The sequence below is a fragment of the Cynocephalus volans genome, chromosome 5, assembly GCF_027409185.1.
Source record: "Cynocephalus volans isolate mCynVol1 chromosome 5, mCynVol1.pri, whole genome shotgun sequence".
In the NCBI taxonomy this organism is placed as follows: domain Eukaryota; kingdom Metazoa; phylum Chordata; class Mammalia; order Dermoptera; family Cynocephalidae; genus Cynocephalus; species Cynocephalus volans.
Genome location: NC_084464.1, coordinates 30,529,368 through 30,673,546, shown reverse-complemented (window position 1 = coordinate 30,673,546; position 144,179 = coordinate 30,529,368). Strand labels below are relative to the sequence as shown.

Genomic DNA, 144,179 nt, shown 5'->3' with positions numbered 1-144,179 from the left:
CCTCTGCATATCACTCACCCATTTTGCATCTATTTCCCCCACCCGCCCTCCCAAAAATGATAAGTATTCCCATGGACAGATCTTACAGAGTATTGGAAATAGCACATGCAGCTGTTAGCTTCTCCAAATACACAATCCAAGGCATTTAAATGCCCAGTCTGTGATGCTGGCAGTAAAAGACAAGAATAACAGTTACTTTTTATACCAAAGATGAATGTCACATGATGCCTGAAAAAGGCAGGGTCAGGCTAACACATAGGCAGAGAAGAATACCACCAATGTCAACTGAGAAAAAGCCTTCTGGGAAGGATGCATGGACTCGACTAATTAAGCCCTTTCTAAGGGAAAAGCAATTTGATTTTGCTAAATTATGGAAAGAAAAATATTGCTCTTGGATGCTTTTTAAAATTAAGAACCGGATTTTAATAGTCTTCAATAAATTGGATGTTTCAATAAAGCACACTTTAGTTTCATATTATGAGCTTTTATGGGAGGGAAATGAGTGTGGAAAAAATAATGGTTCATATGTTTTACCACGTGGAAAAAAAGAAACTACAAAAGAGCATGTATATCATGAGCACATCGTGTGTGTGTGTGTGTGTGTGTGTGTGTGTGTGTGTGTGTGTGTGTGTGTGTGTGTGTGTGTGTGTGTGTGTGTGTTGGTGGCAGCTGGTGGGAACGGGGATCCAAACCCTTCCTTGACCTTGGTGTTAGCACCAAACTCTAACCAACTCAGCTAACCAGCCAGCCTTGTGTTATTTTTATAATCAGAAAAAAATTATATAAGCTATATTGGGTTTGAAAAAAATGAAGGAAAGAAAATAAGTAGGGAAAAGATATAGAAAGAGAATAGAGAACAGGGAAAAAGAGTGTCAATTCCTGATTTATTCAATCATTTGACAAAGAATTCTTTGTTTAGACACCATGTGAGAGTACAATAATTATAGATTGTGGTGGTGGTTGTTTAGGAAACAAAAGGCTTAGACAAAGGGCAGAGAGTACTACAGTATGGTGGTCAGAGAGATCTTATCTTAAGAAATAGTTAAGCTCCCAAAGAATCAACCCTATGAGGAAACAGCACATGCTAAGACCTTAATACAGGTTTGCCTTGGTGACTTCAAGCTGCCCAGTGTGGCTGGAATTTAGAGAGAAAGAGGTGGAATGGAACAGAGGGGTAGAGAGATAAGCGAGTGCCAATTCCTTTGGGAACCTGAAAGTAAATGATAAGGAATTTGTATTTTAATCTCAATGCAAGAAAAGTCATTAAAGGATTTTAAGTAGGGTAGAGAAGTCATCTGATTTCCATTTTAAGTCGATCACTCTAACTGCCCAGTGGATGCACGGGCAAGACAAGGTAAGCAGGTTGTCTTTCTCTTCATTGTCATTATCATCTATTCCTACTCCTCAGGCTGCTACTTTTACCCCTGCAGTGCTGATCACCAAAATCTCTGCAGCCTTAGATCCTACCCACCAGGCAACATTGTACCCCTCCCGCAAAGTCTAATAATAATAATACCTGTTCATTCAGCTCCCAAATATCTTTGCAACCTTTACCCCAAAGCTGTGAACCCATCCAAACTACTGCCCCCATTTGCGAGGGGTCCTGCCACACAGACCCCATTTACTTCTTGTTCTATAGCTTCCATCAGCTCTCCTCAAAGAAGACTAACCCTGATTCCCCTGGAATCTTTATCTCTTTTACTCCTCTACTTATCTCCTAGTTCAAACTCATGCTATCTTCTTTGTTCCTGGCACTAGGTGTCACAGTGTTTTCTTTGCAAATAATTTTAACTCACGGAATTGTAAAATACCTGTCATTGAAGGTACTTTAGAGATAAAGTCCCTTTCATGATGAGGTTTCATGATGGTTTTCATGATGAGGAAAAGGGCCTGGCATGGTTAGAAGACTTTTCCAAGGTCTCAGAGCAAAGCAGGACTAAACCCAGGGCTTCTGACTTCCTATTTAGAGTTCCTTGCATTATTTTAAAGCAACTTTTTAAAACACTTACAGAGAGTGCTTTATCTTTTACAAAACACTCCTACATGCACCATGTTGTAGAATCATGACAGCCCCAGAAGTAGACACAATTGAATCTTAGAAAGATGAAGGGCTGAAAGAGTAACTAAGTCAGGAGTCCTTGTGGCTCCAAGTCCTGCAGAAACTACAAAACCTTCCCAACTGTCAGATGACCTCAGTCTAGGGGCATCAAAGTTAGTGGGTTCCTATTTCTGCATATTACTATTAGTTAATTATATCTTTGTGTATATTAGTTTTACATTCCTTCTGAAATTCAGATTTAATGTGGTTTAGTAGAGACTTTGTCCAACACTGGGAATTTACTGGAATGAGGGCAAGGGCTTCTGAACAGGAGAGAAAACTTAAAGAACAAACAAAAGGAAGAAAAGAGATGCAAACTTGACTAAGTTTATATCTGGCATAGGGTGAGATGTGAATGTAGATCCAATCCCTCTCAAGCTCTCTGAAACTGGTTTTCTAAGTACAAGTTAAAACAGTACAATTCCACCATAGTAGAAGAATGTGGAGGGTCTCATGGAGTTCATTATTAAAATATTTGAACTATATACAAATTGGATTATTTGAACTACATTTTTTCAGCATATTTGAGGTTTAGAGTTTCAAATCCAATCTCAAAAATATTCTAAGTGACAAAAAAATATCCTTCTTAGGTGCTTTGCAGGATGTGAAAAAGATTGCTGCTTCAGATTAAATATATTTTGGAATGCATTGCATCCTGATGCTACAATTAGTTCTATTCTTGTTCTGGAAATGGAAAGGGATCAGGGGCCCCACATAACTGACGCTTAGCAGCAGCTGAAGCAAGCTGGCACCCAGCACTCAGCCAGGAGAAGTAGCTGCCTCTTGCCCTCAGAGCCCAGCACAGACAGGTTAACAGAACACTTATGCAGGCATTATTATTTCCTTGCTCTTTTACTTGCTTTTATTTGGATGAGTGCAAACATTAAACCCCCACCCCAAACATTAGACCTTTTATTGTCAATTTCCCCTTAGGGCACACTAGGTACAGTTACTTAAGTGTGTTGTAAAACCTCCCAAGTGTGAATATAAAAAAATCTGCACTTACCTCAAATGCTAAGTGCTGTAAGAATATAGCTCATTCCCTTTGTGAATAGTTGTTCAGTTAGATTAATTTTATAGGTCTATTAACTGAAAGCCTACTGTAATCGTTAGGATTTTCTTAATACGTATTTCTTAATTTCATATTATGTGTTGACTTGGAGAAATGGCTATAATAACAAATCAAGCAAACAATACTACTTGTTTTTAGGAGGCTAAGAGAGAACATCTAGAATAACAAACATTCCGCTGAAAATGATCATGCAAAATACACATATCTCTCAGACCATCAAATCTGAACATTTTTCAGGACACCCTCTGTAACTGCATTCCACCCCATTTGTACTCCTCAGCAATTAAGCCACCCAAGTTGTGACATGTGGATTCTGGCTTAGCTCAGTTGAGTGTTGTGAGCCAGGTGGCATAGAGGACTCAGTAAAATACCTCACCCCACATACCTCTCTTACCTATCCAGAGACCCCAAGATTGTGGTTCACAAGTATACAGAAAGCTTACAGTGCATTACCTTGGCCTCGGGGGCTTGTGCATTCCTGAGTCAACCGAAATCTGGAGACACTGAATTACCTTCTCTAACACTGCGCTATACTATACTAGCCAATATTTAAGATCTGGTAGGACAACTAGTCAAAAATGATAAGATTGTATGTCTAAGATCATTTCCAGTACTGAATGGTGCTTTTGTACATGAGACTTTAAGCTCAGTGAGAATTCTTGTGATTAAGTACTGTTTGTATTCATGTGAGGTTATTTTTATTTCTTTAGGTATGTACACTGAAACTCTGTTAGTATTTAAGATTCAGATGAAAGCAGAAAATGAAAATATGTTTTAGAAATGCAAAATGTCACACTTCTGTTTTCTTAAAAATTGAGCTTTACATAAAGATCATTTTATTTTCCATTGAATTAAAACAAGGTGTAGGAGCTCAGTATGATGTTTATACATATTTTCAAGCAGTTTCTAATTCTGTAAAAGTATATTTTACAACCAAGAAGAATAACAATCATTATGAGTAACTTTCTCTGTCATCTAATATATCCCTAAGATAAAGAGTTTCATGCTACAAATTAACTATATTAGGAAACCTCAGTACAAAAAAAAAAAAAAAATTAAGTAAAAAATGAATGATCCAGAAGAGTGTCTATATAAAAGCAAACAACTGGACTGGCTTTCATAGGTCATTTAGTCCCTTTACCAATCCATTAGGATAGCAATGAAATTAATATAATTTACATAGATGGGAACCTCCTCACCAAAGACTATGGCTTTGTGGCTCTCTGGCCAGCTTACTTTTGGCTCTGAGAAGACAGAAGTCAAACAGCCAGAGCAAGGTACCAGTGACACCACTTTCATCATTAGGGTTCATGGCAATTGATCCTAAAGGCTTTGTCACTTAAAACTTGCATCCAAAGCTGACTACAAATGAAACATTCTAAAAGATTTGATAGCTGAACCTTTATTTTTAATTTTTTTTGGCAGCTGGCCAGTACTGGGATAGGTATCCTTGGCCTTGGTTTTATAACTGTGCTCTAAACAAGTGAGCTAACCAGTCAGCCCTTACAGCTGAACCTTTAAATGCAACCATTGTTGCATTTCCATCAAAAAGAGAGGCTAATGTGCAGCAGTCAGTATTTTTCCAAGGTCTTAGAACTCATGAAGAATAAAGTAAGTTTAGATAAAGTTGACAAATCTAATGAAAAAGTGGTAAAGATCTTGGCATCCCCATATCTACAAGAAACGTTGGAGAGACTAAAAAAGCAAGTGAAAACAGTAGCACAGTTCCACCACATCCTTGGGAAACCTTCCCTGAATGCTAAAGAAGAAAAAAGTTCTTAAATACAAGGCAAACACATTTAAATACCAGAAAAACCCGGAAAGTACGTTTTTTTAAAAATCATAGCCAGTACTCATGAAAGAACTAAAACTCTGAAAGTACAATATGTCATGTTCTGGGACAGTTCAAGTTTTAGATGATTTAAGCATTGATTATTCTTTGAATTGTTATACCAAGACATACATAGACCTGATTCTTATACTTTAAAATGGTGTTTAACATTCCTAACCCAAAATAGCCAGGAGCATGTTAGTCTGATTTCCTGGAATTACAAATTAACAGAGCTAGAAAGATATTCAAGATGATTTGTTTCAACATCTATTTATAGAGGAGGGAGTGTCCTGAGACCCAGACAGGTTGAAGGTCATGCAGTGACAAGATGAAAACTAGGACGCAGATTCCTTGACTCCTAGTATAATTTACTGAATTCTGGTTGTAACTTAAAATGGCAATAGTTCAAAAGATTTTGAGATTAGTTGCAACAGTCATTTCACGCAATTATTACCATAGGTGATTTTTTTTTAAAGTGAAGAAACAACATAATGATACAAAAACATATCCCCCCCAAAAGAAGATACCCTCAATAAGCAAAAAAATTGCTTCACTCTTTCTACCCTAAATTACCAAATGTTTTGCCTAAATTCTTCATTTCCCTTTAATGCTATAGTCTAATTTAGAAGCATTTTCTTCCTTTCCAGAAAACACCCTTTATAGCAGGTTTGCAAACACCCTTTATAGCAGGTTTGAGATTTTAAGCCAAAATCTCAGTGGCTTAAAACAAAAATGGTTTTCTCACTTATGCTAAATAGCCTTTCTGATTCCACAGGGGATGCTTCACATTACCATTCAGGGACACAGGCCAATAGAGCAGTCATAGACAGATCCCCAGAGGGTCTCATACCATGAATTAAAAACTCCTCAGGATATGTTTTTCTGTTTTGTTTTGTTTTTATTATCCCACATGACCATTACTAAATGCAATTATTTTGTGCATAAGTTTATGTCCTCCCCAAAAAGGGGGAACTATTTTTTAGTTTAACCTGAGTATATAACTATATTATAAACTCCAGTTGGTACAATAGAAAAAAGTTACATATGTATATATAAAGAGAGAATGAGCATTTCAAATCAAATAATTGATTGGCTTTTAAAAGATCTCTTGGAATCAAAAGGATATGTTAATTACCTTGATTTAGCCATTTCATAATGTATACATCAAAGCATCATGCTGTACACCATAAATATAAACAATTTTTCATTTGTCAATTAAAAAAAATTTTGAAAACCCCTACCCAAAAGTGCTACACAATTCTGCTGGCAAATCATTGGTCTAACTGGTCACGAGATCACATCCAACCATATGGGGGTCCAGAAATGCAAGAGTAGAAGGCAGAAAGCCAGGAGTATTTGGAGAACAAAATGAATAACTACCACACCTTGTATTTCTGAAACATAAAAAACTAGATATTGACACCTCTTTGATTGAATACACAACAGTTTATTAAGTACCTAATTTCTAAATGATAAGCAGTAAGAGGCTAAAGAGAATATCACTAAGAATCGAGAACGTCCAGCCAAAGTCTTTGTTCAATTCCATCTAACTGATAACCCTGGCAAGTTAAGTAAGTTTCCTCATTTGTGAAATAATGGGTGAGACTGGATGACTTCTGAGGTTCCAACTAGCCTTGTAAGACCTACAGTCCTAACAACATGAATTTATGAGTGTGTACAGGAGGACCTTTCACTGATTGCATTAGCAATACTAAAATCAAGATACTTTCTCTTAAAAAATGCAACATTCAAATATAAAAGTCTTAATTTTTTAAAAAAACACACAAAAATGGTGCTTATTTGTTGGTTGGTTTGTTTTTCACTTTTTTTTATTGTGTTTTTTCCATTTCGCTTTTTTTTTAATGTTGTTTTTTTAATAGTCACAAAAGCAAGAACTCTCACTTTGTTCAAGGAATCATAGCATGTAGCTTGCATAGGGCTTGCTCCAAAGAATCTTACGCCAACATCTAGAAGTAGTTCCCCTAGCCAAAGCAAGAGTTTTTGTAAGACCCGTGCACCATGCACAAAATCCACACGTTGGGATGGCTCACCTCACAAAGACCACGAGATAGAGACCGTTGTAATAAACATGAGGTTTTATTATTCCAGCATGCTGGGGTCGCTTCGTCTCCAGGACAAAAGCGGCCCCCAGTTTCCAATACAAGCACCTTTTATACAGTTTTTCCTGAACAGATCTTTATGACAGGATGAGTTGTTGGTTATCTGTGGCGCCCTTGGATTTATGGGCAGACTTTAGCAGGCTGGCACCCCGATAGATCTAGATCTGTGGTGCCTTTAGATTTACAGGTGGTCTTTAGCAGGCTGGTACCCCCGATAAGGGACGGCGCTTCTCTTAATCATATATCTTCCCTGGGGCCTAGCCAGGAGGCTCTTAGATAAGGTACTAGTCAGTTCCTGGAACCAGGTGGGGGCCATTCCCTTCTTGGAATATTTAGTGTACTTGGGCCCGCCTGCCCTTTGTATGGCCTCTTTAGAAGCTGCTTAATAGCCCCTTAGAAGCTGCTTTACTTAGAATGTCATTAGCAAGCATTTGTCACAAAACTGTGTATACTACAGTTTATATTTTTCTACAATCCCTACAATTATATTTTTCTACAATCCCTACATTTTCTATTTTCCAAACCTGACTATGCTTTACTGTGTTTAGATTCACAGATGATCTTTTTTCTTATTTATTTCTCTCTGCCTATATTTGTCCTCTTTTTTTTTTCATAGGGTTGAGAGAATTCTAAATTCTCTAAGGCAATAATATAACATTATACTTTTTCCTTACAGGAATCCACCCATAACATTTTACCTAAACTAAGGTCATTCTGTCCAACCAGGTGAGCAGATAAGGGCATTCATATTTACTGCTGATCATTAAGAATAATCTTAACAGGAAAAAAAATTTGTTTAATATTGAAAGGACAAGTCGACACCAGTTGATCCACCGGAGAGAGCTCGTTTATTAGGCAGCACACACACACATATATATAGGGCTTTAAGGGAAGGCTGATTGGCTTAAAATACAATCCCTACTTAGCATACCGCATGGGGCTTGGGGTGGGTGTGGCTGAGAAGGATCAGGGTGTGATCCCTTGGGGCATTTGGGTTCTTACATTCTTTGGTGTGATCCCCTAGGGCATTTGGGTTCTTACAAATATAATATGGAAAAAGAATAGTATAAGCTCTTCTCTGAGAAAGGAAAATGTGAACTTAGAAATATGACTCCCTTTAAAAAAGTGAATCAGTTCTAATAAGAGGTAGATTATGAAACAAATCACTTGAACCCAAAATATTTTATTCACATCCTATTTTATTAAATATCTTGATCTGTGTAGTTAAGGAAGCTGAATTTGGGGCCTAATGAATGAAAAGGAGAGCCCTGCTTAGCTACCATTCAACTAAGATGAATGGTCTGAACTAAGGTTAAGATTAACTATGCTCTTTTCTCTTCCCCAAATGATAGATTTCTCTGTGGGGTTTCTTCCTCCTATTCAGTGTATGAAAAGGAAATTCTTGCTTTCTAGTCATCTATAGGAGCCTGCTTGACCCATATGAAAAAGTAAACTTTTATATTTGAATAAAACTCAAGACTTGTGAGCGATGTTTCAAAAATCTGATTTGAAAAGTTATTGACTATATCCAGGGTCAGAGACAATGCCAATTCATAAATTGTACATGCTATTCATTACTTCAGATATACATGAATGTAAAATAAACTTAGTGGGTTTAAAAAAATTATTTTTTTGCCTAGAACTAAGTCCTTGTCCCATAGTAGACAATGTACGACCTTCAGTGTGGTTTTCAGCATTGGACCCAACAGGTCTGTCTGCTTCTCACTGCTGCAGCTGTTTACAACTAGCTTGACTTATAATTAAAGAGCTTCTCGCAATTTCTGAACCCAAAACACAGTGTAGAGCATTGTTCATTCATCTACATTATAGAAAAACAGAGATTTGTCTTGAAAATAAAGGTCTACCTAAAGCCCCAAATCATTAAGTCAGAAGCTAAATTATAACTTGATGGTGAAATATGAGCCCAGAAAGAACTGGAGAAATAGAATCATTACGGCTTAAATTTTCTAACTACCTATGCTAACCAAGGCAATCTTAAATTAGAAGCATTTTTCTTCCTTCCAAGAAAACTCTCTCATCTACACAATTAAAGGGTTAGACCAGAGAAATTGTTCCTAACCAGAAGAGTACATCAGATCACCAAGGAAACTTTTCCAAACACACATACCCATCTACGTGCCAGATCTACGAAGTCAGAAGTCTTCATATGTATTTTGAAAATGTTCCACAAAAGAATTCTGATGTACACCTCTAGTTTGTAAATTCTAAATCTCTGAAGTCACTTTGAGCTCTGTGTCTGCATTAATAAATGGAGACAATGAGAAAGAGCTCTACAGTGTTAAATCAATAAGGCTCTGCAAGCAATAATAATGTATTGATTCCATAGGGGCGTCGCAGTGAAAGAAGAACCACACATCATCTCCATCTTGTTGTACAGCTGTTGGGAAGGCTTTTAATACTAGATCTGTATTTCACAGACAGTCCTTAAAGAAAGGGGAATGGGCTTTGGCCCAGAGTTTCCGCTGACACCTCTACGAGGTCTTTTCAGAAACTTACATTTCTGTTGTGTCTTTAACTCTTAGCACACCAAAGTGATGAAGATAACCAGCTCACTTAATGTCTCTTGACTAAAGCTGAGCCCCCTGGTCTAGCAACAGACTGTTCTGCTCAATGTTCCACAATGTCCTTCTTTCGACTAATGATTTTACAAACCCTAATTCTGGCATGCATTAAGTAACAAAATCACATACAGATATATTAATTCAGTTTATTGCTCTATTAGTACTTTCTATTTTTACTTATGCTTTAAAAAGTTTTACTTATGTGCATTTTGAGTAATTTTGATAAATGTATATTTTAAATTTCTGATCTATAATATGTTGAGACTAAACTTATAAATGAAAACTTTTTTTAAACTTAGAATATCTTTTATTTTATTCAGATTTTACTTTATATCTCATAATAGTTTTAATGTCTTACAAATGTCTTGAGCATAATGTAATTTTTGATTACTTCCTAGAGAATTTAATGTTTTTTTTTGTTTTTTTTTTGTCGATATACATTGTGGCTGATTATTGCTCCCCATCACCAAAACCTCCCTCCCTTCTCCCTCCCCCTAAATGAAAACTTTAAACAACTGAACTATCCAGTAAGTTTGTTTCTTTATACTCACTAAGCAATTAAGTAATAGTAATTAAATAGTTCAACCAAATTAAAACTATAGTGATCAGCTAATTTGCTGATGATTATTCAACAAGCCAGGAATAATATCTGAGAATAAAGTATAAAACCTAGACCTAAATTTAACAATAAGTATATAGTACCTACCTTTTAATTGCATAATTTTGGAAGGACATTAAAAAGTCTTAAATAAATGGTGAGATATCCACCAGATTCATAGATAGGAGGATTTAATATTTTAAATATGTAAATTCTGTCCTAATTAATCTCTAGATTCAATGTAATTCCAATAAAAGTTAAAATAGGATTTTTTCGGGGGGAAAGGTCACAAAAGGAATTTAAGGTCTTCTAGTCGATAAAGCATGCTGAGCTGATTTGGGAAGCCTACCCATTCCTTCCCCATTCCACACCCTTCTCTACTTACATACATCAGCTATGAATAAAATATAGCAAAATATTTTTAAATGCATAGCTGGGCAGAAAGCCAGAATGAGAAATCCCCCAGCAATAAAAAAGAATTTCACAACCCACAATGTTGACTAGGAATTGAAGAACTAGTAGGCATATGACAGTAGGACGACCTTGGGATGTGGGGTTTATCTACCACGTGGACCTGGAATTAAGCACCTTACATAAAGTCAGGAGGGGGGAAGGACTAGAAAAACTCCTTTCTCTCAGAAGGGAAGCCGTACAAAAAGCATGCCATCCACCCTGGACTATAAATAGAAAAAGAATCACTCATGAGAAATTAGAAATTTAAGCCTATTGAAGATATGAGGAAGGATTTCAAATGCACTCTTAACTACACAAGATTGGAAACCAGATCCCAAACTGAGAAAACATGCAGACCCTGACAAATGAAATGTAATAATGCCTCATAGAGACACCACCACAACCCAGGACATGTGGAACTCACATGCTGATGAACTCACAGACAAATATGATAAGGCACATGAGCAAACAAACCACCCTGAGAAAGAGAAAAGTAACAGATGAAACAAAAAGAAAAATTTACTCCACTGACAGTACAGATAACAGAGCTCTTTAAGAATTGTAAATTTTTTAAAAGATTTGACAAGATGTGAAATAGAACATATAACTCTAGAATAAGACATTGCTAAATAAAAGAATAAGGACATTTCGAAAAGAGCTAGAGATCTAGAATTAAAAATATCAGTAAGGGCGGACCCCGAGGCGCCCTCGGGAGAGTGCGGCGCTGGGAGTGCAGTGGCGCTCCCGCCGCAGGTTCGGATCCTATATAGGGATGGCTGGTGCACTCACTGGCTGAGCCCGGTGCGTGCGACACCACACCAAGGGTTGCGATCCCCTTACCGGTCACAAATATATATATATCAGTAATGGGGGAAAAGTAAGCCATTATAATAGATTGTGGTATTCAAAAATATCCCTCTCATCTTCCCCTGGGGAAGTTCTGCATCTCATTGATATTGACTTGGCCACTAACTAGGTCTGGCCAATGGCCTAGGTATAAGTAGAAGCTTTAGGAAGGATCGTGAGTCTCAGTAAACCCTCTCTCACACCTTGAGAACCTCACATCCCTGAGAGGGGCTGATCTTCTCCTTCAGTCTGGGTCTCAGCATGAGAAGGCACTGAACTTGACCCACAGCTTGGAGCAGAGACACTGCACTCAACCTGAAGACACTGATATGCCACGTGAGCAAGAAAGAGATACCTGCGGTGAGCCACTGAGGTTTCGAGGTTGTGTGTTTCCCTGTGTCCTCAAAGCAGAAACTGATCAATCCACCCAGCTGAAGAGAGAATTTGTGAAATTAAAGATAAATCTGAAGAAATTCCAGGCCACAATACAGAGGGCAAAAAAAATCAATGGAAAATATTTGAAGTTAAGAGACATGAAGACAGAGTGAGAAGTTCCAGTATACACTTACAGTAACACTTTGAGTGTAGACTAGAGAAAATGGGAATGTATTAGTTTTCTGTAGCCATGAAATGATTTAACACAAACTTAGTAAGTACTCTAGAGTCCTGGTCACAGGCCCTCTCACAACATGGCAGCTTGCTTCTTCAAAGCCAGCAAGAGAATCTCTTTCTGGTCAACTTTGATAGTCTTATATTATGTAACATAATCATGGGAGTGACTATCTCATCATCTTCACAAGTCCCACCCACACTCAAGGGGATCCTTCCTTTACAAGGCATGTACAACAGCATGTAGAAATCTTGGGAAACACCTTGGCATTTTGCCTATCATAGAAAAAAAGCAATAGTAGAAGATATAAAAATGCACAACTAGGAAGTTTTGTGACCATTTACTAGTATGCCAGCTCTCTCACTCTTGCTCCTACCATTACATGAAAGGAACTGCACGTAGCATTTAGCAACGCACTAAAGCAACATGACATTACTCTCAGGATCCTAAAGGCACAGCAAGGGTTTCCTCTAGAGCCACAGAAGACTGAGTCATATCTTCATGCCAAGTCATCACCTTTCTTCCATCCTTTCAGCCAATCTAATATCCTACTTTTAGGTCCAAATTTCCTTTTCTATGGAATAAATTGCACTTGTTCTCTGTTATGGCAAATACTTTATGTATAACTACATGTGTTTTTCAAGTTGTTTTTTCAACTTTTAGGAACACATTAACAGAAATGTTATTTGGATTGTCCCCTTGTCACCCCTGTACCATTGAAAGCCTTTGATTGAATAACATTGCAGATTCTGGGAAGATAATCTAGAAGCTAATAGTTTAAAGCCCTTTTAAAATTCCCAAGAGATGAAAAGAGAAATCCATTAGCATTCTTGTTTATTCTAGAGTTTATTGGCTTATGGGCATCATCTTTATTGTTTTACAGGAACACACACATTTGTTTTTTTAATTGATCAATGGCAGAATACAAATGGTGAACAATTAATCTTAGCTGTTTATTGCTTCTGTAATTCTTTGGAAACAGAAGGAGGAAAATGTCTTATGTGCTTATTATACACAGGCAATATCTCAGATCATTTTCCCAGCTGTGGAACAGATTGCAAACCTCGTCCTAAAATTACCTAATGTGTGTTTTGATTAATTAAAATGCTCCTAGCATCATTTTAAGAAATGAAAATAGCTATTGTGACATTTCTGTGAACATCTCTAATTCATACAATAACCACTTCTGCTCTTTTCTTCTATCCTCTTGTCAGTTATGTGTCACTGAAAAACTACAGATGGCCATGATATTGTGATATGTATATTTTTGTTTTAATTCATAGTTCCTGTCTTGTTCTAAACTTTCACTGCCTTTCTCTCTTGGAGCTGCCGTAAAGAAATTCTCTGATCCATTTTGTCGAATTGTAGGTCATAAAACCCCCATTCCAGAAGGGGTCCTGCCCCATGCCCGTGAGGAAGGAATGCTGCACAGAGAGAAGAACCTGAACAAACAGGCCTTGTGGCATTTCCCCACCCAGTCTGTTAGTGTTAGATCACACCCTTTTTTGTCCAATCACATGTCTACAAGGTTGTCCATGCTTCAGTCATGCCTACATAATGAAGCTTCCCTAAAACCCAAGAGCACAGGGTTTGGGGAGCTTCGAGACAGCTGAACACATGGAGGTCCCTGGAAAGTGGCTCCCGGGGAGGGCATGGAAGCTCCGCGTACCTTCCCCATACCTCGCTCTATGCACCTCTTCATCTGTATCCTTTGTAATATCCTTTACAATAAACTAGCAAACGTTAAGTGTTTCCCTGATTTCTGTGAGCCACTCTAGCAAATTAATCGAGCCTAAAGAGGGATTAGGGGGTTGTGGGGCCCCTGATTTATAGCCAGTTGGTCAGAAGCACAGGTAAAATAACCTGCGGCCTGTGTCTCGCATCTGAAGTGAGGGGCAGTCTTCTGGGACTGAGCCCCACTGGGCGATCTGATACTGTCTCTGGGTAGATAGTGAAGGAATTGAACTCAGCTGATGTCTGCTGCAGAACTGATTGCTTGCTTGCTGGTGGGGAGAAATCCCCACATATTTGGTCTACTGTGTTGATTATTGCTGAGTAAGAGTATAGGAAAGTCACACTTTATGGGTTTTTTTCTATGCATATAATCAATGGCTTTATATGTGTGACCATTATAATGAATAAGTAGTACTCGTAGAGTATAATCAGAAAATTACTCTATCTGTTTCTCCCTTGCTTCTTTATGATGGTTAATCTTATGTGTCAACTTGACTGGGCTAAGGGATACCCAGATAGTTGCTAAAACACTTCTGGGCATGTCTGTGAGGGTGTTTCTGGAAGAGGTGAGCATGTGAGTCAGTGGACTGCATAAAGATCTCCCTCACCAATATGAGTGGGAATCATCCAATACATTGAGAGCCTGAATAGAGCAAAAAGGTGAAGGAAGGGCTAATTCTCTCTTCTTGAGTTAGGACATCCATCTTCTCGTGCCCTCAAACATCAGAGCTCCTGGTTCTTGGGCCTTCTAACTCAGACTAAATTACAACATCAGCTTTCCTGGTTCTCCAGCTTGCAGACAACAGATTGCAGGACTTCTCAGCCTCCATAATTGTGTGAGCCAATTCCTATAATAAATCCTTCTCTTAAACATCTATATATATATATATATATATATATATATATATATATATATATATCCTATTTGTTCTGTTTATCTGGAGAACACTGACTTGTAGAGTATACTTACATTTATAAAGCAAATATATTTTACAGAGTCTAGTTCCCTGCAGTTTCAGGTTTAGCCTAACCTTTTGGAATTACATATAAAAATGTTAACCTTGCAAAAGACAGAAAACTTTCCCCAGGCTAAAAGTCTCTGTTGAAAGATAAAGAATTGTAACACAGCAAAGCTGCTGGCTCAAGCACAAATAGGTCACTGATTGATATGTAAAAATACTGGAAGCTTCTATAGGGAAAAAGAACGTTTGCTAAGATCAAGCTTTTGTTGATGGATCAACTTAACCTTTTTTTTTTTTTTTTTTTTTTTGTCTTTTTTGTGACCGGCACTCAGCCAGTGAGTGCACCGGCCATTCCTATATAGGATCCGAACCCACAGTGGGAGCATCGCTGCACTCCCAGCGCCACACTCTCCCGAGTGCGCCATGGGCTTGGCCCTCAACTTAACCTTTTGCAAATTGCACTATGGAATGTCACCTTGCTTATTTCAATGATGCTACTAGCTTTCCACTTGTCAGCCATAATTCTGACGATATCCTTGTGTCTTTGTAATGGTTAAGTCAACTGAATTTTCTTGTAAAACTTCTTTGTCTTTATAATAAAAGAGAGAGGCTAACTTTGGAAGTGGCTGCCACTTTCAGTTTTGCTCCTCCTAATGGAGAAATTACTAGAGTGCAGTCCGTCTGGGCCTCTTTGCATACACAGTGCTTGAGTATTCACGTAATTCTTTTCTTCGTATCTGTTACACCAGGAAAAGAGCTGTAACACTGACTAATATACTCTTTAAGTTTATTATGTGGGGTTGGTTTTATCCCTTGTCCTTGGATGAAATTCAGGACAGTTGTCATAAGTTTTCTAGTCGCTCTTAAATAATAAAGACACTTCCAGTCAAAGTCCAAAAACATCAATCCGTTCTGTTAAGAATGTGTCCGATCTAACACAGCACTCAAATTCTTCAAACTTGATGTAAAGTTAAACATCTCCCCTCCTTCAGCTATGGCTGCTGAAGACTGGCCATTCGTACTGGGAAAGGTGAACATGGAAAGATTCTTTCTTCTTTAGCTAGATTGCTAATTTAGGTGACCCCAGCTTATGATACCAATCCCTCATTCTAGGGGTGAAGTGGGGGTAGGAAGAGGGAGAAGGAAAGTTTCTCCTTAGCTAAGACAAATGTTTTAATCTAAGGGTAGGGATCAGTGGGCTTGGTGGGCTTTTAAAGCTCACTTTGGGGCTGGCCGGTTAGCTCAGTTGGTTAGAGCACAGCCTTGTAACACCAAGGTCAAGGGTTCGGATCCCTGTACCATCCAGCCACCAAAAAATAAAAGCTCACTTTGTCTCTTGAGCAGCAGGTGGAATGGGGAGAGGGAATAAAGACTTAGGAAGTAGAGACCCTCTCAATCCACCCCCATTACTGGGCATCTTTCACCTGCAGATCCCTTTTTGCAGATGGTCACTTATGGCTCTTTCCTCAGTTTACCCTGCTGGGTTCCAGTTGGCCTCCTTACACATGACCTTAGATGACCCTAGGTTACCTCACTTTCCAACATGGTCTGCTTTTGGTCTCTGGGGAACAACCCTGCACTCTGTGATCTATCAAATGATGGGACAATGCATTACATCTCTTTTGCTTCACCACCAGAGGAGCTACCCAGCTGGTCTCGTTTTTCACTTTTCTCAGGCATGAATCACTGATCCACTTTGCTTCCCAATCTGTGGGGGATACACACAAAACACTCCAAATGGTCTGCATAAAATGCCTTTCTCTAGACTTGAGTTGAAGGGGCAAGTATCTCATACCCCTCTCTTGTGGGTGCCATTACAAAGGGACTCAAACCCACCACCAACTCTGTAAAAATCGTCTTCTCATCATTATTTTCTTGGCTTCTTCCACCTCTTTTATTGGCAGGAGGTGGCCAGTGAGCTAACTTGGTTGGCAAACAATGCTAAACTGGTTTTCTGTGCTTCCTTTTCCAAATCTGTATTGTGTTCTTACCTGAATGTGTTCTTTGGAACGTGGCCTTTATTGTCTTGGGCCACATCTAAAACTGAAACTAAAAAGTTCCATTTTAACATCCTGTTACACGTGTACTCATATTTCTATCAGCTGGTTCATTTTTTCCAGTGAAAACAAAATGTATGCATTCTGTTGGCTCTCAAACTTTTGGAAGCAGGGTTTGAACTCCCAAAAGTTAAATAACTCCAGAAACCAAGGCTTAAGCATCGACTATGAAAAAGAGGGGTAACAATGGGTTGAGGGGTATGCAGCTAGGATGGGAGCCTAGTTAGAAGCACACAGAAGTAGGACTCAAAGACAGAGCCAGAGTTCCTGACCTGTACACTCTACAGTACACTGGACAGAAGTCACGAGTTTTCATCCTCTCAGCCCTGCTCCTCCTTTTCTATGACATCACTGTGTGTCATAATCACCCAGACCAGATCCCTGGGAGTTATCATAAATAAGTCTTACCCTCTCTCTCACCTGCCATATCCAAGCAGTCACCAAGTCCTATTAACACTACTTATATAACATCCCTCCCATCTAGTGCCTCCTTCCATTCATTCCCTTTGCCACTGTTTTCATTTAGGTCCTCACTAACTCTGGCCTGTGCTGTTTTAACATTGGAAGGTGGACTGTGCTCATGTGCTAATGGGGATGAGTCAATAGAGAAGAGGTTGAAAATATTGGAGAGAGAAGACAATTGATGAAGCCAGATCTCTGAAGGAGAAGGAGAGATGTGATCACGAGCCCATGGAAAAAAGACAAATCTTAAGCAGGAAAAGAAAAACTTCACTATCTGAGATACAAACTTTCTCATAAAATCAATTGATTCATCTTTTCACTGTTAATATTTTCTTTCTTTTCTGAAATGTGATAATAATAGATGGTACTATTTTTAATCTCCTCACTTAAAAAAAATTAAACTTGGCAAGCCTTCCCTAATCTTTTTTAATTTTAAGTTTTGCTATTCCTTCAAATCCAAATCCAATTCCCCAGTCTTGAGTATCTGTCTAGCTACTGACCTCTCTCTCTTCTTTCCCTATCTTTTCCCTTTCTCCTAAGAGAAAAACATTTCTTTATTGGTTGTTTACACTTTCCTATCTTCTTTACTCTCAGTCGTTCCAGGGCAATCTTCCTTTCTCCTGCATTTCTCTGCTGAAACTGTGTTTTGACAATTTCTACATAATTAACCTTGTGTAATCTTTACAGATCTATTGAGATAAATATTACCTTTTCCAGAAGTTCAAACCCTGCTTTCTTGGTGAAGGAAATGAGGCTAAGAAAACTAAAGTAATTTACAAAAGTTTCTAATATCCATGTTAGGAAAGTATTCGATCCACAACCATCTGAATCCAAAGGTCATGGTCCTTCAACTCTAGAGCAATTGTTTTAAGAATAAAATAAGATAATGTAGAAACATGTTTGAAAACTGAAACAAAAGGTTTCTATTCTAACAAAGTTCGGGCATTTTATAATAAAAAAAAACTTTGTAGAGTCAATGTTCCCTTCTCTAATCTCATTGTCTCATGTTCTCTGCCTTCTCTCTGAAGAAGTAAAGCAAATCACAGCACATTTTGGCTTTGTCTTTCTCCTTTCACCAGACCAGGGAGTCAGCCAGGGGTCCACACTACATGTGACAGGACTCATCTTCACTCCTAATTCTGGACCAATAGAGATCACCTCTCTAAGGCAGAGTGAATAGACAACAAACACTAGGCATATAAAAACACTGCATTTCAAAAGAAGGAGACTTTTCTAAGGAATTACCCCAAATGGTGTCTACTATAATAAAGTTGCTGTACAGTAGAAACTTCTACAGATTTTCTATTTAGTGGACTCAGTAAGACACAAAAGACATTATAGCTATAAAGCCAAAGCAGGCAACCATAAAGCTAGAAGGATATAAGAACAGGAAAGACAGCTTGCATACCAAAAATATCATTGCCAAAGAAAAAGTTGCAATGAAGGTAGTGAATAGCAGATTGAAAATGACTGAAAATCTAATCAAAGTGATGGATCTTGGATGTAACCAGTGCCATTTTGCACACAATAAGCACAAAGTGGTCACCAGCCCCTCCTTTTGTAAGAAACCTCATGATTTCTGAGAAACAGAAACCCTTTTGCTTCCACAAGGGTGCAATTCTCCACCCTGGTAGCATAGCTTCTGCATTAGCATAATGCCCCTCCTTGATTGTATCATCCAGCCCTTGGCGCCCTATATAAGCTCTCCTACCCCCACACCTGGTGCTGACCTTCATTTTGAGCACGGCCCGGCAGATTCTTTTCCTTTAATAAAGCTTGATCAGTACCTGGCGTTTCCGCTCACTTTCTTTCACAAAGTAAGCTTGAGATAGTCTGCCAATACGAGAGAAAAGGCAAAAAGATTAAATTAAATAAAAGGCAAGATATGGGAGCTGAATACATAAATGTACACATAATTCCAAAAAGTATCAATAAAGAAATAATCAGGAAAAAAAATTGAATACTGAGAGGAAAAAAAACTAAGTTTCTTCAAAGCTAAACTACCCAAAGAGTATCAGGAAAAATTAATGAAGCAGATTATCACCATGATATGATCTGGTAAACATTTTTAGTATTAGAGAAAAGAAAACAATGCTTTAGGCATCCAACCAGAAAAACATTACCTACAAAGGAACAGTAATCAGACAGATCTCATCAGACTTCTCTTCTGCACCCCTAATTGCTAGAAGTCCACGGAGCAATAGCTAGAGAACACTGAGGTAAAGACTGTGACCCATGTATCTTATATAAAACAAGAAAAATAGAAACACATTCTCACCTATAGAGTGGCTCCTGAAAAAAATTTCTTGAAGACATTCTCAGGTACTCATGGCCTCCTAAAAGTTACCTGAATATATACTTAAATTAGGTTATGATATGAACTTAAGAATGGAGGAACTATAATATCATCAAACTGCTGTAAGCAGTGAAATAACTTAAGCAGAGCTAAGACTAAATAAATTTGGCAATATGGGTATAAGCCTTAAAGAAAATGTCAAAAGTCAGTATTTAATTGGAAAATACATGACTTCAGCATTTAATAATATTAATAATAATGACAAATTTAATTTTAATAATTCCAGATTATATCAACAAAATACTAGAAAATGTGGGAGCCTGGAGAAAGAGAGGTAGCAAATGTGCCAAATTTCTCATCTTACAGAAAGAAAGTTAATAAAAATTGTTTACTCCTGGCATTGATTAGGGAAAGTAAACATACACACACATACACACTCTTTCTCTCTCTCTCTGTCTCTCTTATATATACATATATATGTATACACTCACATACACACACACACATGTACAGACACACACATAAACAAAAAACTTAAAGGCAGCAGTAGTAGATTTTTAAAATATGACATATACTTTCAAATGTATCAAAGGAAAAGTGAGCAAATAAAATATAATCCAGATAGCAAAAGAAAAACTCTCAATACCATGGGCAATTCTTATGACATATGGTTAAATTTTTTTAAAGTAGGTCAAAAAGCAGAATGTATAGGAAAAATAAATCTCAGTTCTGTAACAACAAAATTCATATACATATATACTCACACACATAGTTAAAAACTGCAAAAGTCATAGTAAAATGTTAGATGTTATTAGCCCTGAGTGGTGGATTCCAAGGTAGTGTTGGGGGGTTTCTTTGGTGGTTGGCCAAAACAGGGATCGGAATCCTTGACCTTGGTGTTCCAGCACTGCACTGTCACCAACTGAGCGAACCAACCAGCCCTAGAGGTAGTTTTGATATTCATCTTCACTACCCTCTGTATTTTCCCAACCCAAAATGTAAAATAAGGCAATTGCCTGACATGCTCTTTAACCTTTTTTATAAGCTTATTTATAAATCTAAATATATTTGTAAACAAATTTAAATACAATACTCCAAATATTACCACCTCTTTCTGCTCACATGGTTTCCCAGGAAATATTTAAATAGTAATGAAGTATTGACATATGCTTATGGTGAGAGCACGACTTTTTTTTTTTTTTTTCTGTGGCTGGCCAGTACGGGGATCCAAACTCTTGGTGTTATAACACCACAGTCTAACCAACTGAGCTAACTGGACAGCCCTGACTTGAAAAAGAAAAAGAAAAAAAAAAAAGCCTGGACTAATTAAATATTATAAGAAGGAGATTTAAGTTACAAGAACTTACTTGAAAATTTAAAGTAAAATTTCATGAGAGACTTTATTATATAATCTCCAAGGGGTAAAGGAGGGGAGTGGGGCAAACACTCTGGCAACATTCCCAAGCTGTAGACTTGGAAGCTGGGCCATGCCAAGGGTGTGGCTGTGGGCCAATTGCTTGTACGTATTAGTCCTGGCAATGGAGCCCTTCAAAGTGTTTACAAAGATTTTCTATGAACCTCCTAATTCAGAAAATAGTCTCTGCCTGTTAGGATATGGAGGTAAACACAGTGAGAGACTGGAGGTGAAAGAGACCTTCTTCCAGGTGCAAGACTAGGGTAGAAGCTTCAAGATTCAATTTTAAGGAGGCAACAGTTCACCTCCTTATGTAAAAGTCTTAATGTTAACCAAGCAGAATAAATAACAAAAAGCCAAAAGAAGATTAAAATGTATAAATTCATGAAACTAAAGGTAAAACTCCTACTACTGCTAAATCATTATATTTGTATTCAGTATGAAATTTTTTTTTTGGACTGGTAAGGGGATCGCCACCCTCACCACGCTCAGCCAGTGAGCACACCGGCCATCCCTATATAGGATCCGAACCCGCGGGGGGCCGGCCCTGAAATATTTTTTATAGAACTATAACTCTCATCCCTGTCAGACTAATGCTCATTTTTATAACAAGTATTTTGTAAGTTACCCCTTTACTATCATGAAATGAAATTTATAGAAAATACAGCCAAATACGTATACACTTTCAAAACAAATACAACATCCTCACCGTAATATAAAGGAGACATAAAAGAAAGTAAATTCTAATAAAGTAGTACACATATTCATTTATAACAGCTCTGGCAGGATGACATTAAAAGACAGAATTTCTACAAAGCCTTGAAGGAAACATCTTGTAGTAAAGAATCACCTCGTCAACAGCAATGGAGAATGTGCACATTAGTCATATTATAGATGTCTTGTGAATCAAGAAAATTTCATTAAATTATATTGAAAAAAACTTATTTTTAAAGACACCTTGATTGTTGAGGATTAATACCACTTTGGAACACATATTTCAAATATAGTAGTTATCTTTAATCATTAAATCAATGTAAGACTGCTGAGTTCCACACATTGAATACACCTAAACTGAAATATAAAAACGTATGAAGACTTTATAAAGTCTTTACAGAATTGGGAAATATCTCAGATATCCCCAAAAGAGCATGTCATCATCTATAAACTCACTCACACCTTGCAATCATTAGGGAAGCAGTGTGGGGTGTTAGAAGTGGTATGCATCCTTGGTCAAGATACTAACGTTTCTGAATCACAGATCTATGTAAAGGGGATAATAATGGCTACCTCTTAGGGCTATGAAGATAATTTTTTTAATGTATCTGAAGTACCTCAATAAATGGCAGCAAGCTGTTGTGCTAGTAAGAATATTTCTCTATATTCTATGGTATTCTATGATATTCTCATATGTGGTCTCTCAAGATTGAATTTAATCCTCTCAGTGCCTATATATCAGGACAAATTCTTTTGTAATTAACAAGAAAAGAAAAATATTCAGCACTAGGATCTCGGGAAGATAGATCTCCAACAGAGATAGAAGCATCAAGAAGTGGGACTTCCTTGTATATTCTGGATACTAATCCTTTGTCTGATGTATATTTTGCAAATATTTTCTCCCATTCTGTTGGTTGTCTTTTCACTCTGTTGATTGTTTCTTTTGCTGTGCAGAAGCTTTTCAGCATGGTATAATCCCATTTGTTGATTTTACCTTTAATTGCCTGTGCTTTTGGAGTCCTATTCATGAACTCTGACCCACTTCTACCTCCTGGAGTGTTTCCCCTATGTTTTCTTTAGGAGTTTTATTGTTTCAGGATGTATATTTGATTCTTTAATCCATTTTGAGTTGATTCTAGTATATGGTGAGAGGTATTCCACTGCTGGGAATATACCCAGATGAATGGAAATAATCATGCCAAAGGGATACCTGTACTCCAATGTTTATTGCAGCACTATTCACAATAGCCAAGAGTTGGAACCAGCCCAAATGTCCATCATCAGATGAGTGGATAATAAAATTGTTGTATATCTACACAATGGAATTCTACTCTGCTCTAAAAAAGAGTGAAATATTACCGTTCGCAACAACATGGATGGACTTAGAGAAAATTATATTAAGTGAAACAAGTCAGGCACAGAAAGAGAACTACCATGTGTTCTCACTTATTTGAGGCAGCTTAAAAGAAATAAATAAACAAACAAACAAAGTGGGGGAGAAGAAGACAGAACAATTACAGCAATTCCTTGAACTTTTTAAGACAAGTGAACAGATATGATGTAGAGAGGGAGGGGAGGAGAATGAGGAACGGGTAAGGGGTCATGAAAATCGACTACAATGCATATTGAGAAGTTAAAATTAAAAAAAAAAAAAGTGGGACTTCCAAAAAGCAAGCCTTAACTAAGTAGGGTTTTGAGGACTACAACTTCCAATGATTGTTTCCATTATTTCAGATTACAATTTCTAGGGAAGGGACTGAAGACTAAACCATTCCTGAATGATTTGCTGATATAGTCAGTCATGCTCTCCACACACTCACTACCTTACTCCTTTCTCTGTCTTTACACTCATTATCTTATTGTACTCCCCTTTTCTTCTGTCAGCCAGTTGAAGTAGTCCCCATCTGCTATAATGAAAAACCTAGGATGCTAGTTTATAGAGAAATCCACAGCTTTGTAAATGACCTACACTGCCTTTAATGCCACACTTTGAGTTTCATTGGAAATCTAGCTGAGATTTGCAACCTACTTTGCTGCCATTGCTACATTATTGAACTTACACAAATTCATTTCAAATGAACAAAATCCTCTTTACTACAAGAACTGAAAAGAATATAAAATTTAATGTCTGCTCTCAAAGTTTGGATTATAGCTTTGAGCACTTCAATATTCATCTGCAGAAAGAAATTATCATAATCTGGATGACTTCTAAAGTGCCTTCCAATTTTAATACTCTAACTCTATTATTTCTTTGAATCACTGGGAAATTAACATAGATCAATGAAATAAGGCAATTTGTGATGTAGGCTGCATTAAGACAACTCTCTTCATGTCCAAAGGTATTTCTTAGAATACTGAGCTAAAAATATAACTGCATTCTGCAATCTATGCAAACATGGTCTAATTGATGGCAGGGGAAAAAATTCAATCCAGAGTGCCAGCAATTCCTCTGTGAGCTAGCGTGGCAGAGAGAGTGTGGGGTCAGTGAAGCATCGAGTTACAGACCAAATTAAAGGTCTGGAGAAGAGCGGCAGGGTCTAATCACCCACATCAGAGGCTGCCAGAACTGGATCTACCGCCCTTACTCACTCACAAAGGACTGTTCTACTTCGGCTGAGCACGCAGACTAAAGTCTTCAAACACTATTTTAAAAGGATTTCTAGTTCCAAAGAGATCTTTATAGAATTATTTCCTTGAAGCTCTTAGTTCTGTCACATTAAAATTTCCATGAAAAAGTAATCAAAACCTAATGCTTACAGTGTTCCACCACAGAGAAAAATATTGTGGATTTTTGTTCCTATTAAAAACATATGTTACATATATATATTATATATATATATATATATATATATATATATATAATTATGTTAGTCCCAGACCCAGTGTACACACATATATACAAAAACCTTAGGAAAATAATGATAATAGTTTTGCCTAAACCAATAAAATTTATAACATAATATTGTGCTCTGTCCATAACTACCCACATCAAGCCAACATTTTGCAAAAGTCTGCAAGCAATGAATCTTTCTGCATATTTTGTGGCCTAGGTTGCAAACATTAGATCTATAGGGATGAATTAAGGTCACTTTTAAAATTCAAATGCAGTATTTTCTGGACTTGGTTGGCTGAATCATGTGCATCTGCACTATTTTTCCTGGGGGAAAGCTAATTTTAGAAAGGAGAAAAAGTTTGCCAGGAAAACAATCTCATTGGCTCAATAACTAGACAGTAACTATTTTCTTAAAAGTTTGAAATGCTTTATAGACAGTCTCCTGCTTGTCCTTAATATCCTTGAAGCAGGTACCACATATCATACCTATTTTAAAATAGACATCTCATTTCATAAAAAGAACTATATACTTTAATACTATACCTACTTCATGGTATTTTTAAAAATGAGTCCTTCACCTCAATTTTCCAAAAGACAGACAAAAAGATCTTTTCCCCTGGTAGTTACCCTAGATAGTTTGATAGTTACTTACAATAGTTCAGGTACATATATGGATATATATGAAAGCAGCAGATGCACATCTATGACAAAGTGCAAGATGAAGAAACATTTAGTAGTTGTGTAAATACAATATAATTCACAGACACTCTTAACAAGTTCAGGGTAGAAGAGCTTGGTTCAGTTAATTAGGAGTGTAAACAGGATCTAAATTCATTTATATGATAATTTCTCCTCTTGGTTCATAGAGAGAATGGTCTCTTTGAGTCTTCCGCCTTAAAGTAGCAACACTTAAAAATGCCAATGGTCCGCATTAGATCACTGACAAAGTCAGTCAAGAGAGCAGTGATGGAAGACTTTCTGATTCTCCGAAGAATGGGCCTCAGTCCTTCCTAATCACCAGAGTACTTGTGAAGGGATTCTTACATTTTAAAAATTAATGTTTAAAAGCTTTAACCAGGTCTCTTAGAAGTACGTATTTCTCCCCACCCTACATCTGAATTTCAAAGGAACGTTAACGCTCTCTTCGCAAAATTGCCATCTCAGGACAAATAATACCGCACCAAATTCATCAACTTGAGAGGAACGGGATTTCACTCTTTTCATTCTGTTTTTATTCTAATATTTTCAGGTGATGCGTGTCAACATTGGGCGGCCCCTCTCTCTCCCATGCAGACCTACGGATACTTTCAAGTGGATTATAGAGGGTGTATTGCAATCACCTGAGGAGATTTTAAAATACACACGAGCACATACACACAACTGCACGCACACACACACACATACACACACAACCTAGATTTCTGGATCCGATCTCAGGGTGGGGCCAGATTTTTTTTCCCAGCGCCTGAGAAAGAGCTATTGCTTTAAGCTATGGTAAAGTTCTAGCACCGCAGTAACCAGAAAACCTTGCACATTTGTCACAGTATTTAAGAAAAAGAGTGAGAGAGAGAACCTCAACCTATTCTTTGGTGCAGATACAAAAGAATGGTGCATTTACCTTGATCAAGAGTCTTCCCAAAGTTAGGATAGTAATGAAAGGAGGAGTTGGGGGAGGTAGGCTCTGGAAGGAGAGGAATTGTGACATTTCGGCCTAGAAATGATGACAGACCCCAGAGGAAATCTGTGCGTCTGTGTTCGCGCCACACACCTGGAGAGGGTGGAGGACGTCCTGCCTCCCGCTGGCCCCGAGCCCGGGGCGGGGGGTCTGGGGAGCTGCACCCAGAAATGGGAGAAAGTGAGGGGTGGCGCGTGGAGAGGAGGTGGGGGTCCCTCGGGCGGCGGAGTAGAAACGGGGATCGCGGAGGGTCTGAGCCCCTGCGGGCTGCCCGCCCAGGAGTGAGCCCGGCGCCGAGGGGACCCGGGGAGGGGGCGAGGGAGGAAGAAGGAGGGGAGGAGGTGGCAGCCCGGGAGGGGGGGGGGCCGAGCCCGCACCCTGCGCTGGGGCGTCCCGGCAGCGCGCGGGCGAGCGCTGCACCCCGCGCCCCTCCTTACCTTGCACTCGAGGTCGGAGGAAGGAGCAGGGAGACCCCGGGCGCGGCAGGGAGCCCGCCAGGGGCGCTCCAGCTCGGGTTCCGCTGTCAGCTTCGCCAGGCAGCGGCTTCAGGTGTCAAAGGCATTCGTGTGGGTCTCCTGGATACCAGCCCCTCGGCGCGTCTCGGGCCCCCGCCGCCGGCCTCGCCCCGGTTGCGCTGCCTCCTCCTGCCCGCGGGCGCCCGCCGAGCCTCTCCCCTGCTGTTTATTCCGGAGAGCGGGGGCCCCCTCCGCCGCCTCCCCTCCTCCGGCGCGCGCGCACACACCTCCCCCAGAAACGCGCTCTCTTGGGGAAGGAGGCGGCGAATGTGGTCCTTGACATTCTGACGTTGGACAACTTCAGAAAATCCTTTTAAAATCTTTGATCTGCTCGATGAAGTTCAAGGTAGGGCACCATTTACGTTCATCCCCTACCTCCGTCCTCTTTGGTCTTCACCAGAACATCACTTAATATTTGATATTCAGGTAAAGATTGCGCTCCGAGGATCTCCTGCCAGTCACTTTAATTTTTCCAAAATAACTCCTTCCATTTTATTGTTTTAAAAATATAGACATCCCCACTGTTTGTTTTTGGCGGCTGGCGGGTGAGGGGATCCGAACCCTTGACCTTGATGTTAGCCGCACCAGGCATTACAGAGTGAGCAACGGGCCAGCCTTTAAACTTAGGTTGCCAGGACATTAGATTGGCCTTGGAGGGGAATATGTTCCGCTGCAGAAGACAAGGCAAGTCTCCTTTGCCAGCACTGTTGGTACCTGCCACCTGACAGGTCCCTGAGTCAGGGCAAGAGCAGTTAGTTACACCTGGTTCGGGTTACTGGGCATGCCTGGAGCCTCTGTTCTCACTTAGTAGAGACCCAGTTCTGAGGCTCAGGTTCTGGGGAGGAGCCGGTGGATGTATTCAAAGAAGAGCGTTCCAGTGGAAAATGAACTTTCAATGGGCGGAGCTTGCTGAATAATATAGAAGATAAGAAGGATGGGAAGGGATCCATGAAACATCACGCTATCACTAACACTCAGAAGCTGGAAGTGACATAATACCTACTGGGAATGAAGAAAGTGAATTGTTAAATGGCACCCCACCTACTCATTCATTTCCTCATTCACCTATGAATACAAAATATATCTATGGAATAGGTTAAAGGCGTTATTCATTGTCAGTCATATTATAATTTAAGGGAATTAACTTCTCAACCAGTTTATAACAGAACCATGGAAAATACAAATGCCTATTAAAGACTCCATATTAATCCATTATCTTTTCTAAATTTATCAAATGACTTTCTAATCTGAGAGCTGAACAAAAATGGGCACTTACAAAAACTGTCAGGTTTCTGTATTGGATAGGAGGTAGATATTGGAAGATAAACTCACCAAACAAGTTATTGCAACTGAAAGGACTGGCTTAGCTGATAGCAGAAGAGGTGAAAGGGCTGGGGGGTATCATCACAAAGAAGACACTGGCATTCTTACTCATTCTGCCAGTATTTATTGAATGCTTGCTAGCATGAGACTGCTGGGTGCTGGGGATCAAAGAGTTAGCAAGAAAGACGACATCCCTGCCCTCATCCAGCTGAATGGGGGATAGACAAGAAAACAGGCTGTTAAAAGTAGTCGCCCTGATGGAGGATGGCACACATGGAGGGCAACGTGAGACCTGAAGAGCAAGCGTGATTTGGCCTGGAACAGGACAGTAAGAGGACATAAAGTTTCCAGTAGGGGGAACAACATGGAGAGAAAGCCAAAGATAAGAACAAACATGGCAATTCACAGAATTTAAAGAACTTCATTATGGCCGGAGGATCCTTTCTTGGGGGTAGGAGTAGGGTGATTGGGAAGAGGATAGAGACCAGGCTACAGAGGTAAGCAGAGGCCAGATCATGTAGAGCCTTCTAGGCCGTGTTGTAAAAATGGCACTTTATTCCACAGACAATGGGGAGGCATTAGGCAAAGTAATGATGAGATTAGATTTTTTTTTTCTTTTTTTTTGGCTGCTGGCTGGTGCACAAGATCAGGTTTTTGTTTGAAAAAGACTACTGGCTGCAGGCAGAGAGCAAGTGAGGATGCGAGGTAGAGATGAGAGTAAAGAGGACCAACCAATCAGGGAGAAGAGCTCTAAAAGGGATACTTAATCAATGAATACCGATGTATAGATCCTCAGCCTTTGTGGAATCTAAGTTCAGTTCCATGACAAGTCCCTAGAGAGACAAGCTTTCCTGGAAGGCAGGTGTGGAAGGAGGAGGGTCAGTGGTGGTAAACAACTGAGAAACAATAGAGGTAAATAGAAACTAAAGATAGAGACACAACGGCATTTTTTTTCCAAAATATTTTATTTATACAGTGACTCTAACTCAGTTCAAAAATAAAAACAATGTTGATTTGTAACTGAGCAGTGGAATAAAAGAGAGAGAAATCTGACACACAGGAGCCACTTCAATATATATCCCCAATTTTCCATTATGTAACAGCACACCAGCACATTCCTACCCCAGATCCCCTCTCCTTTTGAGAGAGTTATTTTATTTCTATAATCCTTCACTCTGCTCATCTAACCATTTTATAACCTTCTTCAATTTGAACTCATCTAATATCAAAGTCCATGCTTTTCCCACTAGGCCATACTCTGTGGATTCACTGAAGCCTGGACAGTTAGGGCTGCCCCTGGGAGCTGAGTCACCTTGCCATACCATGGTGGGCTATAATCAGAAGATACAATGGAAGGCATGAGTGCTAGGGCTGGGATGCTAAGAGGTCCAAGCACTCCCCTGATGGATCCTCTTACCTGACTCTGAAAGCAAATGGGCAGAGGTGAAAGGAAGGGGGAAAGCTGGCTGGACTTACGAGAACAGAGCCGGAGCAGGACAGCCAAATATTTCACCCCTAGATCACTCTCTTCATACATTTTTTCCAGATCATTTGCTAATATATAAGCCCATTTTTATTGCTTATAATAAAATACTTGGAACTGAATAGTTTATAAAGAAAATGAAATTTATTGCTTACAGTTTTGGAGGATAGAAAGTCCAAAGTCCGGGGAACACATCTGGTGAGGGTCTTGGTGGTGGCGACAGTGACCCAGGGGTCTCACATTGCAAGATAGTGGAAGCAGAGAGAGAGAATCAGACTCTCCTCTTCTTTTAAAGCCCTCAGAACCATGCCCCTGAACACCATTTTTAATCCATTCACTACGGCATGGTCCTATAATCCACTCACTTCTTCAAGGCTCTACCTTTCAATTACCATAATAGGATTTCCCACTCTCTTAACACTCACAGTGGAGGTTAACTTTCTAATGCATAAGACTTGGGGGACACAATTCAAGCTTCAATGAGTTTTAGGGGGACATAATTCAATCCACTATAGCTACCTTCTGTCTCTCTCTCATTTCAGTTCTGCTCTTCTGAACTTTCCTTGATATTTTTTCGTTTCTATTTCTCCTCTCTTTTCACTTTACCTCCCTTTTTACTTCTCTTCTTCCTTTCTTCCTTCATTGACTCATCCCACAAATATTTTTGTATTTACTAATTCTAGGTACTAGGGTAAGTGCTGGATATACCAAGTCAAGTTTCTTACCCTTGAATTCATAGTCAGTGGGCATATTAATTAGGATTTAATGGTTGCAAGAAACAGAAATGCAGTCAAGCTACCTTAACAGGCAAATAAAAAGAATTGCTTAAAGGTAATAACGGGGCTATCACCTGGCCAAAGGCATGGATATAGCCCTCCTCAACAATCTGGAACTGAGAATTGAATACAATCAGAAATCCCTGTTTCTCCCTGTCTTAAGGTTCTCTAGAGAAACAGAACCAATAGACCTTGGTGTTATCAGTACCATGCTCTCTCAAGTGAGCTAACCAGCTAGCACACTATTGGCATTTTGAACCAGATAATTCTTTGTTGTGGAGGCTGACCTGTGCATTGTAGGATGTTTAGCAACATTCCTGGTGTCTCCTCATTAGATGCTGGTAGCACCTCACCACAGTTTGACAACCGAAAATGTCTCCAGATATTACCAAATGTTTCCTGGGGGCAAAATACCCCCCCTCGCTCCATTCCAGCCTCATTTGAGAGCGATTACATTATAACTGAGATGTGGACGGGAGAGACACACAACAAATGTCTTTTTCAAAAAAAATTAGGAGGTAGCACCGTCTTTTAATAATCTTTTTCTTGTCCTAATTCAAAAACATGTTTATTCTAAATTTAATTTTTTTAAAGCCAAGCTGCGTGTGGGACAGGTACCCATCCAAACCTTCACTAGTTCCCTTAAATGAAGAAAAAGTTATGACAAGAAATGTTTTGTTTATAAAAGTCTAGATTCAAAATAAGATTTATAGGACTATCTTAGTTAGACATATCTATTTTCTAGGATAACACCCCATTCTGACAGTCTTGTGACAATGCTGGGGATATCTAGCCAACTTGTAGTGGAAAATGTTTTTCTGACTCTGATGTTATGATTTGGCCAACGGTGATGGCACTAAATATAACCTAAGTACTGAATGTTAGTCCATATGCAGAAAAGCCCTCTCCTACACCGATAATCTCCTTATTTTGCTGCAAGTAAGAGAAATAATACCAAAGCTCTCTGCTTCTCTATTTCTTTGGTCTCATTCCATGGAACAGTTGATAAGATATTGCATTAGTCTGTTTCTGTTCTTATAATAGAATACCTGAAACTCAGTAATTTATGGAGAAATAGGATTTATTTCTTATAGTTCTGAAGGTTGGGAAATCCAAAGTCTAGGGAATACATCTAGTGAGGGCCTTGTTGGTGGTGGCTCTACATCAACACAGGACACAGGGTATCACATGACAAATGGCCGAGCAAAAGAGAGCTAAGCTTCTTGCTTGCTCTCCTTTTAAAACTATCAGAACCATGCCCATTACTACACGAATGGATCAATCCATTCATGAGAGCACAGTTCTCACAATCCAATCACCTCTCAGAGGCCCCACCTTTCAAACACCATGATTGGATTTCCCGCCCTCTTAACTCTGTTATAGTGGGTATTAAATATTAATGACTTTTGAGGACATTCAATCCACAGCAGATATATTAATGAAGCGTGTTAAAATAATCCTTGTTAAATTAGAGCAAAGTTAGTTACTACAGACAAAAGTTTGGTAACCACTCATCCTTTGTTCTCCAACTTTTCTAAGTCTTACCACCATTTCATTCCCTTCTCCAACTTCTTACCTTGAGTAGTCATCCCTGGCCATCGTCAAGCTAGAATATCCAGTTGATTATCAACCAACTGGATATTGTTGCAGTCAGATATTTTCAAATCTAATCTCAAATTACTAAACTGTGTACTTTGGCTAACTCTTTCTACCAAAATAGAGTATGATATTTTGTTTTCAGAAGAACCAAATGTTTCACTATATTTATATTTATGACCAGGTTTAAAAAAGAATCTGGTCATCAGCTTATTCAAGCCATGTTAATTTACTGAGTTGATATTGCTGGACAGTCTTTAAATAGCATCCAGATGACAGACTCATGCCACTGTCTAAGAACCAAAAGGGGGTGCATTGCAATGAAATATTTTAAAAGTATTTGCTATGTGTCAGGCACCGTACAAGCACTGGGAGAGAATAGTAAAAACATGGACATGGTCTCTGCCCATGAAGCTTACAGCCTGGGAAAGATCAATATGTTTATGTAAAAGCTAGATATGTGTATGAGATCAGTGTGTGTGCAGTCTATGTAAAAACTTCAAGGCAAAGGGAGAGAAATATTAAGAACCAGAGTCTTAACAACTGCCAAAATAACAGCAACAGATATTTTCAGGCATATCCCCATCATCCCGATTGTACCAGATAAGGTTGTAATAGCTCCTTCTGTGGCACAGACAGCAATACTAACCAACTCTTCCCTATGTGCCCCCTTGTTGCCTAGATTCTTCGCAGTTAGGTGGAATATATGACTGGTCTGGCTACTGGCCAATGAGCAGAATCATAGAAGAGTTGTGGGTGTGAGTTCTCCTTTTGCTCTCCTTCCCTACCACCACGAACATGAACGACTTATGTTGAGATGATAAATTTACAAGATCAAGTTTGATATAAGACAGTGGTAAGCCACATGAATGGAAGCCCTGGAGAGTTACCAGAACTGAGAAATAGCTTTATAGAGCAAGAAATAAACTTTTGTTGTTAGGCCATTGAAATAGCTTGTTTTATCTTGAGTAATACACATTCTCATCACATTAATCAAAACATATTCTAGATCTTCATAATAAGAGTTTATTTTGGCTTGCCTTGCATTCATTCATTCAGCAAATATTTATTAACCACCTACTATGTGTTAGGCATTGGTGCTGAGAATACAGTGACAAACAAGACAAAGTCCCTGCAGCCTCAGGGAGTTTTACATTTTAATGGAGAAGACAGACAATAAACAAACAAATGTTCGGGGTAGTAATAAATGTAACAAAGAGAAAGATCTCACTCATTGATCATGCCCCCTTTTCACCAAGTCTCGCCCTTCTCATGTTCTTTTCTCCTTACTCAGCTCAGGCTCTACAGTCCATCTCTATCTTCCTCATCCTGTGAATATCTTCAACTCACTCTTCTCCCCTTTCTTCGTACTTGCCTGGCAAAATCCCAACCTAGTTAAACGCATATTTTTTTTTTTTTGCCAATTCTGCACCTACTCTCAGGTAGATGAATGTGGTGGGCTGGTCTCACTTTGACTTAATGGTCTCTAATCCCAATGGGTACTTGCAGCTGTCTGGCTACCCTACTGTATTCCCTAATCCATTCATCTCCCATTCTCCTACACGACTAGTTCACATGTCCTCTCTCCTGAAACCTCCAACAGTCCTCTCCCATATTCACTCACTGTCAATAATTTTGCTCCTGATTTCACTGAGAAATGTAAAGTAATAAGAACGGCTAAAACTCCCACTGCATCTGCCAACCCCCATCCTGCATCTGTACCCTTCTCCTCTGTCTTCCCTCCTGGTACTGTGCAGAAGTTGTGCATCGTCCTTTCTAAGAACAATTCTTCCACTTGTGCACTAGATCCCATCTCCTCTCATCTCCTGGGGAACACATGGAGATGTGCCACCCAGATCCCTCTTCAAGGAAAGATCGCCTGCCCAGCTGCAGAGCCTGTGGTCAGCAGATTGCCTCCATCTGTCAGCTCCTTCAGAGACTGCCAAATCTGTACAGTCACTGCACCCAAGGTCATGACCTTCCTTGGGCAGCCTGCATGCAGGAACTGAGCAATGGGGGGCAGGGGGAGTAATAAAAGCCCAGGACTCAGGATACTCTGAAGCTCCCCAAGGGTTGGCTGAAGGTCAGCTTTGCAATTCGACCTCTTCTTCTGCCAACTCTTTCTTCCTCCCCCTTCCTTTCATAGTCTTGGCCCCTAATAGCATCTGGTGCCCCAAGTGCTGTTTCAGCATCTGCTTACAGAGAACCCAATGTGACATGCTCACTTTAGGTTGGCTCTAGCTACTGTCCTTTCTCTCTCTTGCATCATCAATTTTCTCCTCTCTACTGATTCATTCGCATCATCACACAAACATATGACATCTCCCTTCTTAAGAAGCCAAACACCCTTTGAGCTACTGCTCTATCTCTTTGCTCCCCAGACAAAAAAATTCCTGGAAAGTGTTCAAATCCATTCTTTGTCTATTTGTCTGTCTATATTCCCACTCCTGGCACCTTCATACCCACCACCCCACAGAAATATCGCAGTGTCACTGATAACACATGGTTATATCCAATGATCACTTCTCAGTTCTCACCTCACCTGACCTTTTAGCAACATCTGACCTAAATGATCACTCTCTCCTTCAAAGACACTCTTTTGTCACTTGGCTTCTAGGACACAACTTTCATTTGATTCTCCTCCCACGTCACTGGCTGCAGTTGCTCCTTCTCATCTCCTTTGCTGGCTCCTCTTCCTCTCCCGAACCTCCAAACACTGGAGAGCTTCAGGGTACAATCTTGAAACTCTCTTCATCACTACCTGTATTCACTCTGTTAGTGATCTCCTCTAGTCTCAGTGCTTCAAATACCATCTACATGTTGACGACTGATAAATTATATCTTGAGCTAGAGCTTCCTCCCTTGAATGCCACACTCTCATATGCAACTGTCTATTCTGAATCTCCATTTAGATGCTAACAGGAATCTCAAACCTAACATGTCTAAAAAAACACAACTGATTCCTGCCTCCCACCATCCCCTCCAAAAAGCCCTGCCAACCCCAGCCCATGAAGTCTTCCTCATCTCAATAAAGTTACTCTGTGCTTATGGCTGTTGAACCAAAAACTTAGTCTTCATTGACTTCTTGCTGACTCTTACACCCCACATCCAATACTTTAGAGAATTATTTAGAATAGTCACATGTCACTTAATGATGGGGATAAGTTCTGAAAAATGTGTGTTTAGGTGATTTAGTCATTGTATGAACATTGTAGAGTGTTCTTACACAAACATAGATGGTACAGCCTGCTACACACCTAAGCTATATAGCATAGTAATTATAGTCTTATGGGGCCACCATCACATGAGGGTACTTCAAAAAGTTGGTGGAAAAATAGAATTAAAATACAAGTCTATCCATGCACTTGAAGTACCGTTGTTGACTGAATTGTCCTTATGCGGCACATGACTGTATATCTAATCTGTCTCCACTGCTCTCATTTCCTTAAGATCTTTTCTTTTTTTTTTTTTTTTTGGTGGCTGGCCAGTAAGGGGATCCAAACCCTTGACCTTGGTGTTACCAGCACCATGCTCTCCCAAGTGAGCTAACCAGCCAACCAAGATCTCTTTTCAATTGTCATTTACTAACAAGACCCTCCTTAATCATCAAATATATAAAATAAATTCCCATCCATCCTACTGGTATTTCTGTCTCCTTTAAGCTGCGTTACTTTTACCACTAATTGTCACACAAACATATTCATTTATTTGTTCATTGTATCAACTAGAAAGTAAGCTTCAGGATGGTAAGTAAGCATTCGGTCCTGCTCTAGCACCTAGTGATGAGCAGAATGTAAATGCTCAATTAAAAAATATATATGGGTATATTTTTGGCAGCTGGCTGATACAGGGATCAAACCCTGGAGTCAATATTTTTAAATGAATGAATACAGGGGAAAAAATGGTAAGGAAATAGTGATGGGGGAGAAGTACTTGAGCAGAGAGCTAAATGACGTGAAGAGGCAAGACATCTGAAGATCCAGAAGGGGAGCAGTCCCAGCAGAAAAGAATTGTAAAGTCCAAAAGTGGGAGTGAATTTGGCCTTACAGAGGAACATCAGGGAAGTCTTGTGTAGCTGAAACAGTGAACTGTGTCAGAGAGATTGTCAGCAGTTGGATTATTTAGGCTTTTATAAACCATATAAGGATTTTGGATTTTATTCCGAGTATGGAGGGTTTTAAGCTGGAGAGTACCCAATCTGGTAATTGTTTAAATGTTACCTTGGCTGCTCTGTGACTAGTGGGGGGTTGGGGGCTGGCAATATTAAAGGCAGCAGACAAGTGAGAGGCTTTGCTGTGATCCAAGCAAAAGAGTGGATAGGATTTGAGTAGCATCAGTAGAGTGGGAAACCGTATAAAATTTGCGGGTAGGAATGACAGGATTTGCTTATATTTTGTATAGGAGCATAAAAAGACAAGAGAAGATTCAAAGAAAATGTCTAGTTTTTGATCTGCAACCTGGAGTCCATTAAAGCAACTTTGATTATATTTCCATTAACTATATTAAATAAAAGGATCCTATGGGCAGCTAGTGGTTAAGGAGAAAATGAAGGAAATCACACACAAAAGGGGCGCGGATTTGAGGGCGAAAACGTACTGCGCTGAGTTTTTGAAATGTTGAGTTTAAAAGGTATCTGCGGAGACGGCCTAGAACTCAGGGAGAAACGTCTGGACTGGACAATTACCTTATTTCATCTTTTATAAGACACACACACACGGGCGTGGGGTAATTTCCCTCCACATGTCCAGGTGTGTGAATCTATTTAAGTCGCAAGTGACGTAAACCTTTAACGTGGTAGGTTCTTCTTCCTTACGGTGCATCTTACAAGCGATGGGTTCCTCGGAAATACGGCGGATCTGGGCGTCATCACCCAGCATGACGTCGAGGACGTAAAGGAGGTCGTTCACTTACAGATTCCCCTCCACCTCTGTGAAAGTCTCTAGCGACTTCACGGCATTTGTAAACTTCTTCGCCACCACCCGCCGCCCCCCTCCCCGGCCCTGGACTGCTCATCTTTTCCGGGAACGAACCGTGGAGACAAGGACACGCAGGCCCCCTAGCGTCCTCCCGCTCCGCGCGGCCAGGCCTGCTCGCTCCCGCCCGCCACCCGATCGCCTTCCCGGGCCCGAAATCCCATCGGACACCGGGCGCAGCCCCTCCGCCCGCGGCCGGGACGACCCCTCGCGGCCCCGCCCAGGCCTCGGCCCCGCCCGCCCGGGCTTCCCGCGGAGGCGCCGGACCCGCCCCGCCCCCCTAGTCCCCCTCCCGCCCCGCACCCGCCAGTTCCCAGCTCGCGGCCCTGATTGGCCGCCGCATTCCCGCTCTCCTTCCCGAACCGCCATTTTGAAAATCTTGTTGATTCTGAGGAGCGGAGCGCGCGTCGTGAGCGTCACGCCACACAGCGACCCGCGCGCTTTCTCCTCAGCGTCGCCCGCCGCCGTCTCCCGGAGCCTTCTCGTGTCCTCGCGCGCCAGGCCTGCGGCGGCCGGGACCCGTGGTGAGGGCTGAGTCAGGGAAGGGGAGGCCCGTCCGCCCCCGACGGGGGAAGGACGCGGCCATTTGGACGGCGACCCGGGGCGGGGGAGGGGACGCCGAGTGGCCGGTGGCTCGGGCCGGGCCGGAGGCGGCGCAGGCCGGGCGGGAGGGGCTGGCGCGGTTTCCCGCCTCGGGTATCCCTGGATGGCGGGAGGAGCGGGAGGGAAGCCGTCCCCGGGGACCGAGCGCCGCCGTCTCGGCTAAGGGAGGAGGCAACTTTAAGGTCGGGTTTCCCGCGGCCCCTCCGCTCCCCGAGGGCTGTGAAGGGTCGCATCAGTCCCGTGGCCGCCCGATCCTGCCCGCGGGAACGAGGGGACCGAGACGTCTGGTCTCGCCCCGGCCGCAGGTCCCCAGCATGTCCTCCTCGGCCTCCGCTGCGGAGGGAGACGGAACCTCCGCGCAGTCCGCGTCCGAGAAGGAACCCCAAGTGCCCGGCCGGAGAGAAAGTGAGGAGGAGGACGAGGACGACGACGACGACGACGAGGAGGAGGAAGAGGAAGAAAAAGGTGGGGAGGGGGTCGCATCCCTAGTGATGGAGTTTCCAGACTGAAGTTTTTTTTGTTTTTTTTTTTCTCCCGGAAACTGTTTTTCTTGCTCTTTTGGCGCTTAAATCGGAGTGACTTTCAGCAAGAATGTGTGCGAAATCTGTTTTGTGTTCAGCGGTGGCAGAGAATTGCATTGTAAATTCCAATTCTTAGGATGTTTGTTAGCGTTGTGATGTGTTTTGGAAGTCAGCTCCTCGCCCTCGATAATACGTTCGTCGCATTTCATCATTTGGCAGGAAGTTTGTTAAGTCTCAGATCTGTTTTTTAGATCAGTGTGTGCGTTCACCCTTGAAGTTGCTAAGAGAATGTCTTATTTTAGCGTTGCTAATTTCATAACACATCTTTTGCCTTTTGAAGTTATGGTAAGGTCTTTAATGTGACCACACGTTAAGACTTAAGTTATTAACGCTAGTTCTGGAAGTGTTTTAGTACTTTAAAAATATTAAAATATTTATTGAACATCCGCAGAGGTCCTCTTCAAAGGAGAGTTTCTTTGACTGGGAAACACCGGTGAGAGTTGTTGGCTGCTTGAGAAAGTAGTTAAAAATGAAAAGTGAACCGTGAAAGAAATGTAAATATGAGCCCTGAACTGTTTCGGTTTTGGAGCTGAGTCTGCCCCAAGAGAGAGCGGTATTAACCATTACTTAACTGGAGGCCTGAAACCAGAACCTTACAGAGCTAAGTAGTTGGACTGTGTCAGTTTATACAAGATGCAGGCTGCACTCTGAGGTATGCCAGCTTTCTGAGATGTTACCAACCATTTAAAAATCCGAGTCACAACTCTTAGCATTCTTTGATGGTATTGGCCCAATTTAGATTTATTTCATATATGGCTACAACTCGGCCAAATTCAGGAAGAGGTTAAAGTTCTTTTCCCAAACCCACGTTTAACTGTCAGTTTCTTTTAAGCCTAAACCAATCCGTGATCAGCACTTTATAAATAGGGTCTGAGTTAAAATTACAAGGTGTATGTATTTAAAGTGGTATGTGCCCTAAGGGAGCATCTCCATATTTAAGTATAGCATTGCTCTTAATTATAAATTTTGATGTAAATTATTGCTTAATTATTAAAGTTATTTTTTGGTTACTCGTAATGCAATAACTGAAAATTGGTTTCAGTATCTCACTATTAGCCAAAGACTTTCCCAGCACTGTTCTTTCCAATTTTTTGTTTGTTTTTAGTCTTTTGGGGGAAACAGGGTTGAGATACCACAGAGATGATGAGTTTTTTATCAGGAAAAAATTAGAGAAGTCATGTAAATATACTATAAATGGCCAATAGAGTGATGGGGTAATTTAAAATGTGGTGTTTTGTTCTAGATGAATAAATTGATCTTATTAAACTTGATTTTGTAAAAAGTTTATCTCCTAACAGTTTTATAGTTCTTATTTATTATTATTTTTGTTTACTCATTTGAGAGGTGTTTGTGGGACAAGTAGAATTGTGAAAATTTTATTCTACTTGGCCCTGAATATTTGACTCTAATACTAAGGCATCTGAAGCAAGGCAGTAAAGTGAATGAAGTCGGTGCTTACGGGTCAGAATTGGCAGTGGTTTTGGGGGGGTGGTGGTGGTGAGAGAAATGACTAATAAAACATGATTCCTGCGTTTCTGTGTTTGGCAGCTGGATGAATGTTATCACTGTTTTCTGAAAAAAAAATTCACATAGGTGAGCAAGTTTGGAGATGATTATGACTTCTCTTTTGGATTTGTTGAGTTTAGATGCTTGTAGGACATGAAGTGGAGCTGTCCAACTAGTCATGTATTAGTTGATCTGAATCTCAGAAGAAAACTCTGGTCCGTAGATAGACAGGAAAGTCATTAGCTTATAGATGGTAATCAGAGGCAAGCAAATGGTTTAAATCACTCAAGGAAAGGAAGTTGAGTGATAACAGGAGTTGCTTTAATAGTGCTTGCCCTTCATTCTGCACACTACTGCCAGAATATGACTGCTGGTATCCCTTTCTCCAGACTCATTCTCTCTGTGCAGATCCTTACATCTCCAAATCTTACCAGTCTTTCAAAGCTAGTGCCAGTGTTTTGATCCTTTTTCTCTAGTCCAGAAATGATCAATCCCTCCTCAATTCACAGAACTTCTATATGTATCTTTCTTAAGGTGTTTTATCATCTACAGTGGAGTATAATATTTGTGTTTCATTTCTCTAGTAGACATGATCTTTTTCAAAAGATGTTCAATGTCTTAATCATGTATTCATCCCCTTTTAGTATTGAGTGCAGCTTTGTACAAAGCAGGCGTTCATTTGAGTGGAAGGACCTCCAACAATATATACTGTTCTTTTATTTATCTGACTTTATATCAATCAGTAGGTAAATGGTTTTAGATGAATCGAGCTTAATGTTTTAAATTTTGAAGTGTATGCTACATATTTCCTAGTTTTTTTTTAAGCAATCTGGACTAAACAGAATTTAACTTTTTTCAGAGTAATTTATGGCCATCATTGTGAACATCATTTCTTAAACTACAAAGTAATGCTCTCCCAGTTTATTGCAGTAAATGTAAACTTGTAGAATTTTTATCTTTCCAGTAACTCTAGGCTGTTATTCCTGTAGGTCCTTGTTTTTATCTATTTCATCAACTTACTAAATTATTATTGTTCTCTGTATGTCATTTGAAACTCTTAATCCTCCTAGGCTAAACTTGCTATTTGTGATGTACAACAAACAGTGAATCACAATAAACAGAACTATGTCTAAACAAAGGGAAAAAAAAGCTTAGTGAGAGCCTAGATGATTTTTCACATAAAGTGTCTAGATTTTAATAGCAGTAATTGTATTTGAATAAAAGTTTGTTTTGTTTTCTGATTTTTTTTTTTAACTGGGTCCCTGTGAGTTTGCCAGGTAAGTAAAATGTTATTCTAAAAAAACTTCCATGGTGCTATTATTAATTTACCAAGTGTTTTCATCTTTTATGTCATTTGCTTCTCAAAACCATGCTCAGGAGAAAAATAAGATATTAGGTTTATGGAATCTTCTTTCTGCATGATTATCCAATAAAGCTAATACATTCTTTGAACTTTTTATTGTTTAATAAATACTGAATTAATTTCTAGAAAAGAGTCTCATCGTGGAAGGCAAGAGAGAAAAGAAAAAAGTAGAAAGGTTGACAATGCAAGTCTCTTCCTTACAAAGAGAGCCATTTACAATTGCACAAGGTAAGTTTATTCTATGTTCCTTTCATTTTATGGTGAAAAGGCCTAAGTATACAAAAATGATGGTTAGCATTGCTTAGAATTAGGAGAGTATTTAGTTTTAGTAAGTAGTAATATACTTTTGGCACAATTTTATTTTATTTGCCCCATTAGAGCAAGAGTTGTATGTAAATTGTGCTATAAAAATAATTCTTATTAATGTTGTAAATTTATAAATAAGCAGTATTATGGTTTTTTGTTTTTGTTTTAGGAAAGGGGCAGAAACTTTGTGAAATTGAAAGGATACATTTCTTTCTGAGTAAGAAGAAAACAGATGAGCTTAGAAATCTACACAAACTGCTTTACAACAGACCAGGCACAGTAAGACTTTTTTTTTTTACATCTTTAACCTATTTGCTTATTTATGTACTAAAATACCTCACAGTAAAAGCATAAGTTTAGTTCTGTAAAAGACTTTAGTCAGCTAATTCAATTTCCACACTATATATATGAGTGGGCAAACTGAAACATATTTGTTAAATGATTTATCACAAGACATATAGATGGATATTAGCATGTAGAATTGTAATATCCAGGGCTTTTTATCCCAGACTGAAATTTCAGATTATGAAATCCAAATTATGATAATTTTGTGATCTTTAAATGTATTTTAAAAATTTATATTTTGGATATTCTCGTCATTCAGAATAAATGATTTGGTATAATTGTATCTCATTTTGAGCAAATATCTAATAAATGGGTGGTAATTCTTTGCAAAAGGATTTGTTATTATACGTAACTTAGAATTCCACATAATTGAGGAACTTTGCTTTGGGTTGTGCTTGGGCAAAGTAAAATTTGATGCTGTTAGAAAAGAATGTCTGAAGTATGGTATAATTTGTATAATCTCAATCCTCACAGCAGTCTAATTTATACAAGTCCCCCAACTGGTAAATGGTATTAACTTTTTCAAAGAATAAAGTTCTTGACTTCCTGATTTGGAAAATAAGAAGCATTACTAATAACTTGTATTACGTATGGAAAGAATGTCTTTTGGGGTAGTAATTTTCCACTTGTGCCGTTAGAAAACATTTAGATGGAAATTCATTCAAATTCAAACTTATTTTCAAAGAGTTAAATTAAGTTTGTAGGATTTCTATAATGTTAATATGTTAGTAACATGTTTTTCAGTTTTGAACAAGAAATGTTGACTTATTTAATATTGTAACTTGGCGACAGATATGAAAATAAAGGTGCTGGCTTTGGATTTTTTTGTGTGTACATTACTGAATAATAAATAGCAATAATAAGAGAAACATTTTCAGGTGTCCTCATTAAAGAAGAATGTGGGTCAGTTCAGTGGCTTTCCATTTGAAGAAGGAAGTGTCCAATATAAAAAGAAGGAAGAAATGTTGAAAAAGTAAGTTACTTTTAGAAATAATCATGTTTTGATCAGTGTGCTTTAAGTTTATTTTTTAACATTTAAAAATGATTACCATTCATTTTCAGTAGATTGCTAATTCTTTTCTTTAAATGCCAGGATTTGACTTGTCTTTATATATTAACTTGGGATGTCCATTACTTTCCAATAAACAGTGACTATCAAGATTATTGAAAACTCTTTAAGGAAATTTTTATTTTCTGAAAGAATGATATACACAGGTTAATCATTCACAGAGTCCAAAATTCAAAAGGTCTAAAAGGAATACAGTGAAAATCTTTCCTCTTCCTGTCCCATCAGGCACCCTGTCCCCCTTTAAACCATTCAAACTATTTTGAAGTTAATTCAATAGAAACAGTGTCCTTCATATTGCAAGCAAAAGTGATATCTTAGAGGTTTTGTTTATTAAATGCCTCATAGTTTGAGAACTCAAAAAATAAAGATGATTACCCATTACTCCATTGAAACATTGTCATAGTAGGATTGCTGAGGGAAAAATGTAATATTTCATCACCAGCCAGAAGAATTATCAAGTCCGTGAGTTTTATAGTGTTGAAAACTTTTTACATAATTTTCTAGTAAATATGTTTATTCTTGTACTGCCTTTAAAACTTAATTGGTAAATGATGTTTTCAGTTTATTAATAATCATATCTGGGGCCGACCCCGTGGCGCCCTCGGGAGAGTGCGGCGCTGGGAGCGCAGCGACGCTCCCGCCGCAGGTTCAGATCCTATATAGGAATGGCCAGTGCGCTCACTGGCTGAGTACCGGTCACGAAAAAGACAAAAAAATAAAAAAAATAAAAAATAAAAAATAATCATATCTGGCTGTACACTAGTCACGGTTATTAAGAGTAAGATTCAGAGAAACATTGAGTAAAGCTTTGCGGGGTCTGGCTGGTAAGTGGATCCAAACCCTAGACCTTGGTTTTATAACACCATGTTCTAACCAACTGAGTGAATTGGCCAGCCCTGCCTTTCTTTACATCTGTGTAACTGAGCCAATTTGGTTGGCTGTTTCTTTTATATTGTGAAGAATGTTTATAAACTTTCCTGTTTAATCAGCTAGATATTTTCCATTTTCTCTTTCAGATTTAGAAATGCCATGTTAAAGAGCATCTGCGAGGTTCTTGATTTGGAGAGATCAGGTGTAAATAGTGAACTAGTGAAGAGGATTTTGAATTTCTTAATGCATCCAAAGCCTTCTGGCAAAGTGAGGATCAGCTTTTACTATTTTAATAACAAATCAGTCCTTTATAGCCTCTCCTTTCTATGAAACAATAATTGGTTAACAGCAGCATTGCTGTCAACGTTTAGTAATATCATCTACATTCAAATAATAGGACTTCCACTGACATATCTGCAACAATTTCATGATAGAAATAATATAGAAGGCTGGGCCGACCCCGTGGCACACTCGGGAGAGTGCGGCGCTGGGAGCGCAGCGACGCTCCCGCCGCCGGTTCGGATCCTATATAGGACTGGCCGGTGTGCTCACTGGCTGAGTACTGGTCACGGAAAAGACAAAAAAAAATAAAATAAAATAATATAGAAGGCTTAAGAGATATGTTTTCTCATGTCAGATATAATAGGTAATAAGATTAAGAAAAGTAATTAAATTAATGTCAGATCAGACAAAAAAAACAAAGTAAATGTCCATGGTTATGTATTTAGAAGGCACTGGAAGAAGAGAAAGGTTGAGTTGAAGAAGAGGTGTTGGGTTGTGGGGTGGTTGGTGCAGCTTGTAATCATATCAGGAAAGACAGGATGGGGGATATATTAGAATGGATGTTTTATAAATCCTGGAATAAGGTTATGAAACAGTGACATAAAAAGCCAACTTTCCAAGTTTCCTAGTTAGGTTTCCAGAATCCTCAGCTGGAAAGGAAGTAAAGTGCCTTTATGCTTTTTCCACTCTTCCAGAAATATAGATTGGGTTTGCTCTAACTATTTAATGGTGACAAATGACATCAGTGACTTAAAATGCCTGTTGAAGTATTACGACCTTGCATTTTCAATTTAGGTTTGTCAGCAAATGTTTTTGTACTCTTCCTCATTTGGGTAGGAAAGGAAGTGTGAAGAGATTTAGCAGGCCTAGGAGTTCAGGGGAATGCCATCTAGAGAGGGGAGAGGGCATAAAAAATTGAAAGCAGAAAATAGCTCTGAGACTATGTTTTTGCCTGCCCTTGGTCCTGATCACATTAGATGGACAAGGACAGATAAAGGATATTCAAGGTGTTACTTTTGTTGCACAGCTAAACACCCAAGGGGTATGATGGTGTTTATTTAAAGATGAGATTATATTTTCTAACTTTTACTATGGCAATACTTGTACTTACGTTTTTAGGATTTCATAATGCAAGTTGGTCACTATTTCCTCAGAAGCTATTACTCAGTTGCCTAAGTTGTGAGGGATATGTTTATGTTCATCTTTTTCTCAGTGATTTCAAGTTTATTGGTTTCAGGACACCATCCTTCTCTAAAAAATTAATTAATGAGGACCCCAAGAGCTTTTGTTTACTATTTTTGAAATTAAAAACATTTTTATTTTAAAATAACATGTTAACTATAGTAATATTTTGTATGAAGAATAATTATATTGTATTCTGCTGTGTTATGTAAGGGATTTGAGCATGTGAGGATTTTGGTATCCTGGGAGTGAGGGGGTCCTGGGACCAATCCCCTGGGATAGTTACAAAAGAATTAGTAGAGTGTTATTATTTTATGTTTTTGCACATCTGTTTTATGTCTGGCTTAAGGGGAAAACAGCTCAATTCTCATTTGCTTCTGCATTTGTTCTGTCGCAATGTGTTATTTTGCTTGAAGTATATGAAGAAAATCCAGCCTGACACAGGTATATAGTGAGAAAAAGGAGTATTTTTAAAGTCCTTTCAGGTAATTGAAGGTACTTTCCTTTAACACAACACTAAAACTCCACAATTGGTAATTTCTTAAAGGCTATTTGTAATGTTTAATGTAGATCTGAAATCATTTGAATGAACTTGGACCTTTCATCATACATGTAGCATTTGAAAAGTATTGATTCATTGAATTATGCAGATCTTCCAAATGTTGACACGTTTTACTGAACACTGTCAAAAAGTCATATTAGTTAATATAAACACCATTTCATCAGAAAAATCTTTAGATATTGGGAAACCTCAAGTTCATGATAGTAGGTGTAATTATCCAAAGTTCTAATTTCCACTTGAAACTATGGCATTTATTGTTGACAATAAATGTTATCAGTTGTTTTCCTTTTTTTTTTTTTTTTTTATTTATTTATTTATTTTTTTTCCTTTTTCGGGACCGGCACTCAGCCAGTGAGTGCACCGGCCATTCCTATATAGGATCCGAACCCGCGGTGGGAGCGTCGCTGCGCTCCCAGCGCCGCACTCTCCTGACTGCGCCACGGGCTCGGCCCAGTTGTTTTCCTTTAAGTGATGGGCTCATGTTGTTCATTTTTAAATTTTTTGGTTTTTGGCAGCTGGCCAGGACAGAGATCCAAACCATTGACTTCAGTGTTACAAGGCAGCATTCTGACCAACTAAGCTAAATGGCCAGCCGCTTCTCATTTTTTAGGACATGTCTGTCCGTACCTAAATCAGAATAGCCATGTTTGTCAGGTTTTTTTAAATGGTATTTCATTTTTTTAAAAAAAGTAGCTAGGTTAGTTCACAGTTCAAACAATTGCACAGACTCCTCCTTGAGAAAAACCACTGAACTTCAATATATAGCCAGAGTACTTTGTGTGTGTCTCCCATTTTGTCATAGATAACTGTAAAGACTTTTACTCAATTGAGAGTTAATACAATTTATATTTATTGCTTGATCAATGACATTCTTAAGTGAAACTTTTTTTGTTGTTAGTGCTGGTGTGTTGTTGTGAGGAATACAAGAACTACTAGTACATTTTGTTGCCTTGATTAGTATTAAGGTGCCAGTTTTACCCACCTTTGCTCTTGCCCAATTTTTACAAATGTCAACAGTGAAAAAAGCAAATAAGTAATATGTTGGTATTGTTATGAGAGTAGTTTGACCATGTGGACTCCTGAAAAGATCTCAGGAAATTCCGCAGTCCATGAACCACACTTTGAAAATCAGCTTTATACTTCCCGTATGATCTAACTCTTACATTAGGTTTTCATATGTGACCTTGTTATGATTACTCCTTAATCTGATAGTGTCAAACTCAAGCTCTTTTCTTTGCTATCTTAAGTTTTCATTTAAGAAAAATGCTGTAAACTCATTATTACTTTTTCTTCTCTGTAATAATTTGTATATTGTTAAATGAAAGTAACATTCATCACTGATCGTTTTCCTATTCTTGTATTATACTTCTGCCTTGATTATTTTTGTTAACCAGATTTTGTTTCCAAAAAGAGATAATGCTGTTGACATTGGATTCTGATTAATTATAGATTTTTAGAGCCAGTATAGGAAAATACTAAAGCATTTGTATGTTATTACTTTTTGTTTTTAAAGCTTCTCATCTGTTTTGGGGAGTTGTATTTTCTTGAGTGGTTACTTGAATAGTTTAACGTCCTTTCACTTTTCCGTATAGATTTATCTAGTGCCCATTCCAGTTTCCATATTACTAATTTTATATACAGATTATGTCCTCACTACCTGCATCTGGTTCCTGAGCTGTGATAGTAAGGGATATCTCATTTAATACATTGGAGGCCTCTAGTTCATATAGCCGGTAGTGAGAGTTTGGACTGTGAAAGTCACCTTTTTTCCAAACAGTGCTATCAAAAAATTTATCCCAATGTATTATTAGGGTCCTGGTAATAGCTGGTAATGGTAATCACATACAAAGGATATCGCTATACATTCAAAGAAGTTTACTGTGGAGAATCCCCTCTGAAAATTGTCTTTGATTGGTCCACTAAAAGTTTCTGGAGTGACCTCAAATTGGCTCTTCAGCAGTCTGCCTTTAGAAGGGTAGGTTGAGCAAGCTGGAGGCTACCCTGTAGTTATTTATAGATAGTCTGATAATACTATTACACAAAGCAGCCACTTTTTCTTAATTTTTGTGTAGGTGGCAGTGACCGTTAGAAGATTGGAAGTTACTAGGAGAGAAAGAACCTGTTGTTCTGCTAGTTTCATGAAAGATATTGCAAAAATTACCACAAGCATTTATATAATTGAATATCTTAGTATATTATGAAAGTTTACCTTAATGTTTTCTGCTTATTGCAGGAAATAAAGAAACATAGGCAAAAATAAAAGAATAAAAGATATTCATAATCTCAAATAATATTAATTTCTTAGTATATATATTTTAAAATCCTTAATGTAAGGTTATTTTAACAGTTTTCAGTTTCAGAATTTAGCAAATACTCCCCTAAGAAAGCATTTAAAAATTAAAGTTGGTTAATACAGTCAAATCATTTTCTTCTCATAATCTACTCTGCTTTTGAAATATGTATGGTTTAATTGAGTATCAGTAATAATAATGTACTTGTTTTGTAGTTCTTAATTAGTTTATAATTAACATATCCAACATTTATTGCATATTTAGAAGCATCATTGAGAATATGGTCCTGACATTATTAAAAGTAAGACGTAATATGAATACAAACTGTATAGTTCATTTGCAAATTCAGGATGTGTGGTGATCAGGTTTTATTTTCTTTATGGATGATTCCTCCCATTCCTTAGATTGGTGCACCTTCTAAAGCAAGGAGCTCCTCTGGCAGTAATGGGTTTTTGTTTGTTTTGGCAGCTGGCTGGTGTGGGGATCTGAACCCCTGACCTTGGTGCTATAACACTGCTCTAACCAGCTGAGCTTACTGGCCAGCCCTTGGTAGTGATAGTTTTAAGACTTATGGGAATGAAATATAAATTACAAGTTTAACTTAACATATTTTCTTGATAAAGTGTAAACAGCTGTCTAAGCTTAACTTAAAGATGAATTCTCTATAAAGCTGCTAAGTTTGTAAATATAATTTCTTGAAAGAGAAACAAGAAGTTGAGTTGAGATGTAGTTACTAAAAACAGTTGATTGACTTGAAAATATAATACTTCATTGGTGTTATCTTTATAAATTTTTTTAACGTAGCCATTGCCAAAATCTAAAAAGACTTCTAGCAAAGGTGGTAAAAAGGAACGGAACAGCTCTGGAATGGCGAGGAAGGCTAAGCGAACCAAGTGTCCTGAAATCCTGTCAGATGAATCTAGTAGTGATGAAGATGAAAAGAAAAACAAGGAAGAGTCTTCAGATGAAGATAAAGAAAGTGAAGAAGAGGTAAAATGTTTCATTCTATTTCTTTAACAGTTTCTTTCCATGGGGAGAGTTAAGTATTGTATGTAACAGGTACAGCCAGAAAACAGAGTTCACTTTTTAATTCTGAAGGCACAGAACTACTTAAGTATGAGGGTACTTCAAAAAGTTTGTGGGGAAATGGAATTAAAAGATAATGTGAAACTTTCCATGAACTGTTTGAAGTTCCTTCATATAAATCCCATTTCTTTCCCTTAAGGAGCTTTTAGTTTCATTGTCATGCCAGAGCATAAGCGTGGAAAAGAGTGGGGTTGTTGTGGACTAGATTTGAAGTGGGCCTTGAGCTGGACCTTGAAGACTGGGTAAATTGGAAGGGAAAGGAAACAGAAGTGTACATATCCTGAAGACGAACACATAGGAGCATATTCTTTGAGAACTTTTTAATAGTATATTAATATTTTATAATTTACTTGAATCATTTTATTCTGGTTTATGCAAAAAGCAAAGGTTTTAAGGAACATTTTTTTTTTTTTTTTTTTTTTTTACCCTTTTGGGGATTATTGAGAATAACAGCATTGAAGTTTATTTGATCAGGGGGTAAGTTTTGTATCACTTTGGAATGTCTGCCACTTTATTTGGGAGTATTTGTAAAACATTGAGAGTACTTAGCTTCCAGAATGAAACTTCAGGAAGAGGAGAACTGCTGAAGCGATTAAAAGGGTTAACTTTACCCTCTCTTTGATGTATATCTTCAATCAAGTAGACCAGGGAGAGCAGAGATGAGTTCCTATTATTGTTAATGGTGTTTTGGTAGACTGTATTAACTTGGTTTTGGTGTCTCCTTCAGAGGTCAGAACTTTTTCTTTAAATTGGGTAAATTCACTTGTCTTATTTAGGGACTTGATTAATGCCAGCTTGATATTGTGGGCCAGAAAATTCTTTGTTGTGGGGGGCACCCCGCATCCCTCAGCACTGGCAACCAAAAGTGTCTCCAAACATTGCCAGTTGTGGGGGGTAAGGGGAGTACATCTCCATTTGAGCACCACTGAATTAGAGGTAATAAAGATGTTGTGAGCTCTGGTTTCACATATGTGTGTATTTAGTGCGTATATTTGTCTTGAGGTATTTAAAATTTATGCTTGTTTTAATGTCAGATTTTATAACGGGTATCAAAATTTAGAGTAATGGCTGCTGTTTTAACTGCTGGCCCCATAGTCTGGAATAATAATGATCCAGAATGGGTAGAACAGTGGCCTTTAACTTCTGAAAAATTGTCAGCAGCTCAAATGTTTAAGAACAGTTGTCCTTGGGTCATATTGAACCTTCTAATAGCCCTTGGAATACTCCTATATTTGTTATTAAAAAGAAATCGGGCAAATGGAGATTATTACAAGATTTAAGGAAAATTAATGTCACCATGGAAGATATGAGAGCTTTACAGCCTGGTCTCCCATCTCCTGTAGCAATTCCTAAAAATTATTCAATCGTAGTGGTAGATTTACAAGATTGCTCTTTTACAAATTCCCCTGGCTCCTCAGGATAGGATAAGATTTGCATTCAGTATTCCTTCTACTAATCTTCAAAGACCATATGTCAGATAACAATGGAAAGTCCTTCCTCAGGGAATGAAAAATAGTCCCACTTTATGTCAAAAGTTTGTAGATTCAGCTATATTGCCTGTGAGAAGAAATTTTCCTAATATGTACATTATTCATTATATGGATGACATACTTTTAGCTCATCCAGAGATAGTGATCCTACAACAGGCTTTATTACAATTGACAGAAACTTCACAACCTTAAAATAGCTCCTGATAAAATTCAGCCTTCTCCTCCTTTTAATTATTTGGGGTGAATGATTCAAACTCATTATGTTGCCCCACAAAAATTACAAATTCGGCTTGATAAGTTATCAACATTAAATGATTTTCAAAAACTTTTAGGAGATATTAATTGAATCAGGCCTTATTTAAAGGTTACTTCTACAAAGTTAAAACCTTTGTTTGATATTTTACAGGGAGATAGAGATCTCCCAGACACTTGACTGCTGAAGCCCAGAAAGCCTTAACCTTAGTTCAAGATAGGCTGTCTTCCGCTCAGTTATTAAGGATGGATTATGCCCAGCCTTTACACCTGTTTATCATAGCAACAGAATATTACCCCACAGGAGTTTTTTGGCAAACAGCTCCAATAGAGTGGTTGCACCTGCCTGTGGCTCACAAAAGAATACTAACAGCATACTCAGTCTTGGTTGCCACCTTGCTATTAAAGGGAAGACAAAAGAGCTAGAGAGCTTTTTGGAAAAGAACCTGACATTATTGTCACACCTTATAATAGCAATCAAATAGATCAACTTTTACAGGAGGATCATGAGTGGCAGGTAGCATTAAGTGGTTATGTAGGTCAAATATATCACCTACCTTCACATCCTTTATTAAATTTTGTAAAAATACACCCTATAATTTTTACACAGAAATGTTCATCGCAACCTTTGCCTCCACCTGCTAAGTTGGTTTTTTCCGATGGGTCATCTAATGGAAAGACGGCTCTAATTATAAATGACACCTCCATATCTTTCCAGACTAAGGAAAGTTCAGCTCAAAAGGTGGAACTTTTAGCAGTCATAGAGGTGTTTAAAAGGCTACCTAATGACGCTTTTAACCTTTACACTGATTCAATGTATATTGTTAAATTATTTCCACACATTGAAACTGTTCCATTTCCTATGAGTAAAAGTGATATTCAGAATTATTTAATACAATTGCAAAAACTTATACATTCAAGAACAAAAGCCTTTTTTATAGGACACATTCGGGCATATAACAGTTCACCAGGAAACTTATGTGCTGGAAATAAAATGGCTGATTTATTAACAAAAAATATTGTTTCTTCAGTACAATTGGCTATTGATAGTCATGCTTTACATCATCAAAATTCCAATGCTTTGCGAAAACAGTTTGGTTTAACTAGAGAAACAGCACGTCAGGTAGTTAAAAATTGTACTTTGTGCCCTACGCAACACCCATCTTTGCCATTGGGAGTAAACCGCCGAGGATTAAAACCTAATGCCTTGTGGCAAATGGATGTGACTCATTTCCCTTCTTTTGGGAAATTAACTTATATACGTTCTTGTGTGGATACATTTTCACATTGTATTTGGGCAACTGCCCAAACAGATGAGGCTGTTAAGGATGTTATTCAACATCTCTTTTCCTGTTTTGCAGTCTTAGGTATGCCTCAGTCTATAAAAACTGATAATGCTCCTGCTTATACTTCTAAAGCCTTCCAAGAGTTTTGTACAAAGTTAAACATTAAACACATAACAGGAATCCCTTACAACCCATAAGGTCAAGCAATTATTGAACGTTCCCATCAGAACTTTAAAAACCAATTATATAAATTACAAAATTCTGAATACAGGTATTCTTCCCCACATCATATCCTGTCACATTGCCTCTTTGTTTTCAACCATATAAATGTTGATGCTCAAGATTCTTCTGCCTTTCAGCGCCATTTTTCATCTCTAGTAACACCTTTGCCCACGGTCCTCTGGAGGAACGGACCTGATGTTTTACTAACCAGTGGTCGTGGCTACATTTGTGTTTTTCCCCAAGATGTTTCTTCTCCAATTTGGATTCCAGATAGACCCATCAGACACCGTGGCCCAACCTTACCCACCACCCAGGACCTCCAGACGGCCCCACCCGAGGGAACAACGGGGCAGCTGCCCACTTCCACCGACCAAGCACCAGCTGTCTAAAATGTTGTTGGACATGAGTCTCACCAAAAACCACCGTCGTGCTCAAACAACAAAAACTTCCCCATTACCAACTTGGGGTCAGATAAAGTCTTTAACTTCTTCTGCTCTTGCTTTACTTGAGTCTCAGTGCACTCTGGCAACTCCTGAGACTCTTTTCTTGGCTATCATTACTTTGCTAACTTTACAGTCCTCATCAGATACCTCGGATCCGCAGTAAAGATAACACAACGAGAACTCCTCGCTCTCAAATTACAAAATAAAAAAGGGGGTGATGGCACGGTCCACGCCATGGCAGGACCCTAAAGGAATCAGCTTGGGCTGCCCTCTCTGAGTTGGCAAGGCCGCCGGAGGGAGAGCTGTTGGCAAGGCCACAGCTACGAGCACTTGCTGCAAACGTAAGGGCTGCTGCCTCGGCTTTGCGGTACTGCTTTTGCTTTCTCTTTTGATGTTTTGGTTAGCGTGGCAGTTCTCTAAATCCCCAAAAGATTTAAAAAATAACACAAATGTTTTTGCGGTCATTGAACTAAACATTCCCACAGAGGATCCAGGTACATTGGATAATTCTAAATTATCTCTTTATGACAAATTGATCACACCAACATATGCCTCAAAAGCACCTCTCATGACTAAACATGAGCTACAGTCCATATAGGCGAAATTACTTCAAAAAAGAAATCCCCATCCTCTCCCTACCATCTGGGTGAACACTTATATGGGATACAAAATGGGGAAAGAAAAAATTTGGTTTCCCCCTAGGGGACGTCCAAAATATGATGTAAGTTGGCAAACATCATTTACTGGAGATTGTATTAATGGCAAGAGAATGGTTGGCATTAATGAGAAATTATATGATTGGGACAAATTAGGTATATGGGAACGAAACCGTAGAACTCCCTTTACTTAGTGGTGTCCAGTTTTAATAAATCATTAAAAATCAGGTATTGGGATAAAAGTTATATGCTGTAAAATTATTAAACCTGCAAAATTAGATCTTAGAAGAATAAGAGACTGCGCCTGGTTTTGTGAGGGATGGTGCTGTGCACAAGGACACTTTAACATTTAGATCAAGATTACACGGCCACAGCCAATGCATAACCTCAAAATGTGCATGATAATGCTGCTCAAATATCCATTGTTCCTTTTCCATATGAACAATAGGCTCATTCCATTAAAACATAAAATCATTAGACTCCCATTAGAATTTAAACGTTAGCATTGTTCCTTTTAGCAAATTTGTACTTATATTTAACAATAGACATAGGTCACATGATAGTATTGTCTATCACTTGGTAACCGCATAACCGCCACCCTGTTAATAGGGTAGATATTAACCACAGCTTGCCAACAGGAAAAGGTCACAGGTTAACTTCAGGACAATGAGAAGATGGTTCCTATCTGATAACTTGATACCAAGAAAAGGAAGCACAAGTTAATCACCTGAGATGTGCTGACGAAGGGAAAGAACTGGCTGACTGCCAAAAAAGTTTCCCCCGTGCTTTTTGAATTATTGATTCAAGCTTGCTGATGTAATAAAAATAGTACCCAAAGCCCCCCTACAGAGTTGTAAATTTAAATAAAAGGCATTGTCTCATGCTCTACTGGGCTCCAGCTCCAAAGCGCTGACAGCCTGCAGAGAGAGAACATGCATATTGATACATTGAGGTCTCCGTCTGTGTTTGTTATTTTTGCCGACCCTCCTCATCCCTTTTCAGGTAGCCACCCCTCACTGAAGCTGGACTTCAGCACCTATTATTGTTAATGGTATTTTGGTAGACTGTATTAACTTGGTTTTGGTGTCTCCTTCAGAGGTCAGAACTTTTTCTTTAAATTGGGTAAATTCACTTGTCTTATTTAGGGACTTGATTAATGCCAGCTTGATATTGTGGGCCAGAAAATTCTTTGTTGTGGGGGGCACCCCGCATCCCTCAGCACTGGCAACCAAAAGTGTCTCCAAACATTGCCAGTTGTGGGGGGTAAGGGGAGTACATCTCCATTTGAGCACCACTGAATTAGAGGTAATAAAGATGTTGTGAGCTCTGGTTTCACATATGTGTGTATTTAGTGCGTATATTTGTCTTGAGGTATTTAAAATTTATGCTTGTTTTAATGTCAGGTTTTATAAAGACTTCTTTAAAGCTAAGTATGAAATGCTTCATAATTTAAGAGAGATGGTTACAAATCTAGCAAGTGCTTTGTAGATATCTTAATATATTTTTGTCATGAAGGAAGATGAATAATCTGAGCACTAAAGTTTTTATGTGTTGGACATCTAGTAGGAAAACATGTTTGCTAATATTTACATATATGATAGTGACAATTTTTAAGTAATAGTATCCCTCATTCGACAAATTTTTGTTCAGCTACTACATGCCCTTCAGTGTTTCCTATACACTTAAGGACAGAGTTAAAGCATGAAAAGTTGTCATAGAATATAAATTTGATTTTTTCCTGGAGACATCATCATTACACATGGGCTATAGAAACTGGGTTCAAATCCCAGCTCTACCTTGGATTATCACTATATGACTTTGGTCAAGTTATTTAAACTCTATGCCTCAGTTTCCTATCTATAAAACGGGAATAATAGTACTACCCTCATAGGGTTGTATTAAATGACCTTATTTAAAATGCTTAGAATGATATTTCTGGCACATGTACTATATAAGTATTAATTGCTATTATATTAGAAATATATATTAGAATTAAGATGATCTTTTATGACAAGTAAAATTTCTAAATCTAATATTCCTGTCTTTACCAAGGCTAAGATTAAGAAGTAAGAGTATTTTATACTCATTTTCTTATTTGTTTTTCAGATTATTGGTTGAACTCTGTGTATAGAGATGATGTCATCAAATGTAATTCCAAAAAATTCTGTACTGGGAAATCTTTTTTTTGCTGGTAAATTTCCCTCCAACAAGCATAGGTTTTCTTACTGCTCTAAAGACCCTTAACATTTAGGACTATTCCTGTCAAAAACTTATTACTGATAAAGTTCCTATGAGAGGTTCTGGCAAAAGATTAGACAAATAAATAGGTTAGGTTATTTTCTATAAACTGATTCTGAAAATCAGCTGGTTCTAACATTGGATTAGCATCTTTAGGGCAAAGGTTACTAAAGTGAGCTAGTGAAGTTAAACCATGCCCTGCCATGCTATTCACAGGTGTTAACCTGAGACAGAGAAATTACTGGAGAGTACAGAAAAAAGAAAGGTCAGACAGTGCCCATTGGAGAAAACAACTCTAATAGTCATTTGAAAAGCATACTTTGTTTCTTTTTTCATCTTATCCTAATGCCTCTTTTTCTTGAGTTTTTGTTTCCTAGTGTTTTTACAGCACAATACTTATCTCTAGGAAATTATAAAACAGACTTTGTGGATTTTTACTTTATGTGCATTTAAAATTTATCTGAACATTTCCTTATGTATCAGGAATGTTCTTAGGTGAAATAATTCACTTTACTTATAATGTCCAAAACAAGTTTATTTTTATTTCATGACAAGAAATACACAGGCAATTCTGGGCCAGTATAGCCAGCTGAAGAAAGGTATCAAGGATGTGGTTACCATCTCTTTCTGATCTGCCATCTTCTTGGTGTATTTAACCTCATGATCATAAGGTGGTTGTTTTACTTTTAGACATTGTATCCATTTTCCAGACAAGGAAGAGCAAAGGGCTTTCTCCTAGTGATGTTTTGGCTTTTTTTCCCTGGAAGGGATGGATGCTTTTTACTAGAGGTCTTCATGCACATGGCATTGGCCAGAAGTTTGTCACCTGGCCATCTAGCTTTAAGGGAAGCTGTGAGATCCAGGTGTTAGCTTTCCTGCTGTTGCTAGGAGGAAGACAGATCAAAAGTGGGTTGTGAAATGTGAGCATCCTACATGTTTACCAAATCAGAGAAACTTTCAGTTAGAATTTTTGGTAAACTTTCTGTTTGGACCGTTTGAGGGATTATTTGGTAGTGGTGGGAGGGTGAATCTGAAAGTTTTCTTAGTCCTTAATTGTGTTTTTAAAAAACTAAGAAATCTTATTTCATAATTTGATCAGAGGGATTACAAAACTATATAAACCATTTAAACCTTTTGTTGGAAGGCAAAGTTAATTTCATCATAATAAAGTACATTTAGACTTAAACATGTTTTCATAATCTTTTGTGAAATATAACTAGACTTGCACATTCTTTACTCTTGGCATTCTGAGTTTTCTCAGCCAAGTTGTTAAAAGAATAGTGTATTTTAAGCTAATGTTTATTTTGTTCATCTGTTCACCCAGTACAACCTTTCTGCTGTGAGGACAGAATTCTGGCTCTGTGACAGGCGTCTTTTTTGGAGACCCTCCTTCAAGAGCCCTGCTGCCTATAAAAGTTAGGTAAGCCTTACTCTCCCAAGATTTTTTTGCCTTCCTTCAAAAAGTGCTTGTGTCATTCCTCTGATTCTGTACCTTCATGGTTATCAAAGACATGGAAAATCCCCTTCAAATTTTTGAAAATTTTTATTACTGATCTTTTAAAATTTTAGATTATAGAACATTGTACTATCTGAAATTAATGGCAACTGTCAATTTTTATTTGTTCCTTTTTAGCACATCAAAAATACCTAAAATACTTGATGGTCCTGATTGAACTGCTTGCAGCATATTCAAACCAGACTCCTTAAAAATAAATCCTATGACAATTTGGGGCCGGCCAGTGGCTCACTTGGGAGAGTGTGGTGCTGATAACACCAAGGCCGAGGGTTCAGATCCCTATATAGGGATGGCCGGTTAGCTCACTTGGGAGAGCGTGGTGCTAACAACACCAAGTCAAGCGTTAAGATCCCCTTACCGGTCATCTTTTTTCTAAAAAAAAAAAAAATCCTGTGACAATTTGGAAACCAGCTTTTTCTTTATTTTTTTTATTTTTTATTTATTTATTTTTTTAACTTGTTACCTATTTTTTCCCCTGTATGTTTTATCAAAATTCTTAGTCTAGGATCCCACTTGATTAAATAACAGATGTTAACTATCATGAGTATCTCTAACATTTCTCCCTTATAGTGCTACATAGTGCTTATAATAGTAATTAGTAATAGGAATAGTAAGTTTTCAGAATATTTAAAAAGAGACCGAAACAGGTGGCCAGTACTTCATTTCTAATGTAACCACTTTTTATTGCTCAATTCAATGAATTGGAAGTATGCTAAGTGATTTTGGGGTTACATAATATGTTTATACCCAAATGCCATTTGATAATATAGTATTTCAAAAGAAGAAGAATTTTCATATTTGTTGAGGAAAGGCTTTGGGGAGAAATGGAAGAATAACCAATTCAAGTTGACCTTGGGAATGGAGAGTAAAGTTGGACATGTGAACAAAGATGGGAAGCAGGGAAGGGATGCCTTTGACAAACCCAATTCTTTGTGGTTAGAGTCGTATGCCCAGAAGTAGAGCAATGAGAGATGAAGGTAGAGTAACATAGGTTGAAGCCAGACTGTAGAGAAGTTGTGAGGTTGGGCATTGCATGACTAATAAAACCTTTGGGGATAGATTCATCATTTTCATTCATTTAGAATGATTGTTTTATTCTATACCTGAGCATTTTGCGAAGTAGGGGGAAAAATGAGACATGAGATATGTCCTGTGTCTTCCAGGAACTGACAAGTCTACCTGGGAAGACGTACAACTCATTCAATAAGCATTTATTACTACATACAAGGAAGAAACAATTGAGAATCTACTATGTAGCATGTACTTTTACATCTTGCATCTCCTTTGGTTTTGACTCCATGAGAGATGAGGGAGATAACCTCATTTTTGTTCTTGGATGTAATATATAATGATGTTTTTTAGAGCTTCTTTCCTATTACTCTTTCTAGAGCTTCTGGTTCATATACTTCTGTCTTCAGAGTTCTCTCTATAGAACTACTGATTTTAGATCAAAATTTGATTTTAAGCAATAGTTTAGAAAAGTTAATGAGTATCCTCTTCTGTTTATTAAAACTTAAAACTAAAAGCTATCAAGATAAACTTTATAACTTGAAGAATTCTATTGATTGCTTCGTCTAGTTCCTGCCTTTTCTGTGTATATCTCCAATAATTCATAATCTAGTCTAGGAATCAGCAGACCATAGCCTGTATACCAAATCCAGCCTGTTTTTGTACAGCCTGCAATCTGAGACTTATTTTCCATTTTTAAATGAGAAAACAAAAAATTAAGAATGTGCAGTGAAGACTGTATGTAGCTAACAAAGCCAAAAATATTTACTATCTGGCTCTTTAAAGAGAAAGCTTGGTGACAGATCTAGACTATAAATTTATTTCTCATTTTATATGGTATGGCTAGATGAGTCAGCTGTGGGGCTTCAAATGTATATATGTAGGTGCCCAGGCCCACCCTTGATATGATCTAATTGTCCTTTTTTTCTTTTCTTAGATGTACAAGCTATATAGCTAAGTTGTACAAGAAGAGAGTGATACTAAAAATCAAGAGGTCTGACTAATTGCTATTAATAGGAGCCATCTTGGTCTTAGCAAGCCAGGGTGATTTTAATGAAATCACCCTGGGGTGGAAGAGATCATTAAAGTTTATCTAGTCCCCAAGTATCTTTTCCCACCTCAATTTTCCAAATAATTACATAGCAACTACTAAGTGCCAGTTCTAAGCTCCTCACTGGAGATCAATAAATATATAAGGCAAGGTCTCTATCCTTACACACTGTGGTTTGGTTGGTGGGAGTAGAGAGGTCAAAGATTGGGAGGGAAAAAACTACAGTAAAATATAACTTAAAAGCTAAAGAAGAGGCATGAACAATATAATGTAGCAGCTCAGAAGGTAGAGTATTTAGCTCTTTCTAAGGCCATGTGGAGAGCAAAATTCATGGATATAGTGAAAACTTCACAGTGGAGGTACCAGTTTGATCTGAGCCTTGAAATGTAAACAAGAGAGGTTGGCATAATAAACGAAAGGGACTGGGAGAAAAGTAGTTGGATTACATAAAGACCCATCTTAGCTTTTAAAAAAAATTTTTTTTCTACAGAAAGCATCCTGGAGCCAGTGCAACGTTTGGAGGATAAGGGCCAGAGATAGCTCTAAGGCAGTTTGGTTTCTTTGTTGCCGTTCTGTATTTTCTGCCAACATTTTTTATTGTTATCATTATTTATATGTAATGTGAAAATATCTAAATTTAACAGTATGATAAATATCATATCACCTGGCTTACTGTAATTTAGTTCTATAGTTTCATCCCTGGCTAAAGAAATACATAGGGTGCCATAGTCATTTCTCTAATACAGTAGGAGGCACACTGGCCCTAATCAGAGGTCTTGCTTCTTACTAACTGAGGTTTTGGCTGACTTGACTACTCATTGAGGTAAACAATTTGGTTTTTGTCTTTGGATTTTCTTTTTTTTCTTTGCTTTGTTTTGTTTTGTATTTCAGCTCATGAGATCATGTTTGTGAAAACTTATATTTGTATATACATGTTTCTTTATCCTTTTAGTTACATTTTCACCACTTCCTAGGGTCAGACAGAGTACAGGTAAACCACATTTTGCAAATGATGAATGTAACAAGAAATATTAAGTGGCTACTGTAAGCCAAACACTCTTCTAGTTGCTGGAGATAGATGAAGCTAAATGAGGTAGTCAGTGTCTGTTCTCATGGAGATTGTCAGATCTGCCCATAAGCTTGCAGTGTAGTAGGAAGACAGACATGTAAATAGTAGTGTTTAATAAACGTACATACATTAAATATCTGTTTCCTTTGTTGCCTTATATGTACTTACTTATTTTATCCTCACAACAACTATAGATATGGCCATAGTTCATGGAGCCTACCTTACAGGCATTGTTTTTATGTGAATTGCAAAATGTACTTTAGCATGAGAGATATAAAAATGTGGGAGGAAAGTGTTAAAGTCAGCAAAGTGTGGGTATTACTACCTCCGGTTTTACAGACAAGTAAACAGGCACGGAGAAGAGTGATTTTCTGGAGAATGCAGAATTGGTGGTGATGTGAGGATTGGAACCAGAAAGTTTGGTTGTGAAGCCCATGTTCTTATTCACTGCTTCACACAGTACCTTCTATAAAGTAGGGATCAATGAATTGTAGGCCAAGTGCTGTGGGAGTATGGATGAATCAAATTGATGATACCTTGAAAGATTTAGAGGAGGTGATTGTTGAGCTGGATTTAGAATCATGAGTGAGATTTTCCTAAGCAGAGGAGAGGAATGAAAGTAACGAAGATTTGAAAGTTGATGTAGTGTTAAAGTGGGCATGGTTTAACTTGCCCTTCTCAGCTCTCCCAGTGTTTCTTTCCATTACTTCCCAATACTAGTTACCCAGTTTTGCCTTAACTGCCATTTTGTCAAAATTTGCCAAAATTGTCTATTGTGTTCCAATTTTGAGGTATTTCCTTTGAGATGCCCCCATTTTTCAAAGTTGTCTATCCCTCCTTTACCTAATAACTTGCCTTCAGAGCGGCTGAAATGATTCTTAACACCTGCAAGACTAAGTAAGTCACAAGATGTGAGTTTATCAGTTATCTTACCTCTCTGACCAAGATGATACCCCTAGGTATGAGTTTAGTTGTTTCACTGTTCAGCTTTCACTGTTTGTCAAGTCAACACCCATCAATCTAAAAGAGATACCTTACTGAATGCCTACCTTAAGTTTGTCACAGAAAAATTTTCAATTGGTAACTAAAGATAAGTGAAATTCAGTATAAATAACATAATTACAGGGATTTGGATGTTTGAGAATCAAGTCATATCTAACATAATGTAATAAAATAAGCATGATGTATCATAGTTAATACGGGTGGTGTTGAGTCTATCTCACTGCTTTTATAATTTCCATTCTGTGCATCTACCCTGCTTTTAAAGAATACTTTTTTAAGTTATCGGAGGAAATTACATTTGCATAATTTAAAGAATTTCTCAGTTTACAAAAGGAAGCACCCATAATAGTAATAATAGCTAATATTTGTTGAGTGTTTCCTATATGCCAGGTACCATTAAAAGTACTTTCATGGGGGCTAGCCAGTTAGCTCAGCTGGTTAGAGCGTAGTGCTGTTAACACCAAGGTCCAAGGTTTGATCTCTGTACTGGCCAGCTACCAAAAGAAAATCAAAACAAGTACTTTCATATATTAATGTATTTACTTTCCTTAAAACCATGGATACTATGTTTCTTTTATTTTGTAAATGAGGAAACTAGGGCCAGAGATGTACTGGTGCTGGAATTTGAAACCAGGCAGCTTGCCTCAAGAGCCCACATGCTGAAGTATTATGTTGTATCTTCTTCTGTAGTACTTAAACACAGTATGTTTGCAATCTTTTAGAAATTTTGTTAATAAAAAACAGGCTAGTTGTCCATTTAGAAAAACTATAGAACATTACCCCGTCTAGAAAATGATTGAAATATAGCAAGATGTGCGGTTCTGAATGTTTATGTGTTTGTCCAGAAGTAAAGTTTTATGGAGATGGCTTGATCTTTATCATTACAAGTGTTTGCTTTGTCAAACTATTACTTGCTCTCAATTTGCAGTTTTAAAAATGGTGCCATATTTTGTATGCCTTCTGAAATTATGACAGTCCTTAAAAGGCTATGGAAGTATTTTACTTATTTCATTTGAATTATCTAATTTGAATGGGAATGAAGTAATAATGCTTATAATGTTGTTTCTCTTGCCTATCCTCCCAACCCTTGCTATAATAACTTAGTTTCTTGTACCCCACAAGTCCAGATTTTATTAGTCTGACTAAAGAGTGACATATAATAGTGATTATTTTATCTTGTGTGTTAAGTGCATCAACAGAACTTATGAATTTCTGGTATTGCTTTTTAAAGCCTAATGTAGTTTGTGTGAACTAGGTAGATGCTAAATAGAATTAAAACAATTTAGGTGAGTCAGAGAAAACTGATGAGCCTGTCGTGTAACCCCCAATATCTAGAACATCTCTCAGAATTAGGAAATAAGTAAAAACTGTCTAAATAACAAAAATTATGGTAAAACTCATGCACTTTACTTTTAGAATCATCGCAGCCCCTTGACCCTCTTAAATGCATTTTTTAGTAGCAGTTAAAACCATATAAGTTAGCTAGTTCCCAGCCAACAGTATATTATTAAGGTAGTGCAGGGTGATGAATATTAGGCTGATATAGATATGTATAGTGATGGTATTGTAGCCAAAAGAAAAACACTAAAATCCAGTGAACTGCACTTAGATATAGTGTGAGCCCACTTAACTTTTGGGACAGATTGGTCTATACGCTTTATTCTGAAGGATAGGTTCAACCCAATGTTTCTGTCCTTTAAAAAAAGGTTGAACTATGATGATAAAACTCAAGTCAAGAGTGTAAAACATTTGGAGAAACATTCAAGTTTCTGTCAAGTGATTTGCAGTAGTTTTGGTATGTAAAGGTGAGAATTTTAATTATCTTGAGATGTTTGCTTATATGATGTTTTTACCTTTGAGAATGTTAATTAGATGAGGAGTTAACGCTTCCTAATTTCATAGACCCTGGTTAAAAGAGTAAGTATAAACTAATTTGGTCATTTTAATCTATCCATATGTATGTATTTTGCTTTTGGTTAATCAGCTATGGGTTAGTGTTTAAGAAACACAAGTTCTGGAGTCAGATCTATATTTAAATCTTGACCCCTCCCCCCCCACACTCCCATTATTAGTTAATGTGACTGTGGACAAGATGACCTCACTGAGCCTTAGCTTCCGCATATATTCATAAATATTGAGCAACTACTGTGTTCCAAGAGTTAGGGATACGTCAGTGAACATTAGAGGGGAAAAACTTCTGTCCTCATGGAACTTAGATTATACTTGGAAGAGAGAGAAATAAATGAGAGGAGGATAATAGTATCTATATTTTAGGGGTGTTTTTTCAAGATTTAAGTAGGTAATACATATAAAATTTTCTATCCATAGTACAGAGTAAATGTAGGTATCTATTATTTTTTTGTGACTGATTCTTGCCATATCATGCTTAGATTTGGGTTAGGATAAAATTGTTGAGTGTATTTTGTCATCTTTCAAAAATTGGTAATTAGTAATAATTTTTCATTGGTGATGTGAAATATGACAATTTTCTCTAATATTGTTGAGGGGTATAGGGAAAGGAGGACAGCAATGAATCTCATCAGTATATGTACTTTGCTTTTCTTTCCAACAGCCACCAAAAAAGACAACTAAAAGAGAAAAGCCTAAACAGAAAGCTACTTCTAAAAGTAAAAAATCTGTAAAAAGTGCTAATGTTAAAAAGGCAGATAGCAGCACTACCAAGAAGAATCAAAACAGTTCCAAAAAAGGTATGTTAGAAAAGGCATTATCTGCAACCGTAAAGATACATATATATTGCACATAGTATTTAAGTGTGTGTGGAAAACCGGTAAACTGCAAAGTTCATTGGGGAGGATAGTAGTATATCATTTTTGTACAGTTCATAATTTTTCAAAATTGACAAAATTTTCAATGTATGTTTTATAGGTAATATATACAGTGGTGATATATAATGATTTTTGGATTCAATACCCCTTTGAGAATTTGAAGGAAGCTTATAAAATTCTTCCCAACCTGTCTTAAATGTTAATTTGCTTTGCTATGTAAGAAAAATTTTTATTCACATTTAATAAAATATCTTACTTTTAGAAAGTGAATCTGAGGATAGTTCAGATGATGAACCTTTAATTAAAAAATTGAAGAAACCACCTACAGATGAGGAGTTAAAGGAAACAGTAAAGAAATTATTGGCCAATGCCAACTTGGAGGAAGTCACAATGAAGCAAATTTGCAAAAAGGTAATTTGGCAAATTTTTAGATCATTTGCTTTTATTTGAAAAATTCTTTCACCCATCTCTTAACTTGAAGCTAGATCCTTATGTGCTTTCATTCACTGAATAAATATTTATTGAACTACTGTATGTCGGGCACTTTACAGGTATTAGAATACCACATTAAATAATAAAATAGTGATAAAAGTCAAAGTCTCTGTCCTAATGGAGGTATTCTACAAGTAACAATAGAATGAGTAAGATGAGGGCCGAGCCGGTGGCGCACTCGGGAGAGTGCGGCACTGGTCGCACAGCGTCGCTCCCACCACGGGTTCAGATCCTATATAGGAATGACCAGTGCACTCACTGGCTGAGTGCCGGTCACGAAAAAGACAAAAAACAAAGAATGAGTAAAATGAGAGTGATGCATTCTGAACCACATAGGAAACTTGCTTTTTCTGATCTGGAAACTTTATTGATACATCTTCAGATTGTATTATTTTAAAAAAGCAGAATCTCATGGACCACGTTATTCTCTTGTAATATGATAAATGAGCTATTATAAATTAGGTTTTTAACTTATTAAACTTCTGTGGCATTCTTGTAATACTTCTCAGGAAATAAAATATCCTAGTCTTTAATATGATTCCATAGGGATTCCATACCCTGGGCCAAAACTGGGAGATTTTAGAATCTCATTTCTTATGGTAAAATGAAATTATAATTTGAAATGTACCAAAGGTAAAATATTCTATATCTTTTTTAGGACATTGATTATTGTTTGTTTATTCACTCAGCATTCATTAATCCTCTACTGCATATCAAGCACTGAGCTAGATCTTCCAGGTAGAGCTGAAGAAACCATTGCTCAGCTTTAAAAAGGGGCTTGTGGTCTAGTGGGTTAAAGACAAATATCTAAATTAGAGTATAGTATGTGAAGAACAGCATGGAAGGAGCTACAGCACCACACAGCAAACAAAACCTGCTGGGGATTGGGACAGGGGTTTAGGGGAATCAGGAAAAGCATCTTGGAACTGCGTTCTGAACCGAGTCCTTGGAAGAGCATCCTGTTCCGTACAGTTGAGGAACAGTGACACATTCACCGAAATGATGACTGCAAGGAATAGTAATTAGATTAAAATGTCTCAAGACTAGGATTGGAAGGAAGTCTTCACAGAAGTTAGGAGAGAATACTAAAGGGTTTTGCAGATCTTATATGTACCTTATTACAGAGTTTGGTTTTCTTCCTGAAGCTAATAGGGAATTGGGAGGCTGGCTGGATTATTGAGGTATTTGGCAGGGGAATAAAACAATCATATTTTTATTTATAATTATCCTAGAAACATCGAAAAGGATGGACTGGCAAAAAGATGAAACAAGAGAGTCAGGAAACTCAGTTTATATCATAATCAAAATGACAGGATTGCCATAATCCAAGTCATAAATTGAGAGAGCCTGACTAAAGGTTACTTCATTGTGGTGTAAGAGCTTGGATAGCATTAATTATAATAGAGAACAGGACAGAAAGAATACTTTTTGAAAAAAAGAGTTCCAAACATTTTGAGCTGGAGCGCTTGGAACATCCTAGTGGGCAAAATTGTGAACATTATAATTCTCCAGTTTAGGAGAAAGATCTATACTAGGGCACTGCTGGGAGTTAAAATCAGGGGTATAGATAAAGGTGGCCCAGGGAAGAAGGTAAAGGATGAGAAAAGCAAAAGACAGAGTCCTGAAGACTACCAACATGAGATGGTTGGGAAATAATTTCTACAAAATATAAAAAATTGTTGAATCAGAATAGTAGAAGAAAGGCTAGAGAGAGTGCTGCTATGAAATCCGAGAGAGGAGACAGTCTCAAGAAGGGAGTAGCACCAATTAAGAAAAGGTCATTAACCTTTGGGATAATGGTCATGGATATGGATATGGAAAGGCAATTCACAGAAAAAATGTATAAGACCTATAAACATAAGAAAACACACTCAACTTTCCCTACTAACCAGGGAGATAGAAATGAAAAGGAGGCTGGCTGGTGAACTCAGTTGGTTAGAGCGTGGTGCTGATAACACTAAGGTCCAGGGTTTGATCCTTGGCCACACACATACCCCTGAAAGAAATATTTTTGCATATTAGATTTTCAAATGCTTTAAAGATTGACAGCTTTCATTGTTGGCAAGGACATAAGGGAAACAGGTGCTGTCATATGCCTTAAGTTGTAACAGCTTCTTTGGAGGACAGTTAGGTACTATCTTTAATTGCAAATACTCTTTAACCTAGCAATTCCATTTTTAGGTTTCTATCCTAAAGACATAGTCACGTCTGCACAAAAGTGATTACAATAATAATCAGCATTTATGTAATACTTAAAAATCAGAACAAACTAAATGGCCATCAGTAGGGAAATGGTTAAACTGTGGTACATCCGTATTTTTGGAATACTGTGTAGCAGTTCAAAAGAACATGGCAAAACCTTTCAGTTATTGTTAAATTTTTTAAAACATGGAATATTACCTCATTTCTGTAAATACAGAAAAACTATATTGCCATTTATATGTGTATGTATGTGTATATAAGTTCATTTTTTTAAAGGTCTGGAAGATAACATACCAAACTGATCACTGGTTTTCTTTGAGGGGAAAGAGGTTTTGGGTGGGAGGAGCAGAGTGGAAGGGGAATTGAAGGGAGATTACTTCTGTCCATTTGAAAGACTTGTGAATACATATGGAATTTTTAAAAAGAGATTATTAGTAACACGGAGAGGTGAGGTGAGGGCTTGACCTTTTTTTGGACTCCACAGTTAGGAGATGATCACACAAGAAGAGCAGTTTTGAGGGGTGGTAAAAGCCAAGGTTATTTATCCTTAGAGTGAGAATTAATGGTGAGGAAAGTGAATGAGTTAGGTTTTATGTCTCAAGGAACTTGCTTGGGAATGAAAATAGTTATGTAAATGGGGGTCGGGGACATATAAGTTGATGAGAAAATATTTGTGAAAGTGCCAGGGGAGAGAAAGCATGTGTTATGCCAGGGACAAGTGCTGTGAAAGGAGGAGAAGCTGAAGCCACAGGCGAGTTGAGGAGGTAAAGGAAGTAGGAAACATTGATGAATCCAGATACAACTGCAGGGGAAAGAAATATGTCAGAAAGTTGAGAGACTTCATAATAGTGGCTTCTTGGCTGAGAGCAGGGGGGTGGGACACTTGAGTAAGGAGATGAAACTGCCACTGGTGGGAATGAAAGGAGAACCTGACTAGAGACTAGGGATTGCTGGGGAGGCTTTGAAGTTGATACCATGAACTGAAAATGGGACCAATTTTTTCAAAGCTGTTTTCTCACAGCAATCTATGGTTTGAGCTTAAGCATGTTAAAATGGGTAGTTAGACCAGTTCAGGGTTGGGATTCTGCAGGAAAAGAACAAGAGGCAAACAGTAATTTAAATGATCGACTATACTTATGAGGGCCAAATCCATTCTACCATCTGGTTTTATAAAGAAAGTTTATTGTAATATAGCCATATTCGTTCATTTATAAGTACTGTCTATGGCAACCTGTTTTCACACTATGACGGTATAGTTGAGTAGTGACAGAAACCGTGACTGACAAAGCTGAAATTATTTACAGTCTGGCCCTTTACAGAAAAAGTTGCTGACCCTGAACTGTACTGTAAGAGTGAAGCCAGCAGGGTGCTTGAAGACTTAGCATATGGAGTTGGGACATGGAGTCAAGCAGCAGGTATAATGAGACCAAGAAAGTTGATAAGAGAGAGGGAAATTTAAAGAATCAAATTCTAGGACTAGAGGACTCCTGAAGACCACCTGGATTTTAGTGACTTAACTTTAGGGAGGGGAATGAGCAGTGGAGTAGAGGGCTGAAGTTCATTAAATTCAAGTTGTGGAATCATTTGTAGAGTATTGGATGATAAAACAGAGAAGAAAGTAAAATATTTCTAAAAGATGTTTGGCAAATAACCTGACAATATAAAGAACTTAGTCCACTTAACTAAGATCTACCTGGATGTTTTCCTCGTATTCATTGTTAATTTAGCCCATACTCCCAGTTTATAGAGCACTGAGAATATTTGCACGCTGGTTTATTTTCTGCTATGTATACAGTGTTATTAAAACTTTTCATTTGCAATAGAATTCTGAATGGTGAACCAAAGTACTGTTAGAATGTATGAGGATGCTTTAAAAAGTTTGTGGAAAAATAGAATTAGAAGATAATAGGAATCTATATTCGTGAAGGTAATAGGAGTCCATGAACTTTTTGAAGACCCCTTGTACATGCAGCTATTTATACATAGCATAAGTTTCTTTTTATTCAAAGGCAGAGAATATTATTGGATTTTAAAATCTGCTTTTAATGTTTTTCTTTTCACTTTAGGTATATGAAAGTTATCCTGCTTATGATTTAACCGAAAGAAAAGAGTTCATAAAAACAACTGTTAAAGAGGTAAATATTTCACTCTTTTCCAAGTTTTATCATTTTGGACATATAAGACAAAAGAAATTATGTACAGTTGACCCTTGAACAGCATGGGTTTGAACTGTGTGGGCCCACTTATGTGGATTTTTATCAATAAATATATTGGAAAATTTGGGGTTAGGTATGTCATGAATACATGGCATACCTAACCAAACAGTTAAGTAGCCTGCCTAACAGTAGACTATTAGTAGTTAGTAACAGTTACTTAAGTGCTAGGAAAGTGGTTAAGTTTGGGGGAGTCAAAAGTTATATGCAGATTTTCAATTGCATTGGGGTATAGCACCCCTGACCCCCACCTTGTTCAAGGGTCAACTGTATATCAAATACTGCTTATTTTTCAAAATACTTGTGTCACTAAATACATTTGATCCTCAGCTTTCTTCAAAATGGGAAAATGTTTCTTTTAATCCCCATTTTAGAGCTTAAAAATTAAGTTAGTGATAAAATCTTAACTCAGATTGAGATGCGGGCTCCTAGTGCACACAGGTAGCTGGGCGTCTCAAAGCTGCTCACACAGCTGCTGCAGGACAGGTCCTGCCCACCAGTCAAAGGCGAGGGAAGGCCGAGCCCGTGGCGCACTCGGGAGAGTGCGGCGCTGGGAGCACAGCGACGCTCCCGCCACGGGTTCGGATCCTATATGAGAATGGCGGGTGCACTCACTGGCTGAGTGCCGGTCACAAAAAAAAAAAAGACAAAAAAAAAAAAAAAAAGGCGAGGGAAGATCAACTAGTTTTTTATTGATCCCAACTGATTTTCCAAGGTCACAATAGTAAAATAAATATGAAAAAGATGGAATAAGGTTTTACGATTGATGTATACTTAATATTATGTGTTGGGTATGGTAAAATCATTTTTCTTTTTCACTACAGCTAATTTCTTGAGATAGAAGACAGAGACAGGTGACCTGTTCCCATAGATTTGAAGATCTGATTTATACCATTATACCAGCAAAGAGAATGTATTTCCTTTTCTAAATTCTTGTTAAGCATTGTGTTGGTAGAACTTACTTGCTGACCTTTTTATCTTGAGTGTTACGTAAATTTGAGTTTGCCGTTTTAAATTGCGTTTTTATGCAGTTTTTAGTTTAAAATCTTGCATGGCAGTAATTGTTTTTTATAGTTGTATTTTGTACATTTTGGATTTCTTTATATAAGGTCATAGATTATTGAACTGTAGTGGTTTTTAGTGCACTTAATATTAGCTTGCTTAAGACATACTTTTAATCAAGTAGAACAAAAACCATTATAACCGGCATTTGTACGTTGAGAGACTATGCAGTATTTAGTATATGGAATATTTTGAATACACATCTCTTCTGTCAGTGTGAAGTGTGTTCATTATATTAATATACGAGCTAGAGCTGGCCAGATGACTAAATCAGAATTTCTCCTGCATGTGTATATAGTCAAATTGTCAGCATGACAAAAGTGACAGATGTTATTTTTGTATTTTTAAAAACCAATTTGTTGTATATAGTTTTTTTATTTCTTTTGTGCAGATCAATTTTTAAACTCACATTAAGTAGGTAGGTATCTTTACAGTTGTGAACTATGAAATGTCAGTGTTCAACCAGATGGTATGATAGAGCAGTGAAAGTCAAAATTCAGTGACAGCAACACTGAAGGAACAGACAGCCCTGCTTTGCCTTGGAAGTGTCATCAATTTGTAGTCTTAGTGTTAACTTTTCCAAAAGTGTCTATAGGTACTTTTAGTATTAAGGACAGACCAAAAGGAACGCATCAAAGCTTCCAAATCTTTGGGAAAGGGTGGGATTAATTAAGTACAAGCACATTTGGCTTATAGTAAATAAACTGATTTTTATTAACTGCTTTTGCCAATATAAAATGCTGATATTTACAGAAAACCTGGCCACCTTTATAATTATGATAAAAGAACCAGGTGTAATGCTAAAAGATTATGTGTAGGCAATAGCAGATAACTCTGACAAATTATTTCTCAAAAGTGATAATATACTTATTTCTAACATTAAAGAAAATAATGTATAATCAGGGCTGTTGGGTTTTAAACTTTGGCCAGTCAGGATTCTAGGTGATCAACATAGGGACCCCACTCTCAGTGAGACAAAGTTAGTCTCTTAAATTGACTGTCTTGATCAATTTATTAGTCTGTGGATTTTAAAATAAAACATGCTGCTTATGACAGATATTTGATGTATTGATTGTTTAAAAATATCTTTGCATCATAGAACAGAAATATAAAAATATGTTGAATGTTAACAGGTATTTTCACAGGTTTGACTTGTTTCTTGATAAAATTGAGACATTAGGGAAAGGTATACTTAAAAATGAATGGAATAAGCTACTAAAGATCTAAGAATTGGCTTTTGATTTTACTTAATTTGTTCTTACAAATCTTGTCAATAAAAAATCTAAATCAATGGTGTTTTAAGTCTCTTGCATTTGATGTCTTAACTTATTAAGGTTTTTTTTTTAGCATTTCTCCCCTGTGGTGGAGGATTTCAGAACAGGTATTTTTAAATGGAGTTAATCCCATAGCCCTATATGATTTGGAGTGTTCTTTTGCAATAACTGATTGTTTTTGAAGTGATTTCACTAAACTATCAATTAATCAAGTTTAGCAGTTGTTTATCTTTTGACCATTTACTGTGAAGGGGTTAAGGAGTAATTTCTGTGACCTAAAAGGTACAAAAGAGTGTTATTGGCTGGTTGGTTAAAGAGTTCAAATCCCCATACTGGCTATCCAAAAATAAAAAATATAAAGAGGGTTTGGAGGTGAGGGGACAGAGTTCGTGTGGGTGAAAGTTCTTGGTGATGATACACCCATTTAATAGAGTGTGTTCATCACTACAGTACACAAAGTGCATTTGAAAAACAAGTTGTTTTTATTAAGCAGTTTTATACAACCAGCTATCTGTGATCTGCAGTTAAAACACTAAATTTTTGTATTCACTGCTACCCAATTACAAAATCTTCAGACAATGAAAAACTAACAAAAAAAGTACCATGGTTCCTTAAAGAACAAAATCAAATGAAGTATGTAACTTGAGACAGGAAATTTTTTTTTAAATACACACTTACCATACTTCACGTAGGTTTTCCCCTACTTGTAGCACAGTACAAGTTTAAGTGCCCAGAAACTAAAATAATTTACTGTGAACCATTTCAAACTTACATTTTGTATTTATCACTTAACATGCTAAACATTTTAATACATAACATTTTATAGTAGAATACTTCCCCGTCAGTACCAATGAATCAGCAGAAAACCTAAATATCAACATTTTTCTGTGCTAACTTTGCAATATACAGCTGTTGGCTTTCTTTTGCAAAATACTTTAATAGGGAGGGGATGTTTGTATCTAAACTCTGAAGATCACTGCACATTCTTTCCATAAGATATTCTTTCTGCTTATAAGCCGAAATTTAAAATTTTTAAAATACCTAATATTTTGAAAGGTGACTTTAAAGTCATTTTTTAGTTCTTTTTAAGCAGATCAATATAATTGAAAGAGTCCTGTAAAATGAGGTTTCTTGGCAAAAGAGGTATCCTGAAACCAATGTTTATTTTAAAATGACATATTAAACAATTTTTTGTTCATAAGTAAAAAGGAAAAACAGCCTTTTGCCATGTTCTCAGGCTTTGAAGATATGGCTATAAAACGTGTAATATTTATTAGGATAGCTCACATTTTTCTGTAGTTTTCCAGTGGACCTGCCTGTGGAATACTGTAAACATAATTATGCAGAAAACATTTCTAGAGATTGAATCAGTTGTTTTAAAAAGAAGTGGGGAGGGGCTTTTATTAAATTCTGATGAGATCTTTTTGCTAGTGGTTGCTAAAACAGTATATTTAAAGTGTGCTACCCAACCCAAATTTGGCTTTAAGAAAAATAGCTATATTCTACCTATAGTGTGAAGACCACACTATCTGTACGGCGTTTTCAGAGACAACACCTACACTGTTTAAGGGAATAAAAATTTTGCTGTTTTGCCAATGAATGCACAAATTTAAAATATTTTATCACAAAAGATACCTGAATTTAAACTTCTTTTGAACACCCAATAGGAAGAAATATGTACAATATGAAATAGTCTAGAAGCTTCATTTTACCTTCAACGGGAGTTTGTGCTGTATCTATAAAGAGAGTTCTAATTTTAAATAAAAGCTCAATATTGGAGCTATTTCGAAATATAAGGCTCATTGGTACAGATACTGATAAGTTGTCACAGAAGAAAAACACATGGCTTTATCTTTTTTTAAATGATTCCTGCTTGATTGACTTAGTTTTTCAATGTATAAAAACTTATCAGCCAAACAATGTCAAATCTAAAGGGAACCTCCAACTACGAATCATATCCAAGGTCTTAGTTTAAGATTATGTTCTGCCTTATTCTGAAATACAGACTTCTAGTACTTGTTGGACCTGTAGAAAATGCAATTAAATATAAGTGCTTTTAAGGATTTTTGGGGTCAGTGCTTTCAGAGTGGTGAAATGAGTTTAAGTTATATCACCTTAGAAACATTTCTATTTTGCTATATCCAGAGAGCTATTTCCCCCCCTTATAAAACTGAGGTTTGACATGTGTTTCAAGCTTTCCCACTTGGGGTACAGAAGAAAGCTGGGTTCAGACAAATTCTTTTTAAAATGCTGCAATCTTGCTTGCTTCTCGAACACCACTCAAATATGCCCCTGTAACAGTCTGTGGGAAATGTCTGTTTGTTGCCTGTAAAAAAAAAAAAAAAACAACATAATTTAAGATCATGCATAAAGAATTCAGATGATTCAGGTAATTCAAGCTTAAACTTTATCTGGACCCCTCCTAAAATAAAGATTGGTGCCATTCCTGTGTGGTCACACTAACGCTGCTCGCCCATCACAGCACTGGAACTTTTCTAGTTATCTTGCCATGCTTTGCTAAATTCATTCATTCTACCATGTGTCAGCACTTCTGCGAAGTACTGTGTGGCATTCATTAAAATATTAAATATATATGCCAGGTACTGGAGTTAACGATGAAAAAGATTAATCAGACAAATAGTCTAGCTGGTAGAATCAGTGATAAGTGAAACAAGTAGGAAAAATGTTATCAATTCATCCACAGATGGAGTTTTGCTAGATGGATGGAACAAGAGGGTAGAGAGTTGAGTTACTCAAAGGATAAACCAGGGACCTCAAGTTCAACAAAAAGACAAAAGACAAAAGATGAGGGCTGTTGGTATGGGAGGAAGTAAAGAGGGTCCATGATAGAATCTCGCTTTCAAGGTATGGTTGTAATGGGAACAGAATAAACAAACCAAAAATAAGTGGCTTGAATTAGCAATCGTTAAGTATTAATGACAAGGTTTGAGATGTGGCTATGGGAAAGGGTAGCTGAAGTGGAGTTGAACAGGGAGAAGGGTAGGAAATAAGGTAAAGATGAAGTCACCTGAATTGATGGTTGGGGCAGAAGGGAAAAACATCTAGGTGCCAAAGACTAATGAATGGGGGAATGACCAGGTCGGTAGGAATATAACTACTAGTAGGGAGAGTGGCAATGACAAGCCTCAGAAAAAGGGTTTTAGAAGAAGGTGAAGTAATAATCCTATCAAAGCAGCACAGGTTCTAAACCCTGCTCATGCCTTAAGGTGCACCGGCCTGAAACAGCCATCTCTTGGAAGCCGCTGACAGTCGTTGCCTGGGGTACCACCGCTATGCTCGTCCCACAGCGTTGGCTCTTCACGGGCCAAGGAGTACTCTGATTTTATGAAGGCATTCTTTTGTAATCACTCAAAAACCAGAGATTTTTGAAAAAAAAGTTTGTTTTTTTGGGGGAAAAAAAAACTATTTTAGATGAAACTAGGAGATGTATGTAACCCCAAACTATAATATATGAGGGTACTTCAAAAATTAGAATTATTTTTCCATGAACTTTTTGTGTTTTTGCGGGGGGCAGCTGGCTGGTATTGGGATCCGAACTCTCGACTTTCGTGTCACCAATGGAGCTAAACAGCCACCCCTCCATGAACTTTTTCAAGTACTCTAGTAGAAAGTGTAGACACAGATGAAAGAGTGGTAACTGAAAATTCACTTTAAGTTTGGGGTGGAGTTGGGGGTATTAATGACAAAAAGCAAACCAATTCACCCCAAAGAATCCTTACAAAAGTCTCAGCCACTGGAGACTGCATGAGGAACCATGGAGGCACCGGTTGGCATGGGGTGAAAACAGAATTTGTTTAAAGTCCATGAAGAGCAGTTAGGTCCCTCACCATATTCCCCGCTCTGCCCACTGCAGTCCTTCAAAGATTTGACTTAGCAGGAGTAAGGTGCCAAACAAAAGGGGGATTAAGTCTTCACAACTCACAATTAGGCTTCTGGCCCCTACATTGCCAGGAGCAGAGATTCCACCACATTAAGAGAAATTAAATGCTCCCAGATAGACAGTGATGCTGGAGGATCCTACCACCAGTGCTGAGCTTGCTGAGCTTTCAAGTGGTATTTTAAAAAGTGCCTCACTCAAATCTGAGCTGACAGTCAAGGATTGGGCATTTGGACACAGCAGGCACAGACTACAGCACACAAAACAGGAACTCTGAGGAAACTAGGCAGGGAGGGAACTGAAAACAAATCACAGAATTCTAATCACCTTAGTTAGGAAACAAGTTACAAAGCAAGAAGAGGGTGGTGCTACGGAAAAAGGAATATTCTGAGACCAAGGAACACGCCAATATTTTAAAAGTCAATTCAAAGATTGGAAAATTTTTAAAAATCTCCCCAAGAGTAGAATAAAAAGAGATGAATAATAGGAAGAGAAAAATCGGATGTCAATCCAAGAGTTCCAAGATATGGAATAAAAGATCTAGAAATAAAGAAAAAACTGGAGAAAAATGATAAGAAAATTGAAGAACATGAGTTTCTAGATCACAAGGACTGAAAAAAGGCACAGAAAGGATCAAAAAGAAAACATTTTTCAACAGAAGTAAATCAAGAAAGAAGAAAGGGATCTTGGAAATAAATGCCCAATGCTGGAAAGTGGTTTAAAAAAAAAAAAAAAAGGAGACCCAGAGAACAGCTTTGCAGTAATGTCTAAAACGAGCCAGTGTGGCCTGGAGCAGACGGAAAGGACCCCAAGAAGAAGGGGCTTCAGAAACTGGAACTAACAGGCCAGCTCAGAGAGATTCAACTGTGAATTAGAGACGACTTAAGGGCAGGGGAGACCTGGGGAGAGCTGCCAGAAGAATTAAGCTAATGACCAAAGGGGCCCTTATGACTTCCAAGAAAACAGCTGGGTAAGAGAGGAACCAATGAACACCTTGGCTCGGCAGGAACCACATTCATATAGCCACATAATAGAAACAGATACCAATTCAGTTAAAAGTGTGAAATAACCATGCTGAGAGACTGCTGCAAAGATTAAACAGGCTAACATCTTAACCTGATACGAAGTCAGTAGATAATGTCTACCTAACGTTAAGTCAAGACACAAATATAAACATTATTTTAAAATATGAAGTAATCAAGATACATACCTCTCCAGCGAAAAAGACAGTTCCTTGTATTTCTTCAGCAATGATATCATAGGCCTCACCACTTCCACCTGTCTTTACAAAACTGTATGCCATCTGGATCCATGGGTCTGTGCTCCACCGAGTGACAAAATACTTTGTGGGATCTGGGACCTCCTGTGTCCAATAAAAAGGAATTTTGAAATAAGATCAAGAAAACATGGTGCAACCCAAATCATAAATAAACATTTCTCCCTCCCTTTAGGACCTGAGTTCACTGTTGTAGCATTCTGAAAACAGCAAGTCTCAGTATGTTCCTCTTACCCTCTTTGAACACTACCCAGGCCCCATAGCTGTATCTCCTGCCCCACCCACACAATTCCCTCACTTCTATAATTTGTCCTATGCCAGGGACATTCTCTCCCCACCTACCAGGGGCCACCACCAAAGAAGGCTAAGAGCCTGGGCCTTCCCTTTTCCATTGCCTGGCATGTGCTGGAAAGATGGTAGAAATGGAGTCTCTGGCCCAGAGTAGAAAAGGGAAGGGTGGAGCCCTAGAATCACAAGTTGGAATTCCCAACAGGCTTCTCCACGAAAGAGTGATTCAAGGATATGTTTCACATTCACTAAATTCCAAATAATTTTGTCAGCAGGCCTCTGACTAGCATCATGGTGAAACATATTTCTACGGAAACTGTGTGCTAAGTTCCAAATACCTAATTTAAAAACAAACTTTTAGACAGAAACCCAAGCTAAGGCCTACTATGATACAATCACATCACTAGTTAGACCCTCTCCTATGAAATTAGCAATATATCTGGATGCCTTCCACATCCAGTTTATGAAACTTTTGAGTCGTTGCACTTCTATTTCTGCTCATTTATTTGAAAAGGACATAAACCATGGCCATTTACAAATCTAGAAATTGCGAGATTTAGTAAATTGGCAAATATAAAGTACATTGAGCTCCTAGAAGAAAAGTTAGAAGAGACTATCTGCCTATGTGGGATACGAGAAAATGCTGGACAATGTCCCTCTGTAATAGGAAAGTTGTAGTCAAAGCTTCAAGGGTTTGAGTAAATACAGAGTCTGTAGAAAATGCTGAGCCTTTTACATTCTTAGAAACAAAAGGGATGTGTGTATGATATGAGTAGAAAAAAGGAAGGCAATTGTTTAAAAGGAGGTATAGGCCACTGTTATGGGCTGTACTATGTCCCCCCAATTCCTAAGTTGAAGTCCTAAACTCCAATATCTCAGAATGGGACTGTATTTGGAGACAGGGCTTTTATGAATAATTAAGTAAAAATGGGCTCATTAGTATGGGCCCTAATCCAATCTGACTAGTGTCCTTGTAAGAAAAGATAAGGACACACACACACAGAAGGAAGACCATGTGAGGACACAGGGAGAAAACGGCCACCCACAAGCCAAGGAGAGAGGCCCCAGAGGAAACCAACGCAGCTGACACCTTGATCACAGACTTCCAACCTCCAGAACTCTGAGAATCAACTTCTGTGTCTAAGCCCCCCAGCATGCGGTATTTTGTTATGGCGCCCCCAGCACACCAGCAACCAGCCCCAGTCATGAGGTACTTCGGTGGAAAGGAGGAAAGCAGGAGGAGTAACGGGGCCCACAGCCTGGATTCCCTTCATCCCCAGCACTGCCGTTGGCTGTGGGTTGCATAGACCCTCTGAAGAGCTCGTGAAGGTACCAGCAAGCACATCTTTCTCCTTGAAAAGAGAAGTGCTTCTCTGACCTGCTCCTTGAAGAGCTCCCGGAGCGTGGCCATGCACTGCTGCAGCACCTGCTTGTCCTCCAGGCTCCTGACCGACGCCACAGCCTCCCCAGCAACCACGGACATCAGCACGCTGTGCTTCTTCTGCAGACACGAACGGGGAAAGCAGTTCACGCTTTTGGTTTTTGATACAAAAATCTCTGTAAGGCTTGGTCCCAAACAGATATGGGCCTCATTCTCATTAATTAAATTTCATTATTTCCAAACGTCCCTTATCCTCACTCCCACTGCCAGCCCATTTTCCTCAGAAACACGCATTATCCATCCATCCACTGTATGGTTCCCTGCTGAAACCAAACGCTCAGGAAGTAATGGGGGTATCAAATCCACAGTTCCCTTGACTGTTCTCTTATAAAAACTTGTTTCAGAAGAAATAGGAGATTGAGAAGGGAAATCTGCAGATAAAATAATGGGGGGAGACCCTTCTCCAATGGTAAAGAAATTCTGCCCCTGGCTCCCATGTGAAGCCTTTTTAACACAAAGTTTCTCAGAACTGAAAGGTGCATTTCTTTCATGTCGCAGCAATAGCATGACTGCAAAAACACCACAACTTTCAAGTCCCAGCCACGTGCTCCTTTCTTCTCCAACCTCTCATATCCACGCACACCAAGACCCTCCTTCACCTGGATGAATCACACCCCACCCTTTGCAGCTCACTAGAGGACCCTTACAGAGGAAGTTTCAAGCACCACTCCCTCAGCGTGCTGGTGCCAGCTTTCCCTAAGAAGAACCCCCTTACCTGCCTGCAATAACCCAGTCTCCACAAGCAACCAACTCATGACCCAGGGAACAACACTCGCCCTTCAAGAAAATATGGCAAATATTGGGGTTCCTTTCCTGCAGGAAAATGCCTCAATCCAAACATCCTCCCAGAATATAAACACACATCGAGAGTCTCGACAACATTCATGAGTTCCTGGGCTTGACCCATGAGTGATTACCAAACCAAATTCCAAACTTTAAGAAGGGAATTCAAACCACATGTCCCAAATGGTTTTACCTGGGGATCCATGTCGTAGAACACAGCAAAAAGCCCTCGCTTGCTGGCACAAGGAGGAACGTGACCAAAAAAGTCAGCCCCTTGAACTTTACCGTCCCAAAATCTATAAGGAAACTGCAAGGCAATCTGGAAAGCAAGAGAAAGAGGATCAAGTGTTTCTTGAATCAAAACCACAGGCAATCTCTAAGAAGCAACCTGTAGCTCCACTCTAAAACTAACCAACCATGTTCAAAAGAACAAGGCAGAACACTCCTTCTTTCCATCTCACCTCTTGTTCTTTCTTTGTGAGCTTCTTGTTTTTATGCCATTCAGTTCCATATTCCCACAGACACAAGTGGGACCCAGTGACAACCTACAGGCTAATCTGAAGCTTTATGCAAAGCATTCCTGACACCTAGTCTTGGAGCATAGGTCCACAAGTTAAATGCTTACTATTCACAGGTCTGCCAGTATCTACCACAGCACAGGCAGATTCGGCTGATGAAGATTTTAAAGGCAGAGGAAGTAAATCACTCTCCTCATTGGGGTCAATGAGTGCAGGGTAGACAAGGAAAGCAGAAAAAAACAAGAACTGCTCATACCAAATTCAAATTCTGTGAATAACAAGATTCGTTCTCCTGAAGTCAAAACTCACAGACCTCAGCCAACTCTCCTCCTTTTGTTTTGAGAACATCCTTTTATATTCTTCATGAACAATTATTCAAATGAAAAGCAAATCTGTGAATTTTACTTGGATTCAAAAATTACCCACTACTTCCCCATATCAGAGATTAGCTCCTACCATCTGACATTAATCTCTCTAGTTCTACAGCTAAAGTAATTGAAGTCACCTTTTCAATGATGCCTGCACCTAAGCTGTTGATAGCCTTCATCTTCTTCTCTGACAACGGTGGATTAAACTGAATGGCACCTTTCTGTAGTAAGGCCAGTGGTACAGTGACTAATACCTGTGGGAAATAAAGAACAGTTAACACACACACACACAGCAACTGAACCTAACACAACTACTCAGGTTTATTTCCAGGAAAATCTCAACACCTGAAGAACACTCCTCTCTACTGTCAGTCATGAGACTGTCAACTTTCCATGTTGTTATACTGATAAGAACAAGGGCCGCCATGTACAATCGTGCAGGTTGTTCACTGCACAACGGTGGCTGGCTGAGAAGACGTAGCATCCACATTAAGAAATTTGCATTAAGGTTCTTATAGCTAACAATAACCCCAGGTAAGAAGAGTGAGCAGATCCCAATCCTGAAAAGCAGTGCTATAGGAGGAAAAAATCCTTAAATATGGAGTCAGGAAAACTTTGTGTACCATTCCTGATACATTCTAATGTGAGGCCAAGCCCCGCCACTCATCTCTGCCAAACATCTACAAAATGAAGGTAATACCTGCCCTACTAACCTCAAAGGATTGGGTTAATGCTTAAAACTAAAACTTACAAGATACATCAATATGCTTCATAAATGGTAAAGTACATCATAAACATCAGGGATTATTACAATCGTGTCAAGCCACATGAATTTATTTTTGAAGAACAAAGCAATTTATCACAGAGTCTCAAATGGGTCTAAAGAATCATTTAGATGGGCTGAAAAAACAGATGCTAAGTTGAGCCTTCAAAAATGACTCTCAAAGCCACATCACAAAACCAGGCCATCAAAGAGAGGTGCTGATTTGCCATACAATCAGGAAAATTCTGGCACAGAACCATGTCACCACTGCTACAGTCAGGAAGACATTACTATTGCTGCCAGCTCGAGAATCATGCCACACACAGAACAACCTGCACCAGCAAAATTGGTATCTTGTGCCCTGCCTCTTGACTCCCTTGTAGTTAATGATTGGACCCTGGGACATTTTCTATCCCTGCTGTAGAAAAACCAAACACCTCGACCACTGTGCTTATCAGTAGACGGAGCAGAAGTGAAGCAGACACCACACCTTCCAAATCTCATGAAGATGCATCAGAATGCTGGGGCCTAATTCTTATTTAGAACCTCAGCTGCAGTCTGGGAAAGGGGGGGAGGAGAGAGGGAGAGTGTGTGTGTGTGTGTGTGTGTGTGTGTGTGTGTGTGTGTGTGTGTGTGTGTGTGTGTGTGTGTGTGTGTGTGTGTGTGTGTGTGTGTGTGCGTGTGTGCGCGTGTGCGCGTGTGTGCGTGCGTGTGCGCGTGTGCGCGTGCGCGCGCGCGCGTGCGTGCGTGTGCGCGTGTGCGTGCGTGTGTGCGTGCGCGTGTGTGCGTGTGTGTGCGCGTGTGTGTGTGCGCGCGTGTGTGTGCGCGCACTGACTTTCCAACATCTGCAGTACAGGATGACACATTAGGATGGGAATGGAACAGAAGTTGAACACCAAGTACCATAACTATGCTAGCTCTCAGCAAAGATTCTGTATATTTGGCTTAACCCCCAATTCCAGGATCATAGGAAGCTCAGAGTTCTTCCTGTGAAGAACTATTTTCTGCCACATGAAAATTTTATAAAATATAAAACATGTTCTCTATCCTCAAGAATTTCATAGTCATTTATAGATAATAAGCTACTGTGAGACCAAAACAAAAAAACTAAACCAACAACAAAAAACAATTATCCAGTTGATTAAACATTAAGAACTGCAAGAAAATAAACAAAATCTAGATGTTCTCCTAATGACAAAAAATGCTTCCAAAAGCACAGAACTGGGCTGGCCAGTTAGCTCAGTTGGTTAGAGCACAGTCTTGTAATTCCAAGGTCAAGGGTTCAGATCCCCATACTGGCCAGCCGCCAAAAAAAAAAGCACAGAACTTGAGTAAACAAATAGGCAAATGATATAAACATGCCCTAGTAAGGAACTGGAGCCAGATCTCAGTGGAAGCAGCCTAGACTGAGTTACAGTTGGTCAAAGGTTTATGGGTTTATCATGTTGGCATGGAAATCTTTCACTCACAAGTTTGAGAAAACTTCCAAAACAAACTGTGATGCATGCTAGCTACATAAAAATAAAATATTTGCTTTAAACATTTCAAAGCACAACCTGAAGTCATGCACTGATTTCTCTGGAAGGCCAGAATACAAAGACAGAAGGGCACATGTGCCTGGTCAGGGTCAGGCAGGGTGTGACCAAGCAGGAGAACTAGGGTGTTGTCCTGGACGCCCAGAGGCAGAGTCACAGGATATCAGAGGCTGAACCGTCAGCTGACTTGCAATTTTGAAAGGTGGTATTTTAAAAAATGTTTACCACTAGGAAGAGCCTTAGCTATTAGGGGCTTACACTGTAGCCCAGTGGTTCTCAACCATGGCTGCACACTGGAATCACTTGAGAAGCTCTAAAAACATGACCTGACCAATTCAATGAGAATCACTGCAGGGTGGGGCTTTCAATCTTTCTAGGCACCTTCCAGGAGACTCTAACACGCAGCCTGGATTGAGAACCAATGCTAGTCCAAAGTCTCTCAGCTAGCTAGTGGCAGGAATAATATTAGGAAACCCCTCCCTGCCCCAACTCATCCTCTAGACCCCGTCTTTCCCAGGTGACATGCAATCCTTTATTTCTATATGAATATCAAGGACTATGAAACAGGTTTTAGAAAACTGAAGAAAGCTAGAAACTAGTGATAAGTCAATGATATTTTTGATAATAACTTCAAACATAAATAAACTTAGAATAAACTTATGAGGTTTATTAAGTTCCCTCTACCTTAAGTGAATGCTATAACACTAGAGAAATTTCAATGTGATTTCAGGTATTAAATACAGTAGTACCTTGCACTGTCCACCTACTAACACTGTTTCCAAAAATATTTAAGTTACAAAAAGTACTTCTGACAGTTTCAAGATGAAAACAGAACTTCTTGAACCGAAGAAACACTGCATGATAAAAAGCAAACTTAGAAAGCACAGCATTATTGTAAAATAGATTTCTTTAATGCAGGACTTCTCAGAGCCTTTAATATACTCCTATTTAACCCTAAAGTGGAATGTAGTTACAATACTTCCCAAACTTATTTGGCCAAGGAAATTTCTTTTCTGGTTCAACTCTCAGGACTAATGTACCACAGAACCCACCGTAAGGAACACTATTCAGAATTCTATCTGCCAGGAAGCTACATAAGGTTAGATCAATTAAATCAGATTTGTACATATACACACAATTAAGTGAAGATATGTAACTGTCAGAAACCCAACAAGGCACCAGACTGCCAAAGGCAAAGCACTTGGTGGAAAGAGTGCTCTTCCTTCTCCCCAGGCCCCCAGTAGCAAGCAGCTCTACCCTCGTGGAACCCTAGTGCAACCCTAGAGCTTACCTTTTGTGCAGAATACCCTGCACCATCTGTGGTGGTAACCTGTACTTCATCTCCAGAATAATCAATACTCTGCACCTGCTCAAGAAAAAAACAAAATCACACAAAAAAATTGGGGATGGAACCAACTAATCCAGAATCCTTTCCTATTCTTGTGTTACATGAGTTTACATCTCCAAGGCTACGGGGAGTCAATTCTTGACATTCAGAGATCTAAACAACAGTAAGAGTTGAACTCCAGGGATTAAAATCCATAAACACTATATCAGAATATGGAAAATATAACACAGTGTAAAGTGAATATATATATATATAAATAATTACCTCTGATTACAACAATGTACAATACAAATGCACTGGGACAAGACTTGGAAGAAATATTTTAAAGTGAAAATAACTCCACTGGGTTAGGGAAATTGTGAACAACTTGAATGTCTTACTGTTTATGAAAATGCATCTGGGCCACTATTGTTTCCAAACAGCAGCAGCTCCTAACTGATACAGATCACGCTACTGATCACAGGCTACGACTACCACAAAAGCAACTGTAGGCACTGGATGAACGTCAAAGCAAACACCGGCCTCCTGAGGAACCCATGTGCCCCACACATCGCATGCTCCCCAAACAAGGCAAGGCCAGAGCCTCCTACCACTGCTGATACTCACTGGAGATCTGAGCCGAATGTCTAGCCCTTCGGCCAATTTTTCAATTATTACAGAGTACCCAGGAGTTAGGAGAGTGTGGTCACCAGCAAACTGGGCGAAGAATTCATTGTGGTCCCAGGAGCGAGCAGACACCTGGGAAACAACAAGAGAGGTTGGGGACATAGTGTAAGTCCTTGAGCCTGCGCCTGAGGGCCAATAAAAGAGCTCCAGGTAGGAACAGCCACCCAAAGCAGGAGGCGGGGAGGTGGGGGACAGTCCAACCCAGGCAGGTACCACTGTCAGAGGGAAGGAAGTCTCCCAGTAGTGCACACAACGGTTATGTTACAACAAGAGATCTATATGACTTGATAAAAATAAAAGGAGATTTTATATACTGACAACTTTGGCAAAGGAGAATTCTGTGAGGGTAAAACCGCATTTGATAAACTCCATACATAAATATGCCAACTATGTCTTCAATATGGAACCTCTACAGAGGTTGAAACCCAACAGGATCATGGAAAACTGAATGATTCCAACCACAATACAGAACTGAATAGAAGTGGGGAGATCCCAAAGAGAACAAGTTAAATCATTTACGGGGTTTCTATTCAAAATACAGACTACTGGAGTACAGTCAGCCCTCTGTATCCATGTGTTCTGCATCTGTGGATTCAACCTACCATGGAATAAAAATACTCAGGAAAAAAAAATGGATAGTTGCGTCTGTACTGAACATGTACAGACTCCTGTCCTTGTTATTATTCCCTAAACAATGCAGTATAGCAACTGTTTACATAGCATTTACATTGTATTAGGTATTGTGAGTAATCTAGAGACTATTTAAAGTGTACAGGAGGATGTGCGTAGGTTATATGCAAATACTGTGCTATTTGATATCAGAGACTCGAGCATCCTGGTATCCAAGGGGGTCCTGGAATCAATCCTCCCAAGGATACCGAGGGACAAATGTATTAAGTTCACAGTTGGTTAAATGACTTAGGCAAGCTTAAATTTATTTTAACAAGGTAAACAGACCAGAACTGCAATGAGACAATGTTTTGGTTTCTTGAGAGCATTTCTCTGCAGTTCCAGAGAAATGACTCAGAGGCCTCTGTGAGGGCAAGCAAAGAAGCACGGTCACAGGAAAAGCTCCTGCCGCCTGATCCAGCCCGCCAGCCTCCTTTCTCAGGTTTTACAAATTGAGCTTCTTCACAGACAATACTGAAGAAGGGTTTCTCTCGCTTTTAATAAAATGTTAAAATCACCGTGGGGTTGAAATTCTCTGTAGTGGTGGTTTTCAAACCTTTATCCAAGCCAGCCCTACTTCAATATTCAGATGTACAAAATACACACAATACCCCAAAACAGTTACGTTCGAAGTATGTTTCACGAAACGCAGTCGCACCTGGTGGAGGCTGCTGCCACAGGCATATTCCAGGTTGCTGAGATGGAACTGAAGCACCTGCCCTTCCAGCTCACTGAACTGGATACCAGATTCCTTAATAAAGGCCTTGTAGATTTCCTCTATCTTTTCTGCAACGGGAATGGATCAAAGCAGGAAAAAACACCTTTAACATCATTCTCCAACTCCTTATCCTCTGCTTTCAACCTCCTTCACCCAGCAAAACCTAAACCTTCCAATGTCTTTTCTCAAGTCAACTCAGGAGAAAAAGAATGTCTTGATAAGGTTGATTTCTCTCAGGAAGTAAAAGTTTATCTTAACTTGAAACAAAGCTTATGTAGGTTCTCTACCTGCAAAAATGTTTCATTTCTGCCTCACTGAGAAATTGTTTCCTCTTTTGCTCAAGATACAGAAAAAGTAGCCCTGCACATATATGTGTGTACACGTACACACACACACACACACACACACACACACACACACACACACACACACACACACACACACACACACACACACACACACACACACACACACACACACACACACACACACACGAGATTACCATTCCCCTTCTGGCCCCACTGCTATCACCTTAGTCAAGCTCTTTTAACATCCCACCTCAACTAAGAGACCTATAATAGTCACTATGGACTATATAGTCTCTCCCAAACAAGAATATTCCACTGTGGACTTTGATCGTGTCAGCCCCTGTGCCTTAGTATCTTCAATTACTGGTTCCTTGTTGCCTGTGTAATAAATTCCAAAAGCCACAGTCAAGCAAGCCTAGCACATTTTAGCCTTACCAAAAGTAGTGACGACTACTGCCCACTTACGGGACCTGCTGTGCTCCTGCTGAGTCTTCTCCTGGTGAATTCCAACCCTGCAGGCTTTGCTACTCCCCTCTCCCTCACAGGAATGCCCCCCCCAATCCCATCCATCCTTTACAGCCCAGCACCAACTGGCCACTGCAAGCTTCCAGAATCTCTCCCTGTTACCAGCCCCAGAGCTTATCTATCCCATTCAACTGGAACTTATAACTATATAGACACAGATCTGTGAGATCATTCCGATTATTATCTCGAATTCCTTTTTGGCGGGCTGGAGGGTGGGAAGGTTCTAGTTCATGTCTAATTATAAGCATCTCAGGACAGGTCAACCATCCAACACATACAACTCGAGGTTCTCATTAAAACTTTCAATTCTTACACTAGAGTGTAACATAGGGATGTCCAAGAACATATGGATCTGTGCTGGGCTTTTGCCCCCAGACCCCTGGGTTTTGTACCACTTGCAGTGTGTAGCACTCCCACTCCTGCCTCCTGATGTGGAGTTTCTACTTTCCTGTCGGCTTTGTGGAGTGAGAAAAACCAAGATTGCTAGAACAGTCATTAAGTATAAACAGACTGACAGAAACCTTAATGTGATTTTTACATAAATAATATTTAAAAATGAAACCTAGCCTCTTAGTATTTATATTTTGTTTTTTTCAGCTTTGTGCCAATTAGGTGAGCTCTCAGAGAGCTGAGATACTACTAATGGGCAGGATGTAACTATAACCTCATATGGAGATGTGTGTGCTATCATTAAAGCTTTTTAATAAAATATTAAACAACTAATTATATTACAACTAATATTATGTAATATTAATACAACTAGTTACACAGTAAGTATTGCTGAGCTTCCCTTAACTTTTTTCAAGTAAGGCCAGGCAAAGCAGTATCATTCAACTTTTTTATTGGTGACTCTGAAAGAAGTATAAAAAAAAACCTCAGCCAGCAATGACCACGCAGGTGCAACATGAACCCAATTCTGAGAATATCCTGCAAGTCAGCCTAGTAACTGTACCCAACTCCAGAAAATTTAACAACTCACCAACTGGTCTGGACACAATGATATTTGATTAAATGATCCCTGTTGGCCAGAGTATATTTCAGAGAATGTTCTGTTATGTATGGCTTGTCAGTCAACACCTACTAAGGCTGATCAGAGTGGGGGTCTCTTAGAGGTGGTGGGTTGAGGAAGTTGAGGGAGAGGGGAAGGAAAAAAAGAAGACATGGATAGTTCCTGCTACTGAGAAGTTTACCCCAAACAGAAATGAAGTGTATATCAGCCTGAAGAATTGAGAACCTTTGCAATGAAACATATAGTTGAAGGAAATTAACATCTTGCAAATTCAGTTCAAATGTTTGCAGTTCAAGAAACTCCGACATGCCTCCAAGAACTACAAGTGAATATGTTCAGGTCACAAAACTCTAAGTTGCATAAATATCCATTTGAGAAGCAATACTAGTAAAATCTTAGCTGGTACCCTTGTGGAAATGAGTCAACACCAGCAGTCAAGTTTTCTAAAGACTTGTGGTTAATATCACCCATTTAAGTACTAATGCCAAAAGATTTCAAATTAACATTCTCAGATTATTATATACATTTTTGCATTCTTAAACAAATTATACTGAAAAACCTTTACCTACTGCCCACAAAGAGGAAAAGAAAAGAAATCCTGACATACAGAAACCCTTATCCAGAAAAGACATTATGGGAGATGCTTTATTCACATAGGGCTTACCACATGTTTCCATATAAGTAAGCTTCTCTGGGAAATTCACCATTAAACATTTAGATAATTTGGTAAAACACCAGCTATAGTGTAAAGTAAGGTTTGTGTGTGTGCGCACACAACACAAGCATCCAAGGGACCCTAGGAAAGTTCTGTTCCCCTCTGAGGAATGGTCTGGAGAATTTGCCAGTCCAGAAGGAACACTCATGAGGACCATCCCTAACGCAGACATCCAACCTCGTGAATGCAGGACGCTACGACTAATTGAGCTTAGGTTACATGAAACTAAGATGGAACAATCAGAACACCATTCTCCCCATACCTCCTAAAGGGACATCTTGGAGCTGAGTCTTATCCTTCCTCCACTCAGAGACAACATCCAAGAGAGCATTAAAATGAAAATCCATGCGCTTGTCAATAGTGGGGTCAGTTATTCTTCCACCTTCCTGAATTAAGTCACATCTTTCTCCAAATTTATGCATGCTGATGCCAAGCTTCAAAATAATAAGAATAAGAAGGTGAAAATTTTCCCTGGAAAAAATATTTACAGGTTCTAAGCTGAAATTAGACAGAGCTCTCATGGAGAAAAGGGTCTAAGTAACTCCCCCCAAAAAAGTTAAATATGCTTAATGGGGAATGGCAGAAAAATCAGGCAGTGGAAAAAGCATGAAATCGACAAGAGCTTATTTCGTGAGAAAATGAGGGTGACACCAACAGCTTCTATGCCATGCACTTTGTAACTTTTTGGCTAGTGTTTCCGATGCTGGGCATTGCCTTGTCCTGGCTCTAACATATCTCCTCTCTGAACCCTCACATAAATGAACACACAAACATACAAACACTCACAGCAGAAGTGGAAATTGAACTGTCAATAAATGTTTCAGAAAAAGCCTTGGGCCTACCTGCTCTTTAAAGAAACTAAGTAAGGTTGCCAGATAAAAGACAGGATGCCAAGTTAAATCAGACTTTCAGATAAATAACATATACTTTTAAAGTATAAGTACGTTCCAAATGTTGCATGCAAAATATTCCATGTAATATTTGGGACATACTTGTACTAAAAAAAAAAAAAACAAACCCTTCTTTATCTGACAGTCAAATTTAGCTAAGAATTCTGTACTGTTATTTGCTAAATCTAGCAACCCTAAAATTATGAGCTAATCAAGTGGTCTGCAAAAAACACACAAATAAAAGATCTTAGAAAAAGGGAAAATATTCCTTAAATCGTCTAGTTCCACCTTCTTAAAAAGGGAGAAGAGCAACTGTTCTTATTTTACAGAGAGGGTAGGGGGTTGTTATGTTATCTACTTCAGAAGCATATTAATACTACGCACAAGCAAACTGAGACAATTTTTCTTTCCTTTATCTACAGTACAAGTCTTAAAGACACTCACTTGCTCACACATTAGCGCTACAGGGTTGTTAATACAGCCATTGACAATCTGGGCTCCTCTTCCCACTGTGACACCTTTAAAAGATTTATCATCCCATACTCGGCCTCCAATTCTGTCTTTGGCTTCTAGGACAGTCACCTAAAAAGACAATAAGGGAAGCTAACTAGGATAGAATAGCAATATCAGACACAGTATTATAAAAATGTAGACTGACACTGTTAAATAACCTCTATGTTTAGTTAACTCATACTTCTACAGAAACAACTTCAAAAGCAGGCAGTGTAAACAGAAGCCAAAGCAAATGTTCAAAACAAACAATCCAAATTCTAGTGAGGAATAACTGAGTGATCTGTTAAAGGAATCCCTCAAACTGCTCCCTCTCAAATTAGATAATGAACTAGCGCATGAGATGTACTTTGAAAGCTTTTATGAAACAATATACCATAAATTAAGAAGCACAATTAGGGCTGGCCAGTTAGCTCAGTTGGTCAGAGCGTCGTGTTACCACACCAAGGTCAAGGGTTCAGATCCCCGTACCAGCCAGACACCAAAAAAATAAATACATAAACAAAAAGGAAATATTTACCTACGTGGCAAAATTCCTTTAGCACTGCAAATAAGCCTTAACTTCTCTAAGACATGACCATTATTTTTTAAAAAACTTATACTCTGTATAAGTATGACCTCATGGGCTTGACCTATCCTAACCAGGCTGGTCCCACACCCAGACTATTTTATCCCCTCCAAATTTCTAATGCCGGTGGCATTAGAGGAGGAGCTGCTCTTAGATGGACAGGCAGTGTCTCACTTGCAGCCCTGGGATTCCGTGGGTTGCATTAACTGAAAATGTGAGTCTTATTTACTGCAAGGCCCGTCATTTCATTTCTGGATCCCTAAGCCCTACTTCGAATTGCTCAAGAAGAGGTTTCCCTGAGTTAACCATCTCTCAGGTTACTCAGAGGAATCTATTTTCTCACCATGAAGGGGATGGACAGTTTCCTGGATGTCTCCCTCATCACTTGGGGAAGAGTAAGAGGAAAGTAATAGGGGTTCTCTAAATGTTCATTCTCAGACCTAAATTCTTCACTTTCTCTAACTACAACTACCCTCCCCACCCTCGTTCTCTGACTTCAATTTAGCAAAGAACCAACTGTTTCTAGTTTCTTTCTTGTGTAAGAGGAAGTCTGAACATTAAAAAGACAGCCTCCCTAGACTTTGGATATTAATAATCTTCCCTGTAGGCTTCCCAAGTAAAACACAAACAAAGACATCGGCCCTAATATCTAATGCTAAAATAATCAATTAAAACTCTTTCCAGCTAATACCACAAAAAAATATTTCAAAATGCAAGCACAATTCCTATAAATCCAACTCATATTTTTCTGTTTTGCCAGAATATAATGTAATCCAAGACTTGGGTCTTCCATCCAACCAAGAGGAAAATCCCTCCTAGGCGTACCTATTGAAAACTTCTCTCATCTATGAAAATCTTCCCACAGAGAAAACAGTATTAAAAAGGAATTGTCACTTCTTTTAACTAGATAGAGTAGTGAGAAGACTAATTCAATTCTACAACGTTAATTTACACTTCGGTTTCACTGAAAACCAAAGTCCTTGCAAAATAAGTTTTCAAAGAGGAGAAATGTGTCAGACCTAACAAATCACAGAATTCTAGGGAATGGTTAATTTGAATGAATTTAATGGAAAGCAGATACTGAATGACACAAACTTTTTTTTGTCATAGTCTCTATTTGGGGTAATTTTGAACTGGAATGAGGCAACAGTCTGGCAAAAGTATGTTGCCTTATCCTACCTTGCGGATGCTGGCTGCCTTAAATATATACAGTAAGTCATATAATTCTATCTCAACCAATGGATTAACTAACTCGGTCTTGCTTCCAAAAGCAAAGGTTTTTGTTTTCCAGCATAAGATTCAAGATTCAAAGGGTGTCTTTGATTTGCATAAGAAAATCTGCATAGTTCAGAAACCTCCATACAAGAAATGGTGAATTTTCATGCTGCTGTTTGTTTTCTCAAACTACTGCAGAAACAAGGACTTTTTCCCATAATCTGTCATCTGTCAAGAACTTCAGCTTTAACACCAAGTTAGAATTTCTTCTGACTTGCTCATTAGAGTCTAATACTCTCTCCAAAGCTGTGGGAATTTCTATTTGTTCTATCTTTCTTTTATAAGATCATTTTCAAGTGTTGTGACTTTTCTAGGATCTAGTGTAAAGACACAATGTACTTATTTAGTGTTCTTCACCAGAATTAGAAACTGGTTTCTAAGTCTTAGAAAATGTGGACTGAAGGAGCAGTTAACCATCCACTTCCAAGTAGGTGTCCCAAAAATCTTACCTTAATTCCAAAGTTATGCAGTTGCCTAGCAGCTGCTAATCCTGCTGGACCAGCCCCAACAATGATGACCGATTTCTTAAAAAAAAAGAGAGAAAAGAAACAAAACTCCAATTAGAGCAGTGATAACAATGAACTGTTTTAGTTGTTCTGGAAGGTACTAACTCCCAAGCTATGTTAGTTCACATACATTTCTTTGATGTCCTTAGAAAGTTATTTTCCAAAAGAATATGGTGGTACTTGTCTTAAGTAATCCTTTCCTTTTCCCCACACTCTGGGGAGCAGTGCTGGATACTCTACTCTGGGGAGAAACACATATTCTACCAAAGTCTTGATTCTCGAAGTTTTACAGTGATAATGTGACATTTATTAGCATTGTTAACAGCAATACACTAGCATTTACCATGAGCAAAGTTAACATTACAGCTGCAGTCACCTACATTGTGGTAGTCTTTAGGAAGAAGATACTGGTCAGCTCCCACGCTGAGAACTCCTGTGTTGATGAGACCTTTTCTTGTCATAAAATAAAGTATCCTCTCCACTTCCTGAACACATCGAATACGCACGAGACCCCGGACAATGATGTGAGGGACACATTTCTGAGGAGTAAGAGCTTCCTGTGTTTGGAAATGAAACCAAACTATTAAAAAAAAAACAAAACTCAAGGAATTCAAACAACTCAATAGCAAGAAAACAAATAACCCAATTAAAAGATGAGCAAAGAACCTGAATAGAAGACACACAAATGGTGAATAGGTATATGAAAAAATGCTCAACATCACTATCATCGGGGAAATGCAAATTAAAACTACAAGATGTCACCTCGCACCTATTAGAAAAGCTAATCAACAAAAAGATAAAAAGTAACAAGTACTGGAGAGGAAAGGGGACCCTTGCACACTGTTGGTAGAAATGTAAATTAGTACAACCACTATGGAAAACAGTATGGAGTTTCCTCTAAAAATTAAAAATAGAACTACCATATGATCTGGCAATTGCACTACTGGTATATACCCAAAGGAGATGAAACCAGCGTGTCAAAAAGATCTCTGTACTCCCATGTTCAGTGCAGCACTACTTACAATAGCCAAGATATGGAATCGACTTAAGTGTCCATCAATGGATAAATGGAAAAAGAAAATGTGCTATATATATATATATATATTATATATATAGAATACTATTCAGCCATAAAAAAGAAAGTCTGTCATTTATGACAACATGGATGAACCACATGCCTTCACTTACACACAGAATCTAAAAAAGTTGAACTCACAGAAACAGTAGAATCAGGGTGGCCAGGGCTTAAAGGGGTTGGGACACTATGGGGGAGATGTGAGTCAATGGACACAAAATATCAGACAGAAGAAATAATTCCAATAGACCTATTGTACAACATGGTGACTATAGTTAATAACAATGTATTGTATACTTCAAAATCGTTGAGAGTAGATTTTATTTCCACAAAAAAATGGTATGTCAGGTAATGCATGTTAATTAGCTCAAGTTAGCCCTTCCACAAGGTATACGTATTTCAGAACATCATGTTGTACACCATAAATGTATATAATTTTTGTCAATTTAAAAAACTAACTTAAAAAATCTCTTGGTTTCTCAGAGTAAAACATAAAATTGAACATATGACCTGGCAATTCCCCCCCAGGTATATATCCCCCTAAAATTGAAAACAAGTATTCCAACAAAATGTTCATAACAGCAGTATTCAAAAAGCCAAAATGTGGAAACAATTCAAATGTTCATCAGTGGATGAATGGATAAACACAATGTGGTAGGTATATCCATACAATGGAATATTATTCAGCCACAAAAAGGAATGAAATTCTGACACTTGCTACAACATGGATGAACCTTGAAAACATTATGCAAAGTGAAAGAAACCAGTCACAAAGGGTCATATATAGTATGATTCTACTTACAGGAAATATCCAAAATAGATAAATACATAGAGACAGAAAGTAGATTAGTGGTTGCCAGGGGCTGGAAGCAGGGGGAATGGGAAGTGACCTTTTAATGGGTACAAGGTTTCCTTTTGGGGTGATGAAAAAGTTCTGAACTAGATAGTGGAAATGGTTGTACAACACTTTATATAAACTTAATGTCACGGAATTGTACATTTTACAATGCTTAGAATGGTAAAAACGGTAAATTTTACGTTATATGTATTTTACCACGATAATAAAAAACTCAGGGTAATTCAAATCCATCATTTATCACTAAGATACTAAGAACAAAGGGAGGTTTGCCTGGTGGGGGGGGGAGAGAGAAGAAAGGGACAAAAGGAGGACACAGCCATTTATACTTTATCACATAAGGTCCCCCTCACAGAGAATGACTGCTACGGGGAGAGTGGGGTCAGACCACATCACATTCCTGACTCAACAAAGGTCACTACGGAGATCCAGGCTGCTGCTTGTACCGGCAGCAGGAACACTGGATTCTCATGACTGATAAGATGTCAGGGGCTGATTTAGAAACCCGTAACAAAGATACTGCCTTTCTCTGCTCACCCCAGCTTTGGCAAGGCCTTGGTCCATTTCCTAGACTCAAGAGTTACAAAGCCACTGCCTCACCCCAGTGACATGAAGTCAGAACAGGTGCCGAGGGGTTTCCACCCCAGGCCTGTCCTCTACTTCTTATCCCCAGCCCCCAGCTCCCCCAGAACCTGATCAAACACAGGCACATGATTATATACTGCAAGTATCCAAGAAATAATACATGCAACATTGACTTGAATGGCTGCAGAAGATAAAAAGTCTGTTTGTATTCATGAAGTTTTTAAAGCAAATACACTTATGTTTTCCCACTACAGTATTAAGTATAAATGATAAATACTACGTTCTTATTAAAAACTGAAATACCAGACTGACAAGTTTAGGATTTTTTCTATAAGGTTCTTCCCCTGTATAAGTCAAATTTCAAAGTCAAATAAAAAGAAATATGAAGAAAAATGAATCCAAGTTTGTTTCTGAAAAGTCTATCTTTATAACTTACTTATAGGATATTCTGACCACAATTTTGTTTAGTTTAGTAAATGTTTATTGAGCACCTACCTCAGAAAATCGAATATTTCTACCTTACCCAATCTACTCACCTGGGTATAATTCATGTACATTGCATGAACAGCCGTAACTTAATCAGGTCATCTCATCTCATACTGTATTCTAATCCAGTAAAATATCAGGATGAGTTGGAATATCTTTCTTTAATCAAGACCACTTTGGCAGTCTTGCACAATGTTCTGCACTCAGCAGTCACTCAAAAAATTGCTGAGGAAATTAATCAATCAGAAAAATACTAAGGTCAAAAGAGTCTATAATTTGTTTTAAAAAAAAAGCTGAATCAATCTACCCCCTTCTCCCAATTTATCTTCATCTCTCTCAGGGTGGGTGCTACATGACACCCCTATCATTTATTCAGTCTCAACAGAAAAAAAGCACTGGTCTTGATTGATTGGGGATGTCAAGGTGAGTAAGATTTAATAAACCCTGCCCTCAAAGGCATATAATCCAACTGCTGATGTTTTGGGGTTTTTTCCTGGCACTGCCATTGGAACTCTTTGGATCAAACTCTGCACCTTATACTCACTCACTACACAGTCAGCATTCCGTACACATACATATGGTCTAAAGTGGTGGGTCTCAGCAGAGGGCAAAGCTGCCCTCATTTGGAAATGTCTAGAGACATATTTGGCTGTCACAGCTGAGAAGTGTTACTGGCATCTAGTGGGGAGAGGCCAGTGCATAGGACAGCCACAAAGAATTACCCACCTAATAAATCAGTATGTAGTGCAGAGGTTGAGAGTACCCTGTCTGTGTGCCATTAGCTAACACGGCCTCACTTACTTTGCAGTTAGTATACCACAGTGAGAGAATGAGGTTTCTCAAAGCCAGGTACATGGTGGGGTCTCGGGAATACTCTGGAAACTCGTAGAGTTCATCCAGTTCCATCACATCTGGCCGCACACACAGGGCTTTGCCACACTCGTTGGGCTGGTAGAAAGGCTGGAAGTACCGGTTCATGCCTGGAACTGACAGACGACACAAAGGGCAACTCCTACCAGCTGTCACTTCCAAATCCAGAAGAATTAAAGGGCAAAAACAAACCAAAAAGGATAACCTAGACAAGCTCCTAAACCCTACGTAAATATCTCTGCTTCATCCAGTCGTACAAAACATACATGAATTAAATAAATATTTTTCCCATTCCTTCTTCAGAAATTATTCACAACTTTAATTTTCAAAGTTCAAAATTCTTTAAAATTTTTAATTGTGGTAAAAAAAATACCATATAACTTACCATCTTAACATTTTTAAGTGCACTGTTAAATAGTGTTAAGTATGTTCACATTGTGTATCATCTCTAGAACTTTTTCATCCTGCAAGACTGAAACCCTGTATCCACTGAACACTGACTCCCCATGGAAACATATTTTTAAAACAACTCATTGGCATTTTCCTATTTATAAAATGAATACGTTATCAGAAGTAAATAAAAATCACTAACCCCTGATTATGTCCGAGTAGTGGGGTTACATTTAGGGGTACACTCCATCCTTACTTCTGTTTCTATGAATAGAAAATATTAATATGAGGATACTTCAAAAAGTTTGTGGAAAAATGGAATTAAAAGATAATACAAATCTTTTCATGAACTTTTTGAAGTGCTCTTGTATTTGTTTTTAAGAAGTTGAAAAATAGAAGTCCTGTTTTTTAACCTGCTTTTTAAAATTTACATCATAAACATTTTCCCATGTCATTAAATATAACATCGATTGCCATATATTATTTTATTTATTATTTAACCATTTCCCCTATTGCTAGTTATTTAAATTTCATCCAAGTATTTCACTTTTTTTCTTTTTGTGACGTACGTGATTGTACTTATCTGTGGGGTACAGAGTTGAACATCAATACCTGTGTGCAATACGTGATGCTCAAACCAGGGTATTTTACTACTATAAATAATGCCAAAACAAATTTCTTTGCACATAAATCTTTGGATTTACTCTTGATAATTTAGGACAAATTCCTAGAAATGGCACTGCTGGGTCAAAGGGTGTCTATTTTAAGGTTTTTAATGCACACTGACAAATTGTCCTTCACAAAGGTGCACTCTTACTAATAGTATTTGAGTGCCTGTTTCATTACACCTTCATTAATACTGCAAATTACTACTTTAGCTTTAAGTTCCACCACATCTACACTTTAGGAGGGCCCGGTGTTATTAGTGTTATTAGTGGTATTAAGATAAGGTCATAACTCTATATGCACCATCAAAAATGCAGTTTGTTATTGCCCAGGCAGAAGATCCAGAATTCTTGCTTCTACACCAAGAATTCTGTTACAGAATTTTAAAGATTCCTTTAAAGTTGACAGTCAGCAGCATGCCTATCCTGACCTGAAGTTCTGAATTTTTTCTAGGGTGGATCATTTTTCTGGGATCACCAATCCCATAATTAGAGGCAGAAAGACTCAGAGAAAAAAGAGGAGCTGCTCACATAATTCAAAATGTTCTTCTGGCAAGTCAGAGTTTGTGTTACCATTAAATTATACAGCTATCCAACTTTCAAATAAACACTCATTAAACCCTGCAGACAATTCACAGACAAGTGTTACTGGCTTTCCAAATTATTGGGGGAAAAATTAAGTGCACACACTATACGCAAAAGATATGACTGATCCACAGTATAACCAAATCCGTGAAATAATGAGATGCTTTAGAACCCGTGTCACACACATTTAAAAAACCATTTGTACTATGCTCATCCACAGATTTCCAGGAAGGGGGCAGGGAATGGAAAGCAGGGCGTAGAGTAACGGCTCTCACCGAGCACGGAGGGCACCTTGGAGTGCTCCAACTTCCCGGGGCTGGCATTGCTGGCGGCGCGGTTCGTGCTGGTGCAGGAGGGGCTCATGCCAACACAGTCGGGGTAGTAGGCAGAGAGCAGGGGCGCTGCCACGCTGTCTTTCAGCAAAGGAGGTAGGATGAGCATGGAGTACCACCAGTGGTTGGCCACTTCTGACACTCTCTGAAATGGGCCAAGCAGGAGCAAGAAGACAACATTAAGAAATGTACATGAAGATTCCACCAATGACAGAGGATGCTCCTCATTTCATTCATCCTTAACCCTTCTACTCGGTCTTCTCCCACTCAGACTTAACAATTCTGCACAAACAGAAATAAAAGTGAGCTGATGACACCTGAAGAGAATGTTTCCTAGGCAGAATTCTTTCTGATACACAGCAACAGCCTCCCACTCCCCCCAAAAAACACCACCAATACCAGGTGAGTCTTAAAGCTGTGTCCATTTACTATACTGCAAGCCCAGATTTACATCTGAAGTGGTAAATTTCTTTCTGCTCGGTAATCATCTCTCATCCAGCCCCCCTTTTTACTTAGGATCTCAAGATAGTTGATATTGAGAAACTGAGCATAAAAAAATCATTCTCCTAAGTAGTCGTCAAGCATTATTGCTTTTGCTAAAGGCTATTAAATGACTTTCAGAGAGAAAAGTACCCTGCAACCATCAAAAGAGGATGTCAGATGTAGAAGTGAACAAAAGAAGCTATTTTCAGTCTTCAAACACGTGATCACGTTCCAGAGCTGATTTAACATATGGAGTCACTGGATCAAAGCGTCCCTATGATGACTGACTATTGCAATAAAAATAAAATTTATGTGGCTTCTAAAGCAACATTGCCACAAATCCTATGTTAGACAGACGGACTTCTCTAAACGCAATCTTAAACATATGCTCCAGGAATGCTAAGAATTGGATACAGGAGAACTTCAGGGACCCTCCTTTACTAGTTCTCCAGGCTCCAAGCAAATGCCATGTGCCATCAAGCAGAAGTTTGTGAACTCAAGGTCGAATCCAGCTTGGAGACGTATTTTGGACTTCAGACTTCACAGAGTCCAAATCTGGGACAAGCATTTTTCAGTTTACTACAAGCTCCAAATCCCCCTAGAAAGAAATCCCTGCTGCCTCACATATTCATCTTACTCATCCAGCCCCTGCAGGAATCCGAGTCCTCAATCGTTGCTCTCAAGGCTTCTTTTAGGTTTGGTCATCTTTGGCCAGCCTATGCTGTACCAAAAGAAGGGGAGCTCTGGCTCCTTCCCCAACAGACCAGGTCTGCCTCTAAAAACCCCCTTCCTACCTCAGTCCCAAGGAAAGCGCAAACTGCTGTATTCAGATCCTGACGCTCTGAATGGACCACACACAGGGCAAAATGTTAGTGCCCTAACAAACATGAACCCAGGCTCTTCCCATACTCTTCTGTTTCCTGGGTCATGCAGCTATGTGGGTAAACTGAGTCAGGATCAAGCGAAATCCTGCCATTTTGCTACTTATCCACTCTTTCTCCTACTAAGAAGCCCACCTGAGGGAGCCCCAGCCCATCCTCTGCACTGGTGTAGAAGGAAAAACAGTAACTAGCGCTTGCTCCTGCTTGTGTCTTTGCTCAGCACTCATGCCATTCCTGGACGCCTGGCTATAAGTTTGTCAATTTGCCATCAGAAATAGCACCCTCACCTCTACAACATATACTACTAAAGAAATCACACTTGATATAGTCAATCTATTAGAAGAGTTACAAATACCCACTGTGCTGGGTTGGGTTAAATAGTATTCCCCCAAAATTCATGTCCACCTAGAACCTTAGAACATGATCTTATTTGGAAATAGGGTCTCTGCAGATGTAATTAGTTAAAGTGAGCTCATATTGGAGTAGAGTGAGCCCTACAATCACTAAGACTTGTGTCCTTATAAGGAGGAGGAGAAGAGACACAGAGACAGGGGGACACACAGGGAAGAAGCCACATGATGATGAAGGCAGAGATTGGGGTTGTTCATCTACAAGCCAAAGGAATGCCAAGGATTGCTGGAAACCACCAGAAGCTAGAAAAGGCAAGGGAGGGCCCTCCTCTTGAGCCTTTAGAGAAAGCATGGCCCTGCTGCCACCTTAATTTCAGATTTCCAGCCTCCAGAACCGTGAGCAAATTACACTTCTGTTATTTAAGCCACCAGTTAGTGGTGACTTGTTACAGCAGCCCAAGGAAACTAATAAAACTGCTCATAATTTAGAAACTGCTTTAATAGTGACCCTAGAATACATAGGAATAGAAAAAGGGTAAAAGTACATGATTATGGCTATAAAGCTGTACCTGACTCGTTCTTATCTGAACACAAAAATAAATAACTGGCAGATGAACATCAGGGACTCCCAGAAATTTTTAAAGTTCTTATATCCCATGAATATGGCCTCTGTCCTAAAGTTCAGATTCTTCTGGGTCAAAATGGTCTCAATATTAGAGAACAGATGAATAAGGTATTTTAAATGTATTTAAAGTTAGTTTTCATTTCTTTCTATAATCTCATCCTGTCTATTCCAAATCTGAAAATTATTTGGGCCACTGCTTTACTATGGCAATGGTTGAGGCTACAATCTATTATTAAAAATATTTATGCGTGTGTACATATACACACATAGATATCACATCACTTTATATAATAACAGAATGGATTTAAAGCAGACTTGTTAGGTGTCAATTTTCCCTTTGACTAAAAATCCATCATAGTTGTTGAGTTTCAGACATCTAGAACAACTTCAAATTAACAACCCTGAATCACTGGAACTCAGAATTCTCAGGACTTTAGAAACTCAGAAAGCCAAAACTTTAAAAATCATGTTCTGAAACAGCCACTGGTTGCATGGCACATGGAGCTTGCCAACTAAGGTAGCAAAGTTTCATGAAGACACATGAAATGTGCCAGCCAGAGACACCGCTCCCCTCCCATATCTGGGTGTGGGCAGGACAAAGCAGTTACCCTGAGGTCAGAACACACAGGAACACTCCTGCAACTGAACCCGGGCCAAGACAATCAAATTATGGCCATCTTGGTCTTTTCTTAGTAGGTTTCAAGTGCAGAAAAGGTCACAAAGTCATCCTTGAAAAACAAGTACAGCAAGCCTGATCCCTACAGCAAGACGGGAGCAGTGTCTTCCTCTTCATTCCCTTTTCATGTAAAGCAACATGACTTTTCTTTTTTTAAGCTGGGGGGTGGAGGGGAAATCACTAATCATACAACTATGGCTAATATAGTTACCAAGTTAGATTTAAAAGTCTTTGATCAGCAACCAAATAGACAGAAACTCTTAAAGTTTACTGTCATTTACTTATAGTACTTATCACTGAAAGCACAATTAAGTCCAAGCCAGAACATGCAGAAATACTCACTAGATCCTCTGGGAGAGAACAATGATCTGAGGTCTCGGGCTGCAAAAGAAAACAGAGTGTTAATTAGGCTTACTTATAAAATACAGTTTGAAGTGTCAATTTACCTTCAATGAGATATCTTTTTTCACCTATTAAAGTGGCAAAGAGAAAGTTTGATAAAACACTGTATGAGTGAAGGTGTGGAGAAACATGTACTCGTAAGAACGTTCCTGGCAGAAATATAAAGGAAAATAACAACTAAGGAGAGCAGTCTGACAAAAATATGAACATTTTAAATGCACAATAATTCGACATGATCTTGTATAACTGAAAATATACTCTATGACCAGCAATTCTAACCTTGATATATTTTTCACCTGTACATGTACACCAACAGAAGTATTAAAAAGTCTTCAAAAGATCATTGTTTGTAATAGAAACCCAAATGTAGAATGGATAAACTGCTATATTCAAACAATGGCATGCTACATAACAACGGGAATGAACTACACACAACAACATCGATGCGTCTCACAGACATAATGTTGAGTGAAAGAAGCCAGACCCAAAAGAATACATACCGTATGATTCCATTTACACAAAGTTCAGAAGCAAGCAAAGAAATCTGTAGCATTATAAATCAGAATAGTAAATAGGTAGTTACTCTAAGAGAACAAAGGATGGAGGTTGTAGCTGAAAGGGTGCAGGAGAGTGTTTGATTTCTTTATTGGAAGCTGGCTAAATGGATACTTTGTGAAAATTCATTGAGGTATGCATTCTGATTCGTGCATTTCTGTTTGAATGTTATGTTTCCATAAGAAAAGTTGCCTAAATAAACTGAAGATTGGCATACCATATGGCCTAGTAATTCCAGTCCTTGAAATATATTTCAAAGAAATTCTTGCAAGAATGCTCACAGAAGCACTGTTTGTTAACAGCCAAAAACTAGAAACAACCCTTATGTTAGTAACATGAAAATAGATAAATTGTGGTATATTCACCCAATGTAATACTATTCAGCATGGAAAATTAATAAACCAGAATTTAGGCATAAACACGGATGCATCTCAAAAACCTCAATGTTGAATGAAAACAGCAAGTTGCAAAGAAATACAAACAATATGATACAATTTATAAACAGTACAAAAATAGGCAAAACTTAACATGTTGTTTAGGGTTTCAAAAATATGTATTAACTCTATAACAAAAAGCAAGAGAATGATAAATACAAAATTCAAAATACTGTCTACCCTTGCAGGGAAAGGAGAGAAAGAACTATCGAGGAGCAAGGTGGGAGGTACAAAGCCATTGTTAGTGCTGCGTTTCCGGTTTCTTAAACTAGAGGATGGATATGAGTGTTTGCTTTAATTCATTACTCTTTTTATATGAGAGATCTTCAAAAAGTTCATAGAAAGATTCGCATTATCTTTTAATTCCATTTTTCATAAACTTTTTGAAGTACCCTCATACTAAGTATAAATCCTCTTTTGTGTCTATAAATTATTTCAAATTAAAATAACTGTATACACCATTTGACACAGAAATATTTCTAGGAATTGATCTGACAAATATATTCAAAAATGGCAAAGATTCAAAGTTATTCCCTGCAGCACTGCCACTAGCAGTAAACATTTAAAAGTAACTAAATGCCCTTCACTAGCACTAAATTAAGCCTGGTATGTCCATTCCGTGGATTATTAGACAATCATTAATGAGAAAGAAGAGATCTTTATATACTAATATGGAAATATCTTTAAGATATATTAAGTGACAAACAGAAAGATCCAAAATAGTGTTATAGTTTGCTATCATTCTTTTTAATGTTGTTCTATAAATAAATTTTTCCTGATTGTCCTTGACAGCATACCAAGCTGAACACCCAAATTACTCTGGGTCAGTAAACATCATATAAATAAGTACCATTTCAAAAGTTCTGGTTATGGATGGTAATCAATTCAGATGGAGCTATATAATGAAGAGGTCTCAAGGGAGAATGACTTGCGGGTGGGGCAGAGATTAAAGAGATTTGACATCATCCTCAGAAGTTGCAATTTAAGGAGACCATAAAGGCTTCAACTATAAAGTGGGGTGGGAGGAGAGAAGGCAATTACATTTTCAAAAACTTATGGAATCTGATCCCTCTGAGGGCCTCCTGGAAAAAAAATGCTTGATGTAAAATACAGCCAACCAGGCAATAAATCAAAATAGCGAACTTGGGACAGGAGTTATTGTAAGAGAAATAAGAGAAATTGTAGGGAACAATAAATCCACATAAATATAGGAGTGAGAGTAAGCAATGAGGAACTATGGTTATAAAAGAATAAATAATAAAATCTCTGACAAACTAAAAAAAAAAAAACACTAACACACTGGGAGAGAAGAAAAGGGGAGGTAGGCTCAAGTGTGATGTAATTTACTTTTTCTGATTTCATACCAGGGTGTCAATCAACATTATCTAAAATTGAAACACGAAAAAAAATGTTTTTAAGTTAGAATGATTCCAACTTCTTAACATTCTCAAAATGTATTTTCTTAACCTTGTAGGGAGTTTTTAGAAACTACTATTTCTTGGGATGAAATAACTATTCTATGTTCAACAATTTATTTCACTTTGGCTTCTTTTTCTTATGTTAAATATATGTTATATTAAATTCAATCATTTTACAAAAAACCAGCAGATAAAGCACTATTCTTTCATATGAAGCTATCTGTTGGCCAGGCCTTCTCCCTGTATATATACAGGAATAGTTTTGAATGAATCTCGCTCAATAGTGGTTATTTCGTAATGATAACTTCATGAATTTTTTGTTATCATCTTTGTTCTTTTCTATATTGTTTAAATTTTTCAATAATGAACACATATCATTTGTTTAAAAATAAAGCCATTTTAAAGAAAACAGAGTTTTAAAAAACTATTTAGAGAAGCTAAAAATGACAACTTCCACCCAAGGAAAAATTTTTTTTTTTAAAAAAGGCACATGAAGAGTTTGAACAATTTGTAGAGATGAGGTCAATTCAATTATCAGCAGGTAAAAGAGAGGGGAGATTATGGATAACTCCATATTATAGTTTAGTCAAAGCACAGAATAAAATGTACTACTATTTAGTAACACAAGATTACTACTCAAATGATCCAAAATCTTTTTTAAAAAACTGTTTAAAATTTTTTAAAAATCACATAAATAGGATGAGCAAAAATGGCTCAAAAAGTACAATCCATTAAAATAGTCTGTTATTTCTGACCGCTGCTTGGCTGAATTCTCCTTTCATTATTTTAATGAAATGCCACTGAATCTACTTTTTACTTGAGAAGTAATCTGGGACACAGGAGCTATTTACGTTCAGTGCAACCAAGACATTGTTTCTGCTACTGGACATGCTCCCTCTACCCCACAAGCCATGGTGTCTTCATTCCACAGACCCTAGTCCCCATCAGTGCAGCCACTCAGCCTGAAAAATAAACTACCCACCCCCCAGTGTCAGCCCCCTCCCATCTTTTTTTCTCTTTTACCCTTCAGAGAGGATTTCTACTCTGAAAGTTGAGCTCGAGAATCAATCAAGGGCTAAGCCAAGAGATTTTAGAAGAGGCTTTACCAATTCTAGGAACCTGCTCCAAGGCTTAGATCCACACTCCCAAATTACCAGCATCAAGAATAAAAGAAGAGGTACCACCACAGAGCCCACCAACATTAAAAGGAGAATAAAGGAACAGTACAAACAACTTTACATTAACAAATTTGACAGAATAGATGAAAAAGAAGATTTCCTTGAAAAACACATCCTTCCAAAATGGAGAGAAGTAATAAACCACCTATATAGCCATATATATGCTAAAGAAATCAAATCTGCAATTTATGGACTTCTTATAAAGAAAACTATTGGCCCAAATTGCTTCACTAGCGAAGTCAACCAAACACTAAAAAGAACCAATATCAACCTTATACAACAAACTCTTTAACAAAATAGAAAGGATGAACTTCTCCATTTTTTTTTATAGAGCTTAACTCTGAGAGCAGAATCGGATAAGGATATTACAAGAAAAGAAAATGACAGACAGTATTCATCATGAACACAGATGCCAAAATCCCTAACATTATAATCAAATCCAGCAATACATCAAAATCATAATTAATACAAGTGGAATTTTCTTTCCAGGAATGCAAGGTTGTTTAAACATTCTGAAATCAGTGCAATTCACTACATTAGCAGATTAAAGGAGAAAAACCAGATGATCATCATAAAATATGTAGAAAAAGTATTTGACAAAATTCAACATCCATTCATAATAAAAGTTCTCAGCAAACTAGGAAAAGAAAAGAACTTTCTCAATCTGATGTAAGATATTTATGAAAAGCTACAGCCAACATTAAACACAATGAGAAATACTGAACATGTTCCTCTTAAGGTCAGGAACAAGGCAGGCAAGTCTGCTTTCACCACTTCTATATAACATGGTCATTGGTGGTTCTCCCCAATGTCACAAGACAAGAAAAAGAAAGCAAAAAAAGACTGAGAAAAAGCAAAGCAATCTTTATTCACAGTTGATATGATTGGTCTGTGGATAACTCAAAGGAATCTACAAAAAGATTTGTGAAATTTAAAAGTGAGGTCAATGAAGTCTCTGCATATAAGGTCAGTACACAAAAATCAACTGTATTTCCATATAATTGCAACAAACAACTTAAAAATGAAGTTAAAAATAAATTCTACTAGTTATCACAGAAAAAAAAATCTAGAAATAACACAAGACATAAAAAATACACTCAGGAAAAATTAGAAAACACTGCTGGGAGAAATTAAAGAACCCTGAAAAGATGGGGAGATATACCATGGCCATGGGTCAGAACAGGGGTCAGTTTTCTGTAGGGGCCAGAGAGTAAATAGTTTAGGCTGTGTGGACTATCCAGTCACTTTCACAACTGCTCTGCTTTTGTAGGGTGAAAACAGCCACTACATAATAAATGAGCATGGCTGTGTTCCAATAAAACTTTATCTACAAAAAGACGTGCAGGCCAGATTTGGCTCATGAGCCACACTGTTTGCCAACCCCTGGATAAGAAGACTGAAAAACATAAAGATGTCAGTTCTCCTCCAAATGATCTATAGATTCAATGCATTCTAATCAAAATCCCAGAGGCTTTTTAGTAGATACTAACACACTGATAATGAAATGCATATGGAAACATAAAGGACATAAACAATCCTGAAGAAGAAAAACACCGCCCAGCTACCAAAAACAAAAAAAAAAAAAAAAAGAAAAACAAAGCTGGAGGAACTTACACTACCTGATTTTAAGACTTACTATAAAGATACAATAATCAAGAAAATAAAGTATTGGGTAAGGATTAACAAAGGTATCACTGGAATAGAGTCCAGAAATAGACCTACATATTTAGTAAACTGATTTTTATTATACTGGTGTCAAAGATAATTCAATGGGAAAAGAACAGTCTTTTTTTTTTTTTTTGTCGTTTTTTTTTTTTTTTTTTTTCGTGACCGGCACTCAGCCAGTGAGTGCACCGGTCAGTCCTATATAGGATCCGAACCCGCGGCGGGAGCGTTGCCGCGCTGCCAGCGCAGCACTCTACCAAGTGCGCCATGGGCTCGGCCCAAAAGAACAGTCTTTTAAACAAAGGGCACTGAACAACTAAATATCTAAATGTATGGGAAAAAAATACCACGAAATTTGGTCAACCACTCACATCAAAACTTAACTAGAGATACATTAGTGACCTAAATGCAAAAGGCTAAAACTATAAATCTTCTCAAAATAGGATATCCTTGCAAGGTGAAAGGTAGTCAATTGTTTCTCAGAAAAAACACAAAAAGTTCTAAGCATAAATGAAAAAAATGCATAAACTGGGCTTCAAAATTTAAAACTCCTGCTCAACAAAACACCTATTAAGAAAATGAAAAGAGTACATACAGAGTAGGGAAAAAAATATTCAAAATACATATTCATATTCAAATTATTTCAAGAACTCCCGCAAATCAGTAAGACATCCAATTTGCAAAAAAAAAACAAAAAAAAAAAACCACGTATTTTCTAAAGAGAAATCATGAATGGCCAATAAGCATATGAAAAAATGTTCACCATCACTAGTTATTAGGGAAACTAGTGTTAGTTCACCACAATGAGATACCAGTACACATCCACTAGAATGGCTACAATTAAGAATTAAAAAAAAAAAAAAAAAAGGAATGGCACTGCCAAATGCTGTCATATTGTACACAACCACAGAAAACTATTCGGCAGTTTCTTAAATATTAAACATATATTTTCCATATGACTCAGCAATTACACTCCTATTTATTTACCCATAAGAAAGGAAAACATAGGTCCACAAAAACACTTGCACAGAATGTTCACTACAATTTTATTCATAACAGCAAAAAACTTAAAACAACACAAATGTCCTTCGACAGGAGAATGGGTAAACAAATTGTAGCGTATATACAATGAAATCTAGTCAGCAATAAAAAAGAAGAAACTACAGATGCGTACAATACAGATAAATCTCAAAAACAATTGTACTCAGTGAAAGAAACAAAACACTAAAGAATACATATTGGCTGACTCCATTTTTATCAAGTTTAAGAGGAGGCGTAACTGATCTATGGGGACAGAAATCAGAACAGCAGTTGCTACTGGGGGGAGGGGAGAAAATAACTGGAATTTTTCAGGGTGATGGAAGCACTGTGTATCTTGATTGGCGTACTGGCTACACATTGCAGACCTCTTCCAAAACTCAATGAAGTTCATTTAAGATGTGTGCATATAATTACAGCCTGTAATTATACCTCAATAACAAAAATAAAATGTAATTTTACATCTATTAAAAATACTACTTCTCAAAGCAGGTAAGGTTTTGATATAATGATCACTCTGAGCTATACAGGTCTTTAAACATTTAAAAAGTAGTTTGGATATTCATATCAACAGCCTTTAAAAAACGTGCCTTCCATAAATATGTAATCAAATGCCTTTTTAAAAATTCCAGTAGGATAAATGAATCACAAAAAGTGGTAATCTATTAAAGCAGGAAGGAGATGGTTAAGGAGGACTTTCATTCTTTATTTGTATATTATATGCATGTGTATGTATTTATACATACATACACACATTCCATTTACTTTTTTTAAATCCTAAGAATATATTCATATAATACTTATGTAAAAAGGAATTTTTTTTTTTTTTTGGCAGCTGGCCAGTATGGGGATCTGAACCCTTGACCTTGGTGTTTTATCAACACACTCTAACCAACTGAGCTAAGTGGCCAACCCCAAATCTCATATTTTGATCAAGGGAACTTTTTTTTTTTTTTTTTGGCAGCTGGCTAGTACAGGGATTCAAACCCATGACCTTGCTGTTACCAGCACCATGCTTTCTCAAGTGTGCTAACTAGCCCGCTTTATGTAAAACTTAAAACAAAAAAATATATCTCCTAAATGTTCATACCTTTTTTCCTATTTTAGTTTGCAACAACTTCCAAAACTTTTAATAATAATTATGCATATATATATATTATATTAATATTTTAAATCCCAGACTTTTAAAAACTTGATCATAAACTTTATAAAACTTTCCATTCATTCTTTAAAAGGAAAATATTTGAATTAAGAAAGTACTTTGCTGGTAATAATTGTATATCTTTGTGAATATACTATAAACCACTGAGTTGTACGGTGAATTAATGGTATATAATTTTAATTTTAAAACAGTGAATTTTATGGTATATGAACTATATGACAATTTTTAAAAAAGAAAGTATTTTTCTTCTGGAGTTACAATGAATCCTAATATTCTTTAATGTTCTCAAGATACAAGTAATGTTTGCATAAATTAAATGCCTTTAGCACACTAAAGCCATTACACAATTTTATATATTAGGTAACTGCCAAATTTCAAAAAAGAGACTTTATTCCAACTATGGCTGATTCCTAACTGCCAAACATATCCATTCATCCCTTCTTCCTTACTAACAAGATCCTGGTTGTTGTTGCAACATGCTGCTGTAAAATATTTTCTCCCTTTGTCCTCATTGTTGTTCGGAGTAGCTACATGATCCTACTCTGGCCAATGAGACACACACAGAAATCTATGGTTGGAACTTCCAGGAATATACCTAATAAAAGACAGACAGACTCAGCTGGCACACCTCTCTTGCCCTTCCCCTCTTTTCTGCTCAAAATTTGTACACAATGGCTGGTGGTGCAGTAATCATCTTGTAGCATTGAGGATGGAAGATAAAATAAAGGTGGCTGGACTGGAAACTAGGAAGAGACTTCCCTGGGAAATTAAAGCAACCAGGGCAGCCTATTTCCAAACTTCTTATAATGACAGAAAAAGCAAAACCTTAATTGGTTAAGCCACTGAGCTGGGGTTCTGTTACATGTACACCAACAAAATCCTGATACAATGAACACAATAAATGAAAAATACATACCATTACTACTCATATTTGCTGACAACTAAATTCACCTATCAGTTAATTCAAAACAAAAACCAATAGAGATCATACCTTGACAGCAGTATTTGGTTTCATACCACATCGGTAAGTCTTCGCTATCTGTGGAGTAAGCTGGATTTCCTTGGTGAGTTGTCTCCATTTTCTACATTCAGGTTTTATACACTGAACCTAGATGGGAAGTAATAAGTCAGGATCAATAACTCAACTAATCTTGAGCTACTGTTTTTATTCTTCACCATTTTACTCTGCCATCTTCTTCACATGATTTGACCAACTTTTAGCTGTCCTAAGTATTTTTTCTCCCTCTTGCATCACCACAACCCATAGAATCCACTTCTACTCTTTTAGGGTAATTTCTGAATTAATACTAGCTCAGCCATCAGGAAAGTGCAAAAGGAATCTGAGTACTACTGTCAGAAAGCTTTCCCAGCTCTAACCTAAGGGAATAACCAGAGTTAAATTCAGTTAAAGTTAGTCAGAAAGCATGCACACTAAATGCAACATGTTATCCCGGGTTGGATCCTGGAACAGTAAAAGGATATTAGTGAAAAAACTGATGAAATCCAAATAAAGTCTATAATGTAGTTATTAGTACTGTACAATGTTAATTTCTTAGTTTGACAAATAATCATGGTATGTAAAATGATAACATCAGGGGAAACTGGGTGAAGGATATATGGGAACTATCTATACTATCTTAACAACTTCCTGTAAATTAAAAATGATTCCAAAATAAAAAGTTCGTGTAAAATAAAAAATGCAGATATCCATATACAAAAGAAAGAAGTCAGACCCTCTACTTCACACACACACACAAATTAACTCGAGATGGATCAAACATCTAAACGTAAGAGCTAAAACGATAAAACTCTTAGAAGAAAACATCAGGAGTAAATCTTTATGACCTCAGATTTGGCAACAGATTCTTAGCTGTGATACCAAAAGCACAAGCAACAAAAGAAAAAAATAGATAAACTGAACTTCATTAAAATTAAGAACTTTTGTGCAAAGGACACTATCAGAGTGAAAACACAATCTATAGGGGAAAATATTTGCAAATCATAGGTTGGACAAGGGTTAAGTATCCAGAATATAAGGAACTTTTACAACTTAACAACAAAAAGATAAACCACTCTATTTTAAAATGGGCAAAAGACTTGAATGGACATTTCTCCAAAGAAGACATAAAAATGGCCATCAAGCACATGAAGAGATGCATTAGTCATCAAGCAAATGCAAATCAAAACCACAATGAGATACCACTTCACATCCACTGCAAATGGTATTCAGACAAATACTTGTACATGAGTGTTCAAAGCACCACTATTCACAATAGCTAAAAAGTTGAAACAACCCAAATGTCCATCAACAGATGAATGATTTAAAAATGTGGCATATCCATTCAATGGAATATTATTCACCCATAAAAAGAATGAAGTGCTGATACATGCTACGATATGAATGAACCTCAAAAACACTACGCTAAGTGAAAAAAGCCAAAATGAAAGGTCTTTTACTGCATGATTTCATTTACATGAAACATTCAAAATGGGTAAATCCACAAAAACAGAAAGCAGATTAGCGGTTGCCAGGAACTTGGGGGATGGAAAATTAGGGGGTGACTGCTTAAGGGTACAAAGCTTTCTTTGTGGGTAATGAAAATATTTTGGAATTAGATAGAGGTGGTGGTTGCACAACACTGTGAATATACTAATTGCCAATGAACTGTACACTTTAAAATGGTTAATTTTATGTTACATAAATTTCACATCAGTTAAAAAAAAATTTTAAGTGTGCACAGAGAGGCTCAGAATTACTTACAATGTTAAAGAAATTAGCAAATCATTTATAAAATGGTGGTATATTTATACAACATATGCAATCACTAAAATATATTTTCAAAGAATGACTAAATGGAAAAAGGGTAATATAAAGTTAAATTAATAAAAAAAAACCTATAAATTACAAAAAATCATATCCCAAGTATGATTTTAAATCTAATTAGGATTTGTATATAAACAAACACATAAAAATAAGAACAGAAAAAAAAGATTAGAAAGATGTGCACCAAGGTCAGCAATCACTATCACTAGCTGATAGTGAGTCTCTAGCGAGTCGATGTTCAACTATCTAAGCTCTCTCCAAAAATAAAAAATATTTGCTTCAATAGTCACAGAAAGAACAATAAATGTAATAAAAGCAATATCTCCTAAAAATCAGTATTTTCACCCATTACTCTTGCTTTAAGCTCTGTAAATGCTTTATAGAGCAATAGAGATCACTCTTCTTACCCAGTAAGGGAGCTGTTGATCTGCCATGAAAGCTTTGGGACTAGGCTCAGTTTTGCCATTGCTAGTCCATACTTTTTTCCAGGTAATATATTTGTCATATCCATCCTTGTGGCTGAAAAACAATAAAAATAAATATGTCAAGTTGTTAAGTTAATCGGATTTTCAAAATAGGACGCATGTTAGTAAATCTTATGTAAGGGACTTAACAAGTTTCACTGTAAGGGAGGTGGAGAGTTATTAACTGGCACCCATAAAACAGGCAGTGAGAAGGGTTGCCAGTTTTACTATCAAACTAATTACAATATTATTTGAAGAGGAAATTAGGATATTTTTAAAGTTACATACTAAATCCTAGGGCAGCCATTTAAAAAATTACATCAGTTAAAAAAAGATTACATCAATAGATGAAATAAAATACAATCATAAAAATGCTCAGTTAATATCAGAAAAGTTAGAAAAAAGAAGGGGGGAAAACACACCACATGGAAAACAGTAAGATGACATTTTTTTTTTTTTTTTTGGACCGGTAAGGGGATCACAACCATTGGCACAGTGTGGTCTGCACCATGCTCAGCCAGTGAGTGCACCAGCCACCCCTATATAGGATCCGAACCCATGGCCTCAGCGCTACCAGCGCCGCACTCTCCTGAGTGAGCCATGGAGCCGGCCCAAGATGACATATTTTAACCCAGTTATATCAATAATCATTTAAAACATGAATAGAGGGCTGGCTGGTTAACTCAGGTAGTTAGAACACAGTGTTGTAACACCAAGATCAACAGTTTAGATCCCTGTACTGGCCAGCGACCAAAAAAACAACAAAAAAACCAAACATGAGTAGTCTAAACTTATAAATTAAAAGACAGAGGGCCGGCCCGTGGCTCACTCGGGAGAGTGTGGTGCTGAGAACACCAAGGCCCCGGGTTCGGATCCCATATACGGATGGCCGGTTCGCTCACTGGCTGAGCGTGGTGCTCACAACACCAAGTCAAGGGTTAAGATCCCCTTACCGGTCATCTTTAAAAAAAAAAAAAAAAGACAGAGACTGTATGTGGGATTTTAAAAATTATATGCTGTATACGAGAAACCTACTTTAAATACAAAAATTCAGAAAGGTTAAAAGTGAAGAAATGGAGAAAGGTAAATCATGCTAACACTAATGAAAAGACAGCTGAAGTAGCCATACTAATTTGAACAAGTAATATTATCAGGAATAACAAGGACAAGGGATACTACATAAAGGGGACAATTTTCAGAGAAGCCATAATAATCCTAGATGCACAATGTAACTACATTGATTGAGGTGAAAAATATATGAGGTAAAAACTTATAGAACTGAAAGGAGAAATAGACAAATCAGCATTATAGTTGGAGACTTCAAGAGAATTAAAATTGCAGACTTTAAGACACCTCTCTTTGTAATTAAAAGGTCAGGTGGGAATAAAATCAAAGGATGTGTATGACCTGCACCACACTATCAACTGACTTGACTGGCTGACATTTACAGACCACTGCATACGACAACACTAGAATACACATTTTTCTCCACTGCACGTGGGACATTCACCAAGATACACCCCATTACGGGCCATCAAGCAAACCTCGATAAATTTAAAACACAGAAGTCATACAAAGTACATTCTCAGAACATTACAGAATTAAACTAGATATCAGTACTAGAAAAATTGTTGGAGATGTCCCAAATTCTGGAAATTAAACAATTTATTTCTAACTAATCTAAGGGGCAAAAAAAAATTAAAAAGTATTTTGAACTAAATGAAAATAAAAGTTACTAAAATTTGTGGAATATAGCTAAATCAATGACTGCAGGAAAATTTATAGCATTAAATGCATTTATTGGAAAAGAAGATCTAAAATCAATAACTTAAGCTTCCAAGTTAGGAAATGAGAGAAAAGAGAAAATCAAATCTAAAGCAAGCAGAAGAAAGTAAATAATAAAAATCAGAGTGTAAATCAATGAAATTGAAAACAATAAAATGGAGAACCAACAGCTCCTATGTTTTCCAGAACTTGCAGACTAAAGAAATTAACTGTCATATAGCAGATATTTTTCAGGTCCTGCGTGTGTACACACAAAAGCATGCACACATGCAACCTATGGAATCGAAGTTCTGGTCAAAGTTACAGTTGCCACAGGCATGGCTGGAACAGTCAACTAATTCAGTAAGCCCAGGGCTAAGCCATAACCAACCCCTTCTGCTGCCTTTGCACTGCCCCCTCCACCATGGAAAACTCAAAAGCAATTAGTGCACAAACCTTCTGTAGTAATGGTCAAAGCACTCATTACAGAAATGTTCCCCACAGGAGAGGTGATACCATCGGGATGTATAGCCATTTTTGGCACATCTGAAAATAGCACAAATATGTAGCTTTGGTAATGAATAAACATTTCTTTTCACTTAAAAAAAAAAAAAAAATTAGCAAGCATCTCCTATGGGCCCATTTTGCACTATCTCCACTGAGACTCCTAACAACCCCAAGCTAACAACAGAGGAAATTGGAGTGGATACTACTACACAGATTATTAATAAAGGGAGCATTAAGGAGGGTGTGGTGCATACAGAATGTCCAAGTTATATCTCTATTATTAGAAGACTCACAGTATCTATATCCATTTTTAGGAAAACTATCTTCAAGGATGATGTTCCCACAAAGAATGCTCTCGGGAGGCCAAAACCCGATGTCTAAATGGACCTTTCAGAAGCACTTGCAAAGCATACAGGACATGTGGCCGCACAGTGGCCTTTTCACATTTCCTGTGACCTTCCATCTTCATCCTACAGGGACTTAGACCTGTGGTCTACCTAACCCTCCTGGGGCTTAGGAGCCTTAACGAGACTCCATGGAGTAAAGATGGGGTTTTATGACATGAAACGGTGATGCTGCTCACTTGCCGTAAGTTGCATGTGTGTGAAGGAGAGAAGTAAGGTCTCCAGTAATAATATCTGGCCCAGTATTGAACAGTGAATGAATCTGGCCAGCTGCAATTGGAAAATCAAGCGGCAATCTGGCAAATATAACTTGTCAAACAGCCAATAATACAGCAGAAGACTGAAAAATCATGCCGCTATGAACATGACCACCACCACCTCTTTGTGTTTAAAAAGTGGGATTTGTTTTCCAGGTTTTATTGAATCTTAAGCCTTAACTGAAGATTTTTCTCCAGAAGTCAAAAAAGGTCATACTTTTGTCATCTCAAAAAAAAAAGGGCCAGACTCGGCTACATAGTTTCTGAGACTTGTGTATGGATATGGGAAATGGAGGTTTGTTATACGAGGGAGAAAAGCAGCACAGGGAAAAGTACATGCATGCTGGTCTGGACAGGGAGATCAAGGGTTCTCTCCACTGTGTGGTCTATACCCCGTCCCATGCTCGACCCCCAGCTATGGTTGGTTGGATTTGAGGACACTGTATTACAAAGTTGACATGGGTGCAGTCTCTCCCAGTAGGCTAAGTGTGACGGGAGCATTAAGGAGAGTGTGGTGCATACAGAACGTCCAGGCAATATCTCTATTATTAGACGACTTTCAAAATCTATATCTATATTTAGGAAAACTATCTTCAAAGATGATGTTCCCACAAAGAATGCTCTCAGAAGCCAAGACCCAATATCTAAACAGACCTTTCAGAAGCACTTGCAAAGCACACAGGACACGTGGCCGTACAGCCCGCCTTTTCACATTTCCTGTACTTCTTTTCTGACCCACCATCTTCATCTTCATCTGCCATCTCTGTTGCTTTTTTCTTCGCCTGAGGGAGAACCAGCTGAGGATAAGATTTCACCAGAATGACCAGGGGTGAAGGCTGTGGAAGGTTTACTACTGAATCACATCCAGGTTAGAAGATCAATGACATCCTGGCAGTAGGTTAGGAGCTGACGATACAGCAATTTCCTCATGACTGCACCGTGCAAATAACTCACTAACTCGCTAGAGATACACGAGGGTACTCCAAAAAGTTCACAGAAACATTCATATTATCTTTTTAACATTCATATTATCATTCTATTTTCCTATGAACTTTTTGAAGAACCCTCGTAGAAGTAGCACTTTAACGACAGTGAGCTGAGGAAAGAACTAAAATTCATGTGACCCTTTCTTAGGAAAAGGTGACAACCGTCAAAATAGACAAAAGGCATTCTCAAATTAAGATATTTTTCTTTATTTAGAGTGTTTACACTCTCTCAGTATTGCAGATAAAAAACAAACAAAAAAACCTAGAAAAAGAATTATATCATTGAATTTTTTCTTTAAAAAAATAAAATAAAAGCCCCACAAATTAACGCTCTAACAGCACCCAACCAACTACAAGCTAAAGTCCAAATTTCTATGAGTGACAGCCAAGCCAAGCCTGATCTGGCCCCAATCTCATATCCTGGAAACAACCACACAGCTGGATTCTCGGGATGCCCCATGCCAATCCACACTCTATGCCTTTACACTTGCAGTTGCCTCTGCCAGATACACTACTATGTTCCATTTCCCATCCCTTTATCACACTGTATTAGGGTTGCATTGTGAATTTCGCCACTAGACTGCAAGCCTCCTGAGGACTGGAGTTGTGTATTTTCATCTCTAATTCTCCAGTCCCAATCAAAATAATCTTGCATGCTTAAAAAAGATGTGTCGAATAAACAAATGAATAATACCTGCCTACCGGAGCTCCTCAAAGGAAGGCTGTCTGGAGAATGATCAAAAGGTGCTCTTTTCTTTGTCCTCCCCCGTGGGGTTGCCATTGTACGAGAAAATCTGCCAGAAAAAAATTAAACCATTAAATAATAGCATCTGCTAATGTTTTTAACAGCCTGGAGCAAACTTACTATGTAGTTTAGTAGGTAAGAGTGTATGCTCTGCAGTTAGACTGTCTGAGTATAAAGTCACCTCTTTCAAGTTACTTAAATTCTCTAAGCCTGAGTGTTCTCATACATAAAATGGGCATAGGAAGAATGTCCTACAGCATTGGTGTGAAGATTAAACAAAATAACCTATTTAAAGCCAAAGAGCTGGCATATTATAAGTACTCAATAACTATTATCCATTAGTAGTATGCACATTTAAAGTGTGAAACATACCATATGAACAACCAATAAACAAATTACACTACTGTTTGTAAAATTCAATGAAGAAAAACACCTAATTTTTGTCTGTTATATTCCTCTTTATCTTGCTGTATCTTCTAGCAGCTCCTGAATTTTGATCTCTTAGTACACTTTAAAAAGAAAACTAATTCATTCCTTCTTAGTAAAATTCAAAGAAATATTATACACACTGTCTAGTCATCACTGAATAGAGTAGTAATCTGGATTAGCTAGAACTGGTATCTCCTACTGGAAAAGTCTTGAGTTCTCAAACTAGTCTAATAACAATACGGTTAAACAAACATTAAAGAACCAAAATCTACAAGAGAAATAACGCACAGTAACCATGAAATATTGAGTTATTAGATTTTTTTTCAATTAAATTAGATAATGAAAGGGTTCTGATCCCTATACTGACCAGCTGCCAAAAAAAAAAAAATTACATAAGGAATGAAAAATGCTTACCATAGGTAAGTCCTCAATAATACATGAATTCTGTAATTATCATTCATTTCCTCCCATGATCATATTAACTACACACACACACACATATATGTACACACAAAATGACAGAATGAAAAATAAGCAGGATCTATAGATAAGGAATATGAAAGTAGAAAAGTAATACTATAAAATACAAATTCCACACATCTTAATCTTGGAGAAAAGCTTTGAGGAGCTTTTAATCCTATTGTTTTAAATTTGTGAGGTATACTAACCTCCATAAGAGTATTTCCATGAATTATTAACATCACGTGGAAAAACTTTCAGTTTGCCATCTACATTGACTGAGAAATCTCCCCCCAAACTCCCCTCCATAGATACATCAGACAAATGGTAAATCTCTTCATGATTGTCATCAGTGTTCTGCATAGTTTTCCTTTCATTTAGTCTTCACTTTCTCAAAACCAATATTATGTTAGCTGTGAACACATAAACCTTACATATTCTGAAATGCATTATAGTTATTTAAACACTAAATAAATTACCATTTAGTTCTACAGCATCCATTATACTGCTGGATAAGGTGCTAATAATGTTAAAAGTTCTATCTACCTATAATTGTTATACTCAAAGGCTTTCTAGACCCCATTTGTATTTTCAAAAGGCTGTCCTCTACCTATGTATATATAAACATGAATTCTTATATACATGTATATATAAATCTCTTTATATATAATATATATACCCACATTATTCATAAAATAAACCACAAATATAGTATATGTAAATATGTATATAGTATACAGAAATATATAGTATATGTAAGTATTATCGCAAAAATATTTGAAGTCTAATATGGGGTTTAGGAACATAAATGAAATCAGCCTAGCAATGTCTGACCATGTCATTTAGGAATGCATACATTCCCAAAAGAAAGCATAGTTTCCAGAAACGTCAAACATTTAAATCTAACCGTATACCGGAAAATATGTACTTAATGCAATAAAGAACAATACTTCAAGAAATGGTTTAAAAGGAAATGAAAACATTAGCTATAAAAGCCATTATTAAATCTGATTGAAGGTTGTTAAGGTAGTACATTTCCACCTTTAATTATACAATTGAGGGTTATGTGCTTCCATACTTTTTTTTGGCACTTAATGTAATTTCTGTATTTCCACTGTTGCTGGATCCTTGGGTTTAGAAATGAAGGGAAAAATTTTAAGTACTTTTTTCCACAACTGTGAGGTGGGGGAGATCCCCGCCCTGCTGGAGGAAACCTCCACCTGCCACCTCCAAGCCCCTCAATAAAATGGTTTGACCCCCCAAAAATAAAACCAAAAAATTTTAAGTTGGAAGGACTAAAGTTATTGTGCTTTTAAATATGTTAGAAATACTGACCAAAGTGTCATTAAAACAAACTTGATTCTTCAAATTAATAAACACACCTATATTTATAACCAATTTGTTTCATGTTCAATATTAGAAGCATTTTTTCTCCTAATTTTAAATTCATAGCTTTGGTTTTCTTTTAATGTGATAAAAGAAAGGGGAAAAAGTGGGGGTTTTGGTGAATATATCAACATTTAGATTTCTACTTTAATTCCCAGAATTTTCTGAAGCAGAAGTCATACAAATATGAACCAAAAGGACTCCAGGTTAGAATAAAAACGTATAATGTAGTCAGCATAATTTCTAAAAATAGGACAACTACTAGAAACTTCTTCAGAGACAAAAGAAACAGAAATTTCCCTTTCAGCCACTTAAAATGAGGCAGGACTAGAACCTTATTACTCCACACTAATTACATTCTCAGAAATATGGATACAGCACAATAATTCAATATCGAATTATTCAATATTCAATATCCAATTCAATATTAAATCCCCAATTGCCTGGATGTCTTTTGTTGACTACTTTCTGTGCCTGAAGAAAATTAATGGTAATTTTCTCACGTACCTCCTGAAGAAATCTTCCCTCTCACTTTTCTTCCACTGAAATAGATTAAAAATCAAAACAAAACTGGCAAAAGCCTTGAGTTGTGTGCATATATATGTGGGGGGAAGGGGGGCGACCCCCGCAACTGTAGTGGTCTATGAAGTCCTGCAACTTTACCCAGGGGAAGACTGGGCCTCTATCTGGCGAGGTTCCAGATCACTGAACCCCAACTTTCTACAGCTGGGCCTGCCTCTTCCTTCCTCTTTCACCTGCCAGCTGCCACACTGTTGACTAACAGCTACCGTAATCGGGCCGACCCCTCCGCGTCTCCAATCACAGAGGAGTTACCCCAGCAACTGGGCAATGCTAATCAAGTCTCAATGCATGGTGGCTGTGCTGGAGAATCACTACACCTTCAAGGCTGTGCAGACTCCTCGCCGCCACCTGATCGGCTGGCAAGAACAAGCGAGGGAGTTCCCACTCGCGAACTGTGTGGGGTTCCCCCCGCGGCAGACACCCGCCCGAATGACAGAGCTCTGACAGCCCCCAGGAGGGAACCCCAGCCCCCGGGTACCACCTGCGGCCGCCTCGCTTCCCGAAAAGCTTTCTCGTGTCTTCTCCCAAGTCGGAGAAGCAACAGCCCCCCGGGCTCACCTTTGCGCTGCAGAGGCGCAAGGAGTCTTGGGGAGAAGGCACCGCTGTACAGAAAGGAAACATTGTAGGGGGGTTAGGAGACCCGCAACCCCGTGACGAACGGGGGAACCCCGTCGTCACAACACCCCAGCCCGGGAATTCCCCCTTCCTCACACAGGGATCCCCACCCCGCACCCCCTTCCAATCGGGAGCGGAAGGTACCAGCCAGCCCCTGAGGTACCCGCCCCCCTCCCACCCGGGCGAGGGGCGCTGCGCCGGGGGGAGAAGCAGTGCTTGCACCCCAGCCGAGCCGCTTTGTGCAGCGCTGTCACCCGAAATCCGCCCCGGCCCCCACGCGCGACCCCGGAGTCGCGAGTCCCCACCTCGGAGCGCCGGCGAGGCGGTGCGCGCCGCCCCGGGCTGCGGGCGTCTCTCCGGAGCCGCGCGCCGCGCGCACACGACGGCAGGACCCGCGCCGCGAGCCGCAGCCCCCTCTCGGCCGCCGCCGCCGCCGCCGCTTCCGCCTCTGTCACGGCGTGACCCGGGGTGGGAGGAGCCGGAGGGACCAGGGAGGAGCTGGGTCCCCGCCTTCCTCTCAGCGGCGGCGCTCGCCCCGCCCGGCCCATTTCCGCCGCTGCGCAAACCCGGCGCCTGGGGAGCGGGGCGGGGTCTGTGCGCCCGGGGAGGGGGCGGGCCCGGGGGCGGGGCGCGGGGAACAGGCGGTGCCCCCGGAGCCCGCGGCGACGGCAGTGGCAGTGGCTGGCAACCCGCTGAAGGTGAGGTAGGCTCCCCGGAGCGCAGAGAGGGTACGGGGGAGACTTGGAACCATGCTAGAAGTATGTGAGCCTGTGATAGGATTCTCCGGAGTGGGGGGTCCTGACAAGCGTGGACAGTCCAGGAATTCGAGCCCTGAAGTGGGGTTCAAGGGGCAGAAGAGGGGAATGGGAATAACGAGGTCAAGCAATGAATGACCTTTCTGAGTCCATGATTTAAAGAGACCGCAAAGCATTGTTGTGTCTTAGTGATTTTTAAGAAAAGTGAAGTACTGCCAGAATAGTGAGTGATGCTCTCAGGACGGGGAAACGGGGGTGCTGTAAATATTCTCTCTCTTGCTCTGTGGTGGTGCATTTGTAAAAGATTCACTGAGCCATACTCTTAAGATTTGTGCAGCTTAGGAAAGTTACTCTTCAATTTAACGAAATTTAGAAAGAAAACTAAAGCAGGAACATTTTTTTCCAAAAGGTGAAGGAGACCAGAACAACCTGAGGACTTCATCGGCAATTTCTCTATGTAAGTAGGAATTATTTGTGAAATTTGCCTTTCCTGATGCTTGCAATGTGCACTTTTATTGTGTTATAAAAAGAAACTCTTGATTTCTCCAGAAATGAGGTGGACAAGTGGAGTACACGTTGAGAAGTTATTAGAACAGCTAAGTGATTAAATTACATTCATGATATTGTTATAGTTGAAGTTTATGTGAAGGGAAGAGAGTTATGCAATTTTAGGTTGCCCTGGCTCTATGATAAAGATTATGCTTCTCTTTTATTTTAAGTAGAGAACTGCTTTATGAAGCCTCTAGTTTATGTTCCAGAGTTTCTGGCTTAAAACGGGGATAGTAAAACTGTAACTCTTTTGCTTTTCTGTACCCACTATAATCAGATATTTTCCCTGACCTCTCAGAAAACTCTGAAAGTCACTTCCTGACATCATCAGGGCCTTGCAAAAGCCATTTGTTAGCAAATGTTTGCTGAGAAGTGAATTTATGTTCCTGTGTTTTCTCCCTAAATCCTAAACACACTGAGGCCAAATTTTGCAACAAAAGGGGAATTTTTCCTGAAATTCCCACTTTTGACACGATGTTTGCTATTTCATGGATAAATCATTAAATTAGACCCGCGAATAATAACGTACCAAACTAAACCAGTTTCACTAATGATTAAAGGGAATGTTAGAATTAGGATGTTATTTTGTCCTTAATATTGCAAAGTTGACATTGAAAGGACAGGCATTTTCCTCATACATTCAGATGGATCAGAAGTTATGTTTGCATGTCCTTTTTTCTCAATTCGCTTTATGTGCATTTTCCCATGCAAAAAAAAAAAAAATCTATAAGAAAATTATCTGAAAATACAAATTTATGGAATAAAGATATAATATTGACCAATGCACCTACTTTTGCTCTGACCTGAAACTCCCCCAAAACAATAACAGGACTTTCTAAAAAGCCATAGACCACTAAGATACAGAGGACAGGAGAGGAGATAAAAGCAATACAATTTCAGTATATAGAAGGCAGATAGAGGAAGTGGGAAAGGATTTTGCTGATTCAAGAAAGCTGAATTCTAAACCAGCAATGAGGAAAGCCATTGAGCAATCCTATTACAGAATCCTCAAATGCTCGGGATTAGCAGCAACAGGTACCTTCCCAAAATGCATGGGTGTGGTTGAAACGAGGATTGCTTGAAATTCTGGTTCAGAAAAGCTAAATCCACAAATCCCTTTCTCAACTTTTTTGCAAGCTGATGTCTGCCCCTTGTTACACCAGCAGACTTTTGGGGGTTTATTCCCCGGAGAAGGTAAAACAAAGATTATCTAGATTGGGAAGATACAGTACACAGTATGGACAGAAGTAACATACTGAAAATATGGAGATTAATTGAACACAGGCACCACACACACACCCACACACTTCTATCCTTTTCTTATGTTGGTATAGAACAGTGGCCCCAAAGACTTAATCCTTATAACAGAAATTGGAAGAACTGTCTATGGAATGTCTGACCAGCCCAAAGAAAATAAAGCTAATAACATCTGGGTTTCCAAATGAAATCCATTCACATCATCCTACAGTGACACTTATAGACAATGAGCTTCACCCACATTCTTAAACTTCTAATCAGCTTTTTGATACCTACTCTTAAATATGAGCAATTGATAGGAATTGCTAGGCAGTTGAGGAAAGTCTCTAATTTTAAAGATAGAGGCCAAAACAAACCAACAGAAAAAGCAACTTGTAAGTAACAGGCTATGCAGATAAATTAGAGAAAATAACATATCCATGAAATAAGTACAGAATAACATAAAAAGAGAACATCACAGAACAAAAAGGAGCTCGTGAAAATTAGAGACTTGATAACAGAAAAGAAAAACTGAACAGAAAGGTAGAAAGATAAAAACTAAGGCAATCTGATATAGTTTGGATATGTTTGTTTCCCCCAAAGCTCATGTTGAAATCTGATTCCCAAATGTGGCAGAGTTGGGAGGTAGAACCTTTAAGACATGGGGCATAGTAGAAGGTGTTTGGATCATGGGCTGCATCCCTTAAGGATAGATTAATGCCCTGGAGGGTGGAGAGTGAGTGAGTTCTTGCTCTATTGGTTTCTGTGAGAGGGTTGTTGAAAGGAGTCTGGCCCTGTCTTTCCTCCCCGCTTCCTCTCTCTTGCTTCCTCTCTGGCCACCCTGTGATCTCTTTGCACCCACCAGCTGCTTTTCAGCTTCTGCTGTGAGTGGAAGCAGCCTGAGGCTCATACCAGTTGCAGCTGCCCCAGAACTGTGAGCCAAGTAAACTTCTTTTCTTTTTAAATTACCCAGTCTCAGATATTCTGCTATAAGAACACAAAAACGTACTAATACAGAAAATGGGTACTGAGGAGTGGGGTGTTACTACACAGATACCTGAAAATGTAGAGGCAGCTTTGGAACTGGGCAGAGGTTGGAAGAGTTTGGAGGAGCAGGCTAGAAAAAGATGATTGCAGTGAACAGAGCATTAAGGGTGATTCTGGTGGGGGTGTTGAAGATAAGGCAGAACCTCTTAGAGATTAGTTAAGTGGTGGTGACCAGGCTGTGGATAGAAATAGGAAGAGTACAGGCCATTCTGATGAGGTCTCAGATGGAACTGAGGAACTTACTAGAAACTGGGACAGAGGTCACCTTTGTTACATAGTACTCAGCTGCATTGTGTCCATGCCCAAGGGCTACAGAAGGTGAAACTTAAGGGGATGAACTGGAATATTTGGTGGGAGAAATTTTTATGCAAAATATTGAAGGTGTTGCTTTTAAGTGAACATAGTAAAATGAGTGAAGACAGGAATGACCTAAAGATGGAATTTATAGTTAAAAGGGAAGCAGAACTTGAAGATTTGGAAGATCCACAGCCTGGCTGTGTGGTTGAGAATGAAAGCATTTTCTGGAGAATAATTCAAGGGTGCGGTAGAGGGAGTGGTTGCTAAAGACATTGGTGTGACTAGAAAGCAGCAAGGTGCTAACAGCAAAGACAGTGGCAGAATAGCCCCTAAGGCATTTCAAAGATCTTCCAGGCCACCCCTTCCATCACAGGCCCAGAGGTCTTTGGGGACAGATTCAGCCAGTGGCAGCTGCCCTGCGCCTGCCTTGGGATGCTGCTCCCCACTACAGGGAGCCTAGTGGAAGGGAGTTTGAGTAGTGGGGGTAGATCCATCATGAATAGGTTAATGCCTCCCATACGCCCTTTCTCAGGAATCCACTGGAATTTGTACTTTACCGATATAAGGGTGGTGAACAAAGCAAAAAAAAAAAAAAAAAAAAAACCACCATGGGAAAAAGGAAATAGGAGGTTCAGCAAATGACAAGAAAGAAAACTCCAGGATGATGATCAAGAGAGATCCCAGAATGCTAGTTGTGTACCAGTAGAGAGCAACCAGGTAAGAAGTCTCCAAGAGAGCCTTCTCCAAAAAGATGATACTGATAGGATATCTGATGATTAAAGAGATTGAGGGTATATAGAGAGGAGATAGGGACAATGGGCAGAGCTTAGAGTTGATTTAGTAACAAGTACATAGAAATTCCATAAATAAGAAAGCGAGACAGTAATTAACTACAGAATTAAAAAGTTGTATAGAAAATGAAAAGTAATCATGAATACTATGTGGCTTAGCTGCCAGTAGTATTTACTTAGTCATAATAATTTGCACCCCAAATATTTAATCCAAAGTATGCTACGACTGTATTGGAAAGATGTCGTGTGTGTGTTGCAAAGTTAAAAGAGAGCTAAATGCTTAAATTGTAGATACTACCTAGAAATGAGAAATCAAGAAGATACAAAACAAGCATTCTAATTTGAGATATAGAGGTGGATTTCTAGACTCAGCTAAAAGAGTTAAAGATGTTTGCCTGTCTCATTGGCAATGAGCACTGCTCTGAGTTCAAATAAGTTCAGTGAATTCAAATCTGTTGAACTCTTTATTTTTTTATTTTTTTGTCTTTTTCGTGACCGGCACTCAGCCAGTGAGTGCACTGGCCATTCCTATATAGGATCCGAACCCGCGGCGGGAGCGTCACTGCGCTCCCAGCACCGCACTCTCCCGAGTGCGCCATGGGCTCAGCCCTGTTGAACTCTTTAAACTGTATTACGAGGGTACTTCAAAAAGTTATGGAAAAATAGAATTAAAAAGATAATATGAATCTTTCCATGAACCTTTTGAAGTCCCCTCATTTTATAACATTGATAGAAGTAAATATTGAAATAAATTTTCAAAATTAGAGTGTAAGATGCTAAAAAAAATTCAAAGCTTACAAAAGTTATAAACTCTGAAATGCTGTTTAATTTTGTCCCCTCCCGTTTTTTAACTTAATTACTTTACCTTTTTACTTTAATGTTACAATATAATTTAATTTATTTAAACATCTTTCCTAATGTATAATAAGAGGTATGCCTCTACCACCAGACTCGAATTCAAACGTTATTTTTTGTATGGTTTTTATTTGGATGTTGAAATATTTTTTCAAAATCATACTGCTAAGGATCGTTGGTTTTCATTTAGTTCATTGATGGAGTTTGGATGTGTTGTCCCCTCCAAACCTCATGTGGAAATTTGATCCCCAGTGTGGCAGTGTTGGAAACTGATTGAGTCATCGGGGAGGATCCCTCATGAATGGATTAATGCTCTCCCTGGGGGAGGGGGATTAATGAGTGAGTTCTTGCTCTATTAGTTCCTGCGAGAGCTCGTTGCTTAAAAAAAACCCTGGCACCTTCTCTCTCTCTCTTGCTTCTTCTCGTCATGTGATCTGCTTGTACCCGCTGGCTCCCTGCCACTTTCCACCGTGAATAGAAGCAGCCTGAGGCACATGCCAGCTGCAGCTATCCCAGAATCGTAAGCCAAATAAACCACTTTCTTTATAAATTACCCAGTCTCAGGTATTTCTGTTATAGCAACACAAAATGGACTAAAACATTCATCAATAGAATTATAATGCCCTTAAATAACAACATTGCAAATATTTTCCATTTAGGCATTGGAGACATCTACTTGTGAGACAAAGGGGTCTACAAAACTATGAATGATACAAGAACTCTACTTGATATTGAAGAGTGCCCTGATACTGAGGTACAGAAAAACCAAGCACTAACTCTGGAAGAATGGCAAGACAAGTGGGTGAACCACAAAATTGGATTTCATAAGGAGCAAGGACATCCGTAAGAAATGTTTGATATATATCAGAGAAATGACTTCTGAGAACCTGACTTTCAAATAGATATAGTAATATAGAGACACATTATTTGACTGATTTTTACATGCATGTTTTTATTTTTTCATATTTTCACATCTCTGAAATCAGAATGCACCTATGGCATGTCATAGTTTAATTGGCAGTGTTTTCTCTTCCCACAGTATATAAATAATGGTGTTAATTGCAATTGAAGGCATCTTAGATGTATGAAGTATGTCTTTTTTTAATCTCCTGCAGCATCTGTGTATGGTCATGAGTGTTTATTCGTACAGCAGATGCTCAAGCAACACTTACGCTTACATCTCTTTATACTGAAAAGTGGTGGTGTTCTCACTTTGTTTTCCAGTAGCATGTGTTCAGGTGTCAAAGCATTACCTATATGGTGGAAGAAGAGAAGTTGAGAGAATTTAGTAAGTGAGCTAGGATGGTGAGCAATGTATTAGTAGTAGTAGTCTTCAAAGCAGCAGCAATAAATCATGGGGCCATTACTGGGTAAAATGGTCATTATAGACATTCCTTGTTCTAGGCAGCCACCCAAACTTCCTCGGAAATGACATCATCATCATCATTATTATCATCATCACATTTGCACACTGAGTGGCAGTTGGGACATCATCCTAGAAACACTGTATGAGTTACCTCCGTTGTGTGGATGGCCTGAGAAGAGCCACATCTCTAGAGAAGGAATTAATTACAAGAGTTAAATTTTTCAGAACTACTTCTGAGACCCAAGTACATGTCTTGAAAATTTGCCATAAAACAAATATTATAAATTCTTGGGTTCAGAGGCTCCCTTCCCCCCTGACCAAAAAAAAAAAAAAAAAAGTATATATTTGGAGAATTAATAACAAATTTACAAAACATATCAAGGAAAAAATAATTTTTCATTTTTAATTACTAATCAGGAATGCCCCAGGTGTAAGTTAGGTTTATTAGTAACTAGCTGTGTGACTGAGCAAGAGATTGTAATATTACCTACTTGCTAAGGTAGTTGGGAGTATTCAGTGAGATAATAAATGAAAAGTACTTAGTATCATACAGTTATACTCCTTTCCTCTGTGCATTGGGCTAAATAAAAAAAAAAACTTTTTTTTTTCTCCCCAGGCTATTAAAGAAGCATTTGGATACTTTTCTTAAAGGCGAGAGTGGACTGAGGGTATTTTTTCCTCTTTGTGGAAAAGCAGTTGAGATGAAATGGTATGAGTACGTAAGCACTAACACAGTCTCATCTCCATGAGGAATTCTTCGGGTGAATATTTAATAGGATGTAGGTTTAAAAATTCCATTCTTGGGCCGGCCCGTGGCTCACTCGGGAGAGTGCGGTGCTGATAACACCAAGGCCCCGGGTTCGGATCCCATATACAGATGGCCGGTTCGCTCACTGGCTGAGCGTGGTGCTGACAACACCAAGCCAAGGGTTAAGATCCCCTTACCGGTCATCTTTTAAAAAAAAAAAAAAAAAAAAATTCCATTCTCAGGAAATGCACAGGGATTCTTTAACTTTAGTAGACTATTAGTGATCGGTACACAGTTGGAGATAATATTCTCGAAGAAATAGATGTGACATAGTCTTTCCGTATTTAGTTTTAAAGAAAAAATTCATTTGGAACCAATGGGGGAGAAAAACCAGGCTTTCCTCTTACATCTCCTGGATCTTTGCACGTGGTTTAGTTTTTGTAGGTGGCTGAAGAATTTAGCTAAGTTAATTTTAAATCTTTGAAATGAGGGCGGACAGAAAAATCCAAAATGAATTACAACATTTTACAGGACAGTGTTTATAGTCCACAGTTCAGTTCAACTCTCCCCTCCCGCTATGGGCACATAGGAGTTTTTGTTATCATGAGTGACTGTTGTAAAACCAATGATGAAGAAGGTATCCCTTGTGAGTAATTCTCTGTGAAGAGAATTCACATTAATTAACAAGCCACTGTTATTTTGGTTAGCCTAAAGTCACACATCTCAAAATCATTCTCTATACAGAGCTCTGTTGTAATGATAATGTACAGACTCAATCATACCTGGCAAGACATGAATTCATTTATAAGTTTGAATCTTGAGAACTTTGATCATTAAGCAGAAAAGTAAAAAGGATGCGTGAAAAAGGTTATTATATGTGAAATATAGTAACTTAAAAATGCCCTGTTCCCTATGTAAATATTGATGACTGACCCACAGAGCATACATATGGAGTTGATTCTCAAGCAGAGGTGGTGGAAATTTTGCAACCAGCCCACACTCTGTGAACTTGTAGTTGAGAGTGTTTGTTAAATGGCTGCTATGGTTTAAGATTCAAATGTGGCCATGAAATTGAGAAGTTTTAAACTGTACTATTAAACCTCTATCTTACCCAACTCATTAAACCAGAAGAGAGAGTTACTTTGGAAACTACCTACAAGAGAAATATTAACTCCGTAAGTGGATTGTCTTACAGTGCTGTCATAAATATAGCTCTATGAAAGGTTTTGAGGCAACATTAGGAAAACAATAGGATGAAATAGCCAGTTAAAAGTGATTGTTGAGCATTTTGGATCTAAAATCATTCATAATAAAAATATCAGAACTGAGCTATGTAATTGCATGTTAAGTTATTAGAAGATTTTCATGTTTGTAACTAATCTTTATATTGAGATCTATGCAGACATCAGGTTTGAATAGATAAACTGACCATGAACTAACCTCAAATAGCGTTAAAATGAAATGTTTGTTTTTATTGCCAGTCTATAGCAGGCTATGGTTCATTTTTCCCTGTGCGAATGGGAAATAAAAATAAATGCAGCCAATTTGAATAACTTTTTGTTTACATTTTGTAACTTCAAAAACTGTGTACAGAATAAAAAAATACTGCCTTTATGTTAGCTTCCAAATTTCCTAAGAAATATGAAAGACAAGTTATTAATATGTTTCATTTTAGAACCATAGACGTTCATGCTCTGCCCACGTTGCAAGTGTGTACTCTTGTGTAGATAATAGGTACAATCAGTCCTGCTTTACCTCTTGTTTTGAAAATTTGAATTTTGTTCTCACTTAACTGATATATTATGGAACAATCTGAGCATGAAGTGAATTTTGCATTGGCTTATGTGTGATTTTGTCTTCAAGAAACCTTAGGTGAAAACAGAAAACTATGCCCAGCTGAACTAAGCTGTGTATGAAAAGACAAAATGCACACGTACACATACTTCAAACCTCTCCCTGCTACTTCATTTTATTCCAGGTGCTATGAGCCTCTCCCACCCACAGCTGGTGTTTATAGCTTTCCGTTTGATTTTCAGTAACCTTCCTTCTACCATTTCACAGTAACTTACAAAATGCAGCCCATTCAACACCCAGTTTACTGAGTATTGGAACTTTAGGTCTTCTTCAGAGTAAAGAACCATTTTGCAGTACTTATCTATTTCTTAACCATTTCACATGTGTAAAACTGTTATTATTAGGTTCCTGGTTTTTCTCTCCTTCTTTTCCCACCGTTTTTGTTTTTAATGTGGCACTGACAAAGTTTTTTAATACACCCTAGCCCCCACTTTCTGCAACAGCCTTGTGATTTTTGTTGCATGATTTTGCATACTGCAGTGATTATAAGGAAAGCATATGTTATACTATAGCAGAACTATGGTTTTATTTAATTTGACATAAAATCATTATTTTGCTTAGGTATTTGTGCCATTAGTACCATTCCAACATCCCAAGACTGAATTCTCTAATTATAAAGCTTACCAGGAAAATATTAGTTATTTTCCAATGGTAATAAAATAAAATCTTAGATAGTTTTTATTGTAAATAAATTAAAATTACCAGATTATTATAGAAATGGATACTAATGTTCTAGAGCTTTGCGCTTCAATATGGTAGCTACTAGCCACATGTGGCTATTTAAATTTAAACTAAATAAAATTTAAAATTCAATTCCTTGGTCACACTAGCCACATCCCAAGAGCTCAATAGCTCATGTGGTTAATGGCTACTATATTGGACAGCACAAATATAGGCATTTCCATTATTGCAGAAAATTGTAATAGACAGCACTGATTTAGGGAAGTTGAAAAGCATTTCCTCTAGTCAAGTCCATTTGTGTTAAATCAATTCTTTAAGATGTAATTTTTTGAATTTTTAATTTTTTCCTAAGGTCATATAAATCAATATTTCAGAATTTCATATAAAACAAGTTTTAAGAATATATAGATCCACTTTCCTACATATTCTATGAAACCCCATGAACCTGGATTCATATAAATCCCTTAAAATTAAGGAAAATATATGTTTATTTGGGTATACACCTTTATTTAGTACTGAATTTAAAATAAAAATTTAAGTGTAAAAATATAATTTTATGCAGGTTTGCAGACCTAGGACACAGTGTAGTTGGTGTGGAAATCAGTGAACTTGGGATACGGGAATTTTTCATGGAGCAGAATCTTTCTTACTCAGAAGAACCAATCACTGGAATTCCTGGTGCCAAAGTATTTAAGGTTCGTTTTGGTTTTGGTAAATAATTGTTTCCACACCCCCACAAAAAAGGTTTTCCTCTGCATATGTGAATGAAGACACTATACAAATGTCAGATGGCTGCTCGCTATCACAGATTTACCTGGACATTAGATAATGTAAGGAGCTAGGGCTTTAAAATATAGAGGATAAATGATAGCTAGCTAAATAGATACATATAGATATACATATACTGTATGTAAAAGCTGAGGTCAAACCCTCTTTGTTCTCCTGTTTTTAGTTTTTAGTTTTGTTTTGTTTTTATTAACAGGCATTTTCTGAGAACCTATTTTGTGCCAGTCCCTACGTAAGACACTGGAGAGATAAAGATAACACAGTCCCTACCCTAAGGAATAACTTAGCCTGGGAGAGAAGAGAAACAGGGACAAAGTTATCTGTAGTACATGGAGTGAAGCATAACGACATAGGGTATTATGAGAACAGACAGGAGAGTCACTGAGCCCACCCTGAGGGTGCTTCCTGCAGCACGGGGACAAAGAACAGGGGTGTAGGTCCATGGTCTCAGATGCCCCGGGAAGCTAGGACTTCATCCTGCACAGTAGGGTGTTATATAGGAGCAGGCACAACCAGATTTCCTTTTGAGATAAATCACCGTTAGGGCCTCATGGGAGGTAGTTTGAAGGAGAGAGACCGGACAGGAGATTGTGGACAGTGACCCAGGAGAGAGATCATGAAGGGCAGAGCAAAGAGTGTGACAGGGGCATATAGGGCACATAATGTGAACTAAGGCAATGTGTGATGTCAGACCAGCAGGATTACATGACTGACTAAGGACCAAGGGTGTGACAAGTTCATACTTCCATCTCAGGTGACTGGTCGGATGGTGGGGAATAAAGGAGAAGCAAGTCGAAGAGCAGAGAAAGTGAGTTTTGTTTTAGAGGTGATGAGCGTAAGGGACCTGTGGAATGGCAAGGGTTTTATGTCTCTGAAGCACAGGGTGGTGTTTGGGCTGGAAATGATAAATTTGAGAGTTGCCTTCAACTTATGACCAGAAGCATCCAGTGGAACTGCTTCACCACCAATGTACCAAAAAATAAATACCACACAAATGAGAACAAGCAGAGGCTGTTTGTTCAGAGGGAGTCAGCCACTTGGGTTTGGCAGAGACTCAAAGGCAGGCAGAGGTATGGGGAGCTGAATAGTGGAAAACAGCGAAGGCTGCAGGTGTAGGGGAGCCCAAGGGGGGCAGCTGGAAGTGGGGCATTCTATGTGGTTGGTTTAGGGAGCATATTTGGCTTTCTGTGGCTGGCCCTGAGTTAGAAGGGGGTAGTGGTAAAAATTTGGGAAGCTGGTGGTCACTGACCAAATCGCTGCAGAGGTTGTGGTTTGGCTCTCCAGGCTGGTTGCTGCAGAGGTTGTGGGTCAGAGTTCTTTTGTCATATATGGTCTGTGCATCGTCCATATGTGCATGTAGTCTCTCACAAAGTACTCTTTTCTAAATACTGAAATTAATTGCTCAGATCAGTAGGAGGTTTGATAGTACTTTATTTTACAGCTTCCTCCCACCCCATTCTCAAATCATCTAAGAATTCCAGGAGTTTACTGAGTCCAAAGAGGCTAGTCCTGCTTTCCACCCTCCTCTGGAACGTTGGTTCCCAGCCCTGGCTGCACATTTGAAATCATCTGTGGATCTTTAAAAAATTCCCGATGCTAAGGTCTTACCTCAGGCCATTAAATCAGAATCTTTTAGGGGTGAAGCCAAGCATCAGTGCCACTTAAAGCTGCCCAGCAATTTCAGTCTGCAGCCTGATTTGAGATCTGCTGGCTGTTCTCCCTGCCTGCAAGCCCACTTATCTCTGGGCTGACCCCCACAGGGCTTCTGGGCTGGTCTTCACAGACCCTCCCTCTTCTACTTGTAAACCTGTGTATACGCCACATCTCAGAATAAAATTCAGCCTGTCCTGATGCAGCTATCCTACTCTGCCCTTCATCCCTACCCCCAGCTCCCAGACTTCTCAAATTGTGTCATGTTACTCCCCCTAGTGTATACCCCCAGTCCACCCCCTGTAATGTCAGCAGGTACACCGATGCACCCTTTCGGAAGCCATTTCTTGTTCAGCCTTCCCCAAGGCTCCCAGACAGTCCCCTGCTCTGTGTTGTGTGTTGCAATAGTTCTTGGGCACACAGCCATCACAGTACGGGCCATTCCATGTTATAATATTTCTCTGTGCCCATGCCTCTCTGCTCCAGGCTGTCCTCAGTGCGATCGGAGACTGTTTCAAATGCACACCCACTGTCTAGAACTCAGGGTAGTTCTATCCACTAGGTGCTCAGTAAATAAATGCTCATCAGCTGAATGAATGAGCAAAAAGCAGGGAGTAGTACAACTGCTCTTTTCCTGAATAATTGAAAATATCTGACCATTGCATATCAGCCTGCTGGGTAACTGATTGACCTGTGGATTTATCTTTAGCAGCATCAGAATATCAGTACTCTGCTCAAGTAAACAATGCTAGAATTTTAACAAGCTCTGAAACAAAGTATATCTAACTGATCTTCAGAGTTACCCTCTCTGTGATTTTCATCTTCCAATTGACCAAAAAGAACCCCACACTGGTTTTAGAAGAAAAAAATGAGGTGCCATTAAAGTGCCATTAAATTGTTTACTTTAATTATTTCTCATAAGCATTCTCTTTCTACCACTTTTGGTTTGCTTGGGCCCTCCTTTCTTGCCTTAACCATTCAAGTATCTCCTAATTAAGTGCAAAAAATTTTTTTTTCATTGTGTCATTACAGAGTCATTCGGGGAATATTTCATTGTACTGTTGCAGCATTTTTGATCTTCCCAGGTAGGAGTGAATACTGCATCTGAACCTTTAAAAACTTCAGTGCTTGCGAGGCAGTGCCGGCATGGGGGTAGGGGTCTTTTCATCACTCGCATCCACTTGTGTAGCATCCATAAAGCACTGATATGGGTCTCTGTTCTGCAGTTATTTTCATCACAGCCTAGATGTCTGTACACTTAATATGTTTGTCCTTAAATAGCTCCCAAACTATGGAAAACAGTATTATGACCCTAGGCAGGTAGGGGAAAGGAGAGAAGAATAAGACAGTATCTTCCACCTTGCACCTGGGCCTGTAAAAGAAATGAATTGCAAGGTGCAAGGGAGGCGGGATCCCACCTCCTGAAAGTCCCTGATAACCTGAGCCAGGAGCTAGGAGCAGAGTTGTCACACACTGTCTTTTGTTCCCCCTTTTTGCTCCCAAGTCAAAACAGAATGAGGAGACTGCTGCCACAGGCTCCTAAAACTATTAGGAGATGGACAGTTCCCCACACCCAGGCCAACATATCCCTGTAGACTCCATGAGGAAAAGCAGACATGAGATCCCAATTTCTTGATGATTGAAGTACTAACATGCACCATGAGGAACACTGTCATGTTAAAGATTTGAATTTTCTTACCTAAAATGTTGCATTTTTTTTTTTTTTCTCTCTTTCTGGTAGAACAAATATTGGCAAATTTGACAGGATTTGGGACAGAGGAGCATTAGTTGCTGTTAATCCAAGGGACCGCAAATGGTAAGTAATATGGTTTTTAAATTATGTTGGTTTTTCCTTTTTTATTTCTTTTTTTTAAGCCTTCTTTTCTTGGTATACTGTACTTTTTCTGGGTTCCAGGAAATTAGCTAGACTTTCAACAACTTGAGATAGCTTATTGTATTTAGAATTAAAAGACTTAAATTCAATACCAGCTTTGTCTAAAAATTTGGCTATAGGGACCTGAGTACAAGACGTGTGGCTCTGACACTTCCAAGCTGTGTTGTCTTGGTCAAAGTACCCAACTTCTTTTTTTTTTTTTTTTTTGGTCTTTTTCATGACCAGCACTCAGCCAGTGAGTGCACTGGCCATTCCCATATAGGATCCGAACCCGCGGCGGGAGCGTCGCCACGCTCCCAGTGCTGCACTCTCCTGAGTGCGCCATGGGCTCGGCCCAACTTCTGAAAGCCTCAGTCATTCCTCCGCAAAACTGGAATATTTCTTTTTTTTTTTTTTTTTTAAAGGTGACCGGTAAGGGGATCTCAACCCTTGGCTTGGTGTTGTCAGCATCACGCTCAGCCAGTGAGCAAACCGGCCATCCCTATATAGGATCCGAACCCGTGGCCTTGGTGTTATCAGCACCGCACTCTACCGAGTGAGCCACGGGCCGGCCCTAAAACTGGAATATTTCTACTAACACCCTCATCACCACCTCCACCGATGTTCCTGGGTAACACTTGCTGGATGCTTGGCATGTGCCAGGCATTGTTTGAAATACTTTACATGGATTAATACTTTTAATTCACAGAACAATCCTGCAAGGTATATGCTAGCATTATTCCATTATACAGATGAGGAAACTAAGGTCAAAGAGATTAAGTTATGTGTCCAAAGTAGGCAGCCAGTATGTGACAGAGTTGAGATTCACATGCCTGAAAGTCATCATTCCCTAAGGGACTGACCATCCTCAGCCTTTTGCTTTTCTATCTTATATTCAATCCTTTAATGATCAATTCTCTTGTTACTTTCACTCAGTAATTCAACAAATAGGCGTATTTTTTAAGTTCCTACTATGTTCTAAATATGTGCGTGTGTGTATATATATTTTTAAATATATATACACATATATGCACCAGAGGTTGGGGAAATAACTAAACAAATTGTACGTAATATTTGTCCCTATGATTTTTATATTGTCAGCTCTGTTCTTTCTCCCACACATCCACATCACATTTCCAGTGTCTACTTTGCATTTCCCATGTGAAATCAGTGTCCTTTATCAAAGTATCACCTGAGAACTCTTTGTCTCCATAAAGCACCACATTTGTATACTAAACTCAGTTCTGCTAAATGTTTAAATTTGTAGGTGTTTCCCACTCCCTGAGGCTGTTCATCTTTGCTATGAGGTTAGTCCCTCTGGGGACTTTGGTGTACATGGTAAAGTCCACAAGGCAGTGGAGAGCAAACTGGAAGTCCCCAAGCACAGACCAAAGGCAGACCACATACACTGTGTATAGTTAGTTCCCTAACATCTAGCATAGTATATACTTAGCACACAGTAGGAGCTTCATAAGTAGTTCTTGAATGAATGAATGAAAGCAAACTGGATTTAAACCAAAGAAAATACACTGTTTCCTACCAACCAACACCACCTCATCTGTCCTTAGATAAAGGCCATCCAAGTAGATTCTGAGCTGTTTCATTCACAGTGTGTGTGTGTGTGTGTGTGTGTGTGTGTGTGTGTGTGTGTGTGTGTGTGTGTGTGTGTGTGTGTGTGTGTGTGTGTGTGTGTGTGTGTGTGTGTGTGTGTGTGTGTGTGTGTGTGTGTGTGTGTGTGTGTGTGTGTGTGTGTGTGTGTGTGTGTGTGTGTGTGTGTGTGTGTGTGGTGTCACAGCCCCAAGCACACCTGAGAACATGTTGGCCTTTGTTACCAGGATAACTACTTACTTTGAAGCAACAAAAAGATATGTTCTCACTGATCTTATTATGTCAGTATTTCATCTCAGTACTATTGTGAGTACTGGGTGTCTTTCTGCTTAGATTGCACATTGTCAAGTACTGATGTGTTTTCTGCTGTGACTCTTGAGCCTCTTGCCTAACAGAAATCAGAGGGGCACACCTCTCTCATTTTTCTGAATGTTTTGAGATTGAGAGAGAAAGTTCACATTCCAAGAAGAGTGAAGTTTGTCAGTCCTAGGAAATGCTGACAAACTAGTCTGACTGACCATCTTCATGGGGACAGCAGGTTTCTTCTTGCCTCTTCTTAAAAACAAGAATCAGAAAGTTAAGACGGAAAGGTTTCTGCTCAGAAATTTGCAAGGAAGAACGATCCACTGGAGCCAGCTCTTTGGGGAGCTTCTGTCAAGGATGCAGAAGGGAATAATGGTAGCTAACCCTGAGCAATTATCATTTATGTATCAGGCAATGTTGTAAGCACTTTATATGTGTTAGCTCATTGAATTCTCACTGCAACTTGTGAGATAGTTACTAGTCTTAGCCCCATTTTACAGGTGAGGAACCTGAGGCACGCAGAAATTATGAATTTGTCAAGCTTACATGGCCAGTAAGCAGAGGAGCTGGGGTTTGAGCTCAGGCATCTCGGAGTCCACACTCCTAATGCCCACAGTGTACAGCCTCCCTGATTTCTCAGAGAACTCTGGACTCGGATCACAGTACAGCCAGGCTCTGTGGAAACTGGAGCGCCAAGAGCCAGGACCCCTCCCTCTGAGCAGGGAAGCCTGTCCGTCTCTGCCTGTCCCTCACCGCCTCTCCATCTCTCTGCATGTGTCCCCTCTGCCCTCCTACCTTGACCACTCAGCTTCCTCTGCTTCCTCCATTTCTATTCCCAAATATCTGACTTGCTCACAAGCCTCAGCTGCCTCAACTCCAGCCACCACTCAGCACAGAAGCCCCGGCCTTCAGTACAATGACTGCAGCAAACTGGCAGCCACTCTTTGGGTTTCTTAACTCAGTTTCCCAGTGTAGTCATCTGATTAGTCCATCTCATCACTCCATACCAGGCCCAGCCCTGGGTCCCATTAGGGCATGCCAGTCAGACATGGCTGGGAAGGAGTGTCACCTGCTCCCTGAGGCACCTACTGAGAAGGACAGTTCCAACAGCTCTCATGGTTTATGCCGCACTTCTAGAACTTGAATTTCATACTACCTTGACTTTTTGCCTGCTTGGTAGTCTTGTCTTTCTCCAGCTAAATAGAGGGAAGGGATTGTGGTTTAACTCTCTTCTATGTGCCACTGGAGAAGTCACAGTCACTCAGGATATTTGTTAAACTGCAGCATCCCAGGCCCCACAGCAAACCTACTAAATCAGTCTGTGGGGATGGAGCTCAAGCATCTTTTCCTCCAGCAAGTGCCCAGGTGATTTTGGTAGCCAGCCTGGTCTGGGAGCCACTGCCCTGAGCACACAGTAGCATGCAGTCCTTCAGGACGTTCGTGTCCAAGGTCAGCAGGCCCCGAGTACCACATCAGGCTGGAAGGAGTTTCTGCTGCCCTTACATGATGCCTTCTGGTCTGACCAGCTCTGAAAGCAGAACGCAATTTGATTGCCATTTTTACCGTTTCCCAGCTTAGGCAGCACGTATAACTGGCTGAACCCATTCTCGCTTTTAAAATGAGGATCAGGCTGGTCCAGAGGTGGTGAATTGATCACAACCAGCTACAGATTTCTTCGTTCCTTGTCTACTCCCACTGCTTCACTTGACTAGCCAAAAGGAAAAAGAAAAAATGAGAATCAACTTCATGTGGTTGTTGTAATGTCTTTTTTTTTTTTTTTTTTTCAATTTTTTTTTTTCTTTTTTTGGCGGTTGGCCAACACGGGAACCAAACCCTTGACTTTGGTGTTACAGGGTCATGCTCTGACCAACCAGCCCCGGTTGTAATGTCGATGAAAGTAAATGCTGGCTTCCTTCCCTGCCTCTTGTCCCCTCCAGCCTTCACCCATGTAGAAAAATGTAATGTATACCTTCTTGTGTTCTTTTCAGCTATGCAGATACAGTGTTGTCCCTGCTGAGAAAAGGGTTTCACTATCTCGTGTCTGTTGTTTCTTATGACCCAACTAAACATGCAGGTAAGATTTTTTATTCTTTTTCTAGTGGCCTACTTTCCTGATTTAATTCTAGGACATAGATAAGGATTATTTTCTTCTGATTTATCTCATAGGAAGCATACTGCTTGTATACATGTGTTGTATACATGAAGATAAGTCTTATTTTTCACTAATGGGAAGTGTAAACATTTTTTTCTCTTCCCACTCTGTACGAGTTTTTCTTATATTTTTTTTCCCATTTTGTTCAGCACTCATAGCTCAAACTATAGAAGAGGGGGTAAATAGAGGATCCTGACATCAAAGGGATATCAAAGAGCCCTTGATTAGGAAGAAGGAGAAATTTGATTACCCTGCTCTGGATATTGCAGATCCATTTCATCCATGGTGGTGGATGTGCTAGACAGATGCTGTGCATACACACCCAAATATACCCTCGTAGGGGGACGGGAGGAGAGGTGGAACATGGGGAGGTAGGAGTTGTGCAGGAAGAACCCTAACCTATTGCTTTGTTTTAATTTCTGAAATTTTATAATTTATCTATTGCATTCTTTGGGGGGGGGGGTGGCAGCTGGCCAGTATGGGGCTCTGAACACTCGACCTTGGTGTTACAACACTGTGCTCTAACCAACTGTGCTCAACCAACCAGCCTTTAATCACTCTGTTTTGAATTTGTGAAAGGGACGTTTTCTTCTGGACTCAATGCATTTGAACATTGATTGAAACTTAACCTTTGTCATGGCTAGATTTTATTTTCAAGAAGTAAAAACAAAATACATTGATTTTCAATTTAAGAATCCCCTTTCTGATTTTTAATTGAGCCTTTTTTAAAATGCCTTGTTTTATAAATATTTACATATGCTAGTGTTTTCTTTCTATTTGAATAAATCAGGTCTTAAAAACTCATTAAAAGATGAGACCTAGTGACCCTAATTAAGTCTGAGACAATCAGTTGGAAATAGAAATTAACAGAGGCAGAAGTTAGCTCTGCTAATCTGATTTAAATTCCATTCATGAACAGGAGGCCTAAGGAAGGCCTCTTTTTTTTTTTTTCCCCTGTGGGAAAAAAACACAGCAAGCTCTGTCTGGCAGTGAGGCTCAGAACACTTCTGCTCTCAGAAGGGGCAGAGCCTAAGGTTCCTTACAAAGTCAGTGTACCGCAGCAGAGCGGGAGGAGCATACAGAATGTGGGTGAGTGCAGGAGTCAATCAACAGTGGAAAATCAATACCCCAGAAGATGAAGGATACCCAAGAGGAATTTTCTAATGGATTCTACTCTGATTTCACCGTTCTGAAATCCCGTGGCTGGCTTGGCCATCTCTTCTAAGCTGGAGATAGGCAGGTAACATCGCCATCCTCTCAGGAAGCCAGTTTACTTCTTTGGTATGAGATTTGCAGACAGACAATTATAAGAACATGCCACATCTTCACCTATTTGGATAATTAAGTTGCATATAGAATAAGTATACCTAGGTCATCGGAAATAAGCTGAGAAATAGGCCCTGAGAGTTTATTTCTCCTTAGAATTAGGAGATCTATGGAAATTATTTTTCACATTTCTCTTTTACTTAGGCCCACCATTTTATGTTCCAGATGCTGAAATTAAAAGGTTGTTCGGTAAGTTACAGACTCATTCTATAACTTTTAAAATAAAGTCCACAGTTAACTGTTTTGAGCTGTTAGTAAACTATTAGTATCTAAATGTCTATACAATTTTGAATGTAGAGACCATTTTATTGAAGACTGTTTTATCCTAGAAAAGGAACCAATCTCTGTAATATGACTTTAGCTATATGCTTAGCGAGATTGCATATTTATTTTTGCTTTTGGGAGTTACAGGTGATAGTAACAATTCAGAGGTGAAAAAGTTTATCCTTAGCATTTCCCCATTTTCATTAAAAAGAAGAGAAAAATCTTCAGTACATATTGTTTTTAAAATCATTTGAAGGTCTTCCAGTCAAGATGGAGGAATAGACGGTCCCCAGCATCACTCTCTCCCACAAATCAACAAATTTATAACTATAAAAATGTAAACTCAGCCAAGCTTGGGGCCACTGGAGCTCAGAGGAAGAGGAGGAGAGACCTATGGAACTCATGAAGGTGGGCAAAACCATGAAGAGAGAAAGAAAAAACTGCTCTCAGCATTTTGGCCCACAGCTGCTTTAATGCTGGAGCGCATGGAGCAGGAGCCAGCAGAAGCCGCAGCTGTGCCCTTTAGATAGAATCATTTGGCAGCAGCAGGGAGAAGAGGACTTTGATGGCCCCCAGGACAGCAAGACCACTAACAGGGTTCCCGTGGACCCACGCAGGAGCAAGGAGCCAGAACAGCTGAAAAAGGGGAGCCACTTAGAGGCCGTTGAGTCATCACAAGGGACCGGCACACAGCCCATCCCATGGGAAGTGTTTGGAGCACAGGCAGTGGGGGAGACGGGCCCACCAGGAGAACACTGGGATACAGCAAGGACAGCCGATCCACCCCCCAGTCAGTACAGGACCACTCAGAGGAGACTGGTCAGGAATGCAGATTGCATGGGGTGCAGTTTGATGAAAAAACTCAGGACCAGATCAGAGTTTCTACACAACTCAGGTGCACCGAGTATCTGGAGAGACGGACGTACCTAAAGGTCAACCATTAAACCCTGAGCTGCACAAAAAGTCTTCCCTAGGGAAACAGCAGCAAAGCAGAAATTTAACTCAACCACATAGCTCAAGTACTGGTTCCCACAGGAAGTTCCCCTGGGTTAGAAGCAAGCAAAGGACAAAAACTTAGTTCCGGCCCAGGCACACCATGAATGCCTTGGGGCCCACGAGGGGACATGAGGCTTGGAGCCAGGGGCAGGACCCCCACCCACAACCACACACACTGCCAGCACCTTGGGGCCCCACCCAGGACCCCAAGGATTGACGCCAAGGACTGGACCCCACTCCCACATACAGGCATACCACCAATGCCCAGAGACCTTCCCAGGGACCCAGAGCTAACAACCAGGGACCAGACCCCCCTTCCACAACTAGGCATGCCGTAACAGTGCCTCAGGGACCACCCAGGGACCCAAGGCATGAAGAATGGGACTGGACCCTCCTCCCACAACCAGGCTCACCACACCAGCACCTCAGGGCCCACCAGGGGACCTGGGGCATGGAGAAGGGCACTGGACCCCCCTCCCACAACAAGGCTTACCACACCAGTGCCTCAGGGCCTGCGCTGGGACCTGGGGCATGGAGAAGGAGACTGAACCTGCCTCCCAAAACCAGGCACACTGTGCCAGTGCCTTAGGGCCCACTTGGGGACCTGGGGTATGGAGAAGGGGACCAGACCCCCCCCTCCCACAACCAGGCACCTTGTGCCAGCGTTTAGGGGCCCGCCTGTGGATCCAGGGTATGGAGCCAGGGACTGGACCCCCTCCCACAACCAGGCACCCTGTGCCAGCACCTTGAGGCCTACCCTGGAACCCAGGGAATGGAGAAGGGGACCAGACCCCCATCCAACAACCAGGCACACTGCTCCAGTGCCTCAGGGCCTGCCTAGGGACCCAGGGTAAGGAGCTGGGGACTGGACCCCCCTCCCACAACCAGGCACACTGTGCTAGCACCTCGGGACCCACTCAGGGACCTGAGGCATGGAACCAGGGATCAGACGCTCTCCACAACCAGGCACACTGCCAGCACCGCAGAGCAGGCTAAAAACATCTCCTCCATGTGGGTGGCCCACCACAGCCACCACGATAACCATGGCCGCCATGAAGGCGGCTAGATGCCAGCCATTGGAGTGAGATGACACAAGGAGAGTCACCAGCAGAGATAAAGAAAGGAGGATGTCTGTCTCCACAGAACCCATTTCATAGTAACGGAAGAAACATCTGGTCTGTGATAGTATTGGGGGACCTGATCACACCTGTCAGCATTGGACTGATCATCTAGGCAACAAATCAACAGAGTAACCATTATTCTTTCAGAAGGAGAGAAGAAATCTAGGGTGATTGGGGGGGAGGGGGGAGAGAAAGGGGGATGGGGAGGGATTGGACAAGGGGCATAAAGAATAATTACAATTTGTAACAAAGTATATATTAGTAATATTGATTTGATCAACATATCTCAATGTTGAACCCCAAAAATATGTATAATCAATTTTGATTCAATAAAAATAAAAAATAAAACAAAATAAAAATCATTTGAAGTATTTTTAGAAGAATCCCTGATGTCATTCTTCATAATGTTTTAACTTGTAACCTTTTCTTCTTGTTTCAGGTACAATATGCAATATTTATTGTCTTGAGAATGTTGATGCTTTTGAAGAACGACATAAAAGTTGGGGAATTGACTACTTTTTTGAGAAGTTATATCTCCTTACAGAAAAGTAAATGAGATGTCAATAAAATCAAGTAACATCAACATGTTTCTGAGCAATTGAAAATTATGCTAAAGTCTGAAAATATAATGGATTAATTTTTTAAACTGTTCATAAATCATGTCATAGATCTTTGCTCAAAATGCATATAACTCCTTGGGGAAAAAATACATACTAAAATGTTAAGGTAGCATCTTTGGAAAGGAGAGTATGATTGGGAGTGAAAGATTGTACCTGTGTGTTTCACTTACAGATTGCAAGAATTTTTTACATGGTATTCCTTGTATAATTAAAAAATAAAAGAAAAATTCAATGCATATATCCTAAAAAAAATATAATAGACATAGAAAAACCTGACATCCTTCATGAAATTTAGAACCATTGAAGAAATTTAGTACTTAAATTCAGGGTGATCCAAAAAGTTACATAAAATACTAGCTTTTACTGTAAACCCTCGTCTTATACTCAAATCCTAGCACCCCTTTTTACATGTTTTCTCCATACGTAATTTTATATGTAACAGAATAAAAGAACAAATAGAAAATTTTAATTAAATAAAGCTATAAGGAACAAAATTTTTCCCAAACTGCAAGAATAAATTAAAAAGAAAAAAAAATGTTTTTTCTGAGTTTGGCAGTTTTTTTGTTTTTTCTCATTTAATCTTGTTTCAGTGATTAAGGCTTATGAAGTATAATGTACTTAGGACTGGGTTCGTGGCTGTTCATTATGAAAGTTCAGATTCAGAATGTTTTGGTTTTTCATTAACAATCACACTTTGTTGGGCCGGCCCCGTGGCGCACTCGGGAGAGTGCGGCGCTGGGAGCGCGGTAGTGCTCCCACCACGGGTTCGGATCCTATGTAAGGATGGTCGGTGCGCTCACTGGCTGAGGGCGGTGCGGCCGGTCACAAAAAGACAAAAAAAAAAAACAATCACACTTTGTCAAATCAGACCTTCTTTTCTAACCCCACACTATCTAATAGCTAAGTAGTTTAGATTTTTTAGGTCATATTAATAGGACAGTATGTACTATAAAAAACTAAGTTTACTTAGTTCTCTGTGTGCATGTACACACACAGGGTTAAAGGTTGTTAATGGGAGGATTTGGGACCCATTTGATATTAATGAAAGCTATGGGTACTCTCCCCAGAGATGTGCCCTAAGCATAAAACTCTGCGTAAACTTCCTTAAAAGGTCAGAGTTATCCCTGTCCCCTTGGGCCACATTTAGGAACTGCTGCCCTTCATGCTTTCTGCCATTCATCTTACTCTAGTACACTTTTAAGGCTATTGACTTGGAGTGTCTCCCTTGCTCACAACGATTCTTGCTTCTCTGAGAACTGA

The 144,179-nt window shown here is 38.7% G+C and overlaps 3 protein-coding genes across 9 annotated transcripts; 2 read left to right on the top strand and 1 right to left on the bottom strand.

Annotated features, from left to right (window-relative positions):
- The first annotated feature begins 37,344 nt into the window (after nt 1-37,344).
- On the top strand, nt 37,345-71,309 carry DEK (DEK proto-oncogene). Its single transcript, XM_063096907.1, has 11 exons — nt 37,345-37,547; nt 37,932-38,091; nt 41,203-41,304; nt 41,552-41,661; nt 42,606-42,700; nt 43,813-43,933; nt 48,788-48,973; nt 63,875-64,010; nt 64,351-64,499; nt 68,849-68,917; nt 69,820-71,309. The coding sequence occupies exons 2-11, from the start codon at nt 37,941-37,943 to the stop codon at nt 69,829-69,831; spliced, it is 1,131 nt and encodes a 376-aa protein (XP_062952977.1). The 5' UTR covers nt 37,345-37,547; nt 37,932-37,940; the 3' UTR covers nt 69,832-71,309.
- Nucleotides 71,310-71,794: 485 nt separating this feature from the next.
- Nucleotides 71,795-120,430, bottom strand: KDM1B (lysine demethylase 1B). Of its 3 annotated transcripts, XM_063096608.1 has the most exons (22): nt 120,347-120,430; nt 119,985-120,028; nt 116,520-116,619; nt 115,494-115,621; nt 114,128-114,217; nt 111,851-111,962; nt 109,611-109,727; nt 101,110-101,148; nt 97,696-97,897; nt 95,712-95,896; nt 92,289-92,465; nt 91,852-91,926; nt 89,494-89,631; nt 88,422-88,593; nt 85,543-85,670; nt 84,156-84,287; nt 83,493-83,567; nt 80,041-80,157; nt 79,211-79,336; nt 78,172-78,294; nt 76,440-76,592; nt 71,795-73,657 (listed from the first exon to the last, which is right to left on the bottom strand). In XM_063096608.1, exons 3-22 carry the CDS (start codon nt 116,604-116,606, stop codon nt 73,574-73,576), a joined length of 2,460 nt encoding a protein of 819 aa, XP_062952678.1. In that variant the 5' UTR covers nt 116,607-116,619; nt 119,985-120,028; nt 120,347-120,430; the 3' UTR covers nt 71,795-73,573. The 3 variants fall into 3 exon arrangements, with proteins under 3 accessions (XP_062952678.1, XP_062952679.1, XP_062952680.1); XM_063096609.1 differs by lacking the exon at nt 119,985-120,028 and having other exon boundaries at nt 120,347-120,423; XM_063096610.1 differs by lacking the exons at nt 119,985-120,028; nt 120,347-120,430 and adding an exon at nt 119,352-119,372.
- Nucleotides 120,431-120,655: 225 nt separating this feature from the next.
- TPMT (thiopurine S-methyltransferase) lies at nt 120,656-142,882 on the top strand. Of its 5 annotated transcripts, none has more exons than XM_063096799.1 (10): nt 120,656-120,739; nt 121,206-121,253; nt 126,231-126,414; nt 127,554-127,652; nt 130,783-130,915; nt 133,689-133,741; nt 134,398-134,472; nt 138,429-138,514; nt 140,063-140,107; nt 142,739-142,882. In XM_063096799.1, exons 3-10 carry the CDS (start codon nt 126,275-126,277, stop codon nt 142,849-142,851), a joined length of 744 nt encoding a protein of 247 aa, XP_062952869.1. In that variant the 5' UTR covers nt 120,656-120,739; nt 121,206-121,253; nt 126,231-126,274; the 3' UTR covers nt 142,852-142,882. The 5 variants fall into 5 exon arrangements, with proteins under 5 accessions (XP_062952869.1, XP_062952872.1, XP_062952873.1 ...); XM_063096802.1 differs by lacking the exon at nt 142,739-142,882 and adding an exon at nt 140,439-140,505; XM_063096801.1 differs by having other exon boundaries at nt 120,657-120,739; nt 127,554-127,646.
- Nucleotides 142,883-144,179: the final 1,297 nt, after the last annotated feature.

What these genes read in the sequence shown, in the direction of transcription:
- DEK (XM_063096907.1), top strand. Translation starts at nt 37,941, where the DNA reads ATGTCCTCCTCGGCCTCCGCTGCGGAGGGAGACGGAACCTCCGCGCAG. An exon ending in ATAAAGAAAGTGAAGAAGAG is followed by an intron (nt 48,974 to 63,874) that starts GTAAAATGTTTC and finishes TCTTTCCAACAG; the next exon opens with CCACCAAAAAAGACAACTAA. An exon ending in TGAAGCAAATTTGCAAAAAG is followed by an intron (nt 64,500 to 68,848) that starts GTAATTTGGCAA and finishes TTTTCACTTTAG; the next exon opens with GTATATGAAAGTTATCCTGC.
- KDM1B (XM_063096608.1), bottom strand. Translation starts at nt 116,606, where the DNA reads ATGGCAACCCCACGGGGGAGGACAAAGAAAAGAGCACCTTTTGATCAT. An exon ending in TTCCTAAAGACTACCACAAT is followed by an intron (nt 91,927 to 92,288) that starts GTAGGTGACTGC and finishes TTTTTTTTTAAG; the next exon opens with AAATCGGTCATCATTGTTGG. An exon ending in GTGGCAGCAGCCTCCACCAG is followed by an intron (nt 84,288 to 85,542) that starts GTGCGACTGCGT and finishes GTTGTTTCCCAG; the next exon opens with GTGTCTGCTCGCTCCTGGGA.
- TPMT (XM_063096799.1), top strand. Translation starts at nt 126,275, where the DNA reads ATGAATGATACAAGAACTCTACTTGATATTGAAGAGTGCCCTGATACT. An exon ending in GTTGAGATGAAATGGTATGA is followed by an intron (nt 127,653 to 130,782) that starts GTACGTAAGCAC and finishes AATTTTATGCAG; the next exon opens with GTTTGCAGACCTAGGACACA. An exon ending in TGACCCAACTAAACATGCAG is followed by an intron (nt 138,515 to 140,062) that starts GTAAGATTTTTT and finishes TCTTTTACTTAG; the next exon opens with GCCCACCATTTTATGTTCCA.